This window comes from Perca fluviatilis, chromosome 14 (genome assembly GCF_010015445.1).
Source record: "Perca fluviatilis chromosome 14, GENO_Pfluv_1.0, whole genome shotgun sequence".
NCBI classification, from domain to species: Eukaryota; Metazoa; Chordata; class Actinopteri; order Perciformes; family Percidae; genus Perca; species Perca fluviatilis.
In genome coordinates this window covers 19,677,888-19,780,331 of record NC_053125.1, presented here as the reverse complement: position 1 = coordinate 19,780,331, position 102,444 = coordinate 19,677,888, and the positions used below count along the sequence as shown (strand labels likewise).

Sequence of the window (102,444 nt, the reverse complement as noted above, 5' to 3'; positions counted from 1 at the left end):
CCCATCTGTAGGGAACATGCATTTGTGGGATGAGGAGCAGCGCTGAGTATGTGGGTTGCGCCCATGAAAAATTTGCCAAATCTTCTCTGCCAATGCCAAACAGCTTATTCTGCCATTGTTTGGTGGATTGGATGATTCTGCCTACGGCAGTTGGATCGTAGGGTCAAAGTTTGGAGAAAACGCGAAAACAAATTCTTCTTAAGGCTTACTTGACTTGGCTGAGTATTGCTTATTGCAGAGCCGGCCCGAGGCATAAGCGAACTAAGCGGCTGCTTGGGGCCCCCTGGCCACTAGGGGGCCCCCAACCGAGTGTTGTTTTTCCCTCTTAACATTCGCCGACGGTCCCATCTGGGCTCCCGTAGTTCCGAATGGGCCCAGCCCTCTCCCCGCGCGTTTGCCATAGTGATACACAAACAACATGGCAGCGACCATTGACATATATGGCAGCGACAGTGGCTAGCATTAGTTATTTTCTTAACTACTCGTGTCATTACTTACTTAACCGCAATATCCGCCAAAATGAACGGCGGCTCATTGTGCTCTGTACCCGGCTCAAAGTATTTTCGGATTACTGAACTACCGCCTACCTAACGGAGCACCGGACCCGGTGTTGAAGAACTCTGATGCGGCTCAACGCATCTACAAGCTAAAAGCCGCTGATACGAACGAGCTGTGACGGAGGTCTGTAGCGGCTTACAACAACTAGCAATCGCCACTCTGTAGCACGGAGCTCCTCTTCGACGTTTGTTTTCACCGCTAGTTACTACGAAGGAGCCTGCTACAGGTATGCTACACTAATGAGACCATGTCATGTTAATGTACGTTACTCAGCAACAGGTGAAAACAGGAGCAAGGTTGCGCGACTAAAGTTAAAATGAAATGAACTTTTACTGATGAACGAGAAGTGAATTACCTGTATGTGTGAAAACAGCTTTATCTCACGCATCCGTTTAGTGATTGTTGAATATATAACATTATTGTAGTTGAAACACTTTTTAATTAAACGTAATTTACGAAGCGATCGTATCGCACTGAAAGCTAATATTTTGTCACTAGCAACCTACACATGTCATCTGTCAAATACAGTTGCATTTTCAGCTTTGAACAAAACCGTTCAGGAATTATTACAGCAGAAGTGGGGCGTGCGTAATGTTACATGCGTCCCTCCTGGTCGGTACGAATGAAACAGCATAGGGGGACGGATGAAACAACAGTTTAAGCCTTATAAACTTCCCACAACTTCAATATTTTACTATATATCATAAATGGTACTACCAAAAGGTGTTATTTTAGATAGATTGTTGCTGGGCTATACGTCTTGGTGAATATCCACTTACCACTAATTGCCATCACCTTGAAGCGTGTATGAAGCGGTTTTTGAAATATCTTGCACTGTGGGTGATTCTGCCATTTTTATAGCTAGAACAGTACGTTTTCCCATTTATATCATGTTTCTATTGTGGAAAATGTCGTTTCACAGGTTTGTTCAATATATAGCATAATATCATTTTTTCACTCTTTCACAGAGGGCGCCCCCCCAATACAATGATAGGGAAAACACTCAAACCAATATTTACATAAAATTGGCATGAATAATCATAATGGTATACATTCCCTGTGTGTGTGTGTGTGTGTGTGTGTGTGTGTGTGTGTGTGTGTGTGTGTGTGTGTGTGTGTGTGTGAGATCTTGTCATTTGTCATCTGCAGATTAATTTTAAGTGTGTGTGGGGGGGCGATTTAAATCATGAATCAGATTCTTTGTGGAAAAAATCAGGGATTTTTTTGAGGCCATATCGCCCAGTCCTACTTCCTACTAACAGAATATGTCACTATTGTTTGGCCCTGAAGCCCAAGTAGTTGGGTGAAGTCACTACCTTAATAAATCAAAAAGCAAAAGGCTATGAATCTGAACACATTTAGGTATTGCCCTTCTCCAGCTGACCATCCCCAAAATGCACCAGAACACAGGAAATCACATCTACCAAATTCAAAATTTTCTGGGGGAGCACCCCCAGACCCCCCCTCACAGATGGCACCCACTTTTGCACATATAGAATAGGGGGAGGGTCCTTATGCATCTGTGCCCCGGGGGAGACAGTAGTTCATAAACCTCACTGTATTAATACATAACCTCACTGTATTCATTTATAATGTAACATTATAGCATGACATTTGTGTCAATAATCGTCAAGCACAGGTGACTCCGCGTGGTGGGAGGGGGGGCCCCCCAATCAAATTCTGCTTAGGGCCCCCAAAAGGCTCGGGCCGGCGCTTGCTTATTGCTATTACTGCTCAGTCTTTTCATTGATAAAATTATGTCATTGGAGATAACAGAAAACATGTACATATATACTGTAAGTGAGTGTGGGATGTTTTCTCATATTAAGAAAATGTCTCATTTCAAAATTTTAAAATCAGACAACAGGTATTTTTTGTCAGAAACTCAACAGCATACACTTTTCTGCAAAGCCACTCACTCAGCTCTAAGCATCTTTATTTCTGTTCAGCTCTCAATGTGTCTCCCTCCTTCATCTCTTTTCTTCTCAGGCACTGACAAACACTAGTCTGGCAGTGTAGGCCAGGTCAGTGACGTAAAGCAGGAAGTTGAGAGCAGTTTTGATGGCGCTGAGCTTCTTTGGTACTGTTTGTCAAACTGGAACACGGGCCAGAGGATGGCAGCCGTGAAGTACATGATTACCGCCTGGAGCCCGTAACCTGACAGGAACTTGGAGAAGGGGATGGGGAGACAGCCGGTGCACTCGCCGACACACAGCACCACCACGGCCATGGAGAGGATGAAGCAGATGCAGTACACGGCCATGCACCACTTGAGCGCTGCATGGTGGTCATACGACACAGGGTCGCTGACCAGGATGAAGATAATACAGGCCACAAAGGTCTGGCACACCTTCATAAGACCGGGAGCCGTAGCCATGTAACCTGCCACCTCTCCTGGCCTCGCTTTAGTCAAGCTCACCTCCCCCATGTATGCTACCGCTGCCAGGCAGGAGAAGACGGTGGAGGCGATGCGATAGTCACGAGTTTCACCGTAGAGCTGCTGGTTCTTAAGGAAAAGAACTGGGAAGATGATAGAGGCGGAGAGGCAGAGGAGGGAGGCGTAGCAGGCGATAGTGATGGGGAAATTAGACCAGGACACCGGCACTCGGGCCTGGAGGCCGAACTGCTCCACCAGCAGGACCAGCAGGGTGCAGGCGAAGCTGAACGCCCAGCAGAAGATGCACCAGTCAGCCATGCCTCCGTGGTGCAGCTGGGCTCCATGTGCTGCCACACTGAACGCCACGCAGGTGAACAGCAGGGCAGCTACACGCACCCATAGCAGCTGGGAGGTGGGAAGCACAATCAGTGGCATTATGGGATGTCACAATCAGACAGGAGTTGAAAGTGTCTTCTGTAGTACCAGCAAGGGTTAAGAGGAGTCTTTAATGCTGAATGTGGGATCTTGTGTTGGTTGCTTGTCACACACTGTCGACACATATTCTGCAGAAAGACAATAAAGGAGGGAGTAATCAGAATAAAGTCTGATGTGATTCTGAAACAAGATGCAAAATACTACAGTGTATCGGTGAAATTCAAACACCATATGGCGCTTTATTTCTTAAGATTAAAACATATTCTGCTCCAGAAGAGCCTGTTTTTTCATACAATGCAATAATATCATATATATATATATATATATATATATATCACATAATAAACTGCATCAGGTTGGTTTAAAATAGAGCAAGCAGCATGAAAAAAGGATAGTTCCATGTCCTGGTTTCTAACTAATAATTTCAATGTCTCACACATCCATAAAACAAGTAGCCATTGTTCCCTATAGTTAATTATATAACAAACAACAACCTCCTGCTCCACTCTTTTTATTAGCAATGCTCTATTTTTAGTTCCAGACAGCCTTTACTGTCTTGACTATGTCTTCTTTGCAGTTTCTGCACCTTCAGCTGCATCATATCCTATCTGACCACCCTTCACTCCCCCCCACAGAGCGTCAGTTGCTAACATTCCTCTGTTTGTTGATACCAGTGCTGAAAGATCCTGAAAATGTCTTACAGTTGCAACAACCATCCCTGCCACACCAAGAAAAGCTCCTAACAATACCCCGGTTTAAAGCTTCCTCAGACAAATATTGGCATATTTTTTTGATTACGTCCTTCTCCTGCTCTGTGAATTTCTCCACTTTAAGCACAATGAGAAAAGCATGAGGCCCAGGAGTGCACTCTGTGATACACCTCACTATCTCATCCTTCCCCGTAGGACAATTCTTCTTGAAGTCAGCACTAAAAGAGAGCAATGATTCTGTATTAGCACATGTCACTTTCCTTTTCGTACTGAAAGTGTTTTGCCTTTATAAATGCCATGCACATTTCACTTGTTTTTTTGTTTGATTTATATTTATTCTGGTATTATAAATCATCCAGAGTACATCTGAGGATTTGGGTTATGGTTTAATGGAACGAGTGTTACATATGAGTTCCTGCTGGACTATACAAATTATTCAAAATATATCGAAGTATAAGCAAAATAAATATCACACGTGAAAATAACATTATCATATAATGCGATGAACAGGGGAATCCCGAGGCGTTCCCAGGCCAGGTTGGAGATATAATCCCTCCACCTAGTCCTGGGTCTTCCCCGAGGCCTCCTCCCAGCTGGACGTGCCTGGAACACCTCCCTAGGGAGGCACCCAGGGGGCATCCTTACCAGATGCCCGAACCACCTCAACTGGCTCCTTTCAACGCAAAGGAGCAGCGGCTCTACTCCGAGCTCCTCACAGATGACTGAGCTTCTCACCCTATCTCTAAGGGAGACGCCAGCCACTCTCCTGAGGAAACCCATTTCGGCCGCTTGTACATACAAACTACATCAGATTAAAGTAAAATCATTTGTGAAAATTAGTTCAAAACAGAAGGGGGTTAACAGCTAGATGACTTCTTTCTTCTAAATGTAGAAAGGGTTTTACTTTCAATTCATTCTGGTCTCTTAGAATGACGCACCATAAACATTACAGTTGTTTGCTACTTTTGGAAAACCTCAGAAATTCAGATTAAAGTCTGCTCCCAAAAATGTGTGTCAACATTACAAGTGTAGTGCAGATCTGTGCTAAAATCTATACCCAGTTGTGTACAAAGAACTTAAAATTGGCTCCAAATTGATGAACTATAACAATAAACTATTCTTACACATTTTGTTAAAAAAACTGAATGATATAATATTCTACGATCATAACACTTTTGAAAGTGTCATTCTAGTACTTTTGCTTTTAATACTAATTACTTTTTGCTGTAAATGTTTCTGTACTTTTAGTAACATTTGGAATTATTTTACTTGTAGTATTTTAGACTATGGTATTTTTTCCTTAACTTAAGTAAATGACTTGACGACGTTTTACTCCACTGCTTGTTAGTAAGATCAATTTATTGATGGTTTTGGTATTTTAATGGAATTTATTGGCAAATTGACAAAAACTGTTGTCCTTTGACACTTCCATAAGGTTGAAGGATTTACTTTGGAAACTTCCATCAGAGCTACAGGAGACATTTTACAGCAGTTTTTACAGTTGAGCTCCTCAAGGCAGGACTGCTTGTGTAAAATTGGTGGCATGCTCCTATATATAACAACCCAAAGTCATAGAATTAGAAACACATGTATTTCCATTTTGATTTTTCTCTTTACTTTTTGCAACTTTTAATCTGTGTAGTATTCTCCATTGTTTTCCATTGCTATATTATCTATGGTGTTGCCGCCTGGAACAGGTTACTTCTGTATTCGTGAAGGCTGTGATGACAGGGATGCAAAAAGACTACTAATTCTGCAAATTTCCTTGAGAAAGATGATAGGGGAAAAGCTTTCTAACATCATTAACAATATATCAACATTAACTATCGCTGGGTTGCGTCAAAGTAGTTTAAGAGAATTTTGTCACCGAACTGCACTTCCTTTCAGTATATTTCACGTTAATAAGAAACATGGTGGTGTTGCATAGGAATGCATGTTATTGATAAAATGATCTAAAAATGTAGTTTATCCCCAAATCTCCATTCATGTTTATAAGTTGAAAGGTTACATGATAAAGATATTTCAGCCTATATTTTTGCATTCATTGTGTCTGTTCTCAAGAAATGAAGTCTGGCAGCATAGGCAAGGCCTTCAAGGCAAATCTGTACAATCCCACATTATGAGTATTTGGTTTTAGTTGGTATTATTTATGTGTGATAGTCCATCAACCCAGTTCCCATCACTGGTCTGGTTGTCAACAGTAGATCCCTCCACCACTCTATCATTTCTGAGGCTCGCATTTTACACTTCAACGTTGAGCTGGACTAGCTGCCTTTTTATTAACATGAGAGGGCCCTTAGCTGATGAGACAAATGAAGATGGTTTAATGGAAAATAGACACTTGGAAACACATTTAATAGTTTCACTGATGTATTGTATTGTAATGATTCATATTGTAACAACAAGCACATCCATGTAAGAATTCAGTTTATGCAGGCCCACATCTGATCATGATCAGGTAATCAGATCATTAATATACTGAAGGATCTACAGTAACACAAAAGATTTTACTTAGATTACATACAGGGGTACGATAATACACAAACAAAAAGGAAAGCCAGCGAATGGATGGTGCTGTATCAATGTCAAATATACTATATTAGATATAACAAAATAAAAATGCAATGCTTTCATGTTAATGTCAAACCTTCAACAAAAACTCTCAACTCAGCACCTTGTATGCAAACATGTACTGTAGTTATAATAAACAGAATATAAAATGTATTTCATTCTCAATACTCATTTTCTCTAGTTGTTAGTAATTGTAATGATTCTGTGAACTTTTGAATCTAAACAGCAATGCCTCGTGCCATAAAATAATGATCTTTTTCCTAGGTTGACTATCTTTTAAGATTAATATGTGAGCTGTAAAAGAACTTTATATTCACATTATGCTGGTGTATCTCGGAAATTTGGTATTTAGTCCCAACCCTTTTTTACTTTACAAAAGTGTGCTTAGTGTTGCATTGTCTGCTGTGAGTCAGCTCTGTCAGCTGTATCACTTTCTATAAAACCACGTATTGCTCCTGCTGTTCTCCAGAAGTCTTTGCTGCAGGCATGTCTAACTAACTGCTGTATCAGTGCCTTGTTGCTGCTGCTACTGATGCTACTACTAGGTTTTTGCCAAGGAACGTGCCAACAATGCTCCTGCTGTAACACCTGCTGCCATCATGAGCAAATTCTTCAGATCATGTTCTAGCATGTTATTAGTATTTCATCTTCCTTTGTTTGCCTCATTCATCTTATCTAGTGTCTTGAGTAGCTCTGCCACCTGGAACTTGTTGTTCCTGTATTCATCCTGCTGGTTGTTCTTCCAGTATTTATTATCAATGACATGGCAGCGTGCTCCACACTTCTTCACCAGATCTCTTAGATTTTCATTGTCACCGACCCACTGCTTGACGATCTTCTGTCCCTCATCCAGCTGTTCACCATGAGTAAAGATGACGATGGCATATTTAAAAGCTTCTTTTGAGAAATATTGGCGTATTTTAGAGGATGTCCTGCTCTTACTCTGTGAATTTCTCCACTTTAAGCACAATGAGAAAAGCATGAGGCCCAGATACAGAGAGGATTTAAGTGTATTCCATTGTTATATTGTTTAATTATGTTTTTATATTTGATGTGAAAAAAATACAAAGAATTAACAGAATGAAATGCACCGTAAAAAATAAAAAGTTGACACAACTTACAATTTTAAGGCAACAAACTTCAGCAAAATTTTAAGTTGGGGAAAAAAACTTAACTTTTTAAGTTTTGCTTTTGAGTTGGTCCAACTTTCAATTTTAAATTTGCGTAACTTAACTCCAAGTTGCGGTAACTCACAACAATGAATTAAGGGAATTTTAAATCCTTACTTATCTCAACCTAACTCAAAATTGCAGTAGCTTATAATTCTGAATTGGGAAAACTTCAAAACCTTACTTATCTTAAATAAACTCAAAGTCGCAGTGACTCATAACAATACATTGTGATGACTCTAAAACCTTTCTCATCTCAACTTCCAAGTTTCAGTAACTCATGATTGTGCTTTGTAACAACTTTAAAACCCAAGTTAGGGCAATTTCAATATAACCATAATACCCACTTATACAAATAATTTGCACATACAAATAATCATATACATTGTCTTGATTCAAAGCTTTTTTTTATTCAACATGTTTAACATGTATCAAATGCTTCAAACGAGCAACTGAGAGCAGCTGAGACCCATAACTGACCCAATCAGGCCAAACAGTTTCTAAACTTTTCTAACTTGTAAAATGTTGCAGCAAATGCTATATGTATTAAAATACTGTCGGTGTATCAACAATTTCACACAATGAAATCCTTACACAAGTAAATAATACAGTATAGTATATATATATATATATATATATATATATATATATATATATATATATATATATATATATATATATATATATAATTACTAATAAAGTGCAGGTTACTTAAAGAACAACTGAATATAAGAAATGGGTAGAAGAGGAGACAAAAACTTAAGAAGTGTACAGATAGAGCAATGTTTGTTAGTAGCAGAGACAGTTAAAAGGATAGCTCAGCATATTTGAAGTGCGGTTGTATGAGCTACCTATGCATAGTTAGTCTTTTCCCTTATGGAGATGGTGATTAGTGTATTCACTATAAGGAGTTTGGGGGAGATGTCCCTTAGCCCTGTATTACTATGCCAACTTGTGCTGGTGGAGTGCAGCGAATCACTCAACACGCCAAATCAGAGCAGGGGAGTTGGTGCAGAAATATATGGCCGAAACTACACTTCAAAAAAAAAAGTGCAAAAATAATTGTCTGTCTGGCGGCAAACTAAAGCAGAGACAACATTTTGTGTACATTTGAACAGACATTTATTATTATTTTAGGTAAGCATTTCCTATGTGGTAAAAAGGCTTTTTTTCTACTCACCCCCACAGTACAAGGATGACTTCTGCTACAGTGACATCTCCCCCATCTCCTTATAGTGACTGCACTCATCGCCATCTCCATAACTATGCATAGGTACCTCATAGAACCCCACTTAAAAAATGCTAAACTATTCCTTTAATAAACAGTGTTGCCTGGACAGTAGGTGTGCAAAAAATCGATTCACATTTGAATCGCGATTCAAGCTCTACCGAAAAAAAAATTTTAATAAATTTTTTATTGTATGTCTACTGCAATAACATGAGAAAAGTCACTACATTTACATACTGTGAATCGTTTTTTTTTTAAATTGAGAATCGTTTTTTAATCGAAAATCTAGGGCTGCTCCCTCTTAGTCGATTAGTCGACTAATCGGTCGTTTTGGTCTTAGTCAACTTAGATTTCTTTAGTCGATTAGTCATGTTTGATGCTTTTTTCATGCTGAATGACTTATTTCCAAGAAACGTACGAGCACATCTCTGGTAAACACAAGAATTAAGGGTTGACATTTTACCTAATAGATATCACCGTGAAATCTACTTTAATTACTTTCATTAAGGCAGTTATTTGTTGTATTACACGTTTTCTGAAATGTTGTGTTTAAATATGCAAAGGAGGCATTATCTTATTCAATATATGCATCCTTTTGCATGACTCTTTGCGGAGAAACTCAGATTTACAGATCTGTCGATTAAATCAACTAATCGATTAGTCGATACAGTTGAATGAGTTGAATGTTAGTCGACTAAGAATTTCTTCAATCGAACACAGCCCTATGAAAATTGATATTGAATCGTGACATTTTCTGAATCGTGCAGCCCTACTGAACATTAGTAGTTGTGGATGTCAGTTAACATATTCTAATTTTTTTACTTAAATACTTAGAAAGGACAGCAAGATTTGATTACTTAACACCTTCTGAAATGTTTCGAAGGCGTACCTCAGTTCCTTGGGAAACTGAATGTTTGAGGCATATCAGCCCAAAGAGCAAAGCAAAGGCCGTTAGCAGGTCAGGGAGGTCTTGTAAGACGATGTCTTCTTCTAGAACCACAGCTACATTTGCAACTTGCCGGAGCCGTACTTTGATCATCCTCCATAGTAAGTATCCCCACAATGAGGCTTTCTCTGCTCCTCTTATGGGTCAGTATCCTTGTGATTTCAGACAGGAAAGACAAATATATGATTAGTAAATCAAACTGACAGACATTTTACAATCTTTAGAGTATTTGTACATGTTGTATTAGTACTTTTACTTCTTCCCCTGATTATAAGCGTGTATCTAGTAGGGCTGTCAAAGAATATTATAAATTTGAATATATATTCAAATTGTTAAAAAAAAAAACTGAGATTTAAAAATGAAAATGTACAGTTTAATTATATATTGTAAGAGAGTTAAAAAATGGCACTACTGCGGCTATCTGGCTCATGGGATCGTTTGCTGCTTTAAACAACAGTACAAAGACGCTAACGTAAATCTTAAATTGCAGAGACAACGAGAAAAAATTGTCATACAATTCATGGAACAGGAAGAGATGGTTGCTAATCACCAAATTATAATAAGTAATAAAACGGTCACTTTAGAATTGACAGAAAATAAGACCTCGCTGTGCTGTGTATCTGACAGGAGAGAGCTGCGTTAATACCTTCAAAAGAGCATAAGTTTAGTATGAATACGTTATATTAGAAGCTTTATTATATATCGGCTATATAAAGAGTCTAAATAACAAAAAATATTAATTTAAGTTTCCAAAATTAGGTATCTAGATTAATTAATGAGTAAACATGGATTTGATGACAGATTTCTGACTGAGTTTCTTATCCGTTTCACAACCATACGTTTCAGTGCAGTTGCAATTTTGGGGCTTTTAGATGGCACTAAAGAGCACCAAACCAAATTTCTCAATATTGCAGCTTAAATAAAGAATATTAACAGCAAAGTACATCTATTTGAGACACTTCATGCATTTAGATAAAAATGGGCAAGGAGAACAGTGGATAGATAAACTGGAATGGAAAAATGGGCAGTGTTAACTGTTTGGTAACAATCCTAGTCAAGTACAACATAAACAGGAGTTGCTAATAACCACTCACCAGACAACTCCTTACGCCTTTTTTTATTTACTAAGGCAGAGGACTAAAACTGAATCACACAATTAACTGTATTGGTAAGTATTGGTAAACCACTGTTTTATTCCACATTGAGCAAATTTTAGTAGAATGCAAATCTAAGGGTAACTCAAAACTTACAATATGTAATGCTTTTTAACTGCTACATGTGCCACTTTGTTCAGCACCTAGTCGCTACTTTTTCTGTACGTTAGGTAGCGTATAATGGGTTAATTCTATAATGGGTTAATTCTAATGTTTGATACTATGAGAAACACCTTAAATTGGAAACTTTGTATTTATTATTTTAGCTTTATATATCTTGCAGTAAAAAAATCCCACGATTTCTTGCAATACAACTGTCAACATTTTCCAAAATACTGAGATTACTAAATTAATCACCTCTTCATCCAGTCCCTTAAGGAGTTGATCCATCTCAGACGGAAAAGCTGGCCTCCTAGCCCGATAGAGTCCAAGCAGTCCTAGAGTGTGCTGATTAATGGCTGCTCTAAAGTTGTCTAGTAGGTTCTTGTTGGTGATCCGATAGAACTCTGCCTGCCTCTGTGATACAGACAGTAGGCCTAGTGCTTCAGGAGAACAGCTTCATTGAGGTTGGTGAATTTGCAGGATTTGCATTGCATTCAACTCAATCTGAAAGACAAAGGTTACAATATATTGGTAATAAGCGAAACATAAGAGAAACAATTAAGTATGAGTTGTTTTTTAAATATGTGGTTCTTAATCAGTTTAAAACATTGATTAATTGTGGTGCAACAGATCAGTTGATCCATACACATACACATATTTTAGGAGTTGCGGCGCGCCAGTCAAGCGCTAATAACATTCATTATTAGACCCCGGCTCAATCTCGAAGGCCGACGAGTGTGTCAGCTGCGCGTGCGCGTGTCCGTTTTATTTGGGCTCCCATGTTAACAGGTTAGAGCTTACACACTGCTCGTGCGACACGCACGTCTCAGGCGCGGCTCGAGCCACACCGAAGAACGCATGCATGCTAGAAATAGAACCGACGACTATTTTTCAGCGACACGCAAGCGTGTTGGAAGCATTTCCAGGCAAAAATAGAATATAAAAATATGTTTATATGTCGTTTAGACACAAATACATATTAATAAATGACCTGTTGATGTTTGAAAGCCTCGAGATTTTCTAATATTGCACCTGTCAATACAGAAGGAAATATTCCGGAGCCTATTTTGCCATCAATCCTGCCGACGTTGTCTTTGCTGTAATCAGATCTGTAGATATTTATGTTTAACACAGTATTTAATTTTATCAGTGAGAAACATACAGTACATGTGTACAGACAAGGCTAGCAGCAGCATTTCTTGTGTGTAAAGACAGAAAAATCCACGCAGCTGACACGCAACAGAAATGCCACGCTCACGCCACGCAGGCAGTGTGTAACCGGCCTAACTTTGCTATCTGTCTTATAAAACCTCCATGCTTCTCTCCTGAATCAGAAGACGCAGGTGGAAGTCTGTCTTGAGGCAGCATGATTTAGCTAGCGCAATCTATTCTTCTTACCGGTTATTTAGACATTATACTTATACTAATGCTAACTCACGTTAGTACTAAAGTTACTTTAAAACACTATTCACAACACTGACTTGAATTGAACCCAATTAATAGCTTAACTGTTGGTACTAGCTAGCTAGCTAGCTATGTTGTTTAGGTTTAAGCAACCGAAAGCCGACCCTGTTAGAAATGTATAACGTTAATAGCTAGCTAACGTTCCCGCAATTACGAAATAGTAAAATCACACAAGTATTTTAACTTAGCTAACGCTACCGGTCTGAAAAGCTTTTACGAAGTTTAAACGGTAACGTTAGCCAAGTTACCTGCTTAGCTAGAAGAGTACCGCATTTATCAGCTAACGTTAGTCTTAGCTAACGGTAACCTTGCTGCTAGCTAGCTTAGGATAAGTAGAAGCTCGCGGCTAACTTTAGCTTTGGGCCAAACTGTTGTCAATAAAGTAACACTGCCTACCTTATCCACTAATGTTTCACACAATTATACAATTACACAATTTATATTTTAAGTGAAAAAAAGGTTCAAACTTGCCTGTGCGGACCAATTGTAGTGTGGGCTCCAGGTTTCATGCAGCTACGCTGCAAACAGCCAGTGCGGGGATCTGATGACTTCAAGTGACTATCTTCAACTCGGAAAGTTGGCTTTCCCGCATTTCACAACAAAGACAAAGACAGAACTTTCTCCACTTGTTGTGGACATTTAAATATAAGTTGTGCATCCCAACTGAATTATGTATTTTGTAATGACTTACTAAATGCCGTTGAATCATACAAATTTGAACTTTTGCTGGAGCAACTTACATTTTTTAGTCAAATATTAATAATTTACATTTTCAATTCTTAAACACTTAAAATATGTTTTCATGTCAACAATATTAAGTTGGACTTTTTACAGTGTGGAAAATCATCCTCTGACATGTTACATATTATACATACACATTATCATGCATTCATTTTAGATTGTCATCAAACAGTTCCTTAATTGTATACTAACTATGTCCCCTAAAGCTGTGACTAAAACCGCTAATCCTTAAACTGCTCAACAACTGCCTCTGCTACAGCTACTTGTTGTGCTGCATCATACGATATTGCTGGAATTACTGACTTTATTAATATAATTATCCAACTACAACGACCTCATCCACACTGTTGAAATAATTTAAATGTTGAGCCATTACATTGAAAATCTTTTAGATAAAAGGAGCCTATAATTTATGTAGCCTACTTAGGGTGACCAGACATCCCGAAAAATTCGGGACAGTCCCGAAAATTAGAGCAAAGTCTCAAGAGCAGACTCTTGAGTAGTTATATTCTGATAGAAAATTAAAAAATTTTCATTGTTGCCAAATCTGGCAACACACAGTAGGTGAGCTTTGAGCCCAAGGGCTGAAGAGCAGGTCTGCGTTCCCTTAGTATGCCAAAGTGCTGTCCTTCGTCCTGAGCCTCCTCGTGAGCAACGCTTACTCTGAGTGTTTTCCATCATGAAATGTGCCCGGACTGACGTGAGAAACAGAGGCTCATTTAACCTGGTCCGCATCGAAATTACAGTAATAATGAATTTACAAATGAGCTGTGCAGAATTCCACAAACCCATGGGAAAGCCGAGAGTGCTGGCAGCAGTGAAATCCTCCGGGCCTCCAGTGCAACCCAATCTAAGGAAGTAGCCTATAGCTTTAGTGCATTTAAACTTTTGTTGTTTCTTTTATTTTAGACGCACAAAGAAAATAGAACCTTTTTGTCCCCTTTTTATGTTATAGAGTAGATGAAGAGAGCGCAAGCTGCAGCCATGAGGCCCGGTAAAGTACCGTGGTAAAGTTGGTTTTATATTGGACGTTGGATATTCGACACATTCGAAAAATCTATTATGCAGCTTGCCCTTTCAACCTATTCATGTCAAACCACTTGTGATGAACTCAGCTAACCACCCTACACATTGCACAAAGCTTCGTTTTTCAAAAAAACCCAAATTTAATTTTTTAAATATTTTTTTATGTAAATAAATGCTTTGAATCTATTATGCGGCCTGTCCTTTTGACCTATTCAGGTCAAACCACTTGTGATGAACTCAGCTAAGTCCCATACACATTGCACAAAGCTTCTTTTTTCAAAAAAAACATCCTTTAATTTTTTAAATATTTTTTAATGTAAATAAATGCCAGAAATCTATTATGCGGCCTGACCTTTTGACCTATTCAGGTCAAACCACTTGTGATGAACTCAGCTAAGTCCCCTACACATTGCACAAAGCTTATTTTAAAAAAAGAAACATCCTTTAATTTTTTTTATATTTTTTTATGTAAAAAAAGCTTTTTAAATCTATTATGGGCTGTCCTTTTGACCTATTCAGGTCAAACCACTTGTGATGAACTCAGCTAACCACCCTACACATTGCACAAAGCTTCGTTTTCAAAAACCCCAAATTTAATTTTTTAAATATTTTTTATGTAAATAAATGCTTTGAATCTATTATGCGCCTGACCTTTTGACCTATTCAGGTCAAACCACTTGTGATGAACTCAGCTAACCACCCTACATTGCACAAAGCTTCTTTTTCAAAAAAACATCCTTTAATTTTTTAAATATTTTTTAATGTAAATAAATGCCAGAAATCTATTATGCGGCTCGACCTTTTGACCTATTCAGGTCAAACCACTTGTGATGAACTCAGCTAAGTCCCCTACCCATTGCACAAAGCTTATTTTAAAAAGAAACATCCTTTAATTTTTTTTATATTTTTTATGTAAAAAATGCTTTAAATCTATTATGGGCTGTCCTTTTGACCTATTCAGGTCAAACCACTTGTGATGAACTCAGCTAACCACCCACACATTGCACAAAGCTTCGTTTTTCAAAAAACCCCAAATTTAATTTTTTAAATATTTTTTATGTAAATAAATGCTTTGAATCTATTATGCGGCCTGACCTTTTGACCTATTCAGGTCAAACCACTTGTGATGAACTCAACTAACCACCCTACACATTGCACAAAGCTTCTTTTTTAAAAAAACATCCTTTAATTTTTTAAATATTTTTTAATGTAAATAAATGCCAGAAATCTATTATGCGGCCTGACCTTTTGACCTATTCAGGTCAAACCACTTGTGATGAACTCAGCTAACCACCCTACACATTGCACAAAGCTTATTTTTAAAAAAGAAACATCCTTTAATTTTTTTATATTTTTTTATGTAAAAAAATGCTTTAAATCTATTATGCGCTCCTTTTGACCTATTCAGGTCAAACCACTTGTGATGAACTCAGCTACAACCCTTACACGTATGCACAAAGCTTCTTTTTTAAAAACCCCATCCTTTAATTTTCTTAATATTTTTAATATTATAAAATGTCATAAATCTATTATGGCTTTTAACTATTTAATGATGAACTCAGCTAACCACCACTACACTGGCACAAAGCTTCTTTTTCAAAAACCCATCCTTTAATTTTCTTAATATTTTTTAATATTAAACAATGTCATAAATCTATTATGTGGCCTGACCTTTTGGCCTATTCACGTCAAACCACTTGTGATGAACTCAGCAACCCACCCTGCACATTGCAACTTTTTTTTTCAAAACCCCATCCTTTAATTTTCTTAATATTTTTAATATTAAAAATGTCATAAATCTATTGTGTGGCCTGACCTTTTGACCTTCGTCAAACCACTTGTGATGAACTCAGCTAACCACCCTACACATTGAAAAAAATTAAAGGATGTTTTTTTTTAATTAAGCTTTGTGCAATGTGTAGGTGGTTAGCTGAGTTCATCACAAGTGGTTTGACCTGAATAGGTCAAAAGGACAGGCAACATAATAGATTTTAAAAGCATTCTTTACATAAACAAATATTTAAAAATTAAAGGATGGGTTTTTTGAAAAAATAAGCTTTGTGCAATGTGTAGGGTGGTTAGCTGAGTTCATCACAAGTGGTTTGACCTGAATAGGTTGAAAGGTCAGGCCACATAATAGATTTAAAGCATTTTTTAATATTAAAAAATATTAAGAAAATTAAAGGATGGGTTTTTTAAAAAAAGAAGCTTTGTGCAATGTGTATGGGACTTAGCTGAGTTCATCACAAGTGGTTTGACCTGAATAGGTCAAAAGGACAGGCCGCATAATAGATTTAAATCATTTTATTACATAAAAAATATAAAAAAATTAAAGGATGTTTCTTTTTAAAATAAGCTTTGTGCAATGTGTAGGGGACTTAGCTGAGTTCATCACAAGTGGTTTGACCTGAATAGGTCAAAAGGTCAGGCCACACATATTAATAGATTTATGACATTTTTTAATATTAAAAATATTAAGAAAATTAAAGGATGGGTTTTTTGAAAAAAGAAGCTTTGTGCAATGTGTAGGGTGGTTAGCTGAGTTCATCACAAGTGGTCTGACATGAATAGGTCAAAAGGACAGGCCGCATAATAGATTTAAAGCATTTTTTTACATAAAAAAATATAAAAAAAATTAAAGGATGTTTCTTTTTTAAAAATAAGCTTTGTGCAATGTGTAGGGGACTTAGCTGAGTTCATCACAAGTGGTTTGACCTGAATAGGTCAAAAGGTCAGGCCACATAACAGATTTAAAGCATTTATTTACATTAAAAAATATTTAAAAAATTAAAGGATGTTTTTTTGGAAAAAAGAAGCTTTGTGCAATGTGTATGGGACTTAGCTGAGTTCATCACAAGTGGTTTGACCTGAATAGGTCAAAAGGACAGGCCGCATAATAGATTTAAATCATTTTATTACATAAAAAAATATAAAAAAAATTAAAGGATGTTTCTTTTTTTAAAATAAGCTTTGTGCAATGTGTAGGGGACTTAGCTGAGTTCATCACAAGTGGTTTGACCTGAATAGGTCAAAAGGTCAGGCCACATAACAGATTTAAAGCATTTTTTTACATAAAAAAAATTAAAGGATGGGTTTTTTTTTTTAAATAAGCTTTGTGCAATGTGTAGGGGGGTTAGTTGAGTTAATCACAAGTGGATTGACGTGAATAGGTCAAAAGGTCAGGCCACATAATAGATTTATGACATTTTTTAATATTAAAAAATATTAAGAAAATTAAAGGATGGGTTTTTTGAAAAAAGAAGCTTTGTGCAATGTGTAGGGTGGTTAGCTGAGTTCATCACAAGTGGTCTGACATGAATAGGTCAAAAGGACAGGCCGCATAATAGATTTAAAGCATTTTTTTACATAAAAAAATATAAAAAAAATTAAAGGATGTTTCTTTTTTAAAAATAAGCTTTGTGCAATGTGTAGGGGACTTAGCTGAGTTCATCACAAGTGGTTTGACCTGAATAGGTCAAAAGGTCAGGCCGCATAATAGATTTCTGGCATTTATTTACATTAAAAAATATTTTAAAAATTAAAGGATGTTTTTTTGGAAAAAAGAAGCTTTGTGCAATGTGTAGGGTGGTTAGCTGAGTTCATCACAAGTGGTTTGACCTGAATAGGTCAAAAGGTCAGGCCGCATAATAGATTCAAAGCATTTATTTACATAAAAAAATATTTAAAAAATTAAATTTGGGGTTTTTTGAAAAACGAAGCTTTGTGCAATGTGTAGGGTGGTTAGCTGAGTTCATCACAAGTGGTTTGACATGAATAGGTTGAAAGGGCAAGCTGCATAATAGATTTTTCGAATGTGTCGAATATCCAACGTCCAATATAAAACCAACTTTACCACGGTAGGGAAAGTGCACGTGCAGGCAGACATGAGAAGGAGTGATTGGATTGAATGTTGCTGATGTTAAAGCGCAGTCATTGTGTTTGTTTTGTTTGTTTCATAATGACACTTGAGTTCATGATTTCAATTATATTTTATTTGTATTTTTGGGTTTACATGACAGACAGTTGAATTCCTGAATAAAAATAATAAATCATTTTTGAAATGATTGAATTTGAAATTCATGTAACCCTAAACGCCTTTTTCTCATCTCGCGTTTCACTCTCTACACCGCTGTCTTCGGACATAAAGTCACGTCCTGAGATCAAAAACGTTATCAGACACTTTTTATAACAATCTGAGCCTGTCGGTAGCAAAAAAAAGAGACTTTTATGGACAAAAAGCAAGGCTCCACAATTGCCCCATTAGGTTACATTGTAGCTCGAGTTGCGCCGGCTCATTATTGCGATCTCGCTCAATGCTGGACCAAATTCAAAGATTTTTGGTCACATCAGTCTATTAGACACAACAGCATGGGGAAATGTGGTTTAAAACTTTTAAAACTGTTTAAAACAGAGATTTCTGATTGTAAATTTTTTATCACTTCACTAAATAAAAATCCATATTTCCATTCCATTTCCAAGGGCAGTGTAGTGACTGGTTAAAAATAAAACATTAGTATCTGTTATCCCTGTTATTGCATTTGCTTCTCTCTCAGTTGTTGAAGTAAGAGAATATTGAAATAAAACTTCATGGGCCAAAATCTCTTTTAATGTTGAACTGTGCTCCCATAGAGGTTGCTAAACTGCACAACTTGGTATATTTTGGCAGCTTAAAGTTTTCTTTTTGTTTACTTGCTCTCTCACTAAAAAATGTGAACATTTACTCTGTTTTTATTAGTTCATAAGTACATTAACCAGTACTGGTTTGGTTACAATAGTTAGCCTATGAGTGTTTAATATGAGATCATTTTAAGGATAGTTTAGCCAATATACAGTATGACTTTACAGAATGTAACTTCATAGAGTAATGGGCTACAGCTATCAGTGTTAACAAATAAAAAACTGAAAGAAGTAACTTCAACATGTTGTTAGAAGAAAAATCAGTGAAGAGTCAAATTGATTTAGATCTACCAAGTAAAACATGGATTTGCTCAAATAATATTTTTTCATACATTTCAATTTATTCGTCTTTCTTATTAGTCTTGGTGATACATTGTAATCCACAAAGAACCATAACTATTCTAACATAATGATGTTGTACATACATTTAGTGACATTTAAAGGTAACTGAGCAATGTTTCTACAGGAGACAGAAAAAGCAGTGTACACTGGTTTGATTAAAACGTTTTTTTTAAAGCTCTTATCTATGAAAGATGGTAAAATGATTTAATATTTTCATTATGCACTAAACATCATATCAAACCCCTGTAGTGAACTTTTTTTATCCCAAAGGAAATTACTGTGCAGCAGTTACAATATGATGTAGGAAAGAGTGCAAATATAAAATTGCAATTAGGAGCAAATTAAAAATGACAAAACAGGTTACAAGTATGTATCATAAAATCATCAGTGGAGTTGGGTTAAAAAATAGATATGTACAATATCAAATCAGAAGTATAGGTAAGTGTAAATAGTTTGTGAAACAGGAATAGGTTGCTAAAGCTCAGATGAAAAACACAACCTTTAATATATTAGATATGAATTAACATATTAGCTCAATGATTACAGATTCAAAGGCATGATCTGGCAATCTAAAGGGAGACATGACTAATTAATGATATATTCGTTACCCCTTCTTTCAGAGGCACGGCTCATCATTGGTTTTAACTCTGTTTTGACTTTTCTTTCTTTACTCTGTCAAAAATATCACATGCTTCATAGACAGATAGTGCTTGATCCTTGACAGCCTCTGCTGCCCTCTTTGCTGCTTCCCATGGTGTGTCTGCTCCCTCAGCTTCAGCATATCCTGTAACACCTCCCATCACTGCTCCCACTGCAGCAGATACACCCACTCCTGCTACTGCTGCTGTTTCTCCTACTGCTGCTACTGCTGCTGCTACTGTTATTCCTACTGCCCTTAAAATTATGACAACTATTCCAACACTCACTACTACACCAAGAAGAGCTCCTAACACCACACCTGTTGCAGTACCTGCCAGTCTGATACAAAACTTCTTAAATGTGCTGAATCTAGCCTGCTCTCTGATCTCTTCCTCTGACATGTTTCCTGATGACCGTCTAATGGCCTCCACCTCTTGTTGTATTACTTCCTCCACTGTTTGTAGCATCTCATTGGTGTAGCAGCTTCCTTTGTTTGACTCAATCATCTTCTCTATTGTGTTAAGTAGCTCCTTCACCTGGAACTGGTTGCTCCTGTATTCATCCTGCCGGTTGTTCTTCCAGTATTTATTATCAACAATGTGGCAGCGGCCGCCGCACTTCTCCACTAGATCACTCACAAGCTGATTTTGGCAGACTAAATCCTTTATTGTCTTTCCTTCAGGGAGCTGGTCACCATGAGTAAATACAAGTATTGCATATTTGTAAACTTCTTCAGAAAAGTACTCGTTTATTTTAGTGATGACAGCCTCCTCATGCTCTGTGAATTTCTCCACTTTAAGCACAATGAGAAAAGCATGAGGACCAGGAGCACACTCTGTGATACACCTCACTACCCACTGAGCAAGCGACGTCGTGGACGTACAAAACAGGTTGATATCACGTCGGCCCGTCCAGGCCATGATCTGAACGTCCATTGACAGCCAGAATTAGTCGATTAATGACACTGAGAAATTATGTCCAATCTGGCCATAATCTAAACGTCCACTGACAGACAGAATTAGTTGAGAAAAGACGTTCATACTGCCTATAATCCGGACGTCCGATGACATCTAGAAGCAGTCCATAAATGACGTGAATAAAGATGTCCAATCTGGCCATAATCTAAACGTCCACTGACAGCCAGAATTAGTTTGGAAAAAACGTTCATACTGGCTATAATCTGGACGTCCGAAGACATCCAGAAACAGTCCATAAATGACGTGAATAAAGATGTCCAATCTGGCCATAATCTAAACGTCCACTGACAGCCAGAACTAGTTCAGAAAAGACGTTCATAATGGCTATAATCTGGACGTCCGATGACATCCAGAAACGGTTCATAACGGATTATAGATGTCCATTCCGGCCATAATCTAAACGTCCACTAACAGCCAGAATTAGTTCAGAAAAGACGTTCATATTGGCTATAATCTGGACGTCCGATAACATCCAGAAACAGTCCATAAATGACGTGAATAAAGATGTCCATTCTGGCCATAATCTAAACGTCCACTAACAGCCAGAATTAGTTTGGAAAAGACGTTCATACTGGCTATAATCTGGACGTCCGATGACATCCAGAAACAGTCCATAAATGACTTGAATAAAGATGTCCATTCCGGCCATAATCTAAACGTCCACTAACAGCCAGAATTAGTTCAGAAAAGACGTTCATATTGGCTATAATCTGGATGTCCGATGACATTCAGAAACAGTCCATAAATGACGTGAATAAAGATGTCCATTCTGGCCATAACGTCCACTAACAGCCAGAACTAGTTCAGAAAAGACGTTCTAGGCAACTGCTATAATCTGGACGTCCGTTGACATTCAGAAAAGGTCCATAATGGACTTTATGCCCAGCTGCACTACTTCCTGAATTTCAGCCTGCTCCTTTGTTTCCTGTCTGTCATTATTGGACAATCCAGGTGTGCTTCACCTATGTAGTCTCAGCAACATTAAACAGACACACCTGGATTGATCAGTTTGTCCAATAATGACAGACAGTAAGGAGCAGGCTGAAGTTCAGGAAGTAGTGCAGCTGGGCATAAAGCCCATGGTAAATAAAGATGTTCAATCTGGCCATAATCTAAACGTCCACTGACAGCCAGAACTAGTTGAGGAAAGATGTTCATATGGCTATAATCTGTACGTTGACATCCAGAATTATTCGACAAATTATGTGAATAAAGATGTCCAATTTTGCCACAATATAAACATTTGCAAACATCTAGATTTAATGACTGATTAAAAATATGTTAAAGGCCACTTTGGGCTGCCCACTCAAAAGGCTGTTAAAAAAAAACAACCATTGCCATTGTGGTAACATTTCCAGAGTCCCTCCAGTTTCCTAAAGTCTTTCATTCCAGATTAAGTTCTAAGTCCTTAAACACTGCAGCATGTATATTCTTAGAGAACTCAAAACTCAAAATAGATTTTCATTTCATGTTTAAATCTTTGAAGATTGCATAAAATTTACATTTGTGAATTTAGCTAACAGATTTTTTTCAGATTTAAAAATTATCAATTTTCTTTTTACATTCATGAAAAAATTTAAATTCAAAGTTAGGATTCACATAATATTTGATAAAATTTACACAATGTACCACAAAATATCCCTGTGAAAGACAGTTCCAAAATAAATAAGCTTTCTCCTTTGGAGTGCACCTCCAAAAATGAGTAACTTGGACTTGGTCAACTGGTTCAGTGTTGATCAGCTGTGTGGAGTAATTTGCAAAAAAAACAACACTACAATATTGTTACGTCTCCTTTTTAAAGAATCTAGGGTTAATAGGGTAAGTAAGTATTGAATTTAAATAAATAAATAAAAATGAAAAGAAAGAAACCACTGATAGTTGTAATGGTGTGTTATAATGATTCAGACAGAAACAGATATTCTCAAATGACTTTTAGTAATTCATAATATTAATAAAACACCCGATTGCTTTACAGTGTTCATGTGAGTAACAGTAACATTTTGAAATTAGCACTTCACCAGCAAGCAGTCTTTTTAGGGCAGGTTTGCTTGCTAACTGGCTGGCAGACCTTGCAGATCTTCAAAATCAGACTTATCACCCCTTTATCACTCTCGAAACGGTCACAACACTGTAGGAGCGGACGCCATAGTTGACGCTTAAGATCCTTGTCAATATCACAATTGTATTGCATTCAACCCTTTACATAATTTTATTATTTTGGTCACCTCGCTCTTTTAAACTTAGACAGGTCAGTCACAATGGGGAAAGCAGTGGCAGGATGACTAATGATTTTTTACGATCTGATCTCTGAGAGGTAGGCCTAGAGGATACAGGCAGTTTGGCACAAATCTGGTCCCTCAAACTTAAGGCGAGGTATAAACCAAACTGTCAATAACTGATAATGTGAGTTATAACCACATGATTTTTGGGATGTGGGAATGGTAAACGTTGACACAAATACTTCCAGTCAATATGGACAATTATTCTAAAGTTTTATATTAAATTATGTATTCTAGAAAAAGTTATTTATTTATTGTATTTTTTCCATTTGTCATTGTCTTTGTTTGAGGGTGATGGGTAGCCTAAATGTAAATTTCCACATAAGCTTTTTGAAGGCGCTGTTCTGACCACCTTTGAACCTAAGGGCAAGCCCAAATATAAAATTATTTTCACCCACTCCTACAAATGTCAATTTTTTATTGTTTATTGTTTTGCGTGTTTTTTTTATTACGTGTATGCTAATTAATAAAATTATATTTTTAAAAAGTGATAAGCATGTTTTTCGGATATGAGTGTTTTTTCCCCTTTCGTTTTTGTTCTTAAAAGTGTGGTTGAAAAGGCGGTTTGGGTACACCTTCCGGGTTTCAAGAAGATTCCCCGATCCCCTGTGAAAAATAGTTCTACCTTTATAGTGATAATAAAAAATACAAACTGTGATTTTTTCAAACTGTGATACAATTACTTGATTTTTTTTTTTACTTTTATAACATGATCTATATAATGATCAAACATGCTCGAATACAAGTTTTCATGCTGCGTTCCAGGCAACCCGTAACTCGTGTTTCACGCACCTTCTACCCGTGAAAGTGCCATGGAACGGCAGTCAAACCCGTAACTTACTACTCGTGAACTCGTACTCAGATCGGCAGCTCCCAGTTACAGTTTTTGACGTCACACACACATAAACAACAAATGTGATGCTGTAAAGACGCCGGTTATTAACACTGATAAGTAGAAATAAATAGACATAAAATAGGCAATGTAAAGTAACCTAGATAGCTAACGTCCAACGTTAGGTAGCCACTATCTAACGCTTAGCTAGAAGGGTTTGTGGTGACTTTGTCTGAACGCGACCATGTCGTGAGTCTGACTTGAAGTCGTAACTTACGGGCTAAGAACTGTGTCTGGAACGCAGCATCAGTTCTGTGGCGGACGGATATATGACTGCAGTCCGCGCAGCATGCCCTCGCCCGCCGCGATTCTGCACCAAGGCTTTTGCTGGCTCGTGTTACACTTGACGTCCCCATCAAGAACTTTGTAAGTATGTTATAATATTGATAATACTAATTGTGAGTGATTCCCGAAATGTTATTATAATGTTTTTATTTCGTTAGTACCAGTTGGTTCAGCTAAGTAATTCAAATGTGTTTTTCCCCCTGGACGCCTAACGTTACTAAGATCGCTTAACGTTAGTAGTCTCCGTCTTGTGTCGCTGTCTCACGGTGTTGCACTTGAGTCGACGTCTCCATCAAGGAATTTGTAAGTAACATTGTTATAATATGGTAATACTAATAGTGAGTGTTTCTCGAAATGTTATCAAAGTTTTTTTTCTTTAGTCCAAGTTGGTTCAGCTAAGTAATTCAAATGTGTTTTTCCCCCTGGACGCCTAACGTTACTAAGATCGCTTAACGTTAGTAGTCTCCGTCTTGTGTCGCTGTCTCACGGTGTTGCACTTGAGTCGACGTCTCCATCAAGGAATTTGTAAGTAACATTGTTATAATATGGTAATACTAATAGTGAGTGTTTCTAAAATGTTATCAAAGTTTTTTTCTTTAGTCCAAGTTGGTTCAGCTAAGTAATTCAATTTGTTTTCCCTATAAATGGACGTGCTAGGTCGCTTAGCTACTTAAGCTGCGCCCTCGTGGTTGCTGTCTGACAGGGTTGCACTTGAGTCTACGCCCCCATCAAGGACTTTGTGAGTAATGTTATAATATTGGTTATACTGAGTGATTCCAGAAATGATATCATAAAGATTTTTCGGAAGTCCAAGTTGGTTCAGCTAAGTAATTCAAATGTTTTTTTCCCTCTAAAAGGACGGCTAGCTACTTAAGCTAGCTAGCTTAGTTGCCAAGGAAGGCTGTCGTAGTTTGACGGTGTTACACTTGAGTCGACGTCCCATCAAGGACTTTGTAAGTAACATTGTTATAATAGGGTAATACTAATAGTGAGTAGTTTTCAAAATATCTAAAAGTTTTTTTGGTTACACTTTATTTTGATAGTCCACTTTAGACAGTCTACTAACTTTAAGTAACTTTTCAACTAGCAGCTACATGTTAACTAACTCTCATTAGAGTATTAGTAAGTTGTAGTAGACAGTCAGTAGACTGTTAGGTTAGGTGTTAGGAATCGATTTAGGAGAATTAGTTGACTTGTAGTTGGCAAGTTAATTATAGTCAGTAGAATGTCTGTTGGGGGACCAACAAAATAACGTGATAGTAGATATTAAGCAGACAGCTTACTAATATTCTAATGACAGTTAGTTGACATGTAGTTGCAACGCTACTTATAGTTAGTAGACTGTCTAAAGTGGACTATCAAGTGTTACCGATTTTTTTTGTTAGTCTCAGTTGGATCAGCTAGCCTAAGTAATTCATTTTTTTCTCTAAACCTTTTGATTTACCAGTGATTTACCAACGTTAACCTTAATCCTGTCAGAATGTCTATCCATTGAGCATGTACATGTCCATCCGTTAAAATGAACTTTTGCAAACAAAAATAATTGGGGTTTCCGGACAGTGGGCTTCACCCCAAAAAAAGTCCCCATGTTTATAAAAACTGAAAATGGGTCAATAACATTACATATTTTTTAGATACTATCTATTCCATTAATTACTAGTAACGTTACTTATTCATTAACGTCAGCTACTAGTGCTTATTCTTTATAATGACTAGTCAGAACAGCCACTGTAGTGTTCAATAGTAACAAAATAATAGTTACTAGTCACCATCAAAATAAGTACTACTATCTAATGAATAAGTATCTAATAATAAGTACTAGTAACTAATAAATAAGTACTAGGGATGTAACTGTACAAATATTCATATTAAACCAAAAAATTTGAAAATGCATACCGAACCGAAAGCCCTCGGTAACCGAACGGTTATTTCTAGGGATGTAATAATATAAATAATATAAAGTAATAATATAATATAAAGTGTAACAATAATACAAAATGCAATAATACATATTGTGGATAATGACAATATGTATAATGGATAGTTCACCCAAAAATAAAAATTACTTTAAGAAAAAAAAATTTTTTCAGAGTTTTAGTGTCAGTAGTACATTAAACTACTATAGTGTTGTCACGGATACCAGTTATGTACCGATACCGATACCAGTAAGAATCCACGCATTTTCTGTAAAATTTCAGTACCAAAGCTTAATTTAAATGTACATATATTAAAGTATATATCACGGTTACAAAGATGGAAACTGTAGTAAAAACACTTTACAATAAGATTCCATTTGTTAAATAACATTAGATATAATAAAATAACAATAAAAAATAGTTATATAGCCTACTGTAGCAATTATTCTCCTTGGGGTAAATAAAAAAGATTCTACATTGTTAAAATTAATAAATTTAATCTGTTAACATTATTTAATGCACAATGAATAAAGTATACAAGTACAAACACGTAACAATCAAGTGTTTGTATTAAACTAATATTGAAATCAATTAATTATTTGCTGGTACCTCTCGCCATCATGCAACGCAGTTCACACCCGTTTTCCATGCGCATGCTCTCCCATGGTGTCGTAAAAACGCAAAAACGCTGCTGTGTGACGTGCCCCTTAGGGCAACATGACATTAGCCTATTCCAAAAATATGTCCATATGTGGCTCTTTCAACAGTAATTTTTTGTGAATTTTTTTTTATGATGTTAGATTTATTTAAAAAAATAATTTTAAAGAATCATTTTTCAATTTTGAAAAGAATCAGAAATTTCTTGGGCATTTCTTTCTTTGGCTGTATCAAAAACGTAACTATGTAATAAATAATAACTAGTATCTAATGAATCAGTAATAGTAGCTAATGAATAAGTTACTAGCACTTAATTGAATAGATATAGTGTTCTTAAAAATAAGCACTAGTAGCATATCATTAGAGACTATTAAGTTTTAATGATTTCATTTTTTAAAAACACATCTTGCCATGGACTTTCCGTTTTTTAGGCAATGTCCATTGATGTAACTGTGAATTTGTTTTCACCTCAAGTTGGCAAAGAAACAATTTGATATTTGTTTGGCTTAATATGATACTAGTACTGAAATGTGACCCCTTGTTAATTAATTCTCCCCTTTCCTCTCTTTCTTATTTTTCTGTGGCCAGGATCCCTCATTCATCTGAGTAGCTGACAACAGAAGTTAAGTATTCATCCTCTACCTTTTTGTCTCAATGTTATATTATCAACACAATTAGTCTTCAAAGTACCATATATACAATATATATATCAAATTTACCACAGAAGTAATGCCATCGTTAGGAAATCTAGTTAGAAACATTCAAATTTCTGTATTAACTGATCAAACAGCTGAAGTCGAAAACCAGGAAGAAACATTGTGCCATGAATGAACTATCCAGTGTCCAGCAACATTCACCATGGATTTACTGTAGTAACACTAACTGCAACCATGAAAGTTTGTCAGGAATAGTAGACTGCAATGCGCTTAAGTTACAATACGTGGGTTTTAACACACTCACCGAAATCGTACGAACTGAGGTATGAACCGAACCGCGAACTTCTGTATACCGTTCTACCCCTCAATTTTTAAGCACAGTTTGCTATGCTATTCTTAGACTAGAATTTTATGCATAGGCATAATTTGTTTTTGAAACAACTTTTGCCAAGGTTGTTAATGCCACTTTTGAAACATCCTGCAGCACGAATGTACCAATACAAATAAATAAAACATCTCCAGTTAACTAGCAGAGCATTGATTTCGTTCATTTGTTAAATATAAGGCAATCTAGCGAATAAACCCAATAAGTTTTTTTTTTGTCTGTTGAAAAAAAAAAAAACGCCAAAGAGAGCCCGTAATCCAAATATACATTATACTATCTAAACTATTCGGAACTGAACACGTGATCCGAATCTGCATATAAAAAACGGACAATCTCCGCGACATCCGCACATCCGACATCTCTAGTGTGTGTGTGTGTGCACACTCAAAATATTTAATTTTACTGAATTTTGTTTTGACACTTTCAACTTAAGGGTTAAAGATGGCCTATTTAAGAATGTGGAGGAAACGTAGAGCAGACATCAATGAACTTCTCCACTCTGACGAAGACACTGCGGTGACAATTGATGACGAATAACCACAAAATGACAGAGAGGAAACAACCAATGATGATGGTGGAAGCAATACTGATGACCACAGCATCAGTGTGACCACTGATGGTTCAGACTTTGACACTGACATCGGAATATGTGAATCAGATGTGGAGATTTTGAACCCTGAACCAGAGGTCCAAGTTAGAAACATCGGCAATGACTTCGAAGAGTGGAGTACAAGACATCAAATTACTAATAGGTCCCTAAATGAATTGTTGCAGATTCTAAGGATCATGGACATGTAATCCCTAAAGATGCACGCACATTAAACTAGACACTCCTCAAGTCATTGACAGTCATTCACGCAATGATAGTATAATTTAAAAAAAAAAATAGTTCAGCCGGGGGAAAAAAAAAAAGAGACCAAAAGTAAAAAAAGTCCAGTTCGCCAATACTGGTTACATTTAGCAATTTCAGTCCATTTATTGTGGCATTGTACCCGGGGGGAAAGCAAACCTGAGCCCCTTGATGCGTATCTTCATGACTTTTTGAGGAGTTCAAAATCTCCAACAGAATGGCCTGGTGTTTCGTTGAGAAAAAAGTATGCCGTAAATGTTCGTACCTTTATCTGTGATGCACCCGCAAGAGCATATTTAAAATGCATTAAAGGTCATACTGCATAGACAGCGTTGAGAGGTGCCAAGTGAAAGGTCAGTATGTTGAAAGAAGAGTTGTCTTCAATCAGATGACATCAACCTTGCGCACAGATGAAGGATTTAGTCAGTTAGAGTATTCCTGCCATCAAAATGGATCTAGCCCTTTAATAGCTGCTGGGATTCCCTGTGTCAGTGCCTTTGTTTTGGATTATATGCATACGGTTTGCTTGGGAGTTGTTAGGCGGTTGTTGGTGTACCTCACTCGAGGCCCAAAACTGTGTAGGCTTTCTCTGAGACAGAAAAAATGAAATCTCACAAAAACTAAACCTGCTACGGCGCCAGATGCCCAGTGAGTTTGCACGACAGCCCCGGGGCCTTCAGGAGTTGGACAGGTGGAAGCCACAGAGTTCTCCGTGTTCTTCTGTACATCGGACCCATAGTACTAAAAAATACAGTCTCCTCTACAGCTGTATGCTCACTTTGTTGACATTAACCGTGGCAGTATCCATCATGCTGACCTAGATGAGAGGAAAAGAGCTGCCTATTTGGATTTTTCTGCTGATCTGATGAGGCACTTTTGTTTCTAGCTGCCCTGCACTCTATGGAAAAACATTTACGGTGTACAATGTGCATGCCCTGTTACACATCCATGAAGATGTCTCTCGCTTGTGGTGTTTTAAATGACATATGTTGCTTTCCATATGAGAACTATTTGCAGCAGATCAAAAGATTGGTCAGGACTGGCCAAAATCCATTAGCGCAGGTGTCCAAACCCCTGGTCGAAATTGAACATGCCCAGGGGAATTCCACTGCCCGCAAAGCAAAGCCCCAAATGTACATTTCATCAAAAAGAAGAGACAGCTGTTTCCTTCTGGAAGATGAGAGCTTTGCTTTTGTTCAAGAGAGGGAGGGGAGATGGTACAGTTGTTTGCGATGTGGTAAAACAGAGACACACTCGTCAACCTGTTTGACAAAACCATGTCCGCAAAACCTCTTGAACATTGCTTACATAGGGAATGGCCGGAGACTTAGAAGAAAAGAAGTCAAGGAAAAAGACCTTGGTCGAAAAGTAGCCTGCCTTCCTTTCAACAATGGCTCTGTCATGATTCCTCTGCTGCATGGCATTGAACATTCTCATGAAGATTGGCAAGACATTAGGTACGCGTTGAGTATATACTGGGTATGTAAATGGGTGCATGATTTGCATGAAATGTGTATTGCTCAACTCAAATCTCGAAACAAGCAAAAACTAAATGCACTGTGCTTCTAAAATAAAATATAATTAAACTAAATATTGACATCTTAGCAATACTGCAAACTTGCTTATTTGTCACAATAGTACAACAGTAAAGATGTCCTATTTACCTGTGCCCTTACTGTCTAACTGGTAGGCCTTGGACATATACCGAAATTTAATTATCAAACAACCTGCACCGAAAATATAAATAAATAAATATAGACTTATCCTTATTAAAGCTTCAAAAGTTCTTTAGTCAAGAGCAGTGAGTAAATATATATATACATATATATACACTACACTGTGAAGCTGCTTTGTGGCAATCTTTATTGTGAAAAGCGCTATATAAATAAACGTGACTTGACTTGATATATATAATAGTTCATTTATTTATTATATTCATTTTGTTGCGGTTATGCTTTTCGTCAGGGCCGTGTATAGAAATAAATGGAAGGAAATGGAGGGGACCATCCCTGATGCCTGGGTTAATGTAGCTGAGAAAACCCTTCGATGGCCAAAGACGAGGGCAAAATATTGTTTTGACAACCATGTGGCTCCTAAGGAGGACTGGGAAACTTTCCCATTGTTGAAAGTAAAATTACCTCGGAAACCTCTTATATATTGATACAATGGTAAAACAAATTGGAGAAGTTATGTGGACTATACATTGATATAAGCTTTGATGACATGCTTGCTGTCTTTGCAGAAAGTTTCCATGAGTGTGAAGACTACGATCAAACCAGCCATGCTGAACTATGTGAAGAAGATGAAGACGAAGAGGTTGTAGTCCAAAAAAGGATGAAAAAAAAAAACATTTTGACGATTTTGTTGAAGGTATGTCCCCATCATTTGTTGAATAGAGAAAACACACAAACTCATGTTACAATTGCAACGTGTTTTTAATATTAAAAGGATCTGACCTGTCTGAAGGCGACTGCAGAAAAAAAAAGAAGAAAGGAGAAGAAGAAAAAAAAATTTTTTTTTGCCATTTAATGTGTATTGAAAAGTTGCCTGTGCTCAGTTACAAAAATCAAGTAAACTGTCTGTTAATTTTGCTATACCCTTATTTACTAAGATTCCAGTCCAATAATTCCAGTATTTCCCACTCCACCAATCAAGTTAAAGAATGGTGAGTTGTTACTAAGATGACCATGCGCATTTAACCAGATTCAAATTTTAAGTTAAGTATTTGTATTAAACTATCTGTCTTTGTTGTCAGTGGAGTCAACAGATCAAATAGTGGTGAGTAGAGCTGTCAATCTTCCCATTTAATACTATTCAAATTTCATTTTTTCTTTTAATATTCAAATATTTAATGCTCAAATGAAGCCCGCAATACTTCACTATTATGCATTATCAACACTGTAATGAAACATTAGAATAATTTGAAACAAAACATAATTGGCTGTCTAATGATAATGATAACATAAGCATTTTGGCGGTGGATGACAATTTTAAACTTAATGTTAAATCTATTACCCATCCTTCCGAATCCCAGCCGCGGCTGTCACTAACATTACATGATACATAACATTAGCTCAGTAAACTAAAAACCTCACATTGCCTTATATTTAGCACTCTCGCTAACTTGAATTTACTTGAATTGGTTTTATGCAGTTGAACTACTTCGAGCTTCAGCCAGCTCTTTGTTTCTGTCTGACATTATAGGACAAACTCGATTAATCCAGGTGTGTCTGATTAGTGTTGCTGTGACTACATAGGCCAAAGCATACCTGGATTCATCAGTTTGTCCCAATAATAACAAACGAGGCACAAAGCGAAACGGGCAGCTGAAGTTCAGGAAGTAGCTCTGTTTATAAAGCCAATTGTTCATCAATATCGAGCATTTTTGTGATTTTAGTAATCAAATAATATTTTTTTTACTATTCAAATTATATTTTAATTTAACAATTCGTTCCAAAGTTTTATTTTTATTTTTAGAATACCAAATCAACATGCAAGTAATCACTACTGTGATCACACGATATTAGGAAAATATCTAATTGCAATTAATTTTACTGATATTGCAATGCCAGCTTTTGCATTCGCCTTTAACAAATTTTAAGTATTTTAATTAAAATGTGATTAATTGTGCAGCCCTACTTACTTCTATCATCTACTTCTTCCTATCGCGACTGGATCATACTTTCGATTGTTTAGGGTTCACCCCAGGTCTTCGCGGCCGCGACAGGTCAACTGGTCGAGTATAACGCTTCATTGGTTGAATATTGCAGGCTGGTCATCAATCAGTTGGATAAAGAATCACCAATGTTTGTTTCTGCCTGCATTGTCAGGGTACAGCTGTGGCCCTTTGGGTAGGCGATTGTACCAACTAGTGGTGGTGAGTTTAACTCTTTTAGATTATCAAATTAGTATGCAGGTAACTAACAATGTTGGATCAAGTGACTGACTGATGTTTCTGGTTCTGTATTGCTTTAGGTTCACCCGTGGTCTGCGGGTCGTGATTAGTCAATCCAGTCGTAGGCAGCTTTCATTGTTGAATACGGTAGCTGGTCACTTGGACTGTTGCATCATGACTGACTGATGTTTCTGCCTGCGGTAATTGCTGTGGGTTCACCCAGCTCCCGCCGACATTGCGACGTCTAATGTGAGTTTAACTTTTACCCAGATTATCAAATCAGCAGGCGTTTTGTAACCAACAACACTTGATAATGACTGACCAATACGTTTCTGTTCTGTATCGTTTAAAGCGTGGTCTGCGGGCTGCGGATAGGACAACTAGTCGAGTATAGCCTCATTGGTTGAATATTGCAGGCAGGTCACCTGTGGACTAATGATAATGAATGACTGATGTTTCTGCTCTGCATTGCTTAGCCCCAGGTCTTTGACAGGTCAACTAGAAGTGGTGAGAAAGCTCAATCCTTTCACTTCTAGATTATCAAATTCAGTGCTGCAGGTAACTAACAATGTTGGATAATGAATGACTGATGTTTCTGCTCTGCATTGCTAAGGCACACCCAGGTCTTTGGACAGGTCAACTAGTGGTGAGTTTAACTTTTCATTTTAGATTATCAAATTAGTATGCAGGTTACTAACAATGTTGATCATGACTGACTGATGTTTCTGTTCTGCATTGCTTAGGTTCACCCAGGTCTGCGGGCCGTGACAGGTCAACTAGTCGTGAGTTTAACTCTTTCATTGTTGAATATTGCAGGCTGGTCACTGGACTGTTGATCATGACTGACTGATGTTTCTGCTCTGCATTGCTTAGGTTCACCCAGGTCTGCAGGCCGCGGATAGGACAACTAGTCGCTGAGTTTAACTTTAATTTCCAGATTATCAAATCAGCAGGCAGCCGGTAACTAACACTTGATAATGACTGACTGATGTTTCTGTTCTGCATTGCTTAGGTACAGCCAGGTCTGCGGGCCGTGACAGGACAACTAGTCGTGAGTATAGCCTTTCATTACTGAATATTGCAGGCAGGTCACTAGGACTACCGATAATGAATGACTGATGTTTCTGCTCTGACTTGCTTAAGCACACCCAGGTCTTTGGACAGGTCAACTTGTGGTGAGTTTAACTTTTCATTTTTAGATTATCAAAATTAGTATGCAGGTTACTAATTGGTCGTGACAAACTGATGTTTCAGTTTTGGGTTCCACAGATCCGCCCAGGTCCAGGTCTGTGGGCCGGACAGTTCAATTAGTTGTAAGTATAGCCAGGCACAGTAGTGTTTTTATTGAATATTAAATTAGCATAGGTAATTAGCACTATTGATAATGGCTACATTTTGCGGTTACAGGTTCATCCAGGTCTGTGGGCCGAATAACTAAGCAGGTGAGTATTGCCAGTTACATTTGGCTTGTCTTATTGAATATCAAATTAGCATGAATAATACTATTCATACTGGATAACTAATGTTGGTAGTTTGGGTTCTCAGGTGTACAACAGGTCCCAGGCTGTGGAAGGTAGTCCATAGATCAACATGACATCATGACTTTGCATAAACATACACGCCACTTCATGCCAAGTGGGGTGTTATCTATACGCATTTTGAGCTATCCCGCTGTGGTAAGATGTTATTCACGCGGTCAGTCTACCCGTTAAATGTCACAGTGAGTCCGCTGTGGTATGTCAAAGCCATTAAAGTTCAGCGTGAAACGGAACAAAAATGAATATCTATATCTGGGGAGTGATATTTTTTCCCTAAGATGGTATGAAAAGATTAATAAATGTTCTTAACCCCAGTGACGGGTTAGATTTAGGGACGGGTTGGGGTAGGTCATATATTTATACAGGGGTTCCACGGGTCATTAAAAGGCATGAAAAGTAATTAAATAGATTTTGTGAAAATTAAGGCATGAAATGGCATGAAAAGCATTAACTTCCCGATGTCCGGGGCATTAAAAATTATGTAAACTTGATGGAATAAAAACATTGTTTTTCAACGCATTTATTTTGATTATATAAACATCTAAATCTAATTTTGATCAGAAGTATAGCGTAATGGTCACAGACAGTATTGGCGTTTTTTACGGGTTGGTGCACAAAGTCGCAACAACGGATGCTAGTAATGCAACGTCGGTGAGTCTACGGGTCTATGTGAGAGAGTGTACGCTGTGGCAAAAGAACGGAATAAATTTCAAATGACGGAAAAATGGGAAAATCTTCCTGCTAGCTAAATGCCCGTGTATGGAGTGAGAGAGCGCTGATCAGCGAGCTTGTTACGCCGCAATCTTTACCGCAGTCCGCAGGTTCCAGTGCTAATCTTATAATGGGTATGTGTTTTGGAATTATTTAAATAAACAATCGGGGAAATAAACACCTCTTGTCCGCGAAGTCTCATTGATAGAGCCGTGAGATGGAGTCCATCAATGAGAGCTAGCCTCCTCCTAACTCTGACATTCACAAAAATACATTCAATTGAACCGAAATGGACAAGTGTTAGCTAAGCTTTGTAAGACCTTGAGGAACCTGTAATATCCATGCCGTGACGAAATTCAAACTGTAAATATACTTTAGTTATGGTAGTGAGCAAGCTGCGATATGTCCCCATTGTAATGAATGGGACATATATATGCACGCAGCTGCTCGTCCCTACAAAGACGCTTTATGCTCATAAAAATGCCTTTAAAATCAAATCGGACACAACTGTTAGCTTTATAAGACACTGGGGAATGATGTTATATAAGTGGCTGGACGAAATTCAAACTGTAAATATAATTTAGTTATGCCGATAGTGTAGCTAGCTAGCTACGCATTTCCCATTGTAATGAATGGGACATATACAAGCAGCTGCTAGTCCTACAAAGACGCTCACGCTCAGAGAAATGCCTTAAAATCAAATCGACACAACGGTTAGCTTTATAAGACATTAGGGAATGATGTTTATGTAAGTGGCGGACGTAAATTCAAACCGTGAATATATTATAGTTATGCCAGACGCCGCTGAGCCCCGGTAGTGTAGTCTCCACAAAGAGTGACTTTGGCCTTCGGTATGGAGCCCAGCAGACCCGCTTCCCGCCAGACTGTGTGGAGCTCCTAAAGTCCGACACGCCTTACCAAATTTGCAATTAGCCATCAATTTTTGTAAAACAGCCCATATTTGAGATTTCTATAGTTGATTTCTCGCTTAAAAAGTCTCAGAAGTACGGAAAGTGAATTTGGTAATGAAACATTGCAGTGTCTGGAATATGAGATTCTGTCGCTTCTCTAATGTGTGTGTATTGGGGATTCGGCTCAACCAATCAGCTCGCCTCTAATGTGTGTGTATTGGGGATTCGGCCAACCAATCAGCGCGTCTCTAATGTGTATGCGTATGGCAAGTCGCCAACCAATCAGCGCAGCTCATCTAAATATTTATGAGAATACCATATTTGGAAGAAAAGCTCTTGTTACAAATAGGGCCAAAACACAGGGATGCATAAGGGCCAGTAAAATATCAAACAGGCCATTTTCAGCCCAACCAATGTTACATACCCCATTAGGAGACCATAAGAAACAGGGAAATAACCCTATATAATCATTCTATCACCCCTTTAATTATCGGTGCATGTTGTTTTGAGATCCGATGGGCAGAGACGCTTAGCTGCTCAGTGAACAGTGTTTTAAATATTTGTATTTCTGTGTTCTTATTTTGTGAAGCACTTTGTGTTATGCGTTTAATGACTGTAAACCGTCTTGTGAGCCATCTGACAGTTAAATTTCGATTTTCAAATATAAAAATTGGCATTGTCAAATGCTTACAATTTGTGTGTGAAAGTATCTGCAGTTGAACATGGGCATTAAATTAGTTTAAAGTGGCATGAAAAATGGCATGAAAAAGCATGAAATAAGATTTGCTGATACCTGCAGAAACCCTGTTATAGTCATTTAACGTTAAGTCAATGGACAACAAACGGCGCTTGATAAACACGCAAAAGCGATTATGCGCGGGTTAATAGCACGCTACAAATGGAAATACGAATTGGCCTGTCATACATACGCTATTTCATGAGATCAGTCTGCATAGATGGTGAATGTCATTGGTTGTATCACTCAATGAGGCACATTGTGCAAGTGTTCTAAATATATTGATCGCTTCACACACTTTTTTTTTTTCCTGCTTAGGTCTTCACATGAAATGTCCAGTTATAATAGGGATGTGCCAACCACATTCCCCCTGTCAGAAGTTGTGAAGTACAAGAATATTTTCATGTAACACCCAGACTAATTACTTATGTATACATTACATACCTTTTGTAACTGGTGAATCAGGACTTCAGGTTTTAATTTTAATGCTTTGGCATTTATGACAACCATCTCTTAATAAAATTGTTATTTAATACAACTGATTTGTCAAATACAGGGTTAAAGTTTACCTGTTAAATAGTGTTATGTAACAAATTGAATAGTTATTCATTTTTCTGGGATTTCTATAGAGCACACTTTTACTGAAATGCCTTGCTGTTACCAGAGAACCATGATTATAGTGAGTAATTTTTTTTTCTTAATTTGTCATTATTGCCAGAATTCCAAAAAATAGTGCTGACAAAGCTGGTGACTCTCACTGATGAGGTCAAACAACTCCAGAGGAGCATGCCTAAATCTAGCATTGAGATCATAAAGATTAACACCTTGGAAGAGTTCGAGAGGGAGGAGGCTTCTCTTCTGATAAAAACAAATTTGAAACCTTGGTAAGAATTTTTCAACCTCTAATGAGGTTTACAATCCTATTGATTATCCTTAACAAACGATTCGTGATAGTTATCCCGAAGTTGGTGGCAATCACGCTGAGCTTTCACGCTAAACACAAAAACCAGAGCTTTGAATGTAAAATGATAGAGAACAGCCATTTGGAATCCATTCCTCTCAACATAAACACTTATTGAAAGAGAGAGAGAGAGTGTGTGTGTGATAGTGTATGTAATATTAATGCAAATTGTAACTTCACTAAGTCATTTGTTTTATATTTCCTTTTTATATTTACTTGAATACTGTGTAATGTACCTGTATTGCAAGTTGTTCTATTTTTTGTACTGGTTTTTATAAAAAAAAAAAAAAAAAAAGAAGTGAAATTTGAAAAGTTAAAGTCCTGAATTTTGACTACAATTGTCTTTGCATTCTGATTCCTCACTACATTAGAAGCATGACTGGCTCTTATTTGTAAGCAACAGCATATTTTTCCAGGGCCATGCAAACCCTTTTATTACTAGTGTGGAAATATTCTACAATATTCACTAATGACAGTAAAATAGACCATGCTAAGTCAATTTACTGCAGTAATTCCTCTCAACAAGTAGAAAATGCATTGAACACTTGACTATGCATGAAAATAAAATTAAAAAATGTCATAAACCGGAAAACCGTCATCATTATAAAAAAAAAAAACGTGATATAAATTTTTGGTCAAACCGCCCAGCACTAACTTGACTTGACTAATGCCAATAGGGGGCTATGCGGAACACAGAACGTTCTAACCGGAAAACAGGTGTTATTTCTAGGGATGCACGATATTATCGGCACAACATCGGTATCGGCACAACATCGATATGATTATTTCTGCCGCATATATATCAGCCGATATAATTATGGTGTGTGGTGGAGGATTGGTAGACGCTCAAGTAAAAGATGTCATTTTTTATTTGAAATTTTATTTATTTTATTCATAAGTACTGAAGTCTTTAACTTAAAATGTAAATGTGGCACTGGCATATCATTTATTCTCTAAGTGAAATAATGTACCATTTTTTTCAGTGGAGATTTGTAAAATCTACATGGTAGAATTAAATGTGTTTTGTTTGTCTTGTGTATTGCCTTATCTACAACACATGAGTGTAATATGGTAAAGGTAGCTACAGGAGAGCCGAATTTCTCTTCAGTACAATTAAAGTGTAAATATATCAGGGGAAAAATATCGATATCGGCATCGACAAAAACAAGTTTGAAAATATCGGCATATCGAATATCGGCCAAAATCCAATATCGGCATCCCTACTTATTTCCACTTTTCACTTCATATACTACACATGCAGTGGTAGGTGATGTCTTAGGTAACTTAAGTTTGCTTATCATAATAAAATTTGTATTTCTGATCAAACTGTAGTATATTTCTTTAATTAAAATGTTGAAATGTTAATATATCAGAAATGGCAACATCCGAACAGCAGGAGTTTTCTTTTGCCAACGCTGCAAGTCAGTCAGGGTGATATGGTTCCAAAAGATTATGCGTGCTAATTTTGTTGTAAGGAGACACACCCTGCAGCCGTACTTATGCCAGAAAATATATGCAAGAGAGTAATAAAGCAGAGATCTTATATATTGATACATTTCAATATCGATCCAGCAAATTTCTTTCAGCTTTTTGTATTTACCTGCTGATAAAATGTTTTTGGAAAAAAAATTTATATTTGAGTTAAAATATTTCAATTATTTCATGATTATACATATGATTTTGTATGGTTTACATGTTATGTTTTTAGGGCGCGCAGAAAACAACTGGACCCAAATGTTCTCAATTTTTTACCATTAATATATTTGAATGTGTTTTTTAATTATAGGTTTGTCAGCTGGCAAGAGTGGGTGGGAAAGATGTAAAGGACTGCACGCACAAAGTGATGGACAGGTATTTATTTACTTATTAACTTAACAGATCCGTAATCTGTTTTCATTTGGTAGTTTGGTTTAGTTGTTGGTTTAAGTAAAGAGTAGGACTGTGCACTAGGGTTTGGCAATATGGATAGTTTTTATATCTTGGTGTTTTTAGCTAAATAGTGCTAAAAGATAAACTGTATATATTATATTTTATGAAAATGGCTACATTTGTAAGTCAAAGCCACCTTAGAGATGACATATGCACTTTTATTTAAACGGATGGTCATTAAAATAAAATGCAGCGGTTTACTTCCCTGTTTTATTCCCTCACGTTGAATAAAAAAAGCCCTATTTCTGGTTTCCAACAACAACAATAACCGGAGGATTAAGGGGAGAGAAGGAGAGACAGACATGGGCTCATCGGACAAAAGAGAGCATCGAGAGGGAAATTCCACCAGATTTCACTCTTCTTGGCCAAATTTCTGTTATCTTTCTTTAAAATTAATTATTAAATTAATACAACTTTAAACTCTGTCGTTTATGTAAATTGCTCCCTCAGATCTCTGCAGGGTAAATCCATACAGCTATCTAGACTATCTGTCCAATCTGAGTTTTCTGTTGTACGACTAAAACAACTTTTGAACATGTATGTTACACCATAAGAAATTTCTTCCCAAGGCTAATTTGCGAGTGGCACCGTGGCTTTGCCTGGCTCCAATCCCAGAATGCCGCACCGAAAACGCATGCATACTAGAAATAGAACCGCCGCTCATTTTTCACGCGATAACATGTTGTTTTGAAAGTCTCTAGGTTTTGACATAAATGCAGATATAAATGTAATAAAAAAAATTCAATACTTTTTACTTGAATAAAAGTCAATACTTCCAAAGTTGTCTTCAAATCAAATCAGTATATTTTTATGTTTAACATGAAGTGTACTACTGTAGTAAATCAATTGGAAACGTATGTGTACAGACAAGGCTACGCAGCAGCGTCAGACAGCGTTCTGGTGTGCAAAGACAGAGAAAAATGTACGCAGCGCGCCAGCCACACAACAAAACGCCAGGCTCATGCGGCCAGCCAATTTGTTAGTAGCCACTAAGGCTAACTGGCTAATTTATGAAGCCCTATGTCCTTCTCAGCTAAGAGGTGTAATGTATGTAGAGATATGGTTATATTGTATAGTGTCTTTTCAGGCAATTTGATGAAGGTTAAAAATAGTGTGGCTGTGCCAATGCAAAATCACTGTTTTTTTTTTTAAGACAATTCTGCATGTGGTGGAATAATTGCATATTATTTTTGTCTTGGATTGGATTAGGCTCTTCACCAACAACCTAATGACACTGTTTAATTTGAAAGGGAAGGGGAAAAAGATAAAATTGGGCTCGAAGACAAGAAATTGTTTTCAGCAATAAAAGGTAAGATTTATATTATGGTAATTTTAAAAAATATGTGTGGAATGCTTAATATCAGGCTTGATGTAATTTTACTTAATTTGTGATCTATTTCATTTAATTGATGTTACTCAAATTTTCATCTAAGCATAATCTGTATCTATGCTGCAAGCTAAACCACAACAGTGGCATTTGAATTGATTTATTTTACATAGGATTTTTTGCTTTGATTGTAGCTGCTGTCATGAAATGGGACGTAGCTGCCACAGAGGCCCAAATAAAGTCGTTGGCATCGGACCACCTAAAACATGCCCCTGGGAGTAGAGGGGTGGTGGTTATAAATAAATAAATATACTGTGCTAATATTACAAAATTTTATAGCACTTTTATTTTTACTTACTGTTCTGACTTTTAAGTTTTATTATGTTATTGTGTTAATTTATACTTGCTGTTCTTGTTTTAAGTATTAGTGTGTTGTTGGTTTAATTTAAACTGCTGTTCTGGTTTTAAGTTTTTCTAAATATTACTAATAAAAATATATTTTGAAATTTAAATAGTTGATTTCTTGAAGTGATCAGTTTGTTTAAAGAAAAATGGTAAGCAGTTTATTACAATTATATTGATAAGATACAAAAATGCAAGACTATATAAACTAAAAAATTATTCAATTGAATAATCAATATAATCCATATTCTTTCAAATAATTTAGGTCTATGGTCTGTCTGCAGTTTCATGACACGACAACCATTAACAATGAGTAACTGGGTTTTTCTCGAGTGAGAACTAACTCACTCAACGCCATTGTTTGAAGTAAACATTTTTTTATTTTTTATTTTGATCCTTGCAAATATGTCCAGATGGGATTTCCATGTTAATAGAAGCCTTTCTTAACAGAATCTTAACAGTCATCTTTGACATTTCTACAGAAAACGCATCTAATACAACTTTTATTCTGGCAGTCTAAAAATGACATATTTAGCACGTTTTTGACATCTAAATAATGTCCTAAAAAGACGTCAATGAAACTTTCATTCTGGCTCCTGTGAGAACGTCTTCTGGATGTCTAACAACTACGTCCTAGAACGTCTTTAATTTACGTCTATACAACGTCCAGAAAAGACGTCAATGAAACTTTCATTCTGGCTCCTGTGAGAACGTCTTCTGGATGTCTAAACTACGTCCGTTAGAACGTCTTTAATTTACGTCTATACAACGTCCAGAAAAGACGTCAAAAAACTTTCATTCTGGCTCCTGTGAGGGACGCGTCTTCTGACTCACAACTACGCGCCATGACGCTCTAATTTTGGCAGACTAAATCCTTTAAAATTGTCTTTCCTTCAGGGAGCTGGTCGCCATGAGTAAATACAAGTATTGCATATTTGTAAACTTCTTCAGAAAAGTACTCGTTTATTTTAGTGATGACAGCCTCCTCATGCTCTGTGAATTTCTCCACTTTAAGCACAATGAGAAAAGCATGAGGACCAGGAGCACACTCTGTGATACACCTCACTATCTCAGGCTTCATCTTCTCCTCAGATATCTCTGTGTCGAAGAAACCTGGAGTGTCGATCAAAGTGATGCTTCTTCCATTAACAGATTTGGTTTTTGATTCACATTTTCGTGTTTCAGATTTGAGAGTGTGGCCGATTGTGAACAGTCCCTCACCAAATATGGTGTTAGCCAGGCTGCTTTTCCCAGATCCAGTTTTTCCCAAGATGACAATTCTCCTTGTGTTTGACACTGAAAAAGAATAATGTTCATCAATAATAATATGCCTTTGTATTTTGGTTGTTTTTATGTAAAAAAAATACAGATAAACTCAATAACAATAAAAATCCTCAATGGTCAAAAGTAGTTAGTACTAGAAGAATTATGTCAATACATTAAAAGAGACCGGCAACAAGCATATATCTTATATGTTATCTTATATAAAGTCTTTTGACTTTTTAACATGTGAAGGGAAGTAGTGGGAAAGACTACTAAGGACAATTTTGTAAACAGCTTTAGGGATGATCAAGTATATTTTTTGCCCCAACCCTGTTCTGAGTCCTTTAATATTGTGATGGTCAGATCTGATACCTATTTACTTTAATTTTGATTAAATGTGTATCCGACAGATTGAAATAACACTTTTAAACAACAGAATTTGCAAATGCAATCAAATCATTTTTCACAGATTCAAAATTTCACTCTCAAATTAAACTAAATGCTCACAGCGTAGAGCCTGGCTGTCATTAAATGAAGCAGCGCTGCAGCACCAGCATGCAAAACACAATAGAGTTCAGTTTTGATCGGCTTTATATTAGCTGATACAATCCATTCAAATCTGACCAGAACAGCCTCATAATGACACTTAGGATCGGTTCTGTACATCACTTGATTTTAAGTATTAGTACATACTGTGTGATTGTAACAAAAATGAAGAAAAACAGTATGTCAGCCATCTAAGTGTAGCACCTGTGCACTATAAAAAGTATTTAAAACAAAACAGCTATTATTTAAATTCTACATTTTGCAACTTAATGTGTTCAATCCTGAAATAATGGAAATAAATTAACTTACCGTCCATGTTGTCAAAAGTGAAGTAACTGTGGAGCAACTATAAGTCAGAGTGAAAAGACTGCCAGAATGTAAAATATGTTTCCTGTATCTAAGTCTGGCCACTGCTTTCACTTCCTGACTACACAAAAACATGCTGTAGGAGTTTTCACGCATCTCCATTTTGGATGTCTCACTACACATTCTAACTACTATTAACGGAAATAAATTAACTTACCGTCCATGTTGTCAAAAGTGAAGTAACTGTGGAGCAACTATAAGTTAGAGTGAAAAGAGTGCCAGAATGTAAAATATGTTTCCTGTATCTGAGTCTGGCCACTGCTTTCACTTCCTGACTACACAAAAACATGCTGCACGAGTTTTCACGCATCTCCATTTTGCACGTCTCACTACATGTTACTACATGTAATATTTCATCACGTTATTGGCTCAGTGATAATCTGATTATGAAAACAGAAAGACTTGTTGGACTTTTTTTTCCATCAAATACATTTGCAGGCCTTGGTATACAGCTTAATATCATGAAAATAATGACCATGTACCACACAAAGTACCACTGACAGCTAAAAATAGATTCACACAGCATTATTTCCAAATGTATCTCTACTGCAGAAAATGTTGAATTTTTTTAATCACATTTCTATGACATTTGCCAAAAAACATGAAATCATTGTTGCATGAATATAATCAGTAATAAAACATAACAGTGATGTCTGCACAATCTCTCCGGAGTAGGAGTGACAAAAAGGGAAACGTCTTCTGTGTAGCTTACATGAACATAGCAACCCCTGCATAGGTTAACACAGCTGTTGCTATGATTGTCGGGGTAAGGGCATGAACACAAATCTGGGCAGGCGTTCAGTGGAAAATTGTGATGTCATGCTGTCTAAAAGGGTAAAAACTTAAAAGGATAGGTAACCCTAACTCACAGTTCATAATGTTAAGAGAAAAGTGCAGAATGACAGTTGCCTGATTCTTCTACAAGGGCCTGTGAGATGATGTGTCTCCAACACATCATCTCTTTTTTGTTACCCATTTTATTACCTTACAAGGTAATAGTGTGCAACAAAGGCGAGCTGCAACTGTCTGCATCACTGCATCATGAAATCCACAACACAGTGCCATCACAATCACAGTACATACACAATCCATCACATAACTTAAAATAAACAGGACAAACATTTATTTAAATGTAGCACAAAAAGTAAGGACATTTGTGTTTGGTAGATTATTTTTCTGTGGTAACAATAATTTTTGGCAATAAATCTTATACCGTTGGAAGCGCGTTTATTCCCTTTTCCTTTCATATGGTGCCCCATCTGTAGGGAACATGCATTTGTGGGATGAGGAGCAGCGCTGAGTATGTGGGTTGCGCCCATGAAAAATTTGCCAAATCTTATCTGCCAATGCCAAACAGCTTATTCTGCCATTGTTTGGTGGATTGGATGATTCTGCCTACGGCAGTTGGATCGTAGGGTCAAAGTTTGGAGAAAACGCGAAAACAAATTATTCTTAAAGGGGTGATAGAATGATTATATAGGGTATTTTACACTGTTCCTCAAGGTCTCCTAATGGGGTATGTAACATTGGTTGGGCTAAAAATTGCCAGAATGCTATTTTATTAGGCCGTTAACTACCCTGTGAATATGGCTCTATTTGGAACAAGAGCTTTTCTTCCAAATATGGTACGCTAATGAATATTCAGAATGAGCTACGCGCTGATTGGTTTGAGCAAACTACATAGAAACAAATGGGAGACTTGACAGCAGGTCTCATTGCAAAGTTATACATTGTTTGTCGGGCTATTACGTTATTAAATTCACTTCTGAGACTTTTTAAAGCGAGAAATCAACTATATAAAGCTCAAATATGGGACGTTTTACGAAAATTGATGGCTTATTGCAAATTTGGTATGACTGTGTGTCGGAGTTCAGCTGCCGGTGCTGCCTGTGTTGCTGCCTCGCTGCACGGCCTGCCTTCCTCCACAGACCCCGGCTTGCAGCTCCCCTCTTCCTGCTAGCTAAATGGCCCATGTGTGAGAGTGATAGCGTGGTCAGCGAGCTTGTTACACCAGCAATCTCTTAAAACAGTTCCAGTTAATCTTGGCTGGCTGTCAGCATAACTAGCTATATTTACAGTTTGAATTTCATCACGCCACTTACACAACATCTCCCTAAAGGTCTTATAAAGCTAACAACGGTGTCCGATTTCAAGTTAATGATTTTTTGTGAACAGTGGGGGTTTCGTGAGCTATCACTGTCCCTTCAATCCTAGCTATGTGTAGCTATCTACAAATCACGGATAGTTAGCTTCATTTTTGGCGTAATTTCTACAGTTTGAATTTCATCACGCCACTTACACAACATCTCCCTAAAGGTCTTATAAAGCTAACAACGGTGTCCGATTTCAAGTTAATGAATTTTTGTGAACAGTGGGGGTTTCGTTAGCTATCACTGTCCCTTCAATCCTAGCTATGTGGGGCTAGCTACAAATCACAGATAGTTAGCTTCATTTTTGGCGTAATTTCTGTATATTTACAGTTTGAATTTCATCACGCCACTTACACAACATCTCCCTAAAGGTCTAATAAAGCTAACAACGGTGTCCGATTTCAAGTTAATGAATTTTTGTGAAGAGTTGGTGGTTTCGTTAGCTATGACTGTCCCTTCAATCCTAGTATGTGTGGCTTGCTACAAATCAAAGATAGTTAGCTTCATTTGTGGCGTAATTTCTGTATATTTACAGTTTGAATTTCGTCACGCCATCTCCCTAAAGGTCTTATAAAGCTAACAACGGTGTCCGATTTCAAGTTAATGAATATTTGTGAATTTCAGAGGAATTCTAGGAGGAGCTAGCTCTCATTGATAGAGCTCCATCCAGCCGCAGGCTCTATCAATGAGACTCGCGGACAAGCGGCGTTTATTTCCCCAATCGTTTGTTTAAATAACTCAACACATTATAATTACACACATTAACAGATTAACTGGAACCAGTGGTAAGAGATTGCTGGTGCAACAAGCTCGCTGACCGCGCTCTTACTCACACACACCGGGCATTTAGCTAGCAGGAAGAGGGGAGCTGCAGGCCCTGGAACTCTGTCAGAGCACCAGCGTTTAGTAGTCCATTTGCCAAAAACCGGTGACTTTGCGCGGGTATGGAGTGCTGTGGGCTGCCAGTCGTGACGCACGATCTGATATCACCAAGTAATTAACAGTCCAGGATCAATGACAAAGTTGTTTGCCCTGGATCAACATTTTAACCAACCAATCAGTGGCACGTTTTGCTTGTGATGTCATTAATAGTGCGACGTGATGGCAAATTCAAAAAAGAAAAAAAAAACGTCTGCCAGTTTCACTATCGTAACGGCCGCCCGTTCCAGAGCTGCCGCCGATCATGGATGTATTAAGCCGCCGATGCTTCACTATCGTGCTTAAAAGGTAAGATCAAGAGTTTGAACGTCTTCAAAACATTATAGAGTTGATGTGTAGCTAGGCTAAACAAGTTAATAAGATAACTAGCAGGACCAGCTAGTGTGCTAGCAGTAATTCAATTGGAAAGGGTTGAGTTACCAAATGTGATATTGATAAGAAATAAAATATAACTGTCCAGTTCTATCTCTTAACAAGATGGAATGTCTGTCATTAGGCTAACCACTTTAATCCTATGAAAAACAGGCTACCTAGCATGACCAGCTAATGTACTAGCAGACTTATGGTGGTATGAACTAGCCTAAAGGTAGCTTACTACTAAAATGTTCATGCTAAGCCTGTGTGAGTCTGTAGACGTTTTTTGCATAACTAACATTACAGACAAAACACCTTAGCAATGTGTGTTTTAATCAAAGTTGGTAGCATTAGCAACTTATATGTGCAATGCTACAATTAGCTGCAAGTGATTAAGTGTTGATCCTGGACCACTACAACATCACATTCATCCTGGACTGTTGTTTATTGTTTGTCCTGGACAATCAGTCAGTTATTCTGTGCTGTCATTAAGTGTTGATCCAGGACCACCACAGAGTGACATTTATCCTGGACTGTTGTTAAGTGGTAGTCCAGGACAATCACAGCATTACAGCCCCAGAGTAATTGTTATTAAATCATAACTCCGGCATTATGCGATCTATAGCCCTGTTATTCAAGGTCACCTAAGGCTAATCTCTCAGGGCACTTGGCTTAAGTTTTGGTTTGGTTTCAAATGCCCAGTTAGGTTAACTTTAGCTGCTGAGTTATTTATTAACTCTATAATGGAAAGTATTTTAAGTAAAGTCTGTGGAGGTAAAACCATGTGCTCTTTTCTTTCAGAAATGGAGGATATTATTTAAAAAGCTGTCATCAATGAAGAAAAAAGAATGTGGATCCAAGAAAGCCAAACTTGATGTTTTTGTGATGCCACATCAGCAAGGTTCACAGTATTCAAATGGAAAAACTGCAAAACCTGGACTCTTATTTTAACCTGCATTTTACCTTGACCTCAATTGCTGTCTTCCAGGAACACCACCCTTTGGAGTACATGACAATAAAGTAATTGAACTTGATTAGTCTTCTTGTTAGTATTAATTTGCACATACATGAAAATGGATGAAATGATAAAAAAACTCAGAATGTTTATTAAATGTTTTTATTTATAAACTAAAACTAATTGGTCCAATTTCCCGATTAGACACAAGTGTCCACAATCCACATCATAAACTGTTGTTCTCCAACATCTTCAATGGAGTTTGTCTGTGGAAAAAACACAGCAAAATTAGTTGGAACCTCATTTGAAATTTACAAGTCCTCGAATAGAGTCTTGAGAGAGGAAAATTGTGAGAGGTCTGCACGTTCCCACAAGGTAATCGAATAATAAAAAGGAAAAGGATATCTTTAAGATATACTTTGAAATGCACTAATGATTAATTACACTTTATTATGTAACCTTTCACACTTACCAGACAATCTATGTTTTCTGAAACATAGATTTGAGTGATTAAAATAAGGCGTGGACAAGATAAGAATGAATGTCACTCTGTGTCGGTCCAGGATGTATGTGATGCTGTAGTGATCCTGGATCAACACTTAATGACCGCACAGAATAACTGACTGTGATTATCCAGGACAAACAATAAACAACAGTCCAGGATGAATGTGATGTTGTAGTGGTCCAGGATCAACACTTAATCACTTGCAGCTAATTGTAGCATTGCACATATAAGTTGCTAATGCTATCAACTTCGATTAAAACACACATTGCAAAAAACGTCTACAGACTCACACAGGCTTAGCATGAACATTTTAGTAGTAAGCTACCTTTAGGCTAGTTCATACCACCATAAGTCTGCTAGCACACTAGCTGGTCATGCTAGTTATCTGTATTAGCTTGTTTAGTCTACACGTTAGCTCTTTAGGCTAGCTAGATCATACCACCACAAGTCTGCTAGCACATTAGCTGGTCATGCTAGGTAGCGTGTTTTTCATAGGATTACAATTGTTAGCCTAATGACAGACATTCCATCTTGTTAAGAGATAGAACTGGAACGTGATATTTTATTTCTTATCAATATCACATTTGGTAGCTCAACCCTTTCCAATTGAATTACTGCTAGCACACTAGCTGGTCATACTAGTTATCTTATTAACTTGTTTAGCCTAGCTACACATCAACTCTATAATGTTTTGAAGACGTTCAAACTCTTGGAAGTAGGCTAAATCTTACCTTTTAAGCGCGATAGTGAAGCATCGGCGGCAGCTCTAGAACGGGCGGCCGTTACGATAGTGAAACTGGCAGACGTTTTTTTTTCTTTTTTGAATTTGCCATCACGTCGCCCTATCAATGACATCACAAGCAAAACGTGCTACTGATTGGTTGGTTATAATGTTAATCCAGGGCAAACAACTTTGTCATTGATCCTGGACTGTTAATTACTTGGTGATATCAGATCGTGCCAGTCGTGACGGAGCTCCAAGTACCTCAGAGCAGGTCGGGGTGTGTGAAGGAAGGCAGGCTGGACGGCGAGGCAACAACACAGGCAGCACCGGAGCTGAACTCCGACACACAGTTGGACAAAATTTGCAATTAGCCATCCATTTTCGTAAAACGGCCCATATTTGAGCTTTACATAGTTGATTTCTCGCATAAAAAAGTTTCAGAAGTGAATTTTGTAATGGAATAGCAGAGATCTGTATGACCTAGCTAGATTCAGAAGACTACCTGATCTCAGGTCAGTTGTGTAGCCTATGTAAATGTTGGGGCGTGACTGTTCTCTTAAGGTTCCAGATTTTGAGATGCATTCGTAAGCAACTCAGCTTTGTTGGGATTCGCCCGTTTTCAGCGGCAGTTTTAAAATATGAGATTTTCATAGTAAAGGGGTGTCAGTGGGACTTTGAGCTTCTATGTATGTCCTATTTACCCACCGAACTGTCGTTATTCAACTATGACAGGGTAAAATCGGTTTTGCATTCTATCACCCCTTTAAGGCTTACTTGACTTGGCTGAGTATTGCTTATTGCTATTACTGCTCAGTCTTTTCATTGATAAAATGATGTCATTGGAGATAACAGAAAACATGTACATATATACTGTAAGTGAGTTTGGGATGTTATTCTCATATTAACAAAATGTCTCATTTCAAAATTTTAAAATCAGACAACAGGTATTTTTTGTCAGAAACTCAACAGCATACACTTTTCTGCAAAGCCACTCACTCAGCTCTAAGCATCTTTATTTCTGTTCAGCTCTCAATGTGTCTCCCTCCTTCATCTCTTTTCTTCTCAGGCACTGACAAACACTAGTCTGGCAGTGTAGGCCAGGTCAGTGACGTAAAGCAGGAAGTTGAGAGCAGGAAGTTGAGAGCAGTTTTGACGACGCTGAGCTTCTTTGGTACTGTTTGTCAAACTGGAACACGGGCCAGAGGATGGCAGCCGTGAAGTACATGATTACCGCCTGGAGCCCGTAACCTGACAGGAACTTGGAGAAGGGGATGGGGAGACAGCCCGGTCGCACTCGTTTTTTCAACTACGGCCATGGAGAGGATGAAGCAGATGCAGTACACGGCCATGCACCACTTGAGCGCTGCATGGTGGTCATACGACACAGGGTCGCTGACCAGGATGAAGATAATACAGGCCACAAAGGTCTGGCACACCTTCATAAGACCGGGAGCCGTAGCCATGTAACCTGCCACCTCTCCTGGCCTCGCTTTAGTCAAGCTCACCTCCCCCATGTATGCTACCGCTGTCAGGCAGGAGAAGACGGTGGAGGCGATGCGATAGTCACGAGTATCACCGTAGAGCTGCTTTTCCTTAAGGAAAAAAACTGGGAAGATGATAGAGGCGGAGAGGCATAGGAGGGAGGCGTAACAGGCGATAGTGATGGGGAAATTAGACCAGGACACCGGCGCTCGGGCCTGGAGGCCAAACTGCTCCACCAGCAGGACCAGCAGGGTGCAGGCGAAGCTGAACGCCCAGCAGAAGATGCACCAGTCAGCCATGCCTCCGTGGTGCAGCTGGGCTCCATGTGCTGCCACACTGAACGCCACGCAGGTGAACAGCAGGGCAGCTACACGCACCCATAGCAGCTGGGAGGTGGGAAGCACATTCAGTGGCATTATGGGATGTCACAATCAGACAGGAGTTGAAAGTGTCTTCTGCAGTACCAGCGAGGGTTAAGAGGAGTCTTTAGTGCTGAATGTGGGATCTTGTGTTGGTTGCTTGTCACACACTGTCGATGTTAGTTACATATTCTGCAGAAAGACAATAAAGGAGGGAGTAATCAGAATATGTCTGATGTGATTCTGAAACAAGATGCAAAATACTACAGTGTATCGGTGAAATACAAACATCATATGGCACTTTATTTCTTAAGATTAAAACATATTCTGCTTTATCATTAATTCTGTAGCTCTAACTGATTGATGCATCCTCTAAGTCTGAGCAGCCAATAATGAAGAAATGCTCAGTTGTCAAGTCTTAATTCGGTTTTATTTACTGTCAAAAACATGATATCTTAATGTCAAACATTTTGCTGAAAATGATCAACTGGCTTGTTTGTCTATAAACTATTAAAAGCGTAATGCATCAGGGAAATGGTATTCTGAATCTACTGTATGTCATGAATGATTTGCAGCACAAACAAAACTGTAACATCAGAGCTGGTAATATAATTAGAGCATGGCAATATGGAAAAAGTCAAAATATCACAATATTTTTGACCAAAAACATGAATGTCGATATTGCGGCAATATTGTAGGGTTGACAATTGGTGCTTTCACGAAATAGAGAGTTTTGATAAATCACCAATATTGTGGATACACTGGCCCAATCCCAAAGTCCGGACTCACAGACTCACGGACTTTGGTGCGCGTTCTCGCGAAATTCGTAGGGGCTTAGGGTTGTCCCAATGTGGAATTTCAAAGGGCGTGAGGGTTTGAGTACACACTTACCGAGCCCTTTCCGTGAGTCTGCATCGATGCAGACTTTACCAAAGGGAATTACCCACAGTTCAAAGCGTTGTGACGTTTACGCGCGAGACGATAGGAAATCCGGAAATTACGACGGTAAACAACAGCACGACACACGACCACGGAACGGACCAACCTGTTGTCCAGCTTGTAAAACAAGAGTTTGGAATCAGGTAGCCGTCTCCTGGGCCTTGGCCGTGTGGAAAGCAACAAACTTAAAATGAAAATTCCCAAACTGGCAAGTGTCAGCAACATCTTTGTTATTAAACGTCGCCAAGGTAACATGTGATCTCGTGAAGTGCTGTCCCGATCCCATTTCTACCTATCTGAGTCCATGTGGCCTTACACACTCACTCACTTAGTACCTGAGATCAATTAAGTCTGTGAGTCCTTAGTCCTTAGTCCTCAGGGCTCACTTTGGGATTGGGCCAATGACTAAGTGGGTAAAGCCTTACCTAGCTTTGAGGAGTTTACTTTTCATCCAGCATATTCCCTTGGAGTACGATGGCATCAACATCTTGGTTGCTGCTGTCGCTGTGGTCCTGCTACACCCTGCTAAGCTCCACGGTGCCCTGCAATGTCATGCTGCATCCTGCTGAACCCTGCTGCTTCCTGCTACGTCCATCCATGTGCCACGCTAAATTCTGTAACGCCCTGCAGCGCCCTGATATGACATGAACTACTACGACTACCATTTGAAGTCACTGTTCCATTATCTTTAATGTGACTATTATCGCCACTGTTCATCACATCCCCAACCGGCACCATCAGACACCGCCTACCAAGAGCCTGGGTCTGTCCGAGGTTTCTTCCTAATAGGGAGTTTTTCCTCACCGCTGTCGCACTGCTTGCTCTTGGGGGAATTATTAGAATTGTTGGGGCTTTGTAAATTATAGTGTGGTCTAGACCTACTCTATCTGTAAAGTGTCTTGAGATAACTCTTGTTATGAATTGATACTATAAATAAAATTTTATTGAATTGAATTAAAGGCAAATAATAAAACAGTGAGTCTGGTAAGTTCCGAAAACGACATTACTGTAATGTAGCCTTTAAAACCAGGAAAAGATTAAACTTTCATGTCTGTCATATCACGATATTGCTATATACAAAATTTAAGACAATATCTAGCGTCATATATCGATGTCGATATAATATTGATATGTTGCCCAGCCCTAAATAAAAGTATAAATAAGGTGTTCATCCCTGACTGACTTGTCTCGGCTCAAACTAAAGTTGTGTAAAGACTGAAGAACGTGTGAGGAACCTGTTCAAGCTGTGACCTGTGCACGCTATATGGAAAGTGGAAGTTTGTCTAACTTGAAGTTGGAAAGTCCCTCCGTCTAAACCAGAAGTTAGTTGTACATTTCCATCTCCAGGGTCTACTAACAGTTTGATGTTAGTGCCATCTAGTGTCCAAACTGTTGATGTTTTTTAGTAACGGTTTTTGCCTCCGAGAGCTTGTACAAGATTTGACAGTTGCTAGTGAGGAACAGCCTGTTTTTTCATATAATGCCATAATATCATATTAGGGCTGTCAATCGATTAAAAACAATTTACTAATTAATCGCACAATTTGCTGTAGTTAATCGCGATTAATCGCATTTTTAAATTGAGACTGAAGCTTGTAGTAATGGATATTTAAATAATGCTAAATCACTTAACTTTACAAATATGAAGAGAAAAAAAAAACAAGGAAAGGTTCTGCTAAGTTCAGAATGTTTAATATCTTTCAGAACAACAGCAGCAACAATTTGGCTTATTTAGTCCTGCTGAAGGCTGCTGAAACGGCTAGAAACTGTCCGACTTGGGAGCAGATTTTTGTCACCACCCTCAATATTAGCCACATACCTAATATACCATATTCTGAATAATATAATATAATATAATATATATATATATATATATATATATATATATATATATATATATATATATAAGAGAGAGAGAGAGAGAGAGAGAGAGAGAGAGAGAGAGAATATAAATTACAATCTAGGCAGTACTTAATATCATAGATATTATAATATACATAGTGTTTAATCTGAATGACTAAGCAAAGCACATATATCTAAACACAGAAATGCACATCAATATCAATATCAATGTTACACATTAAACCAGTAACCCAAAACCACAAAGGTGTATGTTGGCCTAAAGTGAAAACAGTGAGTGTAGTTTTAGATAGCGACGCTGTGCACAGCAATCCATTACCAATGTAAAGCGATTGACTACATTTCCCTTCCAGCACCGCAACCAGGAAGTAGCTTGTGTGACAGTGAGACGCACCAATTTCAAACATTTACTGGAATATAGTCACGGATACTATCGAGTCGACAGCGTTAAACATCAGACTGCAAATAAGGTTTTATCAGCGTGACCAACGTAACAGTTATCAAGCAAACAAATCGCGCACGTACATATCGGCAGCACAGCACGGCGCATGTAGCGAAACAGCAGCTTACCGGTGGCGCATCTCTCCTGACGAGACAACATGTCGGAACTAGTACTCGGTCCCGTTATAGCCCGTGCTCATTCATTTCTGGATTCTAACACATCATCTTTTTTCTCTTTTGGGATCTTACTGGTCCATGTTTCAACTCTTGACTGGCCCGTAGGCCTACTTCAATCAGGTAAATCCCTCCTAGAGTAGCGCGCGCCTGCTCTTATGGAGACGTATTACGTTTCTCAGCCGCCACATGAAGTAAAACAAACACAGCTGCATTAATTTCGTTAATTTTTTTAACGAGTTAAATATAAAAAATTAACGCAAAAATTAACGCGTTAATTTTGACAGCCCTATATATATATATATATATATATATATATATATATATATATATATATATATATCACATAGTAAACTGCAACAGGTTGGTTTAAAATAGAGCAAGCAGCATGAAAAAGGATAGTTCCATGTCCTGGTTTCTAACCAATAATTTCAATGTTTCACACATCCATAAAACAAGTAGCCCATTGTTCCCTATAGTTAATTATATAACAAAGAACAACCTCCTGCTCCACTCTTTTTTATTAGCAATGCTCTATTTTTTGTTTTGATCATTCGCAACCCCAGATTACTTCCAGACAGCCTTTACTGTCTTGACTATGTCTTCTTTGCAGTTTCTGCTCCTTCAGCTGCATCATATCCTATCTGACCACCCTTCACTCCCCCCGAGCGTCAGTTGCTAACATTCCCCTTTTTATTGATACCAGTGCTGAAATATCCTGAAAATGTCTTACAGTTGCAGCAACCATTCCTACCACACCAAGAAAAGCTCCTAACAATGCCCCTGTTGCAATATCTGCCAATCTGATCAATAAGCTGTTAAAAACACTAACTGTAGCTTTATCTCTAATCTCTGACGGTGACATGTTGCCTGATGACGATCACTGTCTAATGTGCTCTTCCTCTCTCTGTATTTCTCTGTTGACTGCTTGTAGCATCTCATTGGTGTAGCAGCCTCCTTTGTTTGCCTCAACCATCTTCTCTATGGTGTTGAGCAGCTCTGCCACCTGGAACTGGTTACTTCTGTAGTCGTCCTCTCCGTTGTTCTTCCAGTACTTATTATCAACAACGTGGCACCGGCCTCCACACTTCTTCACCAGATTACTAGATCTATATTCTAACTGACAAACTCCTCAATCTTCATCTCTTCCGGGAGCTGGTCACCATGAGTAAAGACAACGGCGCCATATTGTAAAGCTTCCTCAGACAAATATTGGCATATTTTTTTGATGACGTCCTTCTCCTGCTCTGTGAATTTGAGGCCTAGGAATGCACTCTGTGATACACCTCACTATCTCATCCATGAGCACCGTCTCGGATCCACACGTGTCAAAAAAACTGGGCGTGTCGATCAACTTGATGCTTTTTCCATTGACAGATTTGGTTTCTGCATGAGAAAGACTTGTTTCAGAGACGGGATAATTATTTTGAACGCATCCTCTCCTAATATGGTGTTAGCCAGACTGCTTGTCCCAGCTCCAGTTTTTCCCAGTAGGACAATTCTTCTTGAAGTCAGCAATAGAAGAGAGCAATGATTCTGTATCAGCACGTCACGTTCCTTTTCGTACTGAAAGTGTTTTATCTTTATAAATGCATGCACATTTCATTTTGTTGCTGTTGCTTGAGTAATATTTATTCTGGTATTTTAATTCATTCAGAGTAAATCTGAGGATTTGTTCATAAATCAAAGTATCGCACAAATAATATTTGTGGTCTGTGGTCTTTATCTATTTCTTGTCAAAGAGAGAGGATGGCAGCTGCACCTTTTTATACTTTTCATACCTTTTTGGGTGGAGAATATTTTGTCTGAGTGAGACAGAACAAGTTGAAATTAATTGTATCTGTTTTTATTGGCAGCATCCACACCCAACTGCAGGGAATTTACTCTTTTTCAATTTCTGACATTCTTGTGCTTTACTTAATGCTACATTATACTTAAACTTCTACTCCCATTAAAAACATATGCTTATATGATGTGATGCAGATCTGTGTTAAAATCTATCATGAACTAGTTCTAGATGAACTACAGCAATAAAACATTCTTACACCTTTTGTTAGTAAAAAACCTGAATGATATAATATTCTATGATCATAACACTTTTGAAAGTGTCATTCTAAGTACTTTTGCTTTTGATACTAATTACTTTTTGCTGTAAATGTTTCTGTACTTTCAGTAACATTTTCTTCTACTTAACATAGTCTAAAATACTACGGTATTTTTTCCTTAACTTAAGTAAATGACTTGAGTACTTTTTTTTTGTTTAGCAATTTTTATTGATTTTTCATTAAACCAAGTAACATTCTCTACAGTACATATTGGACCAAATGTATACAAAGAAAGTATGGCTGTGTTATACAGATACAAAACAGTGTGAAAGATATCCCCATCCCACCCCACCCCACCCACCCATCCCAGTTTGTCCCTTTAAGTCCAGATCATCACAAAAATAATTGATCAATGAAGTGCTTGTCCAACGAGGCATTGTAGAAGAAGCATATACAATTTAGCACAACATTTCAAAGTAAGTGATTACTAGTAAAGGAGAAAGTAGAGGAAAATAAAGCAAAAATAACGATAATAATAATAATAATAATAATAATAATAATAATAATAATAATAATAATAAAAATAGTAACATAACTAAGTAAACAAGCCAAGCCAAATAAATAAAAATAAATAAATGGATAAATAAAAGTAAAAGGGGGGGGGGGGAGGTTGCCGCTCCGCTATAATAATAGCACCTTAGTCATCCTTATCTAATGGTGTTTGCAAGCTCTCGTAGTACTTTAAAAAAGGGGCCCAGACCTTCCCGAATGTTTGCAAGGAGCCTTTACGGGTATATCTGATCTTCTCAAGTTTCAGGAAGTGCATAACATCTCTAATCCATCTAGTGAAGCTGGGGGGTGCTTGATCCTTCCAGGAGAGCAGGATGAGATGCCTGGCAATCAGGGAGGTGAATGCTATGAGGGGGCGATTTTCAAGAGTAAATCCAAATAAGGCACTTATAGGGTTGAGGGTGATGTTTCTTTGAAGCATCTTAGAGTAGGCCCCAAAGATGTTGGCCCAGAACGTGCTAAGTTTGGGGCAGGACCAGAACATGTGTATGTGGTCCGCTGGTTGACCTTTACAGCGAGGACACGAAGGGTCCACATTAGGAAAGATTTTCACCAGTCTTGTCTTGGTCAAGTGTGCTCTTAGAACTATTTTGAGTTGTATCACATTGTGCCTGGCGCAAGGGGAAGAAGTATGTATTAAGTCAAGCACAGCCTTCCAACGATCCTCTGTAAATTCCTCACCGAGATCGTTCTCCCAGAGTCTCCTGACATCCTGCAAAGAGTGCAGGGAGAAATCGCCTATGCTGTCGTAAAGAATCGAAATTAGACCTTTACGTGAAGGGGATAACGAAAGGATATGGTCAACTGTGTTGCTCGCTGGAAAGTCTGGAAAGGAGGCTATACTTTTCTGGACAAAGTGTTTAATTTGGAGAAATCTAAAGAAGTGAGACTTTGGCAAATCGAATAATTGAGAGAGTTGGGCAAAAGAACCAAACTTGCCATGCACAAAAAGATTGGAAATAGATTTAATGCCCTTCGAGGACCAAGTTCCAAAGGTAGAATCTGAGAGAGAAGGTGGGAAGTTATAATTATTCTTTATGGGAGAATGCACCGATGTTGTCTGCAGCTTAAAGTGTCTTCTAAATTGAGACCAAATTCTAATGGAGTGATAGACCACAGAGTTAGCGCAGAATTGGCCTTGAGGGGGAGGAGCTGGGGCACATAGTATGGAGCCTAGATCAAATGAGCTAGAGGCAAGCTCCATTTGCACCCAGGCCTCGCTCTCATTGGGACAACCCCCTCCAATCCAGTGTAACATTGTCTTTATATTACATGCCCAATAATAGTGAATAAAATTAGGTAAGGCTAGGCCGGCAAGATTTTTAGGTCTTTGGAGGGTGCTTCTTTTGATTCTGGGTGGTTTACCGTTCCAAATAAAAGAAGATACACTCCGCTCCAATAAGATAAAGAATGATTTTTTAATCAGGATGGGGATATTTTGAAAGAGGTAAAGAAATTTTGGCAACGTAACCATCTTAATAAGATTAATCCGGCCTGCTAAGGAAAGCGGGAGATTTGTCCATCTAGCCAACCATTTTTGCATTTTTCAAACAGGATGTTAAAATTCTTAGTGAAGAGGGACAAGAAAGCAGGCGTGATCTCTACCCCAAGATACTTAATGCCCTTGATGGCAATTTTAAATGGAAAGTGTGACGCAGGGATTAAAGTGGCTGCCTGGTTAAGAGGAAACATCTCGCTTTTTTCGAAATTGATTTTATAGCCAGAGAGATTTCCGAATTGGGCCAGGATGCTAAGAATGGAGGGAACTGAACTCAGCGGGTGAGAGACATATAAAAGAATGTCGTCTGCATATAGGGACAGTTTGTGTGTGAGGCCCCAACGTTCTATACCCCGGAAATCCCCAGATTGTCTAAGAGCAATTGCCAGCGGCTCAATGGCAATGGCGAAGAGCAGAGGAGACAGAGTGCAGCCTTGACGTGTACCTCTGCCGAGAGAGAAATGCTCCGATTGCTGTCCATTAGTAATTACTGTGGCTGTAGGGTGAGAGTAAAGGAGTTTTATCCAGGAGATGAAGGAATCTTCAAACCCAAATTTTTTTAAGGTAACGAACAAATATTGCCATTCGACTCGGTCGAACGCTTTTTCAGCGATGTTAAAAAGTTTTCTAAAATTTGAGCTTGCGTGTCGTAGGGTGGGTGGGAGCTGTCCAATAGACAGAGATTCATTAAACATTGCTTGGAGCAGAGGGCATAGCGTGGGAGCAAATTTTTTATAAAATTCGGAGGAATATCCGTCTGGACCAGGAGTTTTGTTACATTTCAAGGAATTAATAGCTTTTAGAATCTCTGCCCTGGAGATCGCGCCTCCCAGCAAGGATTTTTGTTCAGCTGGAACAGAAGGAAAGTGAAGGTTGTCAAAGAAGTGATTGAGTTGTGGAAAAATGTCATCACATTCAGAGGTGTACAATTTACTGTAGTATTGTTTAAATGTGTTGAAGTACTCGAGTGGGCTGTCAAGGTCTCCCCATTTCACTATAAATCTTAGGAATAAGGCGAGATGACTGGGCTTTCGCGAGCTTGCTGGGCTAGTAGCCTGCCAGCCTTATCACCTGAATCGTAGACCTTAAATCGGCGCGCTTTGTAAGTAAATAAGTGGCCTTGTCTGTGGAAAGTAGGTTGTATTCCGTCTGTAGACGCAGTCTCATTTTAAAAAAGTGTCGGAGACGGAGAGGAGGAGTAGCGGTCATCAATCTCTGCAATGGTTCTGGAGATGTCATTGAGTTTTGAGTCTCTTGCTTTCTTTGTCCTGGAAGAGTATTCAATAATTTGCCCTCGAAGATAGGCCTTGAGGGTCTCCCATAAAGTTGAGTGGGAAACTTCAGGGGATGTGTTGGTTTCAATAAAAAAGTTAATTTGAGAAGAAACGTGATTTTCAAATTGTTCGTCGGCTAGAGGAGGGGGTTAAGCCTCCACGTGCGAGAGGGCCTAAAACAGTTGGGAAGAGCTATGTGAAATGAGACAGCACCATGATCTGAAATTGTAATACTGCGATACGGCAAGAGCTGACTTGAACCAGCAGTCTATTGTCTATAAGAAAATAGTCGATCCGGAGTATAAGTGTGATGGACATTGGAGAAGAAGGAGAATATCTTTTGATTACCAAATTTGAATCTCCAAATGTCCGAAACACCGTTATTTGCTATGAAATCATTGACAACTTTTGCAGATTTGGTGAGGTGTTGGACCTTGTGTTCGATCTGTCTAATACGGTGCTGAGTACACAGTTAAAATCGCCTCCTATTATCAACTTATAATTATTGTCGCAGGGAATGGCAGAGAACAGTTTATTAAAGAAGTTGTAGTCATCGTAGTTTGGAGCATAAACGTTGATCAAAATGACAAGACTGGTGAATAGACGACCTGCTACAATGATAAATCTCCCATTTTCATCAGCAATCACTTCCTCAGGTTGAAATGGAACGTCCTTATGTACGAGGATTGCTGTCCCTCTGGCCTTAGCATTGAACTGGGAATGGTACACTTGACCAACCCAGCCTTTCTTAAGATAGTTGACATGCTCATTCTTAAGATGGGTTTCCTGCAGAAAGGCTATGTCTGAATGTAATTGTTGTAGATAGGATGTTATTTTCTGTCTTTTCACCCAGGTATTCAAACCCTTAGTATTTAGAGAAACAAAGTGAATGGGCCGACTTTGACTGAAATTAGATGTAGATGCCATATCTTATCAAATTATGAGGGAGTGAGAAGACGCGGCAAGGGCAGAGGTGTAGAGAGGGGATGAAAAAAAAAAAAAAAAAAAAACAATAAAAGGAGAAAAGAAAGGAAGAAAAGAGAAAGAAAGAAAAAAAAAAAAAAGACAAAATGAAGAGGGACCGGGATCACGAACAGTGCTCAGAGCTAACAGCTTAGAGAACACCTAACTTACACTTGAACTCTGTTTTTACAAAGGAACGAAACAATTAGAATATTACAGATTTTAAAGTGTAACTGTGCAAAGACACTGGGTAAAAGCAATTGGAACAGTTGTAAACTATAACCATCAACATATGAACATGCAATAGCCAGGGCAGCCGCTGCAGTGGAAGGGAAATGTTACAGACGCATGGGGTTGTAACAAAAATGTCCTTATTATCGTCCAGCAGAGCTCATAGGGCTTGTGCTTGTGTTAGTGACTGAGAGCGTATGTGTATGTGTTGGGGCGTGCAAGCGAGAGTGCATATGTGGCTGCGCTTCTATCTCGGAGGCCTATCATATGAATTAACAAAAGATTCACGGAGGTCTGTGTTAAAACTTTGACCTGAAAACAGCTCTATAGGATAGGTGTTTGTCAAATTAGACAGTATAAATGTCTAAAGATAAAAGAAAGAGAGAAAAGAAAAAAAAAACATGACGCTTCTTGGCAGATAGCCAGCACTCCGACGTGGCTGCGTCAGTAATTAACAGATGTGTATGTAAAGGAAAAAAGAATTAAAATTAAATAAAAAATTTAACACGCTAAAAGCATCAGCCACATTGCGTGAGTGTGGGAAACCGCAAACAAACATCCTTATTTTTTGTCAGGGTGCTTTGTGCGCGAGCTTACGTAGCCTGTTTGTGTGAGAGAAAAGTGTAACATCATCAGTACATACTAATAAAAATTAGATCAGAGCATAATAAGCACCGAGAGTGGCAGATTTATAATGTTTGCAACGCCGTTCAACAGGAGGCTACACAGCCGACAACAGTCTTACACAACGCGGGGTAGCAAAAACACAAAGCTCACCAGCAACAAGATGGCTGCTCCCGCTTCAGAGAGGTTTTAACGCCGTCAAAGTCAATGCTTCATGAAGTGGAAGTACCCGGCCGGTTATTTTGAAGAAAGGCTGATACTGCTTCAGGGGAGGAAAAAAGCGATTTCTGACCGTTTTTGTCAGTGACTTGGAGTTTGGCAGGAAAAAACATCCGATATCCGAATCCGGCGTTCCTCAGCTGTGACTTCCCGTGTAGTACGCTGCTCTTTTCTTGGAGACCTCGGCGCTGTAGTCGGGGTAGAAGTGTATCTCAGATCCGCGGAAAGAGAGGGACCCAGCCTCTCTAGCCAGCTTCAGGATGCGCTCCTTGTCCTGATAACGGTGAATCCGAGCGATGAACGGGCGCGGAGGGCCATCCTGTTTCATGCGGGAGTTAGCTACTCTGTGCGCCCTGTCGACGGATGGGGGTGAGGGAAAAGCCTCCGAGCCAAAGGTTTCTTTCAGAAATACCTCCATGAAAGCGGTCGGATGCGAGCCTTCAACGTTTTCAGGTAAGCCGGTTATACGAATATTGTTGCGCCTCGATCTATTTTCAAGATCATCCGTTTTAAGTTTGAGGGTCTCGTTCTCTCTGGACAGGGCCTTGCAGGTTGACTCGAGGGTTAGCAGCCTGGTCTCCACATCGTTAAGAGATGTTTCCATTTGTTGGATAGTCTGGTCGTGCCGGTCAATAATTGCTCGGTCAGCTGAGAGTTGGACAGATAGTTTGGCTACAATGCGTCTTCCATTGAGTTGAGAAGTGTCTCCATGTCGGCCAAGGTTAGCGGAGCGTTGCTAGTAGCATGCTGTTCATGCAGGTTAGCTTGCGTTTCTACATCTTGGTTCTCTTCAGACGTGTCCTCTGTGGGTTGAACTTGCTTTTTGGACGGTTTCCCCATTATTAGTAAGTTTCTACACAGGCTTGCACAAGTTAACTGTGGTAAAGAAACGTGTATTATCCGAATTTAGGCAGGATTACAACAGAGCTCTCCCAGTTTGCGACCTACTCCGTCATCTCTCAAACCGGAAGTTCCATGACTTGAGTACTTTTTACTCCACTGCTTGTTAGTAAGATCAATTTATTGATGGTCTTGGTATTTTAATGGAACTTATTGGCAAATTGACAAAAACTGTTGTCCTTTGACATCATGGGAATTGTTCTATGAAATAAGAAACTGGAAGGACTTGACCAATCAGCTGTTTAATTATTACATAATACATTCACAACACAGATTAACAAAAAACATATGTAAAGAATTAAAAACAAAAATCAATACCAAAAAAGTTACAGGTGTGATTTAGTATTTCACTTCCATAAGGTTGGTGGATTTACTTTGGAAATTTCCATCAGAGCTACAGGAGACATTTTACAGCAGTGTTTACAGTTTGACTATAGAGCTCCTCAAGGCAAGACTGCTTGTGTAGAATTGGTGGCATGCTCCTATATATAACCACCCAAAGTCATAGACCCAACAACCACTTATAGATTTCAGATCATTAGTTAATTTGAATGTGAAACACATGTATTTCCATTTTGGTAAATCTTCTATATATTTTTTGCTTCTCTATTTACGGTTTATTTGCTCAGTATTTTAAGAAAAGTAATCACAGCAGTTCTCTTTTCATCTGACAGGAACCAGCACACAGTTTAAAGCACAGATGTAAGGACTTCCATAAGGTAAGAGACCTAAATGGACAAATTAATTAAACATTAAACTAATCTGATAATAATAACTAAATTTGACAGGTTACCACTTTAGAAGAAAAACAGATTTTGAATTTAACACAGCTGAGACAGTTGCTACTAACCCAGCTATGACTGCGAACCCCACTAAACCTCTGATCCATGTTCGTCCATTGTTCACCTGCTTCCTAAGGATGTTGCTTATAGCCTGTTTCCTGATCTCTTCATATGACATGTTTCCTAATGAGTGTCTAATACGCTGTTCTTCTTCCCGGATTTTTCTCTCTACTTCTTGCAACTTTTCATCCGTATAGTATTCTCCATTGTTTTCCATCGCTATATTATCTATGGTGTTGAGCAGCTGTACCTCCTCCTCAGACCTGCCTGCATCAAAGAAACCAGGAGTGTCGATCAAAGTGATGCTTCTTCCATTGACACATTTGGTTTTGGCTGGAGAATAATGTGTTTTCGAGTCATTAAATTGTCTAATTTTGAATGTGGCCTCTCCAAATATGGTGTGTGCCAGGCTGCTCTTTCCAACTCCAGTTTTCCCCAGTAGGACAATCCTCCTTGTTTTTAGCCCTAGAAGAGAATAGTGACTCTGTATCAGTAAATCAGTATCAATATCAATATCTTGCCCCTTGGTTCTATAAATGTTTTACCCATTCATTTATTGTGCCACATTAATTATTACACAGTGGCAAATAAGGCTGAGGAACAGAAAAACATTAACAATCACAACTTTGTATATTTTAGAATCTTTCATGGGAAAAAGTGACATATATGGCATGATTATGTTAAACAGCCAATTGCAATTTTAAAGTAAAGCTAATGTTGAGAATTGTGTGGTCATTCTGTTGCTTTATGATGTCACAGTTTCCTATTTTGAATGTGTTTCTGTTATGGGGGGCTGCTGGCTGTCCCTGTCTGTTTTCCCCTCTCCCTCATGTAGTACCTGTCTTCTCCCAGTCTGTATGTAGGTCAAGTGGCGGGGCCATTCTCTCAGCGCCCTGCCATTCATCTACTCACCTCACCAGTACTTAAGCCCAGTGGTGTAGTCTATGTGATACGCAGGTATACGCAGTACACCCACTAAGAAAGCTCCAGGATTTCCATATACCCACTTAAAAATGCCCAATGACCCTCAACAACATACTTTCCATTATATGTCTGGTAGATTTTGAATTGTCATCTGTTTTTCTTCTTCACATAGACTAAATAAAGGTATTTTCAATATAAATTGGTGCATAACAGTGTATCAGAATACACTAAATGAAATCGTTGATGCTCAAAACTTCCCTGGGGGAGGATGCTGCTAACATTATTAACAATATTAACATGAACAACATTAAGTGTAGATATCGCTGTTTTGCGTTAAAGTGGTTTGTGAAGAGAATTTTACTGTCACAAATCAAAATTGTTCAGATGCTTTATTTTTTAGTTAATAAGAAAAAAAAAAAAAATAAATAAAAAAAAAAAAAAAAAAAAAATTTTAACTTCTGTTTTGAACAGCAAGCGATTCATGGCGTGCCCTAATCTTCTTTTCATCTTAATTTGTTGACTCTGTTGACTCCATCGCTGACCAAATTCTGGGACCCACAGTTAATTTGTGACTGTCCGCTCCCTGACAACATCCATCAACTGCAGAAAAGTTATTGGGCCAGTAGTTTTTTCAGGCAAACAAACCATGTCTGTTAATGGACATATATCTCCTTAGCAAAGAAACAAAAATGAAACCATTCCTACTAAAATATAAAAACGTCAACTAAAATGTTTTAATATTTTATAGATTGTATAGTGTTAGAATTAGTTGGGAGTTTTGAAAATGCCCCAAATCATACAGAATTTTAAATATTTTTATTTGAATAAACATAGCCTATTTGATGCTCATTATTGACACAATAGCAGCAATAAATCGTAACTTACTGTTCATGCTGTGAAAAGTAGAGGTCTAAAAAATGACTCTGATCCACAAAAAGTCTTTCCTCTTGTTCCCGCTCTGATCATAGATTGTATAAAACAGGCTCCACCTCTTGATTTGTTTTTTCTACTTGTCTGGTTTCCTGGCTGCAGGCTGAATGAGCAACACATATTGCGTTTGTTTTCATTTTAAGTGCATTATGCATAAGCAACAGTAATAACTATGGTCTACCACAAATGGCTACATAACACTAAATATACATGATATAGGACAAAAATATTTAGCAGTTGCTGACCATGTTTATGTTTTAATAGGCTACTTTGTTTTTTATTATTTTAATAATAATTTCTCCCTGAAAATTATGTCCAATTGTGATTTTAATCTTTGATTTCACTTTCACGGTATTATGCAAATTTAACAATGGTTAATTCTGTAGAATCAAAAAATATATGTATTTCAGTTTTAATACAGGAATGCATGTTGTAAAAAAAAAAAAAATCACCTGGTTTATCCCAAAATCTCCATTCATGTTAATAAGTTGAAATGTACATAATGTGGATATTCCAGCCTTCATTTATTTTTGCATTTATTGTGTTTGTTCTCAAGAAATGAAACTCTAACTCATACCTGTGGCAGCATAGGCAATGCCTTCAAGGCAAATCTGTACAATCCTACAGAATATTTGGTCACTACAATGAAGTGATGTGATATTTTGTTCATACTTTATTTATTTATATAGCACTCTTCATACATAAAAATGTAGCACAAAGTGCTTCATACAATCCCTCGCCCCCTCACAGATATATGTATACTGTATAACACAATTGCCCCCACAAAACACATGAATAGGAAATAAAACAAAAACAAAGCTAAAATAGTATGATATAGGTATACCAGAATAAAAGTTACAGTGCAGTGTAAGAAATGAGCAGATACTTGATTTAATATAAGGCAGCATAAAAAAAAGCTCTGACTCTGGGGACAGAAAGCAGACGTGTCCCAGATGACCTGAGAGGTCTGGATGGTTCATAATGTAGTAGCATATCAGAAATGTATTTTGGCCCTAAACCATTCAGCGCTTTATAAACCAACAGAAGTATTTTGAAATCAATTCTTTGAGGGACAGGAATTCAGAGTAAAGACTTCAGAAGTGAAGTCTACTTTCCTGAGGACTCGAGCAGCAGCCTTCTGAATCAGCTGCAGCTGTCTGGTTGATTTTTTAGCGAGACCTGTAAAGACACTGTTGCAGTAATAGAGTCACTGACACAGGTTTTATTCTACGTTCACTTTCACTTGTGTGTGTGTGCCTTACTAAGTAAAAGATGGATTTGCTCAAATAATAGTTTTTAATAAATGTATTGATTGTTATATGTGTAATGGTGATACCTTGTAATCCCCAAAGAACAACTTTTCTAACTGATGTTGTACATATATTAAGTAGTCTCGCTTTGCCAGACCCTTCTCCAAAGTAAGTGACATTTCCTGGTTAGCGTTTACAACAGGAAACAATAGGTGAACAATAGGTGACAGAAATACAGTCAGCAGTGTACACTGGTTTGATTAAAACATTTTATCTTTATCTTATCTATAAAAGAAAACAATTTACAACAATTTAATGTCACAGTTTACAGTGTATGCCCTAAACAACACATCAAACAGACACTCACTGGTAAGTTAAAATAAAATAGAACTTTTTTTAGATAGATTACTTCCATCTTCAAGGGTCAGGGCTCATTAAAGGTTCTGACCCTGTTTTAACTTTGGCTATAATATCTTGTGCTTTAAAGACAGATAGTGCTTCATCCTTCAAAGCAGCTACTGTCCTCTTTGCTGCTTCCTGTGGTGTGCCTGCCCCCTTAGCTGCATTGTATCCTGTAAAACCTCCTTTCACCCAAGGGGGTAAGCTTCGCTTCAGAACGCGAGCCATCATGGCGCCATTTTGTTGCTAACAGGCCATCACCTCCTGTTAGCATTCCGCTGACCGCCATTTTTTTTTTACGTCACTTGACTGAGAATAACTTTACATCCGAAGCGTTTAAAAACTCGATGTGTCCGTTGTTTAGTTCTAAAGAAACACCACAACATATAAAAAGCTCCATTACCTTGTATCTCACGTTATGGCTCCGTAGCAGACGTTTTTGTAAAAATAAGCTAACGATTGTGTCATAACCAAGTGACTTACTGTCGCACAGTAGAGGAATTACCGTATAGTACAGGAGAAGCTCGCAGGCAGTTTCGACGTACGTTAGCTGTTTAGGTTTAATTACTAATGTTAACTAGCATGTTAGTTAGCAATAATTAGCCTGTGCTTATGTTATCTCCTTACATACACCTACACTCTCCGTATCTGTAAGATTGGGAATGATTGAGATTTCTCTTGGCACAGCTACCAGAACACTTACAACTTTCAGACACGTTGCTCACGTCACATTTACGCTGTCTCTCTCAGTTGGAGGCTGCGCAGTAAAGCTGGCCATCACCGGAAAAGTGCTTCTAATAGCCTTCACTGGTCTCCGTCCAGAGCAACGGGGTCTATTGGTCCATTAATATATATGTCAATGCTTTCACCGCTCCTGCTGCAGCAAATACCCCTGCTAATGTTGTTACTCCTCCTCCTCCTGCTGCTGCTACTGCTGCTGGTCCTCCAATCACTCCTCCACATGCCATTGCTGTTGCTGTTGCTATTTTGATTAAAGCTCCCTCCTCTGACAAACATTTCTTTAAAACTTTGATAACTTCTACTGGCATCAGTATTACACCAAAAAGAGCTCCTAACACCACACCTGTTGCAGTACCTGCCAGTCTGATCAAAAGCTTCTCAAATGTCCTGACTCTAGCCTGCTCTCTGATCTCTTCCTCTGACATGTTTCCTGATGACCGTCTAATGGCCTCCTCCTCTTGTTGTATTACTTCCTCCACTTTTTGTAGCATCTCATTGGTGTAGTAGCTTCCTTGGTTTGCCTCAATCATTTTCTCTATTGTGTTAAGTAGCTCCTTCACCTGGAACTGGTTGCTCCTGTATTCATCCTGCTGGTTGTTCATCCAGTATTTATTATCGACGACGTTGGCAGCGGCCGCCACACTTCTTTACCAGACTACTTATCTTGTTCTGGCCAACAAAATCCTCAATTTTCTGTCCTTCCTCAAGCTGGTCACCATGAGTAAAGACAACTGTGGCATATCTTAAAGGGGTGATAGAATGCAAAACCGATTTTACCCTGTCATAGTTGAATAACGACAGTTCGGTGGGTAAATAGGACATACATATAAGCTCAAAATCCCATTGACACCCTTTTACTATGAAAATTTCATATTTTGAAACTGCTGCTGAAAACGGGCGAATCCCAACAAAGCTGGAAGTTGACGTCAACCTCCCAAAATCCGGAACCTTTGTCAGCCCATGGGTGTATTAAGAGAACGGTCACGCCCCAACATTTACATAGGCTACACAACTGACCTGAGATCAGTTAGTCTTCTGAATCTAGGTCGTGCAGATCTCAGAAAATGTATACATTGTTCATATGCTATTTTACCATTAAATTCACTTCTGAGACTTTTTTATGCGAGAAATCAACTACTTAGAGGTCAAATATGGGCCGTTTTACGAAAATTGATGTCTAATTGCAAATTTTGTTCGACTGTGTGTCGGACTTCAGAGGCTGGTGCTGCCTGTGTTGCTGCCTCGCCGCCTGGCCTGCCTTCCTCCACAGTCCCCGGCTTGCTGTGAGCCCGATTGAGCTCCGGCACGGCTGCTGCAGCCCACAGCACCTCATACCCGCGCAAAGTCACCGTTTGGGCTGGTGGACTACTACCAAACGCCGCTGCTCTGACAGAGCTCCAGGGCCTGCAACTCCCCTCTTCCTGCTAGCTAGCTAAATGCCCGGTGTATGTGAGTGAAAGCGCAGTCAGCGAGCTTGTTACGCCAGCATTCTCTTACCACAGTTTCTAGTTAATCTTATAATGTGTGTAATTATAATGTGTTGAGTTATTTAAACAAACGATTGGGAAAATAAACGCCGCTTGTCCATGAGTCTCATTGATAGAGCCTGCGGCTGGATGGAGCTCTATCAGTGAGAGCTAGCTAGCCTCCTCTTAGAATTCCTCTGGAATTCACAAATATTCATTAACTTGAAATCGGACACCGTTGTTAGCTTTATAAAACATATAGTTAGTTGTTGTATAAGTGGCGTGACGAAATTCAAACTGTAAATATACTCGAATTACGACCACAAATGAAGCTAACTAGCCGCAATCTGTACACATAGGATTGCAGGGACAGTCGCAGCTAACGAAACCCTTACAGCTCACAAATATTCATTAACTTGAAATCGGACACCGTTGTTAGCTTTATAAAACATATAGTTCGTTGTTGTATAAGTGGCGTGACAAAATTCTAACTGTAAATATACTCAAATTACGACCAAAAATGAAGCTAACTAGCCGCAATCTGTACACAGGATTGAAGGGACAGTCGCAGCTAACGAAACCCTTACAGCTCACAAATATACATTAACTTGAAATCGGACACCGTTGTTAGCTTTATAAAACATATAGTTAGATGTTGTATAAGTGGTGTGACGAAATTCAAACTGTAAATATACTCAAATTACGACCAAAAATGAAGCTAACTAGCCGCAATCTGTACACATAGGATTGTAGGGACAGTCGCAGCTAACGAAACCCGTACAGCTCACAAATATTCATTAACTTGAAATCGGACACCGTTGTTAGCTTTATAAAACATATAGTTAGTTGTTGTATAAGTGGGCGGACGAAATTCAAACTGTAAATATACTCAATTACGACCAAAATGAAGCTAACTAGCCGCAATCTGTACACATAGGATTGAAGGGACAGTCGTAGCTAACCGAAACCCTTACAGCTCACAAATATTCATTAACTTGAACTCGGACACCGTTGTTAGCTTTATAAAACATTTAGTTAGTTGTTGTATAGCTAAGGGCGTGACATGTGTGTAACATGTGGTAAGAGATTGCTGGTGTAACAAGCTCGCTGACGCGCTCTCACACACGGGCCATTTAGCTAGCAGGAAGAGAGGAGATGCAGGCCCTGGCGCTTTGTCGGAGGCAGCGGCGTTTGGTAGTAGTCCACCAGCACGCCACGGTGACTTTGCGCGGGTATGAGGTGCTGTGGGCTGCAGCAACGCGTGCGGAGCTCAATCGAGCTCACAGCAAGCCGGGTCTGTGTGGAAGGCGGGCGGGAGCCAGCAACACAGGCAGCTGAACTCCGACACACAGTATTACCAAATTTGCAATTAGCCATCCATTTTCGTAAAACGGCCAATATTTGAGCGTTTTATAGTTGATTTCTCGCCGATAAAAAGTCTCAGAAGTGAATTTGGTAAGGAAACATTGCAGTGTCTGGAATATGAGATTCTGTTGCGTTTCTAATGTCTGTGTATTGGGAATTCGCTCAACCAATCAGCACACGACCTCTAATGAGTGTGTATGGCGAAGTCGCTCAACCAATCAGCCCGTCTATATGTGTGTGTACGGGGCTAAGGCTCAACCAAGCAGCGGCCGCGAGGTTCATCTAAATATTCGTCCGACCATACCATATTTGGAAGAAAAGCTTTTGTTACAAATAGGGCCAAAACACAGGGATGCATAAGGGCCAATAAAATATCAACCGGGCCATTTTCAGCCCAACTAATGTTACATACCCCATGAGGAGACCATAAGGAACAGTGTGAAATACCCTATATAATCATTCTATCACCCCTTTAAAACTTCTTCAGAAAAGTACTGGTTTATTGTTGTGATGACAGCCTGCTCGTGCTCTGTGAATCTCTCCACCTTAAGCACAATGAGAAAAGCATGAGGCGCAGGAACACACTCAACGACACACTTTAGTATCTCATGCTTCCGCTCCTCCTCAGGTCTCTTTGTTTCGAAGAAACCTGGAGTGTCGATCAAAGAGATGTTTCTTCCATTGACAGATTTGGTTTTTGCTTGACATTCACTTGTTTCAGAGTCGCTATTGTGGCCGATTGTGAACAGTTTCTCTCCAAATATGGTGTTAGCCAGGCTGCTTTTCCCAGATCCAGTTTTTCCCAAGATGACAATTCTCCTTGTGTTTGACACTAAAAGAGAATAATGTCCTTCAATAATACTTTACATTTGTCTTTTGGCTGTTTTTATGTATTTAACAGTAAAAATTCTCACTGCTCGGAAATCACAATGAAAGGGGAAACAAGTTTTACTTTAAAAAGAGCTGCATTAGCACAATAAGAGAATGAAGAATGGTACATAAAGAGGCCCATGAGCATTAAAAATAGCGTATCTATCTTAACGTTTTTAACAAAACCAATTACTGTTCAACATGTGGAAAGAAAAAAGGAAGAAAAAGACAGCCATTAAAGTGTATCACCTTTGCACTGTAAAAAAACATCTTCATCTTATAACTTAATGTGCAGTATTCAGTCCTGACAGAAATAACTAAAAGAAATAAACTTACCGTCCATTTTATCAAATGTGAAGTTATTGTGCAGCGAAAATTTGTCAGAGTGAAAAGACTGCTAGAGTGTATGCGTTTCCTATATCTTCCTGTGTTACCAGCTTTTTTTCTTTTCTTTTTTTTTCTTTTACCTTGACACGCCTATTTAACGTTGACAGGCCTCCTCCCAGTTGACGATGTGGTTCCCTCTCTTTAAAGGATGTGAAACAGCTGACATCCAGTTTAATTGAAACAATAAATATAAACAAATCATCCACGCAAGAAACAGTTCTGATGCAAGTCTGGATGAACTTCTTCCAAATCGACCAACTACTCAGAGGGGGCAGTTGGATTCAAGAGAAGTTAAGAATGTTAACAATAAGGGTTGTTTTATCTGCACTTGAAGAGAACGTTTGTATTAATTATGTGGATAATTAAGATATGGGTTTTGTGTTTAAAACTTCACCAAAACTTTTTGGCATCCATGTTAAGTATAGCAGTCGTATAAAGTGTAAAATGTGATTCAGAAGGTCTATTCTCTTATCTGCAAATTCTGCATATACGGTGCTCCTCTTAATAGGTGGCAGAGGGAGCAACAAAGGAGAGTTCCACTTGTCTTCATCACTGCATCATGAACGCCACAGAACATAGTGTATTTAAAATCACAGCACATGCCACATTCCATCATCACATGCTTTGCAGTAAAACATTTATTGGTTTAACTAAAAACATTCTTTGCTCAAATTACATTTTCTTCAATACTAACACGTTATATAAGACAAAAGGACAGATACAGTATGTTTTCTCCAAATCCTTCTTAACAGAAGATAAGAAGTGCACAGGAGGCTTCCTCGTCAGCAGCCAGAGTGCCTGTGTGTCACATACAGTAAATACATTTATTTCCCTTTAAAAACTTCTCTTCTGATGTTCACCTCTGTTCCAGTGTTGACTTCAATGGGTTTTAACAGCATTAACAGATAACTTAGTTTTTGTCATATCATTATGTAAAATCCCACTTTTACAGTGTTCATGTTATAAAAAATGATGCCATTGGAGATAACAGAAAACATGTACATACGTACATACTGTAAGTGAGTTTGGGATGTTTTTTTCTCATATTAACAAGATGTCTCATTTTAACATTTTACAATTAGACACCAAAAGGTTTTTTTTTTGTCAGGAGCATATACTTTTCTGCAAAGCCACTCACTCAGCTCTAAGCATCTTTATTTCTGTTCAGCTCTTAATGTGTCTCCCTCCTTCATCTCTTTTCTTCTCAGGCACTGACAAACACTAGTCTGGCAGTGTAGGCCAGGTCAGCGACGTAAAGCAGGAAGTTGAGAGCAGTGAGCACCGCCATGCCGCAGCTTCAGTTTTGAACGACGCTTACGCGTACCAAACTGGAACGTACGGGCAGAGAAGGGTACGCATTACCGGCAGGAGCCCGGTAACCTGACAGGAACTTGGAGAAGGGGATGGGGAGACAGCCGGTGCACTCACGCGCACACAGCACCACCACGGCCATGGAGAGGATGAAGCAGATGTAGTACACGGCCATGCACCACTTGAGCGCTGCATGGTGGTCATACGACACAGGGTCGCTGACCAGGATGAAGATAATGCGCACAGGCCACAAAGGTCGCCACACCTTCATAAGACCGGAGCCGTAGCCATATAACCTGCCACCTCTCCTGGCCCCGCTCGCGCTTAAGTCAAGCTCACCTCCCCCATGTATGCTACCGCTGCCAGGCAGGAGAAGACGGTGGAGGCGATGCGATAGTCACGAGTATCACCGTAGAGCCGTTGGTCCTTAAGGAAAAAAACTGGGAAGATGATAGAGGCGGAGAGGCATAGGAGGGAGGCGTAACAGGCGATAGTGATGGGGAAATTAGACCAGGACACCGGCGCTCGGGCCTGGAGGCCGAACTGCTCCACCAGCAGGACCAGCAGGGTGCAGGCAAAGCTGAATGCCCAGCAGAAGATGCACCAGTCAGCCATGCCTCCGTGGTGCAGCTGGGCTCCATGTGCTGCCACACTGAACGCCACGCAGGTGAACAGCAGGGCAGCTACACGCACCCATAGCAGCTGGGAGGTGGGAAGCACAATCAGTGGCATTATGGGATGTTACAATCAGACAGGAGTTGAAAGTGTCTTCTGAAGTACCAGCGAGGGTTAAGAGGAGTCTTTAATGCTGAATGTGGGCTCTTGTGTTGGTTGCTTGTCACACACTCTGCCGATGTTTGTCACATATTCTGCAGAAAGACAATAAAGGAGGGAGTAATCAGAATAAAGTCTGATGTGATTCTGAAACAAGATGCAAAATACTACAGTGTATCGGTGAAATACAAACATCATATGGCACTTTATTTCTTAAGATTAAAACATATTCTGCTCTATCATTGATGCTGTAGCCATAACTGATTGATGCATCCTCTAAGTCTGAGCAGCCAATAATGAAGAAATGCTCTGTTGTCCAGTCTTAATTCGGTTTTATTTACTGTCAAAAACATGATTTCTTGATGTCAAATGTTTTGCTTAAAATTATCAACTGGCTTGTTTGTCTATAAGCTATTAAAAGCATAATACATCAGGGAAATTGTATTCTGAATCTACTTTATGTCATGAATGATTTTTTTGCAGCACAAACAAAACTGTTAACATCAGAGCTGGTAATATAATTAGAGCATGGCGAAAAAAAAATCACAATATATTTGACCAAAAACATCAATGTCCATATTGCAGCTATATCGTAGGGTTGACAATTGGTGCTTTCACAAAATAGAGAGTTTTGATAAATAACCAATAATGTGGATACAATTACTAAGTGGGTAAAGGCAAATAATAAAACTAAGTCTGGTAAGTTCAGAAAATGACATTACTTTACTGTAATGTTGCCTTTAAAACCAGGAAAAGACAACACTTGTGTCATATCACAATATTGCGATATCCAAAATGTAAGACGATATCTAGCTTCACATATCGATATAATATTGATATATTGCCCAGCCCTAAATAAAAGTATAAATAAGGTGTTCATCCCTGACTGACTTCTCTCGGCTCAAACTAAAGTTGTGTAAAGACTGAGGAATGTGTGAGAAACCTGTTCAAGCTGTGACCTGTGCACCTTAGGTATATGGAAAGTGGAAGTTTGTCTAACTTGAAGCTGGAAAGTCCCTCCGTCTAAACCAGAAGTTAGTTGTACATTTCCATCTCCAGGGTGTACTAACAGTTTGATGTTAGTGCCATCTAGTGTCCAAACTGTTGATGGTTTTTAGTAACGGTTTTTGCCTCTGAGAGCTTTACAATCTGTACAAGATTTAAGAGTTGCTAGTGAGGAACAGCCTGTTTTTAATATGCCATAATCTCATATATATATATATATATATATATATATATATATATATATATATATATATATATATATATATATATCTCAGCATGAAAAAAGGATAGTATAGTTCCATAGCCATGCACAGACATGATGCTGGACTATGATAATCTTCCTGTCCTTAAGACTGCAAAGGGTTTTGTTTTCCAATATAAGAAACACATTTTTATATTTATACTTTCGGCGCCAGTTGCTCCACATGCTGTTTTAAAGTATGTGTCTAGCCAAATTCCCAGGTATGTATGAGATAAGGTGAGATAAGGAAAAGCTTTGCGTGGGAAAAAAATGGGCTGAAACCTCATGAAGAGCAACAGGGGAGGGATCCTCCTGCCATTTCCATAAGTTTAATGGGAGGAGGAGGTGGCTTTTTCTTACACATGATAACAAGTAGGTTTGCATTCATAGAATATATTGAAGTGAGGCAGTTCACCTTTTGTTGCAGGGACTACATGTCCCTGCCAAATCTGTCAAAACATGCAGATTTTATACAGTCTGGTGTTCTATAGATTTATGATTACAGGCTGCTTATCTTAAGAAGCAACAAGTTCCACACCATAGGTCCAGGAGACGATGCATTGTTCATGAAGAAAAACATGCTTCCTCATTCTGTCAATGCAAACCCTGAAAATTGCTAACCTTATTTGCTGTTTATCCATTAACTGCAACGCCATGCTTCCTGTTCTGTGTAATTAGACTCATAGGCAGGAAGCAGCTCTGAAGAGCTAATGGCACTTTTGCAGGAACGCACACTTGCAACACAAACCAAATGAGCACTTACCATAGTCTATGGTTTGACATACTGGTGCTGCATGCTTAGTCACCCAGTTTCATTACTGAGAGAGATATTGGTTAGGCTAATACCTGAGTTAAATGAGAACACCATACCTGCTAACTTACATCCAGAGATACATGTGGTTCTGTGGTGTGTGTGTGTGTGTGTGTGTGTGTGTGTGTGTGTGTGTGTGTAGCCTCATGCCCTTGCTGCTGACAGGAAACCAGACTTTGGTTTTCTTTTTCGGTTGTGGGGTGGGGTTGATAGTAGGCCTTTGCCATGTTCTTAATATAAGCCATACTGGGTGCTATTGTATATCTCTGTATAGCTTAAATGTCAATTTGATCATTTTCACTGGCTTAACATTCTTCTTCTTAAAACAAACTACCTGAAATGTGTATACATTAGGCCTACTTTCCTCTTTTTAGAGATCCAGGCTGCAGGCAGACAAAGCAGCATTCTGATGAAACCTGAGGAGATCCATCTACTTTTAAGAGTAACATAGACACATTATAACTGGCACATGAAGTGAATGATAAAGGTTTTTCCTACCCAAATAGCGGACATACCGCGCCCAGCGCTGTGCTATTGTAATCAGCTCTCTGTCGCTGTTCCAAAAATAGACTATGGTAAACGCTGCTAACTTCTACTTAAACTGTCTGGGGGAGAGAGAAAAAAAATATCAAGTGTGAATATTGATCTTACCGATTTCTTGGCTCGGAGTTGTCTTTTATTTTTTTGTCATAAGCTTAAAGTTCCTGGAACAGAGCGCGTACATGGAGGCGCACGCATCCCCTGCTCTCATCCACCAATACCTCACAGCAGAAGGGATCCCACGCCCCGCTCTGGCCATATTTGGTAAAGTGTTGAACCCATGTTGAAATAATCTCCCTCAGTAAGGTCATCGCAATTTAACCTATAAAAATGGGCCAAAAATTAGCCTGGGTCAAATTCCTATCACTCTGGAATACTGAACGCAAACGGGCTCTCTTTGGTAAAAGATTTGTGATTTGGTGTCCCCACCTCTGCTTGTAGTCTACTTGTACCTCAGAAGAGTAAAAAGACTTATATATAAGTATTTATATTATATTATATTAGTATTTATTTATAGTTTTTCCAGCATAGGTGTAGTTGTGAATTAATAGCAATAAGAATGTGACATTTTCTATGGGGCGCCAAATGTAAAAATGCAGATACAATTTTATAGCTGATATATTTTGATTATTTAGCTCACATTTGAGACAGAAATTCGTGTAAAACAACATGCAGTTGGCAATATGTTATGAATTGAATGTGCCAAGAGGAGAGCTCACCAAGTCAGGGTCAAGATTCATTACATTACAAATAATTCATAATAACATTGTTACATTTTCATGAAAATCTGTGAAATTTTTTATTGTAGCACTTTTTCATTCTTCAAAACGTCATCAAATCTGATTTGGAAAAATAGCTACATAAAAAAAGCATATTTCAAAGAACTAGGCTAATTGTAGTAAAATAATGCAATAAAGATTGTAATAAGTTGATTTGTGGTTAAATTTCTACTCTGTGAAGATAAATTATTGCTGAAAAATAGTGTGCCCATAAAGAAGATATTGTTGTACTGGCCCTATAACATCAGGTCTGAAGATGTTCGATGATGCGCAGTAATCGTGCAGAAAGATATTGATGGTGATATTAAATTGTCTAACGAGAATAAGACTCATACATGATAGTAAAAGTACAAAAACAATAATACCTTAAGTGTGTTTGATGCAAAACACATACAAGAAGTTTGGAAGTGTTTACTTTACTCTTCATAAAAAGTATTTCTCTTTTAGAAAGTTTTTTTTTACAGTGTTAGGTTTTACTCGTGTTAGTTATATTTTGCATATTATCTTTAGTGTGTTTAGAAATAGTTTTTTCCATGGCATGAGTGCAGCCATGGATCCATAGTAGTCAGTCAGAGTAGCATCAACATTGCTGAGGCAAACCGCATGCAATACCACAATCTATCCATACGAGGGCTCTGTTGTGTTTCTTTTGAACGTAATGATCGTTGAGAATATGGTGGTGGACCAGCAGCCAGTCAAGGCAGCAGGATAACAACACAGCAGAGATCATTATTTGAAGAACCGGGATTTAAACACAATAAATGTATGCAACGATAACTTCTGAGTCTTCTGGTAGACCACGTGAGAGAGAAGCAAATCCGGATTCACCACTGTGACTTGTTTTGGGAAAAAAAGACCTAAGGTGGAGCTTTTACTCGTATTGCATTCTAGCTAACGTTAGCTGGCTAACATGCAGCTTTAGTGTCTGAATTTGCACGAAAACGAGACTCTGGGATATATCGAGCTGGAATTTGCATGGACTGCCACTACCTCGACTACTTCAACACTCAACTATTAGCATGCAGTTAAGACCATGCTGGCCTTTCACTTTGCAGACATAGCTGGTTAGCTAGCTACCTCTAAAGGGCCGACTCGTTAGCGCAGCTGGAAGCCGAACTCACGGCGCTTTTGGTCGGCCAGAGGAACAACGCCATGCCGCGGGTTGAAATCGGCCCACCCGTAGAGCTAACTTCAGGAAGCTAGCTGGATATAGCAGGCCGCTTCCGATGGTCGTTATCATCCCCTAGACAGCTAAATATTTAGATAAGTCACAACACAAAACCGAGAGGCACCTTTAACTTTCATTCTGCACGGTGTTTTATTTTGTTTTTAATTTTCACGGAGTGGTAATTTTAGTTTTACTTATAAAACTAAGGCACGTTATTTTGTGTATAGAGAAATTTGCATCAGCTAGCTACAATACACATCAATCTATCTAAATAACTTAGGGCAAAGATACGTGCGACATTAAGGTACTGCTTAGCTTGTATGGGATTATTTAAGTTGGCACAGCTGTTGAAAGCCACACATGTAAACAAGTCGGACTGCGTTAATGTTTTGGTTCGTTATTTTATTGCAAGGTTTCACTACATGATGCTGAGCTGTTACCTGGACGGCAGTTTAGAGTGTTAAAGCTTGGATTTATCTGGCAATAATTAGCTTTACACAGACACTATAAGGCATGGGAGTTGTTGACCTGGAGCATAGCGAGACATATCAGCCATTCATTCATGATTAATGACCTTTGAGGAAGCAGACTGTCCTTTACCCATTTTCCAGTCTTTCTTGTAGTTATTTATTTTTAACCACTAATGCCACCTAGTAAAAAAAAAACTGAGGAGATTTGAGTGTTAGTTTTTAGCAGCATCTGACATCCAACTGGAACTACTGGGGTGGATGGGAACATGAGGAGCACTCTGTCTGATCTGAACCAGCTTCCCAGTAGCTTGAAGATCTGATCAAAGCACAACAGAGAGCCCCATTGTGTGGACTGAAAACTGAAAAAGGAAAGATGATGTGGATGATGATAAAAGAGGCCCAGTGACAGTGTTGATCCCCGCACCAGGAAGCAGAGGAGTGTCAAAAGGCTGCAGATATGAGTCTCCGCCAACCCACCTCTACACTGGACAGGTACGATCCTCACATCCACCCAGACACTTTCTCTTTCTGTGGTTAAGGGTACACCTCAACGCCTTGCGCAGAAATGTAGGGCCCCCAGATTAGCCTATTGACATGTCTTTATCTGACTGAGGTCCATTCTGGACTCTTGAAAAACTAGTCAGACAGGTTGTTTCCTCGGAGGTGATGAGACAAGCAAAAATAGTGGAAAATACTGTATGCATGACAATAGTACCAGTCTGGGAGTTCATACTTTCTTACACTCTTTAATCTTGACTCGATTCACAAATGCCAAAATATTTTTTTTCTGTACGTTGTTAATGAAGTTTGTGGGCGGAACGAAAAAAGCGGAACCCAACAGCAATAGCACAGTGCAGCACCCGGACGATGTACATGCTTGCAGTTCGTCTAAAAAAAGTGTCGAACGTTTGGTCGCATTTTGGATTTAATATCATAATAATTACCTTTGCTTGATGAAATTAGGTATTTTGTGCATACTGTGTCTTTAGCTAACTTCAGAACTAACAAACAAGACCAGCCGACCTACTCAAATTGTTGTATTAATATTTTTCACACGGGCAGTGCATATTAATAACTTTTATGAAAATATCCCTGAATTAGCCAGAAAAGCAAATGTTAAACTGTAGTCCCCGGGAAGGCAATAGTTAAAAGCACAGACTTTAAGAATAAAAGCATTGAAAATACAGTCACACAGATAAAAGCAGTGATCAAACATGTAGATACAAATCTTGGACTACATAGGGACAACAGAGACAGCTCTTATGACAGTCGCATGACAACACAAAGTCAGGCCTGGTGAAGTGTGGATATTATGTACAGAGACTGAAAATAAGCAGGAGTCACTCTTACATTAAGCACAAAACACCTCAGCAACCTTTAATTCAATCAAAAATCGGTTCTGAATCGATTTCCAAAGATTACCACGTCTTCTGTTTACAGTGAGTTTCAGTGTCTAGCCTATTTGTTGCTTGAATGTCGTGTTGTATTTGTTGCTTGAATGTCGTGTTGTGACTCTTCACCTGCTATGTTTAGCTCTGCAGCTGCTAATACTTGGTGTACTGTAGTTCATCCTGTTTGTCAGTCACCACATTCACCATGTAGCATTACACTGTGTTTCTGTCATTGTCTGTTAGATGCATCTTTGTCTTTATGATGTGTCTTTCCTATCAACTTTTTTCCTGTGTGTGTGTGTGTGTGTGTGTGTGTGTGTGTTCTGGTGCACGTGCCTACCACTGTGTCTGTGTGTGTGTCATGTGACAGCAGGGCAGCCAATAAGAAAAACGTCCACCCGTTCAGGTAGGACAGCTGTCCAGTGAGGGCTTACGTCAGGGTTTGGGGTTAAAGTGACACCTACAGATTGTACAGCTGTGGCAACAGATTTCTCAGTGGCTGCCCTTGTTATTTCAGAGTGCCTGGGCTTGACCCAGCACTTGCACAAAAAAGAAAATGTATACATTTCATACACTCAAAGTGTATCATAGCTCATTGGGATGCACCAATTCCTATCCCTCCATGTAAGTCATATCAGAACACTGAACTTAGTAATGCAGCAGCAGGTAAAGACAGCATTCAAAGAGAATTACAGACTTACTCCTGCTCTCCTGCTTAGTCACAGTAGATCAGTCCATTCAGATAGTTCTTTGTTTGATATATTGAGATTTGATAACTGGCTAAAAGGACACATCTAATGATCATTTTCAAGATCAGTTAACACCTCCATTCATTCTTAGTTTCTCAGAATGTGAGGTGAAGCCTTAATATTGTTTTTTTTTCTGACCAAAAGGTCCAAACCCAAAAAGTACTAAATATGAGGAGCAGTACCTTACATTCAAGAAGCTAGAAGCAGTAAAAGTTTTTCCTTGACAATTGACAAAATAGATTACTTAAGTATCTAATTTGTTGTTTTGGTTTTTTTACTCCACTGCCATTCATTGACTTATTGTTTCAGCACTAATTGGCTCTGCCAATAAATTTACACAAACAAATTTATTTTGATGGATTAATAACTTTAGGTACCTTTTTTGTGGTAAATTGTCCAATTGTCATTGGACTCTGGAATAACACCAAAACCCTTCAGTGTTTACACTGTGTGTTCTTTCGTCATGTGTTATTCATGGAAGTCACTTGGTCTCACTGTTTACAATCTGTTAGAGCATAAAGGGCATGGGGGTGATATCAGCTCTTGCTCTGTTTCTCTGTGTCCTTTAAGTTCATGCTGAATATCTGTCTTTTTTTTCTCTTATCTTTTTTCCCTTTATCTGCCCTTATCCTTCTTTGCTGTCATGCTTCGCTTTCAGCCCTTTTGCTGCTTGGTGAGTTTTCCCTTCAAGGTTCTTTCTTGTTGCTTGTGATGCTATTTATATATTCACTCTCTCTACCCTACATATCTGACCATGCTCCTCCCTAGCTTTTCTGCATCTGATTTCCCTCTCTCCTCTTCTGTAGCTCTGTGTCTATTTGTAAGCTTCCCCTCTTTGGCCTGTTCTGGCCCATCCCACCTTCAATGATTCTCCCTTTTCATTTATTCCTCTCGCCTCTCCCAGTCCCAACCAGCCCTCCCAGAGAATGTTTCACCCTGTTTAGTATTGTTTCATGTATTATAAGCCTCTCTTTCTCTCATCTCTCAAACCCAGGCTCAGCAGTCTGACCATCGGCGACTCAGAGCGCAAATCCTCTGCCACCCAGCAGAGGGAGCCATCGATTGAAATCCCTGCTGAGATTACTGGTAAAGACTTCCCATGCTGCTTGAATGTTTTTGTTTCAGGATGGATTTAGAATTTCACAATATTTAATATCTCCCAAAAACACCCTTAACATCCTGCTCTCCTCTTCCAGGTACTGGTCTTGTTCAGAGATGTGTGGTCGTGCAGAAGGACCAGCTCGGCTTCGGCTTCACAGTATGTGGAGAGAGAGTCAAGCTAGTGCAGAATGTCCGACCTGGTAAGACTCTCGCACAACCCATGTGTTGATGTTATCATAATTCTTATTCTATTCTTTTACACACAGAATGAAAATATGTTTTTCCTCCCTTTTCAAGAGATTATAGATGGGAATTTACAGATTGTATGATTAAACATCCATATGTAGTTAAGAAAATCATCACACAACGAAAAACATGTATCATTTTTGTTCTTAATTCATACAACTACACACTTCATGGATTTGAAGGTCCACTGTCACAAACTGATACGATCCTACTTTGAAAATTATTTAATATATATTATAATATAACCTAGATGACATGGGCAGTGATAAATTAGTTATTTATAGTAGCACACAACATGACTTCAAACTTTGTTTTCTCTCTCTACATGAGCTTCACCGTATGCCTTTACTCATCTTTACAGGTGGTGCAGCAGTCAAGGCCGGGGTCCAAGAAGGGGACCGAATCATAAAGGTGTGTACTACTTTCCATCACAGACAATCAGAAAGTTTTTGGTTCCTTCCCGATTTTAATCTTCCTGCCTGTCTCTCTCTCAATTTTCAATTGTCAATTTCATGTTGCTTTATTGGCATGACAAAAATACATCTGCGTTGCCAAAGCATAAGAACAAACATACATACATATAAACAACAACAAGGAGTAAATACATCTGATATAATAATACAAGTAAACAGGATAATTAAACTCTCTCTCTCTCTCTCTCTGTCTTTCTCTCTCTGTCTTTCTCTCTCTGTCTTTCTCTCTCTGTCTTTTTCTCTTTCTCTCTCTCTCTCTCTCTCTCTCTCTCTCTCTCTCTCTCTCTCTCTCTCTCTCTCAGGTGAATGGCTCACTGGTGTCCTCCATGTCCCATCAGGAGGTGGTAAAGCTCATCAAATGTGAGTTTGCAATAAGTGTGATCGTTGTGTGGGTTTACTATTTTATGTGTTTGGTAATTTTCTGTTCTTTTGCCGGTGTTTATCTGATTCCATCACTGTTTTTTTTTTTTTTATCGTCCCATAGCTGGACCATATGTAGCTCTGACACTACAAGGGCCACCCCCTTCAGCCGCCTCCTTGCCCTTAGAGCCCCTCCCCACTGAGCTCACATCCAATCAAAGAACGTCTCTGGGTGGGGAGGCCCCACCCCCTCCACCTCCGCCCCTGCCCTCTGGACTGAGCAGCACCCCTTCCCAAAGAATCACTGGACCCAAACCACTACAGGTAATCGGAATGATATTAAGGGTTAAAGTGGTTTCCCAGCTGGTATCATCTTGCATCAGTACTGAGTGAAAATAAATGTATGCTTAAAACTAACCATGTGTAGGTACTTGTTTTAAGCAAAGAAATAATAATGCAGAGTATTATCGTTCATCATCAAAATGATTTACACTTTCTGTTGTAAATGTTTTTTTAGGACCCAGAAGTACAAAAACATGCCACTCAGATACTCAGGAAAATGCTGGAGCAGGAAGAGGCTGAACTGCAGGTAAACACACACACACACACACACACACACACACACACACACACACATCCCTGACTGCATCTTCCTCTGTATACAAAAAAAACTTGCCATGTAAGGATCTATAATGTCTCACATTATTGTGTACTCTAATGTTCTACGTCACTCCTTGTTTTTTTTGTTTTCTACATAATTAGTTACAACGATGTTTTGCATCTAATGTCTGCTGATAATAACTATATTACAGGAGTTGATGGAGGAGCAGTTGAGGAGCCCGTCGCTGTCACTGGGGGAGCGGATTGAAAGTGCCAAGAGAAGAGCTCACCAAGTCAGGGTCAAGATTCAGCAAGATCTGGTGAGGAGACCAGACCTTTGCTTTCCATACTCACTGAAAAGCCCTCTCTGTATTTTAACTGTTTGTTTTACCGGCATATTCAAATTCACTGATCAAGTCATGGGACCAGATGAATTCAGTTAAGTTTAAGACGAGGTGGTGTTTATACATTTGGCTGCTATAACTGCAACCATCATGCCTGCGTGTCAAATTCTAGTGTCAAGCGTTTTTAAAGGGTTTTAAATTCAAACCTATATGTCAGTGTTGTGTTCACGGTCTGTTCTGCTGCACCTGATTTGGCCCCCCCAAAAATAACAAGCTTTAACGATTACACGCACAGTTTACCTTTTTACAGCCAGTGCTGAAAATTAACTGACGCTTTATTCTGCCTCTCCAGGAGGGAACGCGATCCGAATGTCCCACAAGCTACGTCATAGCAGGAGAAGGTTTGTATTGCTTTTACCTGTTTAAGTAAATATCTCGGCGCTGCATTGGATCTCATGTTTAGCATGCAGTGCTCCTGGTTTAGTCTAAATGTCAGCAGAAAATACATAGAATGAGTTCAAATGAAAGGAGATTCTAATTCATTAGTTGGTATGGTACCACACACTACCCAACATACTTTGATTTGAATTGAACTTGCTATATCGAAGTGGCGTAAAATGGATTGTCTCTTGTAGAATAAAACATACTGAGTTATCTTTGCCTTGTTCATGAACTCACAGCAGTGCGTCGCTGCAGATGATGGCATAGGGCTGCTGCAGAATAAGTAGAGTGAAAAAACAATGGATATAGGGGTTATTTATGGCATTAAAAAAAGATTTTTCTGGCCTGGCGGGGGTTCCCGTTGTACAATAATAGGGGAAACACTGTAGCTTAAAACTGCTCTGTGCTTTGACAGGTCGACTATCAATGGAGTCAAGCGAAGGAGACATGGAGGTAGGCTGCACAGTCTTATCTTTTCATAAACTGGTGAGATCGTATGTGCGCGTTTGTGTATGTGATGGTCCCACTCATCCCGTCCCCCTCATCCTCCCTCCCTCGTCCTCCTCCTCCCCAGGCCTTTGAGAGTCCCCACTCCTCCCCTTCATCCTCCTTCAGGATCCCCCAACACCGACGGCAGAACTCCGACACACACACCCTGTCTGATTCGGTGAGATGGACACACGCACTTGCATTCACTTGAGATAGATGTCCCTTTGCAATAAGATCCTCACATGCAGCACAAGCTCCCTTCTGCTGGGGTTTATACTGGACCTAAAAATAACACAAAATACTTCTATTCTTTAAAATACGGTTCCCCTATTTTGAGATGTAGCTGCTGTTCTTTCCTTTTCATCCGTTCCTCTCCATTTCTGTCACTGCGACTTGCATAGCTGCTTAAAATGTAGGAGACGAGCAGTGAGACTGAAAACTTACTTGTCACCAAATTCAAATTTCACCTCATCCAACTGTTATGCGTTGCGCACCGCATGCACAGTATATAAATGAAAATGGAAGATGGGCTTGGACATGCTGTCAGTGTCCTCTAGTGTGTGACTGAGTGATTTCCATTTTTATTTTTTAAATGTGTGTGTGTGCGTCTGTTCAAAGGGCGGAAAGGCCCAGATCATCGGCCCCGAGGAAGAGGATGAAGAAGATGACGGCTATGCATTTAACGAGGTGAGGAGAACATTCGGTGTGACTCTTATCGATCCGAGTTGATGTGATTTTCAGCAGTCTTTCTACATTTTCTTCCGTTCTCTTCATTGCATCTCGCCGTTCCCTCCAGCTATACAGTCATTCATATTCTTCCTCTGTCTCTCAGATGGACGGACCGTTCCAGGACATTGAGTTGTTGAGGTCACGACCGGCACACATGGCGGTGTTCATGAGATACGTCTTCACCCAGCTTCTGGACCCCAACCCTCTGGTCGGTCTACGTTATATTTCATGTTAGATTTGAGCAAATGCAATGGAACAAAGTGCTTATTCTACTGTTTTTGGATGACATTCCCATGTGTTTATCTGTGTTTGCTTGCTTACATTCATGGTTACTGTATGTGTGTCCACAACAGCTGTTTTACCTGTCGGTGGAGGCCTACCTGGGCTCCAGTACTAAAGACGCCCGCGCACTTGCACCTCAGATCTGTTCCCATTTCCTGGACCCAGATGCTGTATGCACCAACATGTCTTAATGAGTTTATACTTGTAATCCTTCATGTCTTATATCCCAGTATTGGCTGCTGATGTGTTGATGTATTTGGCATCAAAGAAGCTAAATGTTAAACTTTCTTCTAATCTTCCGTTAAAAGGGATTTAGCTTTTTTCATATACAGCAAATATTGACTTTTTCCGTATATCGTGCTTAAAACTTATATGATTTTTTTTCTTCCCCTTGTAGCCCCTGAAAATCAAAGTACGAGAGGAGTATCTCACAGATATAGGTAAGAACTAAATGCTAGTTTGCTTTGTGGGCTACCCCATTTTTTTTTCCCCACAAAAGTGTTTTAAAAAGAAAAAACCACCAAAAAAACACGCCCCCCCCCCCCGATCACAAAATTCTACTCATCACCGGAGGACATCAGAGGACCTCTGTCCGAGCTGCAGCAGCTAGTGCTGCCAGACATCCAAGACCAGATACAGGACTACAGGTACGTTACTCAAGATTGAGAGTACTTAAGACGTCCGTTTTAGGCAGAATAATCACCATAAATGACCGTTTTGACAATATTGCCATGACGATCAAGAGTTCACATTAACCCTTTAAGCTTGTGTTTCACAGGAACAAGCAGATGATGGGTCTTGGCTCTCTGTTTGGTGAAGGAGACCTGCAGCAGCTGGATGGAGACCCGATGAAAGAGAGACAGGTGGTGGACAGACAGGTCACTGCCCTCTGGGAAATACTGTGAGTCTGTTACTCACATACTGCTCTTGCAACATGTTTTTCCTTTTACCAAAAACATGTTGACTCACCTTTATCTAAATTATGTCAAACTAGAGGAGATCAGTTTTTTTTTCCTTTGGAATTTATTAACTAAGGTTTACTATTGTGCCAAAAGATAACCAAAACTGATTTTTTTTGGGGGGGTCTAAATCCACCTATTAACTAATTATAAATTTTTCTACTTCAACATGTTGCTGTAACCATGAAGTGAATATTAACTTTTGCACACTCGGACTGCCGCAGGATTCGATGTTTGGGGCCCAATAAAGTAGTTATTACAAAGCGAAAGAAGGAGCTATCATAACAAAGGTCATTACCACAGCGGCAAAACCTGGAAACCACATGACATGACAACTCCTTTTGACTTTATACACACACAGGCCGATTCCCATCACATGACAGCCGCCCTACAATCTGTTTCTTACACCTGTGTTTGCACCTGAATGAACTGGATTTAACTCTTGAGGAATTAAACTGGATATCTCTTTGAAAGCCTGTTGTTTGTTGTGGGGCGAGTTAACAGCCTTTTTATGTCTCTCTGTCTGTTCTCCCTCCAGATCAAAGCACGAAGAGGACAGAAGGTAAAAGAAATGTTTTGTTTGTTGGAGTGAAATGTAATTTAACAGCAATCTGTCTGAGCGATTTTGTTTCTTTCTTTCTTAACACTTTTTCTTTGTTTGATTTCCCTTGTGGTCTGTTCTCCCCACATTTCCATGTTTGTCCTGTCTCTTTCTTTCTTTCTGTCTTTCTTTCTTTCTCTCTCCGCCCCATCGCTCCTCTCACTCAGTTCTCCTCTGGCTTCGGCCGTGCACCTATACCTGCGTCATTCTGGTATCAAGCTGAGAGACTCCAAGGTCTTCCCTGGTCTGAGCACGGAGAAGGAGAAGTGGCTGGCTTTCTTAAAGACGAAAAAAGTAAGGGATAACTGCGCTCTAAAAAGAAATCTGAGTTGGAAGGGAAGATGTTGCAAGTGATTATCTAAGTAATGTTGACTACTGCTATGTTGAAACCACACTATTAAAAATAGAGTAGAAGTACATGGGCATCTGTTTTCTGTTTTACAATATGCAAGAACAACTCATTTTGCAGTTTGACTTGTGTTGCAATTCGTACTGCAATCACAGTATCAGCAAAGGAAACAGTGTTCTTTGTTTAGCTGTGTTGTAAAAATATATTAGTTTCTCAGTGTGGTTGGCTGTCATCTCTCTCTTTCTATCTATGTGTGTGTGTGTGTGTGTGTGTGTGTGTGTGTGTGTGTGTGTGTGTGTGTGTGTGTGTATATATACATGTGTATATATATGTGTGTGTGTGCACACACACACAATATACACACATGTATATATAGATAGATAGAAAGAGAGAGATGACAGCCACACAACACCGAAACTAATATATTTTTACAACACAGCTAAACAAAGAACTATTATATATATATATATATATATATATATATATATATATATATATATATATATATATATATATATATATATATATATATATATAGTATATATATATATATATATATATATATATATATGTGTGTGTGTGTGTGTGTGTGTGTGTGTATGTATGTTTGTATGTATGTGTATATGTGTGTGTATGTATGTATATATATGTATATGTATGTGTACATATATTTGTGTATATATATGTATGTTATATATATGTGTACATATATGTATGTGTGTATATATATGTATGTATGTATATATGTATATATATGTATGTGTGTGTATGTATATGTATATATATGTATGTGTGTGTATGTATATGTATGTATGAATGAATGACTTGATGGTTCCTCTCTCCACAGCTGAGTGGTACCAAGAAAGAGAAAGATGGAGAGGATAAAAAGAGAAATCCCATCCTGAAGTACATTGGCAAACCCAGGACCACATCCCAGTCCAGTAAATACACACACACACGCACACATATATATATATATATATATATATAACCTGATGTCTTATCCAAGTTCATTGTCAAAAATGCTAATACACACATACAATAGTCTTACTTCTAATCATCACACTGGTAGTCCATCTGTGTAAAGTCATTATATGTGTAAAGTCATAATCAGATCTGTCGGTTATTGATATACTGGCACACCACATCAGAGGCATGCTAACACAAGCGTGTGATGTTCTCACTCATTGTATTTGTCAGTCAATATTTATTTATTTCTGTCCTCTGTTTGCCCTTTTATTGTTTTTGCAAGTTTATTTATTGATTTATGGAATATTCATTGTGTCATCTTGTTCTGTTTTCATTGTTTTCTTTTTGGTTCATCTTGGTTTTGTAGCATTCCATGTCCCGTTGTCTCCCACCGAAGGTATACAATTTATGTCATTGCACTTTTGTTTTTGCTGTTTAATTGAATGTTGCTTTTCACCAAGTTATTCTTTGTGGAATGTATGTAGTTTGAAATGTGCTTGTGTTCCATCTCATTTTATACACATCAACCCTATATGGGGACTATTTCATCGTACTATACAATTAAGCAATATCTGTGTGTGCAGTCCGTCCTGGCAGTGTGAGGAACATCATTCAGCAGTTTGAGAACCACACAGAGACGGGAGAGGAGGGAGACGATGCTGCTGACCCCCAGAGGCTCTCCACCAGCAGCCTGGGAGAAGACGGCATGGACAGGTAGCTCTCTTAAACTACAATATGTAGAATATATTCAGTATCCGCTCGTATGGGTGGTACAGCACCACGTTGAAAGTGTTTGATAATCATGGATTTAGTGATATTGTATGTTTTCTTTACGCTCTCTCTTGCAGCCCTACGATCTCAGTGCGTCTGGCACGCAGCGAGTCGTTGAAGGCTCAGGGAGAAGGGCGGCGGCGGGGCGTTGTCTCAGGGACGGAGTCTGTCCCTCGCTCTCGTAGCGATGTGGACATGGAGGACTGCGGGGAGGAGAGGGAGGGACCAGGCCTCAGGCTGCTGCAGCACAGCGCCTCGTCCTCTGCGTCCAGCAGCTCTGCACGGTAAAGATTCACAAAGCCGGATTTGTTAGTGTGTTTTTACACACACGTTTCTATTGACTTTTGGAATAAAATTTCCCAGATAATACTGAGATACAGATTTTTATTTTTTTTTGCATACTTCAGGCAGGTATAAATTAAAATAATTAATTACTCTTTGAGGAATCAACACTTTCCCCTTTAGTGGAACCTTTACATCCCTAATAACTCAAACACCCCGGATGTTACCCCTCCAAGTGTAGGTTTTCACTTCGTGCCATCTCTCTCTCCACTCTCTCTCAAACTCAGGTCTCTAGAGAACCCTACACCCCCATACACCCCTCGGTCTAGACGCAGGTGAGTTTCAATGTCATCCCCATAGATGATCAGTACTTTAAGGAACTGTCTGGCAGGAAAATCGAAATAAAGATCGCTGACTTATTTCCCCACATGCAAAACCTTTGAAGAAGAAATGGTTTGGATCACAAGAAATGTCAGCCTTTAGCATCTTTCAGTTTCCCCATGATGTTAGGTGAACAGAAAAGAGATACCTATATAATTATTTTAGTATTAAAATCAGCTGTTTGTTTTTCTGTTTGTCCCACCATCCATACGCTTACACCATCTCTCCATGCGCATCTTGGTACATCCATGTTTATTTTTTATGTGACTCTGTAGGAGTGTGGATTCACCGTTGGCCCTGCTGCCAGACACTGCAGCACTGGAGGAGGAGGTGTTTGACAGTCAGATCTGGCAGGACACAGTTCCTCCTCAGCTCCTCGCCACACTCAGTCCAAGGGAGGTGGAAAGACAGGCCGTCATATACGGTACGAGTCAAATTCAACACGCGTTGACAGTAAACACAACTGTAGTACTATCAAATAAAATAGTCTGCTTTAAAATGCGTTAATACCATTCTCTGTTTTCTTCTCTCTTCTCTCCATCATCAGAGCTGTTCACCACCGAGGCGTCCCACCTGCGGACCTTGAGGGTCCTGGACCAGGTCTTTTTCCAGAAGATGAGGTCTGTGCTGAACTCTGATGAGCTGGCCTGCATCTTCCCCAACCTGCCCCAGGTCTATGAACTCCACGGTCAGTGTACTGTTTGTGTGAAAGTGAATATTTCCAGGTCTTAATTTCAGTCAGTTACCAAAATGTACATGACAAATGTGTGATGTGTGTTTACTGTAATTGCAGGTATAGCTGTGTATTTTCAGAACATGACAGACCTCTCATACTCCACTGTCAACTCTTTCCATACCTGTATCATTCAGATCACAATATGAAAAATACCTATTTAAAAAGATGTTACAATTTTGCTTGACATTGACAATATTTCTTTCCCAAAAGTGAACCCACCGACTTCGTGCACAATTATTTAGCAACTTCTTTATTATTTCTTTTGAGTTCAATTTGAAAACCTGACTTTAATAAAAGTAACATCCTGGTTTGGATTTTGAGCATTTCAATATGAGGACAATTGAGGAACTGTGACTGTGTCCTCCTTGTGTCACTGCTTTCTGCTTCTTCTGTTTGCACAATAAAGTGAGTTGTACTGAGTCAACATGTATTCAGGGCTGTATGTTGCTAGGTAAACAATAAGTGAAGCAAAGGTTGTGACTGTTAAATGTAATCTCAGTCTGCAGCTATTCTAAGTCAATATGTATTTTGGGCTTTTAGTAGGAGCCAACATGAATGCATATGGTATGATATAATTGCCACTAGATTTATGGATTATCTTATTGGTAGGATTCAAAATGATTTAACCCATGATCACCAGTTGAGGTTCTTTAAGTCAATGTTAATGGGGCTTCTGTGTCTTTGCAGCAAGTCTGTGCGAGGCGATGAAGAAGCGAAGAGAAACTCCCATCGTTCAGGACATCGGGGACGTTATGCTGGCCAGGGTGAGTCAAATAATCACTGCCGTCAGTTTCAATTTTCTCATTTCTCTTTCAGGACCCTATTTTAACGATCTAAGCGCACGGCGTGAAGCGCCTAGCGCAGGTGCGTTTAGGGCGTGTCCAAATCCACTTTTGCTAGTTTGACGGCGGAAAAAAAGGGTCTGTGCACCGGGCGCAAATTGACAACTGCGTCGGTCTTAAACTACCAAAGACACATGCGTCGGGCTTTGCGCTGCGCTGCACCGGTTGCAAGATAGGACCCTTAATGTGAAAGGTGTCTATGTGCAGTATATAGTGTGGTAATTATGGTGTGTGTTTCCAGTTTGAAGATGCAGCTGGAGATGAGTTTCAGGAACAAGCATCGCAGCTGTGCAGCCAGCAGTCTCAGGCTCTGGAGCTCATCAAGAACAAACAACGTAAAGACCCTCGCTTCGCTCACATCATCCAGGTACACACACACACACACACACACACACACACACACACACACACACACACACACCTGATTCAAAAAGACGGTCTTAATCATTTTATCAAGTCATTTCTGAAGTCAGTAACATTTGATTAGGAATGTGGATTTCCTAATTTTACCAAGATGATATTTATAAATCTTGTTTTATCTTTATTTTGTGATTACCAGTTTTGTTTTTCATTTATTTTAAATACAACACACAAAACATACAATTTGCAACATGAACATACCCACCCCCGTCATCATCACCCACCCAGACAAATATCAAGACGAGATGACACAGTAACTACTATATTCAAGACCATACAACAAAATAACAACAAAATGGACAATATATTTATATCATTATTAATATTACTAATACTGTATGCTGTGTTAGTGCTTCACTCCCATTCATGTCGTGTGATCAATAAACTCTTTAGTTTCTAGTTGGTATCGATTTGTATGTCACTATACTTAGAAATCTATGATTTACCGTTCAAATTACAAGACCACAGTTTCTCTGTAGATCCTTCTGTTTCTCTTTCATTAGTCCTAGCCTTCATAGTCGTGCAGCATTGTGCTTTACGCGCTCACTTGTTCTGACTTTGTTCAGGAGTGTGAAGCGAGTCCTCACTGTCGGAGGCTGCAGCTCAAAGACCTGCTGGTGTCAGAGATGCAGAGACTCACCAAGTACCCCCTGCTGCTGGACAACATCATTAAACACACAGAGGGTGAGGAATCAAGACATGCATCGCATTATAATCGTTAACACAGGGAGAAAAAGTATTATTTTTAAGACTGACTTGTTTTTCGTTTAGCTGTTTCGTCGGACCTCCCCTCACTTCAACGCGCCCAGGCTTGTTGCCGAGGGATACTCCAGGCTGTTAATGAGGTTGTCGGGGAAATAGAACACCGGCAACGCCTCAGTCAATACCAACGCAGGCTGGACGCTGCCCCTCTATTCAAGGTTGTCACATCATTTATGCTGGTTAATCTGTTATTTTTTTATACCAACCTTTTTTTACCTAAATGTGTTTTGTTTACCTATTTTGAAGCCTTATATATCCATGTATGTGCAAGATGAAAATTCTCAGAATTAAAAAGGCTTTAGCCCACACTGATCTTAGCTCTGTCAGGTTCACATATAGACTAAATGTTTATTGCTATATATATATATATATATATATATATATATATATATATATTTTTTTTTTTTTTTATTATTATTTATTTTATTTTTTTTTTTTTTTTTAACTGTACCATGGGCCTTGCATTGTGTCCTGAATAAAGTCATTATTATTATTATTATTATTATTATTATTATTTACTCTTCTCTCTCTATTAGAGTCTGGACCTCACCACTAAGAGAATGATTCATGAAGGTCCTCTCACGTGGAAAGTCAGCAAAGATAAGCAGATAGGTCAGTACCTCTGTGTGGATACATTCTGCATTGATGCATACAGTCTGATCAGTTTGGTTTCATACCTCATGTCATCTCTGTGTTCCTCGATCAGAGATTCAAGCGCTGCTGCTGTCAGACTGCCTGGTCCTCCTACAGAGGGGCCCAGACGACCGGCTGCAGCTGAGATATCCATCCCGCTGGCTGGGTGGAGGCAGCGGAGACAGCAAGACCTCCTTCAGCCCTCTGGTGAAGCTGGACTCTCTGCTGGTCCGCTTAGTAGCTACAGGTGAGACTGTGGTCCCACCCGGGAAAGCTAATTTCAAAAGTGTTGTCAATGAATTGCCCTGCTGCTTTTTTTGGGTGATCAAATGTGTAAATGTTGTGATTTCTCTCCAGACAACAAAGCCCTCTATGTCATCAGCACCACAGAGAGGCAGATCTATGAGCTGGTGGCTGGGACATCATCAGAGAAAAACACGTAAGCTCTTTTCTTTAACCGTTCGGAAAGGCTTACCGAGCATCCACGTTCTTCTTCAGCCTTCAGAAACTTGTGTTTTTGTTTTGCAGCTGGAAAGATTTACTTGAAAAGACCATCTCGTCAACTGGTGGTTCATCGCCCCTGATCAATCACGGATCCATGCCTATATCGTGAGTAAATCTTATGTCTATGGATAATACATAGGACTTTAGGACTTGTGTTATTCTCTTAGATGTGTTTGCATTTTCTCATTTATTTCTCTTCTTTATTATTAGTTATTTTCATTGCCTTGCGTATGCTCAGTGTGCCTTGTGTTGGTATTTTCTATAGCTCCCCCAGTCTACGCAGTGCGTCCCCAGCGTCAACTGGCAGCAATGTCTTTGCAGGTAATAACCACACTATAATCATCAGCCTCAAATATGTAAACGGTCTGCAAATATTTGTGAAACAAAATAGAGTCTGATCTTACTGGCTCAGTCACAAAACAAAGGATATGATGATTTTTTTTTTTTTTAAATCTTCCAGACAACTCCATGACGGAGCAGTCGGATTCAATGGAGACTCATTCCTCCGAGGACATTGAGCTCTCAGAAAACACACCTAGGGACCAATCAGGAGCTTTCATCTGTGGTGAGAGAAAAGACGGTGGTGTGGCAGAGGCCGCTTTACAAGATGGTGAGAAACAAACGCATCCGCATCACTTCTACAAACTGTTGGATGTTAAACTTATTTTTTTTCAAATAGCTTTTTAGTAATCAGCAAGTGATCAACCTTGAGGAATTTCAAAACCTTTTTTGTTGTTGTTGTTTATGGCTCTGCAGTTGAAACACTAAGGCAGCTGATATTACGAGATTTGGAAGAGGACGGTTGGAGCCACGATTCAGATGACACGCCCACCAACGAGACGGCCAACGGAAGGAGCTCATTCACCGAAAGACAGCGGCCAGAGTCTCTCGAGACTGTCCTCAACTTCAGCATCAACGAATGGGAGGCCGAGCCTGAGGAGGTTCTGCCTCAAGACGCAGAGCAACCCAGCAGCGTTCAGGTCGTACGGAAAGGTAACGGATTAGATGGAGAAAAGTTTCCAAATAATTCTCTTTAGTTCTTCAGCAGGGCTGGCTGATCGTTCAATTCTCAGATACAAATTTGCAACCTTTATTTCAAGATAAATCGCTATTGTTTCCCCTTGAGGTAAATATTTGGTGACTGCTTTCTGTTTTGGGACAAAATGGATGTCTTTTAATGGCTGCCTTCATCTGCATGTTTTCTCTGCACTTGGTGATTCATTATTTGTTTCTTACACGCTTAATCTTCTTTTTCTTTTGTCTGCTTGCTCTTCACGACACACCCATCCTACACTTCCTTTGACATTGTCTTCTCTCACTCTTTTACACCCTTCTTTCATTCTACGCACACTTTTTTCTTTGTCACACGTCTATCCTCTGTGCAATAGCTGTGGTTGCGGGTCCTTCTTCTTCTTCTTCTGTCCGTGATGACATCACTGATGGTGTCACCCTCCCCTCCGACCAATCATCCAAGCCGAGAGGCGAGGCCACTATGCAGGGTAATGACAAAATTGGCCAAGTGCTGTAGTTTTTATCAGACAAAGACACTGTTTTATTTGTACGTGTAATTAATCAAGATAAAAGGGTATGATCTATAATTGAAGAGTTGTGTTGATTTTACCCCTGAAATTACTCCCACTTATGCACGCTTTCTGTGCTCTAGGGAACACTTTCTACTTGGTAATGCCGACGGAGCAGGGAGAGAGCTTCACTGAAGACCTCAACGACCCTCCTACCCCCACAGGCAGCCACTTCCCTCAGCCTCTGGAGGAAGTGATACCACCACAGACTCATCCAGAGGAGGAAACGCTCACCTGCGGTGCAGAGCCCAACCAATCAGAGGCTATGCAACTGGAACAGGAAGAGGAAACGGGCCAATCGCAGGCTGGGCAGAGCCACGTGATCAAAAATGTGGATGAGATTTTCCACACGATTGAGGGGTTGACGAGCAAGTTGCGCCAGCTGAAGGTGAGTTTTTAAGTGTGTTAAGCTGGCAACGAGGTGGCTGTGTGACCGTTGTCTGGACTGGACTGATGACCATCACCTCTCCACATATTATAACACACCAAAAGCTCACACCACATCAAACTTTCTCTGGACTGACTGCAAAGCGTCTCTTTTCTTTCTTATGTGTTTTCTAACTAGTTAGAGAGGCGTAGTTGTTTCTTAGGAGGACAAATGGAGAGAGATGAAACAAAGTTTGCAAACAGATGGCATCTTGTAATGCGTTAACCTACCTAACTTTACAGGGTACATACGGATTGATTGATAAGATAAGATCCATCTTTATTGGTCCCCGGTGGGGAAATTCAGTTGTTGCAACAGTAAATTAGAAATAAATGTGTATATAAAGACTGTATATAAAGAAAATTAAGAAATCTCCCTGCCGTTTGTTTCCAAGGTTTTCCACCATGGCCTCTATTCACCAACCAATAGATTATTTCTTTAATTTTATTAAATGTAGTCACCGCAGCCTTTGAGGGGACTGTAATAAAGGCAGCATATGTCATCTGGCTGTAAAAAAATAAATAAAAGATTTCGGAATAACACTGGAATATAGATTGGATGGATTATACAAAACTGGATTATACAACAGGCTGTGTCCTTCACTTTGATTTTCTGTTGCAGCCCCTTCATGGCATCTGTGAATGTGTCCGTCAATTTTTTTTTACACGGGCAAAGAGGCTCTCCTAACAACAAGCAAGGAACTGGGTCAACATGTCTTATGATTTAACCCACAAAGTTTACAGTGGTTTGAAGACTCCGTGTTCATCTCTCACCAGCTAGCATAATTACACTCATTGTTCTACTCCTATAATGTCCCGCATCTTTCACCCCTTTACAGGAAATCGAGAAGTCCCATCACAAGCTTTTGAAAACCCTCAGAGAGCCCTTCGTCAATCAGGACTCCGAGGACCAACAGTGTCACTCAGCAACCGTCTCCAGAACACCATCTCTGGATCGTAGCTCAGGAGACGGTGAGGAGGAACTGAATTTGCATCTTAAATCTTTTACAAAACAATGACTGATGATGCACTTTGTTATTTTCTATTTTAAATTTTTTTTTTTTTCCCTTGAACCCAACCAGGCAAAGAGGGCAGTCCAGCAGAGCCCAAGATTCTGTCGACTGGATTCTGACGTCGCTGCAGAGTGGATTTACTTGCGGTCAATCGATCTTAATTGTTGGCATACGGACAGACCCATGCATACCCACTGTCGGACTCCGGCGCCACAGCCCTGCCTCACCTCGCCCCCTCGTCCCTGCATGCACTGGCCAGTGGAACAGAGCCCAGGAAGGACTGTAGCTGTTTGCTTTCTTTAAGCTGGCCGGATTGACCAGGATTTCTGAGGTCCGCACAACCTCTGACTTCTTCCAGAGCACGGGGGAGTCCAGGACCGAGTGAGGAAAGAGTATGAAGGAAAAAAAAAAAAGTTGACTGGTTAAAGAGAGAAAGGAAAAAAAAAAAATAAGGTTGGAAGAATTGAAAGTGGGGGAAAATGACCAAGTTGGATATATGTGAAGAAAAAGGAGTTGTATGTCTTGCTTTAAAGAGCTGGTTGAAGGAACGGAGCAGAAAAGTGTTGACATGTTTATTTAAGGAAAAATCCGAGGGACCCACCGCCCCTGCACTTTACCCACAATGCATCCCTCTGTCATGTACGTCCTCTACAGTGGACGGATCAGGAAGCGGAGATGCCACTGGCTTTACATTTAGGGGCCGACGTTACAGTGCCCGGCTCCCCGCCACTAGTTGCTTTACACTGAGTTCACCTGCCACCACGGCCGAAGGACTGTGTCTATATAATTCAGGTTATTTGCACTGGGTAAGGAAACCAATATCACACACACACATTAAACCGTTTCATTCATCTCAGACCTTCGTAATCTCCCCACTGTGGGGGAAACACTAGAGTTGTTGTCATCAGGAACAGTTGTAGCCACACTTACCTATCCGTAAGCCCTCCTTTTAAGTAAAGCTTGGAACCATCAGTGCAACTTATTGATGGTTTAATGGTTTGTGTTGATTGTTCACTTCAAAGTTCTGGAAACACTTCTGCGCTGTCTACTACTGAAATGCTGGCAGGTTTTATTTTCAGCGCTGCTTCAGATGGCGTACAGGGATCTCAGCGATTTAAATAAACAAGCTCAGTGGATTCGCACAGCTGTTCTGATCATGTAAAGTTGTTTTAAGTTTGGGAGAGTTCTGGTGTTTTGGGGCAAGGTTCAAGAAAGGCAATGTTGATGACGAGTGTGAGGAAAGAGGACAAACGACAGATTCAAACTTAGAAACTTGAATTTTCACTGGCGTCCTGTGTCGCTCAACCAAATTGCTGCCAAATATCGCCGCTGACATTGCCTGTCTACACTTTTAAGATTTGACTGTGTGTCCTCCACCCCTCTCTCCGGTGTACTGTGTGTGTAAATCCCACGGTAAATACTGTGAACCAGCAACTCCTCCCTTCCCCCATGCAGCGCTCGTACCATACATAGTGTTTATATCCGTCTAACCTACATCTTGTCCCCCTACCCTTCACAGAACAACTTATATTTATTATATACGTGGTCCAATCAAAAATCAACAAGTAACCGCTATATGCAACTGTGCTGTGATCACAGCAGTTCGATGAAGTAAAAAAAAAAAAAATGTAAAGGGATAGTTTGACATTTTGGAAAATACATTTACGGGCAAAGATCGATACCACTTTCATATATGTACGGTAAATCTGAAGCTAACGACAGACGCAGCTTAGCTTAGCATAAACACTGGAATCAGGGGAAATCGCTAGCCTGGCTCGCTCTTAAGGTAACAAAATCCACCAACTAGCACCTAAAGAGCACAGTAATTAATATCTCATTGGTTCCTGCAGTCTCTGCGGGTTACTGCGCCTGAACGTATCGTTTTCACCATGTTGGTGTTTTACACCAAGCTAAGCTAACCAGCTGCTGGCTCCAGCTCCGTACTTGAAGCACAGACGCACGAATGGTATCGATCTCATCCAACCCGGGGCAAGGAAGCTAATAATGTCGAACTATTCCTTGAACTATTTTTGGATCATATGTAGGAGGAATTTAACGTCCTTGACATTCAGAAAGGTTTTTGTACTCCTTGGTTGAGGCACGTGTAACCAGCAAAGACTGACACTAGAGCAAAGTGCTTTTTTCTCAAACGCCATCTATCTTGAACTAATTCCAATAAACCCTACACCGAAAAGATGTATTTAAAATGTCACAAGGAAGGAACTTCTTTTAGAGAAGTTATTTTGTCTACCAGTTTAAATGTTGTTGTTTTTTTTGTCTCTTTCTTTCTCTTATCAAGCTGGGCAGAATCACACTGGACTGGATTTTATTTGAGCTGGTTTCAAATACTGAGGAGCACTTTAGTGAGTTACCCAGCAAAACTGACAATACACTACCAAACTGCACAAACCAGGAGCCAAGTATATTTACAAACTACCAGCCAAATTCTGCTATGAAAATGATATTTCACTGCCTAGTGGAAGGTTTTCACTCTTTAGCCAGCACACACCGAAGGCGTCGTTTGATGAGAAGTGTAACTTGGCTGTCGCATATGATCAACAAAAAAAAAGAAAAAAGAGTGGACTTAGAATGAGAGCTTCTGATTGCATAGGCTGGCTGATTTTAGCAGCTGAGCCATTATGAATATGAGTAATTTGTGCTAAAATGTAAAAATGTTCTTCCGAAGTGAAATATCTCTTTAGAGGTGTTGAAGGGAACATGGTTTGGCTTTTTTTTTCTTGACATTTTGGCTGCTGATTTTCAAGCATCTTGGACCATATGTTTTGTCCATGACCAGAAAAGAAAAAAATATTCCTTCATTTTAACACATTGCCGTGCCAAGCTATGGACACTCAATCATCACATGCATAACGTGTGTGTTGTCTGTAATTTGGCACAAAAAAATGCCAGATGGTCTGAGTTGGTTGAATCCAAGTCAGGATCTCTTCTTCTCCTCGACAAATATCTTTCCTCTTTTTCCCCTCCCACCTCTAACTACAGCATTAGTTCATCTCCAATTTCTACCTCTACACTTCAGTTTCTTTGTATCTTCCATGATTTCTTCTTTTCATACATTTATCTTGTACATTGGCATCAGCGTTGTGGCCCTAACCAGCTGTAAAAAGAAAAAGAAAAAAAGAAAGCTATAACTGATTCCTTTTTTGTTAAAAGAAATGTTGCACAGACAAACTTCCCTGCACGGTGCAAACTACTGTATGCATACACACGTCTTACTATCATCTCATTGTCTTTTTATTTTGTGTCTTTTTAAAAACTCTTGTTCACTCATGTAATATAGAGAGATCAGACCCACTTGTTTTATATATGTTCATTTTTTTTTCTGTAAAGCCTTAGTCCTCGTATTTGATTTTATTTTTGTAGATATAATTTTTTAAAAAGGATGTATAAATTATTTTCTTCTCCCTTGTTTTTAAAATTGGTGAGATTGTTTAGCTGCACAGAAGGAACAGAGAGCTCATGTCTCAGATTCATGTGTTTTGTGAGATTAAAAAGAAACTGGATTAAAGAAAAGAGAAAATGTGGATTGTGAGTTTTTGCTCTTTGAATTTGGGTTTAATGGTCAATTTAATTTTTTTAGGGAGTGTGAAACATTCAATTAAACATTTGGATATGTTGGCTAAAATTCATAGTTGTAGCTATAATATGCATCATTATTTCATAACCATGAAGGACTTTCAACTTTTCAAAATCTACCAGAGTTTGAGGAGATTGTTTGGAAACAAATGCCAGCAAACACTTTTATATTCTTGAATAGTGAGAATAGATGATGAGAAGGGTCGGTGTGAGAAGAGCCACCTACTTATTAGTATAGTTGCTCTGTGGTTAAGTGTGTGTGTGTGTGTGTGTGTGTGTGTGTGTGTGTGTGTGTGTGTGTGTGTGTGTGTGTGTGTGTGTGTGTGTGTGTGTGTGTGTGTGTGTGTGTGTGTGTGTGTGTGTGTGTGTGTGTGTGTGTGTGTGTGTGTGTGTGTGTGTGTGTGTGTGTGTGTGTGTGTGTGGCCTCATGCCCTTGCTGCTGACAGGAAACCAGACTTTGTTTCTTTTTTGGTGTGTGTGTGGGGTGGAGGTCCCACCTCATCTTTCAAGGTTGTATCTAATATTGGACATTTATTTTCAGCCTACCTTCATGTTTTCATCAAATAATGTGACTTTTCTATTTTTTCTATGCTGTACACCTGATTATATATAAAATTCATAGTTATATGCATCATTATTTCATAACCATGAAGGACTTTCAACTTTTCAAAATCTACCAGAGTTTGAGGAGATTGTTTGGAAACAAATGCCAGCAAACACTTTTATATTCTTGAATAGTGAGAATAGATGATGAGAAGGGTCGGTGTGAGAAGAGCCACCTACTTATTAGTATAGTTGCTCTGTGGTTAAGTTTGTGTGTGTGTGTGTGTGTGTGTGTGTGTGTGTGTGTGTGTGTGTGTGTGTGTGTGTGTGTGTGTGTGTGTGTGTGTGTGTGTGTGTGTGTGTGTGTGTGTGGCCTCATGCCCTTGCTGCTGACAGGAAACCAGACTTTGTTTCTTTTTTGGTGTGTGTGTGGGGTGGAGGTCCCACCTCATCTTTCAAGGTTGTATCTAATATTGGACATTTATTTTCAGCCTACCTTCATGTTTTCATCAAATAATGTGACTTTTCTATTTTTTCTATGCTGTACACCTGATTATATGATGCATTCCCACATGACAATTGCTTCTAATTAAGTTAGACCACCCTATTTAACACTAAATTGTTTAGGTATGTTAACGTGATACTGTTTTTACATGTTTTACTTTTTTTTCTACTAATCAGTTAATGCTATGAGAAAGCAGTTTTTCAAGAGGAAAAACGTTTAGATGTTCCTATGCTACTCATTCTGTTGTTAATTATTAACGGGTATAACCA

General features: G+C 39.0%; 3 protein-coding genes, 3 long non-coding RNA genes and 3 pseudogenes across 7 annotated transcripts; 4 read left to right on the top strand and 5 right to left on the bottom strand.

The window, feature by feature from the left end:
• Positions 1–2,471: 2,471 nt before the first annotated feature.
• Positions 2,472–3,475, bottom strand: LOC120572293 (myeloid-associated differentiation marker homolog). The gene has a single exon (XM_039821540.1). It carries the CDS (start codon positions 3,368–3,370, stop codon positions 2,561–2,563), a length of 810 nt encoding a protein of 269 aa, XP_039677474.1. The 5' UTR covers positions 3,371–3,475; the 3' UTR covers positions 2,472–2,560.
• A 16,035-nt stretch (positions 3,476–19,510) lies between these two features.
• LOC120573674 (GTPase IMAP family member 7-like) lies at positions 19,511–43,787 on the bottom strand. Of its 2 annotated transcripts, none has more exons than XM_039823568.1 (3): positions 43,779–43,787; positions 42,508–42,742; positions 19,511–20,985 (listed from the first exon to the last, which is right to left on the bottom strand). In XM_039823568.1, exons 1-3 carry the CDS (start codon positions 43,783–43,785, stop codon positions 20,142–20,144), a joined length of 1,086 nt encoding a protein of 361 aa, XP_039679502.1. In that variant the 5' UTR covers positions 43,786–43,787; the 3' UTR covers positions 19,511–20,141. The 2 variants fall into 2 exon arrangements, with proteins under 2 accessions (XP_039679502.1, XP_039679501.1); XM_039823567.1 differs by lacking the exon at positions 43,779–43,787 and adding an exon at positions 43,565–43,772.
• LOC120573677 lies at positions 24,610–25,112 on the top strand. Its single transcript, XR_005641744.1, has 3 exons — positions 24,610–24,653; positions 24,795–24,875; positions 25,017–25,112. It is a non-coding gene; the product is annotated as an uncharacterized LOC120573677 (long non-coding RNA).
• Positions 33,507–33,827, top strand: LOC120573678. Its single transcript, XR_005641745.1, has 3 exons — positions 33,507–33,577; positions 33,675–33,713; positions 33,805–33,827. It is a non-coding gene; the product is annotated as an uncharacterized LOC120573678 (long non-coding RNA).
• On the top strand, positions 37,551–40,974 carry LOC120573676. The gene is made up of 3 exons (XR_005641743.1): positions 37,551–37,711; positions 39,575–39,639; positions 40,927–40,974. It is a non-coding gene; the product is annotated as an uncharacterized LOC120573676 (long non-coding RNA).
• Positions 43,788–50,223: 6,436 nt separating the features above from the next.
• Positions 50,224–51,255, bottom strand: LOC120573675 (annotated as a pseudogene).
• Positions 51,256–51,272: 17 nt separating this feature from the next.
• LOC120572524 lies at positions 51,273–65,515 on the bottom strand (annotated as a pseudogene).
• Positions 65,516–72,610: 7,095 nt separating this feature from the next.
• Positions 72,611–76,772, bottom strand: LOC120572151 (annotated as a pseudogene).
• A 1,336-nt stretch (positions 76,773–78,108) lies between these two features.
• Positions 78,109–101,077, top strand: arhgef11 (Rho guanine nucleotide exchange factor (GEF) 11). The gene is given in 43 exon segments (XM_039822512.1): positions 78,109–79,592; positions 80,862–80,897; positions 81,899–81,913; positions 82,235–82,326; positions 82,437–82,541; positions 82,949–82,998; positions 83,363–83,420; positions 83,545–83,744; positions 83,938–84,009; positions 84,233–84,340; positions 84,717–84,765; positions 85,221–85,258; positions 85,380–85,472; positions 85,913–85,981; positions 86,127–86,231; positions 86,377–86,475; positions 86,703–86,756; positions 86,867–86,952; positions 87,084–87,206; positions 87,803–87,826; positions 88,033–88,159; positions 89,062–89,155; positions 89,551–89,580; positions 89,768–89,897; positions 90,032–90,238; positions 90,524–90,571; positions 90,893–91,041; positions 91,165–91,305; positions 92,041–92,117; positions 92,437–92,562; positions 93,182–93,299; positions 93,387–93,535; positions 93,914–93,989; positions 94,084–94,257; positions 94,368–94,449; positions 94,539–94,619; positions 94,780–94,835; positions 94,975–95,124; positions 95,271–95,507; positions 95,903–96,013; positions 96,178–96,482; positions 97,360–97,492; positions 97,603–101,077. Coding segments are annotated over 43 exon segments (4,362 nt in total). The 5' UTR covers positions 78,109–79,557; the 3' UTR covers positions 97,653–101,077.
• Positions 101,078–102,444: the final 1,367 nt, after the last annotated feature.

Excerpts from the sequence above, each read along its gene's own strand:
- LOC120572293 (XM_039821540.1), bottom strand. The coding sequence starts at position 3,370 with ATGCCACTGATTGTGCTTCCCACCTCCCAGCTGCTATGGGTGCGTGTA.
- LOC120573674 (XM_039823568.1), bottom strand. Across the intron at positions 20,986-42,507 it reads ATGAAGCCTGAGATAGTGAG|GTGTATCACAGAGTGTGCTC; the intron begins GTGTATCACAGA and ends GTGGGTAGTGAG.